At 43.7% G+C, this 144179-nt stretch overlaps 1 protein-coding gene across 4 annotated transcripts; it reads left to right on the top strand.

Moving 5' to 3' along the window:
* Nucleotides 1-25074: 25074 nt before the first annotated feature.
* On the top strand, nucleotides 25075-141358 carry LOC139228233 (high mobility group protein HMG-I/HMG-Y-like). Of its 4 annotated transcripts, XR_011587530.1 has the most exons (7): nucleotides 25075-25462; nucleotides 25612-25723; nucleotides 28373-28456; nucleotides 55381-55431; nucleotides 77892-77942; nucleotides 83716-84616; nucleotides 141191-141269. XR_011587530.1 is itself a non-coding variant. In XM_070859414.1 (6 exons), exons 2-6 carry the CDS (start codon nucleotides 25622-25624, stop codon nucleotides 141251-141253), a joined length of 351 nt encoding a protein of 116 aa, XP_070715515.1. In that variant the 5' UTR covers nucleotides 25075-25462; nucleotides 25612-25621; the 3' UTR covers nucleotides 141254-141358. The 4 variants fall into 4 exon arrangements, 3 of the variants coding, with proteins under 3 accessions (XP_070715515.1, XP_070715514.1, XP_070715513.1); XM_070859414.1 differs by lacking the exon at nucleotides 83716-84616 and having other exon boundaries at nucleotides 141191-141358; XM_070859413.1 differs by lacking the exon at nucleotides 141191-141269 and having other exon boundaries at nucleotides 83716-84762.
* Nucleotides 141359-144179: the final 2821 nt, after the last annotated feature.

Genomic DNA, 144179 nt, shown 5'->3' with positions numbered 1-144179 from the left:
TTATACTTATCTACGAGTCCCCGCTCAGCCAAAGATCGCGCCAGGGTGATCTGTGGACGGTGCACACCGGCTCCTCAGTGGGACTTCAAAACCACCGGCGTGCCTCAGCTGGGGAATTTTGCGCCGATCCGGTTCTCACCCAAAATGGCCAAAACCGGACGGTGAACAGTGCAAATTCTAGCCCTATGTTAAGTTTCTCCTTCTCAAGCCTAACATTGAATTCGATCATATCATGTTCACGGTTAGATAAATGTTCACTTACTTTGTTAGATTATTAAGTAAGTCTGGCTCATTATTCATGATTAAATCTAGTATGGCCTGCCTTCTTGTTGGTTCTAGAACATATTGCTCCAGAAAACTAACTTGAATGTATTCAAGAAATTCATGTTAGAAATTCGGTTTTGAGTCACAGTGGTTTTTTGTTGCCAAAAAAAATGCTATGACTCCACTATGATTTCGAGGCTATACATTCGTGAAAAAATGGGTAAAAATGCGCCCGGAGGGAAAAATCGGCTTTGTGCGAGGATTCGTGGCGCAAACCACAAATCTTCTGCAACTTTTCTCTGAGGCCAATACTGCTGCGAGCTGGGCTTAGGGAGGGGGGAAATCACAAACAAACAAAAATTTTTTTTAAAAATCACAAAACATTCACAAGACCCTTTTCTAGCAAATTGCTGCTGAAGAATTTTTAAATAAAAACTTTGGTAACTTAGCTTTTTTTGTAGGTTTTCATACCTACCGCCGTTCCAAGGGCTGCATCAACAGGTTTTTCCTCTGCGTTTTTTTTGGTCCTACCTACGGGTCGCTGCTGTGCCAAATATCGGGCGAAAACACTTTTTCCAGTCTTCCACTCCCTAGCGATATTTCAAAACCGCCAGCGCAAGGCTTCAGGGAATTTCCTGCCGCACCGTTTTCCGCCCAAAACGGCAAAATACCGCTGAAAAACCTGGCGCAGGGTTGCAGAATTTCTAACCCATGACCTTTCTGACTTGAGCCACGTGGCTCTTCCTAATCTGCGTGAAAATTAACGTCTCCTGTTAAAACAACACTGTGTTTGCTACAAGCCTCTCTAATCTCAGAATTAATACATTCTGCCACTTCATTGCTTCTATCAGGAGGCCTGTAGTCATCTCCCATTACGGTTTTAAGTCCTCTCTTATTCCTCAATTCTAACCATAGAGTCTCCACTTATATCCTCTCTTACTAATGTTATAATAGTATCTTTAATTAAAAAGGCTACCCTCTTCTTTATAACCTGGAATATTTAACTCCTAATCATGACCAGCTTGCAGCCATGTCTCAGTAATGACGTGAGTATATAAAACTCTGATTCCGGCAAGAGATCCTAACCTGTCCTTTTGCCCTGATGCTGTCTTTCTCACACCATTTAACTTAACACATTTCTTATTTGTCACTCCTGCTGAACTACTTTGGTTATTTTAGTATTCCCTTCACCTGGAGTATATGTATCACCATTTGTGACCTGAGCTCTGTTCTTAGCCATTTTGTTATCTTTAAACTATCATTTTTACTATTGTTTCTGACTGAGTTCACACCCTCATTTATTAATTTAAAGTCCTTTTACCACCCTATTTATCCTTTCCACTAGGACTTTGGTCCCAATGTCTCAGCTGCCTCCTGTGCCAGTACTGGTGCCAGTGTCCCAGGAACTCCTATTTCTCACATCACTTCTTTAGTCATGTGTTCGCCCTCCTGATCTGTCTACGCTTATGCCATGCACCAGTGGAAAGGATAAAGATTAAACTAGTAAAATAAAGAACAAATCTAAAAAAAAAAATCACACTTTTTTGCTTGTCCTAGAATACAAACATTGTTTTAACCCAAATCAGCAAAAAGTAAAATTCATGTAAAATTATTGGGGGAGTTTCTGGTAGAATTTACAAAAGCGTGCAGCAAAATTGCACAAGTCTGCTTGGAGAATTTCTAACATAGAATTCCAGTGGCTTTACTTGAAGCATGGTGATATAATGCCTTTTCTTTAATTTTGAAATGAGCCTAAATTTAATGTAGCATATTCCATAATGGTTATTTAATAACTCACCAAATATAAACGAAGTTTTAAATGTATTTGCTGCTATGTTGTCTCAATTATAGACTTGCACATACATAAATGGACATGGCTGTTCACTTTTCTTTTATTGGTTTAACACTTAAAATTATTTAGCAATATTATCCCTGAGAATTCAGTGATAAAAGAGTTTAATGGTTTTGTACTTGTCCCTCATCGCACTATTGCTATCTTTAACTCTGAGCAGATATTAACTACACAAATACATTTATATTTGTGTGCATTCAGAATATTATGCTATGAGTAATGTTTCTTATCAGGACTTTTCTATTGTTCTTTAGTGCTAAAGCCAAAGAGTTTATATCATTTCCATTTCATTGATAACGAAAAATAATCACAAAAAATAACATGCAGAACATGGGAAAAAGTAACCAATGTAAATAGAAGCATAGGCTAGTCTGAGTTAAGACCTGAGGGAATACAAGAAATAAAGCTGGAAAATTCCCTGTGGGGGACAGAGGGTAGCTATGCAGTGTCTGTAGTGAAGAATGGAATTTGAATAATATAGAAAGCAGTCAAGTAAGTTCTGGAAGAACAATGGAAAGAAATAATTGAATCACTATTAGAGCTATTTTGTGTCAGCTGTGGTTCAGTGGCAGCACTCTCACCACTGAGTCAGAAGGTTATGGGGGTTCAGGACCCACTCCAGGAACTTGAACATAAAATCTATGCTGACATTTCAGTGCAGTACTGAGGGAGTGCTACACTGTCACTATTCGGTGTTGTCTTTCAGATGAGACATTAAACCGTCTGCCCTCTCAGGTGGATGTAAAATATCCCATGGCATTATTTTGAAGAAGAGCAGGGGAGATCTCCTTGATGTCCTGGCCAATATTTATCCCTCAACCAGCACCGAAAAAAGATTATCTGGTCATTATCATATTTCCATTTGTGGAAGCTTGCTGTGTAAAAATTGGCTGCTGCATTTCCTACATAACAATTGTGACTACACTTCAAAAATACTTCATTGGCTGTAAAGCGCTTTGAGGAATCCTAGGGTTGTGAAAGGCGCTACATAAATCCCAAGTCTTTCTTTCTTCTGCCTTTAATATTACACAGAAGCTGTTTCGATTACTTTGCCTAAGTGGCCATTCTTCATGTCTAAGCCGAGAGACTGTGTGCTGATCAGCGCAAATTGCAGCTGAGTCCAATCATATCCTTACTAATGTACATACACTCGTATTTCCAGCAAGAGTAGCCGACTAATGGTAAGGAGTGGAAACCTGACCAGTTTTCCACTTTCTGGAGAATTTTAGCTCTGAGGGATGATTGGATAAGCTAGGGTTGTTTTCTTTGGAACAGGGGGGATTTAATTGAGGTGTATAAAATTACAAGGGATCTAGATAGAGTATATAGGAAGGGCCTATTTCCCTTAGCAGAAAGGTCAATAACTAGAGGGCATAGATTTAAAGTCATTGGTAAAAGGATAAGAGGAGTGTTGAGGAGAACATTTTTCACCCAGAGGTGGGGGTCTGGAACTCACTGCCTGAAAGGGTGGTAGAGGCAGAAACCCTCATCACATTTGAAAAGTACTTGGATATGCTCTTGGAGTGTCGTAAACTACGGATCAAGAGCTGAAATGTGGGATTAGGCTGGATAGCGCTTTTCTGGCTGACACTGACACAATGAGCCGAATGGCCTCCTTCTGTGCTGTAAGTTTTATGGGCCCGAAATTGGTGGACATACTGTTCACTGGCACCGAGAAAAGGTTTCAGGGTGGTCTCCCCTCCAAGCAAGTTTGGTGGAGTCATCCCGCCGGCGGGGAGACAAGACCGCTGGGTACCATCTGCTGTTGTGTGCCACCCAGGAGAGTCCTCCCACCCACCAAGCTGCAAGTTTGGTCCAGGTGGTCTTCCGCTCCAGCAGGGGAAAAGACCACTGTGTGGAGGCAGGTCTAACCTCAACTGTAGGTATGAAGACCTGCAAAAAAATGTTAGTCCACTTTTCTTTCTTTTTTTTAAACAGGGATTTAGGTGGATGGGGTCCCCTGAAGGATTTCTAGTGAATTTTTAAAAAATGTTTGGAAAAATTTTTATTTGATCTGTTTCCCCCCCCTCCCTGGACCTGACTCAATCCTTTGCCAAGGGTTGCATTTGCCGCCGAGAATGGGAGCTACCGCCTGCTGCCGCCCAGAATCGGCGTGTAAGTCCCATTTTTTCCGCCGGGCAGTCTTTCCCAGATTTTTCATGAAACTTCCGCCCAAAGTACTGTCAGGATCTCAGCGGTCCTTTGGACGGAACTTAGCGATAATCAATTTCGGGCCCTATAATTCTATGATTCCTAATGCCATGGTGCGAAGACCAATTGTAGCAGTCCTACCACTTTCCCAGCAGAGATCAGTTAATTCTGCACTTCCTGGTTTGCTCAACTGAGCTATTCATTACATTAAAAGGTTAAGCCTTCAGGAAATATTTATCTTCTACATTCTTTAAAATATTCTGACAGCACTTTACTGTCTCACCAAAGAGTTGACCATCGGTATCATTATCAAAACCTATTATGGAGGTTTAACTTGGGCACAGGCTGAAGTCAGTACCCATACTCGATTTGTATTGATAGATTTCAAAAAGAAAAAGAAAAAGAAGAAAGCGATTTACTTTATAGTTATACAAAAGCAAAATACTGCGGATGTTGGAAATCTGAAATTATAGCAGAAAATGCCGGAAATACTCAGGAGTTCAGGCAGTATCTGTGGAGAGAGAAACACAGTTAAAGTCCTGAAACATTAACTTTGTTTCTCTCTCCACAGATGCTGCCTGAATGCTGAGCATTTCCAGCATTTTCTGCTTTCATACAATATACTGATACTGTTTGCTACTTAGATCATTGGGTCACTTTTGGAATAGGACACAGCCATACTGAGAGAGAAGCAGACAATGAGACAAGAATTGTTTTGTACTGTAAATATTTCTCACAAGTGACCGTTCATGATTTGTATGATACAGGTCGCACTATTTACACTTAATTCATCTGGAAAGATCATACAGTGCATAAAAAAAGACTATAAAGTGACCTTATAGGCCACTATATTTGAACATGAATATTCAGCTGTACTGATAAAATCTTTAAGAAACAATTATCCATCATTCAGAAGGAATTTAAATTTAAAATGCAAGTTTGCAACCAACATTCACTGTGCCTGTTGCAACTTACCTGAAGCCATGATCCTACAGGTTTAAGGGGTCGAAATTGGGTACCGCTGTTTTTGAGGCGGTGTCACCACCTGAGTGCTGATTTTACCGCCAGGCATTAGGTGCAGGCTCAACTGCCAAATTCATATTTTACGCCCAGAGATGAGAGCAGTGCTAAAAAGTGGTGTTGCACACTCATCTTCGGGCGGGAGCTCAGGAGGCCGACTGAATTTCGCAACGGGAGGCTGCCGCCATGCTAGCTAAAAACCGGGAAGCAAAGGGAAGAAAAAAAAAAACCTCAAACTTCTCTGACCCACACAGAAACTTTCCCACTGTTACAACTCATGAAAAAATGAAGAAATAAAGAAAGAAAAAAACTTACCTTGCTCTCTGGGCGATTCCGCCCTAGTTCCGCTGTTTAACCACCACTTTTTACAGGATACACAGTACGGCAGCCATACAAAGCAAATACAGCCAGCGGTAACGGGCGGCGTACACAATCCAATTTCGACCCCTAAGTATTTGCATTAAAAAAATGCTACAGAAAAGTCAGAAGATTTTTTTGTTTGCCATCTTTTCTGTAGGTCTCATAATTGTAAGTATGCAACAATTAAAAGTTTGGATCTGCTTTGAATAAGTTAATCATATTACTACGAGTGAAACGGGGAAAAAATCTACCCCGTCAGCATATGTGTGAACTAGTCAGAAACATTCAGGGCAAAAACAAGTTCTCACAAACCTGGAAACTATTAGTTGATTTCTGAGGATGTTGTTTTTAAAGACAGATTTTCTTTTTGGTTGATCCCTGGATACAACACACATCTCAAATTCCCAACAATGTTAACATTTAATGGCTGTCTAGTAGCAATGCTCCTCAGCGGCAGGATTGATGTGGTACATGAAACAGAAGGCGATTCCTTGGGAATTTCCGACACATTAATAGGGTCTAAATTGAACATCATTGAACTCATTTTATGAGCCTAAAACAGGCAATTGATTAACTAATTTAGCAGTTCAGAAGCCCATGCCTGATCTGTAGGGTGTTCAGGCCACTGCTAAATTGGTTGGGGCCTTCTTTTTGGTGGCCCCCTGAAATGAACGCAGGTCTTATTTCAATATTGAAATTAGGTTCTTGCACCCATTTCAGGCCCGGACTGTTAAATTAGTTTGGACTAGTCAGACCTTGCAATGTTGAAACATGTGTAGTTTATTGTAATCTGCATAATACTTGCTACTTCTAAGACATGTATTTCAAAAACTGTAACATATCCATGCCCTTCATTTACTGTGATAGAGTTGTTGTTTGTCAAAGTATTATTTATCAAACATTAGTAATTTTAATTAAAGGAAAGGCGAGAAATAGACTTATCCTTCTTACAACCTCAGATGCCCCGGACAGCAAAATGGCAACTTGAATACCGAGACTACGCACCAAAGCTAATGACAGTATTCTATCTACTGCACTTTAGGGGTTAAAAGGAACGGAGTAAGAGAAGTCCCAGCCAGCTGTCCAAGGAATGCTTCCCTAACTTGTCCTTGATCTCAGTGGGAATAATTCCTGAAGGATGAATGCTGGAGTCTGCCTCATTCAATGGGATTGTTTGGGGTTGCAATTTTGAAAAGCGGGAGAGAACTTTGCGTTGTGCTATAGACCTCCATTAAAGAACCACACAAACTGATGCCTATGGCATATTAAAAAGTTAGCAATCCTGTTATCAGAGCCAGAGACTATTTCAACATAGAATAAGACCAATTACATTAATTCACTGGAATAAGTAGGAAGACCCATGGGGATGTTATGAAGCCTTTGTGGTTTATTTCTATTCCAGATTGAATATTATCAGTATATTATCCCAGACTTGCATTCTTAAGGTGGTTACAATTTGCATTCATGCTTAAAGATTAAAATGGCTCTGAAGCTTTTTGAAGTGAACGCTAAAAAGGTTTGTTGATTTTAAATTAGTCACTGAAAATAAGTTTGACCAGCTTGTTGACTCTATTCATGCACTGAGTGTAGATATTGCTGCAAATTCAGAAAGCTTAGAGAGGCAAGTCTCTTAAAGGGACAACCTCCTTTGGAAAGAACCACATCAGACTTCTAAGTGGTTTTAGAAGTTGAAAGGAACTACACAACCTGGAAACTTGCAATTTTTCCCCCCATCAGAAGGCATTAGAGTATCCAGATTATTTTGGAAAGTTGAAAGTATACCTATATTTAATGTTTTACAAAGAGTCAGCATTCAGTAAGATCATTAAAGTTTAGCTCAGTTGGTCGTATTCTGGGCCAGGAGATTGAGAGTTTGAGTTCTATCACCAGAATTGATCTCATAATCTAGACAGACAATCTGGTGCTGTACTGAGCGAGTGCTGCATGTTGCAGGCACCATTCTTTGAATGTTGCTTTGAGTGTAATTTTTCAACTTCATGCTCCTGACAGAGAGCCTCACCTGCCAGTACCCTATATCAGAATTTTGGGTCCATGCTGCACATGATTTTCTGACTAATTCAATTAGTTACTGGAAAATCATGCACAGTGCACACCCACATTTCCAGTATGCATTCTCAGCAGGCAAGGCTCCCGACTGGAGGCAAGCCGCCAGAATATTACTCCTATTAAAACCAATGCCGAGGCAGCCTCTTCAAGTGGTTTCAGGTATTGAAGAATTGAAGAAGAGGATGCCGTGGCACAACCAATATTGCCAAAACAAATCATATTAATTGATAATTAATCTCTTTAATGATAGTGGGACTGCTGCAGAATCTCTGCCACGTTTGTGCCACTGTGCAATTTAAATTTTATTATAAAACTGTCTTAATTGTGAAGCAACCATGGCAGATCATGTGTTGTTACATACAAGAATAGTTTCAACAATACACAAATGATGTGAAATAAGATCAACAAATGTTAGTGATTTGAAGTATGTTAAGGTTGCTGGAAAGCAATTTGTATACACTAACTTTAAGAATAACTCAGTATCTATAGGCAATTTACAACTAACATGAAGTTATGTGTGAACTTCAGAATCTGTATCTGGAAACAAGCTTATTCAAAAGAAAATTGTAAATCCGTAAAAGCCCATGTCAATTTTTTTTTACCAGAAATCAAAGTTATGATCATCCATTTATCAAATGCTAGATCTTTCTAAGGCATCTTTGCTGGTACAATAGATTTAATAATTGGCACCAACCAGATGTCTTACTCCACATGCCAAAGCAAAATCACAGCGATCCTCACCTTTCATAGCCAAGTTACCTATTCTGATTAATGTCGTATTTTGGGGAGGGGTGAAGAATAGCTGCCCTGATGACATTATCAACTAACTCTGCTATCCTGGGAACAGTATCCATGGAATTGTTGGATTTGGGGGTTTAGTGCTTCTATATAAAACTGCAACTCGTCTTTCAACAGCATTGTTGATATCACCAAGTCAATGCCGTATCATTGCAAAACTCTGCTTGTTAATGCCTAAAATTATACTTCAGTTCTTTTACCAGATGAGGGTCAACCCTCATGGTAATGGTTAGATTTCTCTTCTGTCATGTGATTGAATTAGACAGTATATCTGCTGCATCTGCCTATGACTTTTAAACCATCTCGGCCTCTAATCGTCCCAAAGACCCATTCTCTAAATTGCCAATTTTCTGCATAATTTTGCACAAGGAATTCAATTGATTTTACACCAAGTTTATGCAAGTGTTCTGGCATTTTCCTTAGCAATCCATATTATTGGTCAACTATATATTAACAATTCTATTTTAATTATTTATTTTACTCCATTTTCTACTACAGGTATTGAAATGTAAACATCCCATCAAACTTTCCCTAATTTTGTTTTGCTTCAATATGATGGTATCCTCAGAGAGAAATTTTAGATAAACTGCTTTGCAACAAACATCAATGCAAAACAAATACTCTGGCCTAAAAATTTGTTTGCCCTCAAAAACGGACACGGGGATCATGATGCACTGTCACCCCACACCGTTTAAAGGAATGCAGGCAGCACGTTAATTTTGTGCTACCTGCTGATTAGCATGATTGCGGCATTCAGCCCAGCATTGAACATGCTGCTGAGTGGCTGAAGGCTCAGCAGAAACCCCAAGCTCATGTGAGGCTAGCACCAATTAAAGTTAACCTGCACTTCTTAAAGGCAGTCTGCACCTCTTAAATTGGCTGGGAAGAGAGAGTGAGAGAAGGAAAAAAACATATTCTGTTGCAACAGGGGACAGTTTGTGCGCCATGGTTCTCCGATGCAGCACTGGAGACCTTGGTGCAGGAGGTCAACTCGAGGAGAGAGGTCCTGTTTCCACAGAGGACCAGGAGGCCCTCCAGGCAAATATGTAAAATCCAAGGGGAACAGATGGCCGCTGTTGTGAATGTCAGTAGTGTAATGTATGCACTTATGAATATGCTCAGGTTTGTTGAGCTGTTGCGTTGAGTGGCTTAGCCAGTCACGTGATGTTCACAAGCCTCAATAAAACCCCAGTCAGTTGGGTCTAGGTCAGCCACGATGAGCTATGCAGCTGTAAGCCTAGTGGATGAACTGGTAATGTGTACTGTGATTGTTAAATCTTTGTTAATAATCCAACTAGTTCTTAACAGCAATGCGTTGCTAGGAATTCTTAAGAATAGAACCCATGAAGCAAGTACATTACAAGCAGTATAGCTCCAAGAACCTGAACACAGTGCAGAAAGAAGTTTAATGACCTCACACGAGTGGTCAAGGTCAGTGAATTCATCTTCAAATGCCATATCCCACCATCTGCATCACTAGCCTCACATACTGCTGAATGCCTCATACCCTCATCACACACCTACCAACAATCTCTACCAAACATGACTCATACCTCAAATTCATAGCTTTACATCACCCTCAGACACTCAGCACTGCTGCAAGCCTTAAACTCACATCTCACATCTTGCACACACTGTCAGCTATTCACCCAAGCACATTGATCCATATTCACTGACACACTTCTCTTTCCCTTGCAGGAAAAGGTGGCTTACATAAGAATATACCACCACTAAGGACGTGATACTCAGTAAGGTAATGGGACTAAAGGCAGATAAATTCCTTGGACCTGATGGCTTGCATACTAGGGTCTTAAGAGAAGTAGCGGCAGGGATTGTGGATGCATTGGTTGTAATTTACCAAAATTTCATGGATTCTGGGGAGGTCCCAGCATATTGGAAAACTGCAAATGTAACTCCCCTATTTAAAAAAAGGAGCCAGACAAAAAGCAGGAAACTATAGACCAGTTAGCCTGACATCTGTGGTTGGAAAAATGTTGAAGTCCATTATTAGACCGCATTGCGGCACTGGAGCTGCGGGTGGATTCACTCTGGAGCATGCACGATGGTGAGAATGACGTGAATAGCACTGTTTAGCGAGTTGGTCTCACCGCAGGTAAAGGGTACACAGTCAGATAGTAAATGGGTGACCAACAGCAAGAGCAGTGGAAGGAAGGTAGTGCAGGGGGTCCCCTGCGGTCATCCCCCTGCAAAACTTTTTGGGTACTGTTGAGGGGGATGACTCATCGGGGAGGGCATCAGCAGCCAAGTTCATGGCACCGTGGGTGGCTCTGCTGCACAGGAGGGCAGGAAAAAAGAGTGGGAGAGCTATAGTGATAGGGGATTCGATTGTAATGGGAATAGATAGGCGTTTCTGCGGCTGCAATAGAGACTCCAGGATGGTATGTTGCTTCTCTGGTGCAAGGGTCAAGGATGTCTCAGAGTGGGTGCAGGACATTCTGAAAATGGAGGGTGAACAGCCAGTTGTCATGGTGCACATAGGCACCAACGATATAGAGACAAATTTAGGGAGCTAGGAGCTAAATTAAAAAGTTGGACCTCAAAAGTAGTAATCTCAGGATTGCTACCAGTGCCACATGCTATTCAGAGTAGGAATCGCAGGATAGCTCAGATGAATACGTGGCTTGAGGAATGGTGCAAAAGGGAGGGATTCAAATTCCTGGGATATTGGAAACGGCTCTGGGGGTGGTGGGACTAGTACAAACCAGACGGTCTGCACCTGGGCAGGACCGGAACCAATGTCCTGGGGGGAGTGTTTGCTAGTGCTGTTGGGGAGGAGTTAAACTAATATGGCATGGGGATGGGAACCTATGCAGGGAGACAGAGGGAAATAAAATGGAGGCAGAAGCAAAAGATAGAAAGGAGAATAGTAAAAGTGGAGGGCAGCGAAACCCAAGGCAAAAAACAAAAAGGACACATTACAGCAAATTCTAAAGGGGCAAAGTGTGTTAAAAAAAACAAGCCTGAAGGTTCTGTGCCTCCATGCAAGGAGTATTCAGAATAAGGTGAATGAATTAACTGCGCAGACAGCAGTTAACGGATATGATGTAATTGGCATCACGGAGACATGGCTCCAGGGTGACCAAGGCTGGGAACTCAACATCCAGGGGTATTCAACATTTAGGAAGGATAGACAGAGAGGAAAAGGAGGCAGGCTGGTTAAAGAGGAAATTATTGCAATAATAAGGAGGGACATTAGCCTGCATGATGTGGAATCGGTATGGGTGGAGCTGCGGAATATCAAAGGGCAGAAAACGCTACTGGGAGTTGTGTACAGACCACCAAACAGAAGTAGTGAGGTTGGGGACAGCATCAAACAAGAAATAAGGGACGTGTGCAATAATGGTACAGCAGTTATCATGGGCGACTTGAATCTACATATTGATTGGGCTAGCCAAACTTGTAACAATACGGTGGAGGAGGATTTCCTGGAGTGTATTAGGGATGGTTTTCTCGACCAATATGTCGCAGAACCAACTAGAGAGCTGACCATCCTAGACTGGGTGATGTGTAATGAGAAGGGACTAATTAGCAATCTTGTTGTGCGAGGCCCCTTGGGGAAGAGTGACCATAATATGGTAGAATTCTTTAATAAGATGGAGAGTGACACAGTTAATTCGGAAACTTGGGTCCTGAACTTAAGGAAAGGTAATTTCGACGGTATGAGGCGTGAATTGGCTAGAATAGACTGGCAAAGGATACTTAAAGGGTTGATGGTGGATAAGCAATGGCAAACATTTAAAGATCACATGGATGAACTTCAGCAATTGTACATCCCTGTTGGAGTAAAAATAAAATGGGGAAGGTGGCTCAACCGTGGCTAACAAGGGAAATTAAGGATAGTTTTAAAACCAAGGAAGAGGCATATAAATTGGCTAAAAGAGTAACAAACCTGAGAATTGGGAGAAATTTAGAATTCAACAGAGAAGGACTAAGGGTTTAATTAAGAGGGGGAAAATAGGGTGCGAGAGAAAGCTTGCAGGGAACATAAAAACTGACTGCAAAAGCTTCTCTAAATATGTGAAGAGAAAAAGATGAGTGAAGACAAATGTAGGTCCCTTGCAGTTGGATTCAGGTGAATTTATAATGGGCAACAAAGAAATGGCAGAACAATTGAACAAATACTTTGGTTCTGTCTTCACGAAGGAAGACACGAGTAGGGGACAGTGGGTCTAGTGAGAAGGAGGAACTGAAGGATATCCTTATTAGGCGGGAAATTGTGTTAGGGAAATTGATGGGATTGAAGGCTGATAAATCCCCAGGGCCTGATAGCCTGCATCCCAGAGTACTTAAGGAAGTGGTCCTAGAAATAGTGGATGCATTGGTGATCATTTTCCAACAGTCTATCGACTCTGGATCAGTTCCTATGAACTGGAGGGTAGCTAATGTAACACCACTTTTTTTAAAAAGGAGAGAGAAAACGGGTAATTATAGACCGGTTAGACTGACATCAGTAGTGGGGAAAATGTTGGAATCAATCATTAAGGATGAAATAGCAGTGCGTTTGGAAAGCAGTAACGGGATCGGTCCAAGTCAGCATGGATTTATGAAAGGGAAATCATGCTTGACGAATCTTCTGCAATTTTTTGAGGATGTAACGAGCAGAGTGGATAATGGAGAACCAGTGGATATGGTATACTTGGACTTTCAAAAGGCTTTTGACAAGGTCCCGCACAAGAGATTGGTGTGCAAAGTCAAAGCGCATGGTATTGGTGGTAATGTACTGACGTGGATAAAGAACTGGTTGGCAGACAGGAAGCAGAAAGTCAGGATAAACAGATCCTTTTCAGAATGGCAGGCAGTGACTAGTGGAGTGCCGCAGGGCTCAGTGCTGGGACCCCAGCTCTTTACAATATAAATTAACGATTTGGATGAAGGAATTGAGTGTAATATCTCCAAGTTTGCAGATGACACTAAACTGGGTGGCGGTGTGAGCTGTGAGGGGGACGCTAAGAGGTTGCAGGGTGACTTGGACAGATTAGGTAAGTGGGCAAATGCATGGCAGATGCAGTATAATGTGGATAAATGTGAGGTTATCCACTTTGGGGGCAAAAACACGAAGGCAGAATATTATCTGAATGGTGGCAGATTAGGAAAAGGTGAGATGCAACGAGACCTGGGTGTCATGGTTCATCAGTCATTGAAGGTTGGCATGCAGGTACAACAGGCGGTGAAGGCGGCAAATGGTATGTTGGCCTTCATAGCTAGGGGATTTGAGTATAGGAGCAGGGACGTCTTACTGCAGTTGTACAGGGCCTTAGTGAGGCCTCACCTGGAATATTGTGTTCCGTTTTGTTCTCCTAATCTGAGGAAGGATGTTTTTGCTATTGAGGGAGTGCAGCGAAGGTTCACCAGACTAATTCCAGGGATGGCTGGACTGTCATATGAGGAGAGACTGTATCAACTTGACAGGTTAGATATGGGAAGAATGTTCCCGATGTTGGGGAAGTCCAGAACCAGGGGGTATAGTCTTAGGATAAGGGGTAGGACATTTAAGACGGAGATGAGGAGAAACTTCTACACTCAGAGAGTTGTTAACTTGTGGAATTCCCTGCCGCAGAGAGTTGTTGATGCCAGTTCATTGGACATATTCAAGAGGGAGTTAGATATGGCCCTTACGGCTAAGGGGATCAAGGGGTATGGAGAGAAAGCAGGAAAGGGGTACTGAGGGAATGATCAGCCATGATCTTATTGAATGGCGGTGCAGGCTTGAAGGGCCGAATGGCCTAGTCCTGCACCTATTTTCTATGTTTCTATGTTAAAGAAGCAGTAGCAGGACATTTGGGAAAGCAAAATTCGGTCAGACAGAGTCAGCATGGATTCATGTTTGACAAATTTGCTGGAATTCTTTGAGGATGTAACGAACAGGATGGATAAAGGGGAATCAGTGGATATGGTATTTGGACATCCAGAAGGCATTTGACAAGGTGCCACATAAAAGGTTACTGCACAAGATAAAAGTTCACGGGGTTGGGGGTAATATATTAGCATGGATAGAGGATTGGATAACTAACAGAAAACAGAGAGTCAGGATAAATGGTTCATTCTCTGGTTGGCAACCAGTAACTAGTGGGGTGCTGCAGGGAGCCCAACTATTTACAATCTATATTAACGAATTGGAAGAAGGGACTGAGTGTAATGTTGCCAAATTTGCTGACGATACAAAGATGGGAGGAAAAGCAATGTATGAGGAAGACACAAAAAATCTGCAAAAGGACATTGACAGGCTAGGTGAGTGGGCAAAAATTTGGCAAATGGAGTATAATGCTGGAAAGTGTGAGGTCATGCACTTTGGCAGAAAAAAATCAAAGAGCAAGTTAATATTTAAATGGTGAAAGATTGCAAAGTGCTGCACTACACAGTGGGACCTGGGGATACTTCTGCATGAAACACAAAAGGAGAATATGCAGGTACAGCAAGTGATCAGGAAGGCCAACGGAATCTTGGCTTTTATTGCAAAGTGGATGGAGTATAAAAGCAGGGAAGTCTTGCTACAGCTACACAGGGTATTGGTGAGGCCACACCTGGAATACTGCGTGCAGTTTTGGTTTCCATAATTATGAAAGGATATACTTGCTTTTGAAGCAGTTCGGAGAAGATTCACTAGGTTGATTCCGGATATGAGGGGGTTGACTTATGAGGAAAGGTTGAGTAGGTTGGACCTCTACTCATTGGAATTCAGAAGAATGAGAGTTAATCTTATCGAAACATATAACATTATGAGGTGGCTTGACAAGGTGGATGCAGAGAGGATGTTTCCACTGATGGGGGAGACTAGAACTAGAGGGCATGATCTTAAATTAAGGGGCCGCCCATTTAAGATGGAAATGAGGAGAAATTTCTTCTCTCAGAGGGTTGTAAATCTGTGGAATTCGCTGCCTCAGAGAGCTGTGGAAGCTGGGACATTGAATAAATTGAAGACAGAAATAGACAGTTTCTTAAAGGAGAAGGGGATAAGAGGTTATGGGGAGCGGGCAGGGAAGTAGAGCTGAGTCCATGATCAGATCAGTCATGATCTTATTGACTGGCGGAGCAGGCTCGAGGGGCCGTATGGCCTACTCCTGTTCCTATTTCTTGTATTCTTATAAGAAGCCTGTGGCCAGCGGTGGGGCTGAAAGAATACATTGTGCTAGTATCCTCATATGAAATCACATTCCACTTTCCCCATATCTCACAATCTTTTCTGATTTATAAGCTGCATATGATGTAAGCATGGGCATCTTGCTTTCCACGCACCCCCCACCCCGATTTCACAGCCACCAGCTCAGATACTGACCTTCCGCATAGTTTAGAGGATAGGTTAGAAGCAGGAATTACATGTGGTGAGACATTGGGTGTGGATGGCCTGCAGCCAGAGCAACGGGAAAGGATAGTGCAGGTGCCAGCTCGATGGAGGACAAGGTCGCACAAAAATTCTGCTGCAGAGGACTCAGATGAGGACTTTGAAGGGGTGGCTTACAGAAGAATGCTTGATGGCTATACACAGTTAAATGCTTGGTGCATTGGCAGGCCTGCCAGATGGAGGAGTCCAGCACAAACCTTGCACAGGCTTTGAGCAGTGCTTGGAGCCCATGATTTCCAACATGAAAGTGATCAACAACTCCATTAGTGCACTTGTGGACCCAACCACGATGCAGCGTCTAACGGCTGATGCCTCAGCTTCCATTGTAGCACAAGCAGAAGCCAGCCAACGTCTGAGTGCTGCAGTGGAATCTCAGACTGCTCTCATGCAGGCTCAGCTAACTGCCATGCAAGCTCAATGCTGCCATTGTGACTGCGTTTATCGGTGTGGAAAGGGGCTTGCAGGCTGTCACAGCTGTCCAACAATCTGTCTTCCAACAGATTACCAGGAATGCTGAGGCACCATCCTGGGTGAGTGGCAGGGGCTCTGTGGAGCATGAACCTGTTGTCCTCTCTCAGGATGACAGCATTCATCCTCCCACTACTGCCACTCAACTAGTGCCCTAGCTGTTGCCCATCAACCAGCCAGCCCAGACTGCGGTCACCCATGCCGAGGTGCTTTCTGCAGCCGGGCCTTCAAGACCCAGAGCTGCTTGAGGTCATCCTGCAAGATCATCTGCAGTCTCCTCCACTGAAAGTTAGCAGCCTTCCACCAGCCATGCTGCAACCACTGGGGTAGCATTTAGTAGGAACAGTTGGACAGGCAAAGACACATTGAAGACATGCAATAACGGAATGCACAAGGGTGATCAGTTGACTCTGTTATGTAATATTGGACAGATTGATGGATAAAGTTGGATTGGAATGTTTCTTCTTTGGTGGCTTTTATTTCAGCATTGTGGCCAAGAGGACAATGTGATGATCAGTAACAGAGTGAAGGTAAGGAGTGGGACTATTGTTGAGAGGAGAATTGGGGTTGCGTTCAATGATCCCGCAGTTGATGAGCCAATCACTGACAGCCAGGCAGAAAAGGGCTGTCTGCATTACATCCTCCCTTCCACTTCCCCCTCTTTGGTTTCTTCCTCCTCCTCAGCTGGTCACCATATGCTTGATGGCAAGGGCTGTGACCTCTTGATGGCGAGGTTGTGGAGCATGCAGCAGAACACGCCGAATCTTGAGACATGCTCTGGTGAGTACTGCAGAGCACTGTTGAGTAGAGTGGTCCAGGCAGTAGAAGCATTCTTTAAGGATGCCAATGGACTGCTCCATCAGAATCCATGCGGCAGTATGGCTTTTGTTATATGCATGCTACCCATATGTGCGTGGGTTGCGCAGCAGAGTCATGAGCCAGGTGGTCAGCAGATAGTCCTCATTGCCCAGTAGCCACCCCTGGTTTGTCGTGGTGGCGCAAGACTGAGGGAACAGCAGACTGATGCAGAATAAAAGCAGCATGACTGCTGCCAGGATACCGGGCATTCACCATCATGATGAGCTGAGCATGATGGTACTGACCATTCAGCCATGTGTGTGCAGTCAATGGCGCCCTGCACCATGGAAAAGCCTGCTATCCTGGCAATGCCACAAGCAGGCTTAACCTACTTCCCTTCCATCTGTCACCTCTCTTAAGCAGCAGTGGACGATGAACTGGGAGATATTACAGATGTCGCCTGTTCCAGCCTGGAAGGATCCCGACGCAAAGAAATTCAGGACCACGGTCACCTTCACAGCCACTGGCAGTGCTGTCCTTGCCCTGGAGTGAGGCTGCAGTCTGGTTGCAAGACGTAACAGAGTTCTGTGAGCATCTCTTTTGTAAAGCGCAGATGCTTCAGATATTGCTCCTAGAGGTAAGAGAATTGCTCTTGGAAGACTCTATGTGCGTAAGGCCATCTGCTCCTCCTCCTCCTCCTCTCTCTATGAGCAGCTTGTCCTCTTATTTGCTGCCTCTGCTCCATCTCCCTGTCATGCTGTAGGCCAAGAGGGATGACAACTAGAACGCCCATGACTGGGAGCAAGTGGTCTGACCAGAACTCGAAGTCAGAATCAAAACTTTCTCCACTTGCAGTATCACTCCCCGTCACCTCACCAACTTTAAACAACTCTAGAAAGCTCCTAAAACTTACACAAACAAACGCAGAGCCAGTATAAATTAATCAGCAACTAACCTCAGAGTGGTTGCTGATCCCTTTAAATATTGCTGGAGGATGGTCCTTGCTGCTGCTGAATGCATGTTCAGCTGTGCGAGGTTAACACAGGGAGGTTAGCTCCAGCGTTGCGAACAAAAATGACAACACTGGTGTCAAATCAGAGTTGCACGCTGGTTCACAGCACAATCTGCCCACTGAACATATTTCTGGCGCACACTCCTAACACCCACCCTACCGCCCTCACCAAGGCGTCTTGCCCGGCACACACCACAAATGTGTGCGTGTGTCGTGGACTCTATTTTCATCATAAAACGACACTCGTAGTGCCGAAAAATCGAATGCTATGGAACAAATTTCTAACCCCATATGTTTGCGAAGGCCGCTACTGTATTGCAATTCTCCAAAGATGCTGATTACATTTACAATTTAGAGAAAGCTGCAAATACTCGTATTACAATGTATCATATAAAAACATAACATGAACATTGTTATGTGATACAAGGTAGTGGCACATTGCAACAGCATGATTCATTTACTTTGTTTTACAGCAGAGAACAATAGCCTAAGTTGCCACGATTAAATATGTGTTTGGAACTGCACTCTGGGTTTTATTTTCCTATATGTTAGAGAAATAGCAAACTTTATATGTTTTATAAATGTGTATATGTGCATTGTTCAAATACAAGAAGGGACAGTGAAGGTGTGAAGCTATCATTGGTTAGCAAATGAATATGGATCTACTGAAAAACTGAGACTTTACAAAGAGAGTTGTTAACCTGTGGAATTCTTTACTGCAGAGAGTTGTTGAAGCCAGTTCATTAGATATATTCAAGAGGGAGTTAGATATGGCCCTGATGGCTAAAGGGATCAAGGGGTATGGAGAGAAAGCAGGAAAGGGGTACTGAGTGAATGATCAGCCATGATCTTATTGAATGGTGATGCAGGCTCAAAGGGCTAAATGGTCTACTCCTGCACCTATTTTCTCTGTTTCTAAGGAACTATGTGAAGAGCGATATTAAAAGCTGATCATAGCATAATGTTGTGCACTTTAATCTAGGTAAAGCCTAGCATCATTCAACTTTGTTGTAATTAATCTACTTATGTCTCATACTAATATTTTGGGCAGGATTTTACAGTTTTGTTGAACTTTTAAATGACATGTATTTTGTTGATGGCCAATTAATTTATAGAATATTACATTCAGATGTGGCATTTCACCCCTAGTCTGTTGAAACCCATTGATTTTCAGTCTACACAGATCAAGTATATGGCCCTAAATATCTACAGATTTGAAATACTTTAATTTACCTCTCATTTGAATGGGAATCTTTATTTCTAATGATTTAGACCTGTGCTGAATCATCTAATTCCGGTCTGAAAATCAATTTTAAAAGAAGAAATTTGAAAATTAATTCAGGTTAATTGTCCACATTTCTTTAAAGTAAATGTATTTCAGAGTCAATGCAGAAGGGATCCAGCACTGGTTGGGAGGTGCATAGAATCCCATTTATATAATGTCTTTCAAAACCTTGGGGCAACCCAAAGCACTTGAAGCCAATTAAGTATTTTTCAACTGTAATTGCTGTTGTAATGTTGGGAAATGCAGCAGCAAATTTGCACACAAGGGCCCACAAACAGAAAAGAGATAAATGACTAAATAATCTATTTTCAATGGTATTGGTTGGGTGATAAATGTTGCCCAGGACCCTAGGAGAACTCCCCTGCTGATATTCAAGTAGTGTTTTGGGATCCTTTATCTCACCCTGGGAGGGAAGCCATAACTTCAGTTTAGCATCTCATCCAAAAGACAGCACCTCTGACAGTGCAGAACTTCATTAGATGTGCATTGGAAAATCAGCCTAGGTTATATTCTCAAGTGCTGGAGTGGGGCTTGAACACATGGCCTTCTGACTCAGAAGTGAGAATGCTGCCACTAAGCCAAAACTTATCATAGCATTTAAAAAAGAGAAAAATCATATGCATTAAGTGGGATTCTATGCACCTCCCAACCAGTGCTGAATCCCTTCTGAATTGACTCTAGAATACATTTACTTTAAAGAAATGTGATCAATTAAGGTGAGTTAATTCTCAAATTGATATCCCAATATGCATCCAACTGGGTAACATGCTCATTCCAGATTAATGCATAATTTGTGAGTGTGAATGGATCATTCATTAAAAGTGTGTAAATTTTAATATTTTTAATTAAAATCCGATTGATCAAGCTAACTCATTCTCTATAAAATAATACATTTCAAATAGTTCATTTGACGATCACCTTGAATATACATTCCATATATGAACCTAAATTAGTACAATAAAATAGCAATCCAATCTAACTGCTTTTGATAGAGGTACTTCACTGTAAATTAGATGCTACTGGAACAAGAAGATGCACTGTTTTCATCTAAATTTTTGGGGGAACTAACTGCAAAGTTCCAACTTAATCTACAGCAAAGTAGTATTCAATCAGGTGTGTTCATTATATTTACGTCCTACATTTCTAGTTAAAGTTTGAATTATTAAATGGTGCAGCACATTAGTGCAGAACTTGTTACACCATATAGAATAGTAGGAAATGGATTTGAACTTGTGTATCCCCAAGTAGAGTTATTGACTTAGCCATGCTGTCTATGCGATGAAAGAAATATCAGAGGACAAATCAACATGCACACCATTTAGCTGCCAATTCTGGATGTGCATCACCAAAACCTAGAAATCTGGGCATGGCGTGTGTGGTGTGTGTGTGTGTGTGTGTGTGGGGAACCTAAGAAAGGAAAGAATAAATCACGCATATGTAATTGTCAAATACTGTAACTAAATGTACCCTGTGCATTTAGTTACAGTATTTAACAATTACATATGTGTATAGTATGGTGGGCAAGCATACAGTTTTAAATCACGATTCCCCCACATGGCAAGTTCTTATCTCACCTGACATGTCAGATGTGAGTGGAAATTTGCAGATCAGTTATTTTGGCACTGGGGAAGATTGAAAAAAAGGAGAGTCAGTTTCAACTGCTCTTATGCACTTCTTTGTGATTAGATCAAGAATGCCATTGGCAAAGGTTTGGTAATTGGTTGACTGCTTATTGTTTGTCTGGGTTTATCTTGGAGATGAACCTAATGGGAGAGACAAGTATTTTGTGCATTCTCTACTGTGGAAAACAAGCAAATGCGAGTATGTTTTGAAGGATTAAAGCAGATGTACTGACCCCTTCATAAATTAAACCAAGCCTGTTTGATCGGTTAATGAACTGTCAATTTTTATTTTAAAAAATCACAAATATTCAGATGCTAGCATTTTATAGTAATTAAATTAACCCATTTACTTTTGAAAAGAATTGAAAGATAAGAAAACAGGAATATTCCACTGAAATCCTAGCATTAAATAGTAGCTTTGATTTATATTATCTAAATAATATAGAAAGCATATGATTTCCCCTGAGTAGAACATAAAGCCGGATAACGATTCCAGCTTGACAGCCACTTTACTCCTAATTGTTTACATATGCTTAGCTGTCTGCTGTGGTTTGCAAGCCTGTTTCATTGGTTACGTAAACAAGTAACTTTCAGTGCTGTGAACTAGCTTCCTGTTCTCTCAATGCGCCTGTAACATTGTGCTATATGTTTTTGCAATTTTCAAAAAAAAATTCATTGCATTATTTGAAAAATGAAGAAATTTGAAGTAACAGTTTTGCCACAGGATGCAAAACTGTCTTTAAATAACAAATATCTTTAATTATTTCAAACGTCAAAATTCTTATGTTTCCAATTTAGCATGGAGCCTTTACCAAGTACAGGCATGACTCAGTTATTTGACCGCATTTCCTGTATAAACAAGGGTGTAGGATTAGGAAGTCAAGTTTAAACCGAAAATGACAAAACAGTTTGCATGAAGTGTGCTATATAATCCAGAGTTGCTGTGCTATTTGAAAAAAAGAATTAAGTAACTTTTTTTTTACCATGGCAATATTTCACACAAATCATTCACAACTGAATCTGGCTAACTGGAACACTGCCAAAGTGTGTGCTTGTTTCTTTGTAACTTGAACATTCCTGTTGGGAAAGGTTGCATTAATACCAAATAATACCATGGACAGCAGCATTCCTGCAACTGTGAACTTCTCTGAAACCTTTAACTATTTAATGCTAAGAACTGTTTCATCCAGAGACTAGCAAGGAGACCCTAGTAGCAAGTAATTTTTTTTAAAGAAAAATATAAATAATAAATCATTTAATATGTAGGATATTGTTGTATTCTCTTTATGCATGCATGACTTTGATCTAATTTTCTTTGTTTCTTGGACTCTGTATTGCTGTATTTTTGCATGTCCCCAAAAAACTAACCCATACAAAAGAATTCAAAACACATTTAAAATTGTCATAGTGAAAAATCAGTACAAAAGCTGCTATCCGTTTGCCATAAGCTTCACAAAAACACTATTTTACTGTCTATCTCACTATTGAAATGTATTGAAAGACATGGAGTTGCTGTGGGAGATACAAAGTAAACTTGTCACAGAAAATGAAGTCTTGTCATTACCAGTGCAAGTATCCTTTTAATGATGTTATAACTTAATTACTGCCAATCAATTATTGAAAATCAACTACTGAAAGCGTGCAGTCTCATTCCCTCTGGTATTCATTGGTTTTGGTCATTTTAAAATTGTTAAATTTAAATTAATTTTTTTTTTTTGCTTTTCCTTTCTGTCTCTTTTTTCTCTCTTAATCCAATCTTTCTTTCCCTCTCTTTATTTTTCTTTCTGTACCTGGTTTGACATTAAATTCACCCACTCTAACTTAAACTTCCTTCTCCATCATTCCTCTGTTAATTTTACAATCTTTCATCTGATTGGTTAAGGAGATAAACAATTGCTTCCCTTGTTCACTCAGGTCCCAGATGCCCGGTTTCCCTCACTGCGATGTTATCAGCTCGCACTTTCAGCAATTTACCACGCAAACATTTTTAAAAACTAAACGTGCAAGGTAATGTCTAACTAACAGCAGATGCTGTTAGATGCCCTGGTACAGCAAATACTGACCCATTATAAATGAAGTTGGTTACCAAGCAAGAAAAAAAGCATTCTGTTATATTCACTTCTCAACTTTAATTCGTCTAGCCCATTAAACTTCACTGCGTTTAAACTAGTCTAAGTATTTTTTGACAGACCAAGCAAAGTGAGAACATTTGAAACTGTAAAGACTTGGATTTATATAGCGCCTTTCATGACCACCGGCTGTCCTAAAGTGCTTTACAGCCAATAAAGTACTTTTTGAAGTGTAGTCACTGTTGTAATGTAGGAAACGTGGCAGCCAATTTGCACATAGCCAGCTCCCACAAACAGCAATGCGATAATGACCAGATAATCTGTTTTAGTGATGTTGATTGAGGGATAAATATTGATCAGGACACAGGGGATAACTCCCCTGCTCTTCTTCATAATAGTGCCATGGGATCATTTACGTCCACCTGAGAGAATAGACAGGACCTCGGTTTAACATCTCATCCGAAAGATGGCACCTCCGACAGTGCAGCACTCCCTTAGCACTACATTGGTGTGTTATCCTAGATTTTCGTGCTCAATTCTCTGGCGTGGGACTTGAACCCAGGTCTTTCTATCTCAGAAGCGAGATTGCTGTGCTTGCAGTTAACGTCAAGCTTTAATTTTATAAACTAGAGGTTACCATTTAATAATTGATTTTAGGCAAGTAATAATATTTTGATAAAATAGTAAGACTGAAAGAAACAGAAAACTGCATATTGAAATAAAAAAACAGAAAATACTAGAAATGCAGATGTCAGCATATGAAAAAGATAGGTTAATATTCTGAGCATAACCTTTCATTAGATGTCAAAATAAGACTGCATTCCTTGTCTTATTTAAAGCTCCATATCAAGTTTATTTTTTAAGTGATTATTATGAACTGCAAAGGGATAATTGGTACCAGGAATATTTGGTTTGCAAGGCAAAAACTCTGATGCAAACAAATAGCCTATTGTTTAAAACAGTGACTTCGAATTTTATTGGTCTCTCAAAACATTCTTTTCAAGAAGTATTTTCAACAAGTTTAAACAATTCAATCCTTATTCGCTGCCTCTATTTATACCCTAAGGTTATCAAAAATAGAACTCGTGTAAAGATTATGGTGGACTCAGCCTATGTTGCATTGGCTAGCACTATTATGCACCTTCACAGCAGAAAGGTGCACCTCAAATAAGAAAGTCTGTGTGCGCACCAATGATTTCCCATATAGTGAGGTCCCAAACTCAGCCAGGCCACTGGAAAGACAAACTGTCGAAGGAGAAGGCTCTTCAGCAGAAGGAGTGCAGAAAATGAGATATGAACGTAAACCCTCTTGTTAAAATCCGAACAGCCAGTCCCAAAAATGTGAAGCTTGAAAACAAGAGTTACTACTGTCCACTTTGTTGCAGAATAGTATGTGAAAAATTAAAATATACAAAAGGAAACAAATGGTTAAACACACAACTTAATGTGAAGGTCACCAAAGTCTGATTGTTGCTCTTTTTCATACATTTAACACTGATGTTAAATCATGGTAAATACATAAAAGGCTCCCACAGTGGTCTCTTATCACCTGGCATCGGGGTCAAAGTGCTCTGAAGTGAATAGGAGGACGAATGAAAAAAAAATCCTTCTGCAAATTTGGAGGTTGTAGTTCTCGCACATGCCTCAAAAAAATTAGCGTGTGAATGAGCTGCGCCTTGAAAGTCAGGCCAACTTTTTCGATGCTTCTGGGGTCTGAAAGAGGCGGGGAGCGCGGGCGATGTTGTGCGCGCCTCTGATCAAAGGCTGGTGGGAGGCGACAACCCGAGCCCAGTCAGAGCATGTGATGCTGCAAAATATAAACCTATCAATAGCGGCATGCGTAACACAAGCATTGCAACATATTTTAAATAGTGACAATTTGTCCCCAAAAGATCCCCCATTGAAAATAATAGTAGTAAGCGTGCATATTTGAGTGGGTAGATCATCCCTTAGGAGGATTCTGTATAATAACCTGCTGGATGGGATCCAATCAGAACTTGGTTTGCTGCTATGTAACTCGGTCCAAGGCTGTGGCAACTGCTTTGATATTGTTTAGGGTTTAAAAAAAAATTATTTTTATAAAATATACCATTACTGTTTATAGTATTGCCCGCCTTTGGAGCTGAGCCAAAAGTGTTTTTTTTTAATATTTTCATTCTCCGTTTCCTTCCACCCACCGTATTAAGAGCAGAGTGATCATCATTCAGGCTAGGATACGAGTACAGGAACAGGCCTAGTCTGTGTGTATGTGGGCTCTGCATCTGAACCAGCTTCTGGTCTTATTTTGATCAAAGCAGCAAAAAGAGGTTTCCATTGCAGATTGACGTTACATTCTTGTGAGTGTTTTTTTTGCCATTTAAGTACAATATTGCAAGCTTTTAGTGCCTCGATTGTACGGTGATGTTGCTGTGGGAAGTTTCAGCTGCTGTTTGCTGCAGTTTAATCTATTTTAAAAAAATGGGTTACTATTTATTTTTTTTTGCAGAAAAATAACGATGAGTGACACAGGTGCAAAGCCCAGCCAGCCTTTAGCAGTAAAACAGGAGAAGGATGTAACGCCAAAGAGAGGACGCGGCAGACCCAGGAAGCAATCCCAAGTATGAAATGTATAATTTACATTTTATAATAAGTTTTACTTAAAATTGCACTTTGTATACTTGCTTCCCATTTGGCCAGACAAGTATGCACTCGCGTAAAACACAATTTACTATTTTAAGTTAACAGCTATCATTTGTGCTTCTGAACTACATTTGTTTCTCTTACCGATCCAGGCACACGTTTTTAGATTTTAATGCAAGTTTTTCTATTTTGCATATGCAAATCTAGTTGTCCGATTGCTAACACGTCTTCATAAAATACGCCGGTTGAAGTTGATCGCAGTTTATTTTGGTGTCAAATATAAAATGCATGAGGCCGTTTTTGAATAATTTATCAATTTCACAATTGCTACGAATTGCGGAGCACCATCTGGCTTATAAATAAGCTGGTGTAACATTTCTCTGGTTTTTAATTGCACGACCTGGCGCGGTGTTTTTAGGGGCTGACGGGCCGTGTTGTTCAAGCTCGTTGTACTCTACCCTTTCCCTTCGATTCTTGTCTTTGTTGCAAATGTTGCTTTTCAGCACCAGCGCAAGATGAGACCTTTAAACCATTGTGAACCGGTAGTCCCGGCCCCCTCCCTGTTGCGATTTGCCGGGTGACGGAGGTCGCTGGGTTGTGTATGGTTGACCGGGCTGTCAATCAGCAGACAAGCGTATCCAGAGTCGCGTTCCGTCTGCCCGGCCCTAGGGGGAAGTCAGTGTGTTGCTAATGGCTGCAGCCCAAACACGACTCACTTGGTAGATTGTTGGCAGTGTGGCAACTAGCATTGCAAGAGGGTTTAGTTAAATTTCTTAATTGTGAATTCTCCTCCCTCCCCCATTCATTAAAACCAAATCTTAAAATGTTGATCTTATGAAATCGTTTTTTTTTAGTTTAATTGAAAAGAGGGTTTTAAAACTTTTAAACAACTCTTGTTTTAATGGGAGTGAATCATGACTTTTATGAATAGTTATACAAACATCTCATCCACCCCTGCATCTATTGTGTGTTGATTGCCACCTACTCTCATTTTGAAACAAAACAGTATTGTCACTGCATGAGGAGGTCCCAGACTGCCTGAATTTGTGGAGCAACTCGTTGTTAAGAAGTTTGTCAGTTTGAATATTGACGGTCAGAGTACGTTCATGCAGTAGTTGGGTTGTTTATCTGCGGCAGTGCAAACTTTTGCAATATATTGTGTGTGTGTGTTTTATTTAAATAGTGCTGGAAGGTGCCTTGTAGGAAATGTTACCAACTGACCATTTACCTGTTCAATGTTGATATATTGGGACATTTCCAGACAGGCTCATTTTCTAGAGTAACCAGTTCTGAAGTTCTGGCATCTTTGTTGCTGGAGGAGGCTTTCTTTTATTCGTTTATGGGATAGCAAGGCCAGCATTTATTGCCATCCCTAATTGCCCTTGAGAAGGTGGTGATGAGCCGCCTTCTTGAACCACAGGGGGCAGTTAAGAGTCAGCCACATTGCTGTGGGTCATATATAAGCCAGGTAAGGATGGCAGATTTCCTTCCCTTAAGGGCATTAGTGAACCAGATGTTTTTTTTTACAACAATTCGGTAGTTTAATGGTCAGCATTACTGCTGCTAGTTTTTTTATTCCAGATTTATTTAATTAACTGAATTTAAAATTCCCCAGCTGCCGTGGTAGGATTTGAACTCACAACTTTGGAACATTAGTCCAGGCCTCTGGATTACTAGTCCAGTAATATAACCATCATCATCATAGGCAGTCCCTCAGAATCAAAGACTTGAATCCTTATGTGGCTGAACAGTCCAATACGGGAACCACAGTCCCTGTCACAGGTGGGACCGTACCCCATGATGCTGCAGTGAGCACTGTTTTAGCTGCAGCATTTAGTTTTAGTGTGTTTTTCTCCTTATTACAGAGAGGGTTGATTTAGAAGATACAATCTATAGATGATCATAATCACCAATTATATGCACCTTTTCAAAACTAGTCAAATGTTTTCCACTTTTATCATAACTATAATAACAAGGAGAGATTGCTACAATCCTAGCAGGGGACGTTAAGGTCAAAAAAGAAAGAGACCCTTAATTTTTTAACTTCAGTAATTGAAGTAAAATGTGAATAAGAACTAAAAAGTTAGTCTTATGTATATAACTATAACTAAAATAATCATTTTCCATGTTTCAATACTGTTAGCTTTATACAAGGTTTATAATTCTGCACATAAATGTATATAAATTCAGAAAACCATCCAGTTCGATGGAGATGTTTAAGCAGCAGAATTAGTGGAGATTGTTTATTGTCCAAGTATGTAAAGTAAGAAAGGCTCAGTTTATTGTATCAAAATGCATCAATGTAGTGGTTCGCTGAAGGTTTCAGTGTTTGTTGGTGGGTGGAGCTGACAAAGTGCAGATGTTCCTCTAGCAACTATTTTATGAAAGTATACAAATATTAACTTCAGAAAATGACTGTCATGTACTGATCACAGCGATGACAGACCAATACTGTGAAAGACAAAGTATAACAGTGGATGAACTAAATAAAACCCCTCTCCATATTGGTATGGGGCAATTAAGCAAAAATGACAGAAATAGACTTGTGGCTAGCGGTTTACCTTGGGTTTACCTCAGCTGTGCCAGTAATTCATTCTTAAACTGTTTTTTCCCCTTTCTTCTAATAGGAGCCAACTGGAGCTCCGACTCTAAAGCGACCACGAGGAAGACCAAAGGGAAGCAAAAACAAAGTTTCTTCTAAATCTGGCAGAGTAAGTTCATGCAGTCTATATCATTCTTTATATTGTATAACCTATCAAAGCATCAAATAAAATGGTTTATATTGGAGGTACATGTAATATTTTATTTTATATACCTTTCCTCCACCTTTGGGTGATCAAATCAAGCCATTCACTATAAACAAGTCAAACCCATTTCAGACAAGGAACTTTCATATCTTCGGGTTTGTTATGATTAGAAGTTTCAGAGATCGGCAGACATTTATATTGAAATCTGTGCCCTCAGTCTAGCTAGTTGCAGGTGTGTGTGTGATTTTTGCAACAAAATGTCACTTCTTCATGTTTTGTTAAGGCACTTATGGATGTCAGTAGTGCCAAGTGGAAGCTTTCTGATGCTTTTATGTAATGTATAGATCAACATATGGACTAGTTAGATCTAATCTATAGCAGAAGGTGTAGTATATTGCCTGTCAGTCCCAGTCTAAACCAATCTCTGTTCCTGCTGCCCCAGCATGACATTTGAGTTTTTCCCCTTCTGACTGAGTAAAAATTAAAACTTTCTGCTGAATCTGGTCTGAAATTGTGTTCACTTCAGAATAGCTGCAGGCTTATTTAATGTATTGGCACCAATATGGCATAGAAAAAATTGTGCGGCCAATCTGCTTCAGTAATGCACCAATATGCTTTAATATTGTGATACCTTTTGTTGTGTAATGCTTTTAATTTATCAGCACACGTGACCAACCTATAATCACAAGTAGTTCGCCATAATGTTGAGGTCAAATTGCTCATTGCAAATACAAGTGTGGAAAGACAAAGCCTATCATTGCACTGCTAGTCAAGTGGGCACATCATGAAAATTTCACGTATACCATTCTGCTTTGCTAAAATCCTAGTGACAATCCTGATATTAAGACTAACTCAAATTAAACAAATTATATTTGAAAAGTTCTATTTATACATAATAAATACAGTACTTAAAACCTATGGACAAGTTACATTGACAGACTCCATGTTGGATTTGTCCCTAGGATTGGACATGATGATGAGGGATCGGGTGGCAGATGATAGAATATGCATTTGCAGCTCTGAGATGGTAATACTCATGGATAATTGAGTGCTTATAATCAGTTATCAATCTTTTACAGAAAAAAGTAAGGTGTAGAGATAACTGTTGTCCATATTTGTGGACGAACATTTAACATATTAGTTTGACATTCCTTTGTCTCTTTTTTTAGAGCAGGTGTTGAGCTGTTTATTTTAAACAGCAGAATGTCATGCAAGCATGTTTAATTTGTTTATTCTCTAGTAATCGGCAAATAGTTTCCAAACTGAATTCTTATTTGTTGTTTTTACAGTGTTAGTCATAGAAAGAAAGAACTTTCATGTATATAGCGCCTTTCATGGCCTCTGGACACCCCAAAGCAGTTTACGGTCAATGAAATACATTTGAATTGTAGTTATTGTTATACTATAGGGAAATGTGGCAGCGAATTTACGCACAGCAAGGTTCCACAAACAGCAATGAAATAATGACCAGATAATCGGTTTTTTAGTGATCTTGGTTGAGCGACAAATATTGGTCAGGACACAGGGAAGCTGTTTTTCGAATAATGCCATGGGATCTTTTAAATCTATCTGAGAACAGGTTTAATGTTTCATCCAACAAATGGCACCTCAGACCATCCCCTCAGTATTGCCCTGAAGTGTCAGCCTAGTTTATATGTTCAAGTCTCTGGGGTGGGACTTGAATCCACAACCCCTCTGACTCAAAGTGCTACCACGGAGTCAAGGCTGACATTGACGCAGTCATAGTCTTTGAGACTGCATTGTTAACAAATTGATTGTATCAGAATAGTTGTGCTTCATAAACTGATAATGAAATTGTTAGTAAAACAAATACAGTTGACCAGTGCTTTAATATTTCAGATAACACTCCAGGTATTTTAAAAGATACTGTACTTGAAAAGCACATGCTCTTTATTATTGTAGTGTTGAAAACAGAGGGTTCTTTGTGGTGATGGAGAGTAGTCAAGCATTTGGAACTTTGTATCAAGAACAAACTGCAGCTGTGTAGAAAATACTACTTCTATGTTTGGCATCCATCATCTGCTGCTATAATATGACATTGGTAACAAAATGTAAAAATCAACAATGTCATTAATGTAATTTGTAACTACCTTATTTAAATTTTTTAAATTTATAAATACTTAACTGGAAATGTAGAGAAAGACCGAGGAAGCAGAATGGTAGTACAGGTTGAACCTCCCTTATCAGGAACCCTTGAGACCTGGCCTGTTTTGCACAAAGGATTTTTCTGGATGAGGGGTGGTCACGTTAATTTGGATGGTACAGGTACTGAGCAAGGGGATATTGGGGCTGAGAGTGCGACAGAGAGATCATGGGGGCGGGGTGGATCGCGGGGTCAGGCCAGCGATTGCGGGAGTCAGCAGCGAGGAAGGACTTCAATTTGTTCATGTTGAGTTCTGCGCATCCACCGCCCGGTGGCCGGGAATGGTTCTGGACGAGTGGTGGTTCTGGATAAGGGAGGTTCAAGCTGTATTACTGGAATACAAACATCTTGTAGAATATAAGTGAACGAACACGTTTGTTTGGAAAATATGGTTTTCTGAAATGAAGAAAAGGAAATTGAACATTGTATTGATTCTTTGCGACTGTATTTTGAAATGCTTTAAGGGATATTTCAAATTGTTCATATTGATATTTTGCATTTTTTTTATTTCTAACATTTAACATCTTACAATCTTAACTTATGGCTAAATGTACTTTTTTAAAGTAAAAAATTGCAAAACAAATTTAGTTCTTTGCCTCAATGTAGGTAGGGAAAAATAATCTCATCAAAGGATCTAAAGAAGGGACTATTATGCTCATAATAAAGGATGAAACTGAGTACTGTAAGCAATGAGTAAGTGTGACCTTAGCTCCTTTTAATTAGACTCCAGAGTGCAGGTACCACATGGGTGGCATGCTTATATACTGTGCTCCCAAGGGATGCTGGGATCCCTTGGACTCCAACAGGTAGGCCCTCTGGTGGTGGTGTGATACAGGTTGCCAAGGGTTAAATACATAACAGGGGCTATACCCAAAAAGTTAATAAATATTTTATCTTTTCGGATACTGATGGATCTGCTGTGCATTTCCAGCATTTTTTTGGTTTTAAATCTTGGTTAAATGTAAAAACTGATTATGATGGCCTGGATTTTGTGGTCAGTAGTGAAGGATTGGCGCTCGCTGTTCACCTCGCTGACGGCTGCCCACAGTTTTTGCGGGCTCAGAGCGCAGACTTGCTCTAATCTGGCGTCTGTTTCAGCACAGCGCGTCTACAGGGGATCTGTGGCATCTGTAAGTGGGGCAACAAACGGATTCAATCAGATTGAAGAATCTTCACTGAGACTCTCAGTCTAAACCAGGAAGTATAAAGCAGGAAATGTAACTTTGATTCAAATGATGTACAGTACGTGAAATATAGATTGGGAAATACAGATGGGATTAAGATGGGAGAAAAATAAAGGACAGACAGACAGACAGACAGAAAAAGTAAAACAAAATATATATATATATACATTTTTATTGAAACAAAAATCTCCAACACTCTTTCTTCTGAGGGAATGAGACTCCACACTTATAAAATTAATTTTTCAGAGGCAGAGAAGTTGTTCAGTAGTAATTACCACGCCGTTAAAATGTCACTTACTCCTGAATGCACCTGCCCTAACATTTTTGGCCACTTTTAGTGCGGAACTAGTGGGTAAGTACAGCAAGTTCATGCCGTTGCATTTATTTCAATGCTGAGGATATCGGCGAGGACTGCAGCAGCACGTGCTGTGGAGGAGCAGGGTATCTCTGACAGTATGTTCTGGATTTGCACATTTAACTGCAGACACCAGATGTTGCTGTCCGATTTACCCCATTATAACGGTGAGTGCAGTTAGCATTATTATTGCAAAATATGCCCCATTAATAATAGATTATGTTTCAATTTTTTTTCAGTGAAATTTGTGGCGATGGTTTATATTTTTTCTGTTTTCTTCTGTGAGGAAGCCATTCCTGATGGTGTGGCAAATATTTGGCACTTGCCTTGTGTGTGTGATTCCATGCCCTATCTGGCCTGCCACAGTGTATTAAAATGCTGGCACATTACACCATTTATACAAACCCATACTTAAAACAGCATTTGATGGATGATATAATCTATTAATGTATCCAGTTTTGACATTTATAGAGGCACTTGGGTGGGAGAGGGACGGGAGGAGAAGAGCAGAGAAGGGGGGAGGAAACTAATGAGGAAACAAATCAAAGGGGGAAAGAAAGAAAGACGTATTTATATAGTGTCTTTCATGACCACTGGATGTCTCAAAGCGCTTTACAGCCAATTAAGTATTTTTGTAGTGTAGTCACTGTTGTAATGTGGGAAACATTGTAAGAAATACAAATAGTATCTTACATAGGTAGTAGATACAAAATGAAACAATTAAAAATGTAGATATCACAAATGTGCAAAGTGCAGTTTGATGTGCTGCAAAAGTTTAACCATTTCCTTTCAAGACTACCTTCCAAGTGCAGGAGTTCCCTGAATGCCACATAAAACTGTGATTGGTTTAAATAATGGTCACTGCACCTTTGCTGGTTTATTATATTCTTGAATTGTAATTGATATGGTTCCAAAAAGCAAATCCTTACTACACAAGTAGCCAAAGCATGTCATATAAACATTTCTGATCTTTTTCATGGCAAAATATTGGTTAGGTTCCACATGCAAAACTTAGCTCTGCTGTAAAACCATAATACAGCAAAAGAATTCTCCCTGGACATTTTTTTTTGGGCGATTTATATGCGTGTCTGTGTAATACTTACATACACAAGCATTTGCACATGTGTAGGCGAGAGGGAAGCAATTAAGGATAGTATTTATTCAGTCTGGAATGAGTGGTGACAGAAGGAATTCCTATATATCCAGTGTAGTTCATTCCCAGAACCTTTGCATAATGTGCACAGACAATAGGAAAACATTAAAACCTGAGACCGGACGATGCAGTGGGGTTAGTGCATTGTCCTTTCCTTTTTATAACCTGGATTTGATTCCAGCTCTCACAGCTGGGATGGAAGTCTCCTCTCTCTGCTAGCTGTAAGGGTGTTGTGAAATGAATGTGGAAGTTTCAACCCAGCTCGTGGAGCATTAAGACCCACAGAATATAATCGCAATAATTGCCAAACTTACATAGAGGTGGCAATTGTGATTTGAGAAAAGCCAGGAAGTAATTGCATTGGCGCAGTAAGAGTTGCTAATCTAAATTTGGGGTTAAAACATTTGTTGAGGCAAAATATGGAGACCTACATCAGGCTATGGTGTACTTTGGTTCACCAATGCTTCAATCCAATTTGAGTTTCCAAAGCAGTAGAGTTTCCATTCTGCTGTCTTGTCAACTGTCATCCCTGACTTCAAAGAGCAAAAACAAATTGTCAAAGAAAAATGAACCTGGCAATTGCTTTAAAATTGATGATTTTCCTTTTTTTATTTAATGTTATTTTATTAGTCCATTGGTCACCAAAAAAGTATTAAAGTTTTAAGGGGCGGATAATTTGAATTAAATTATTATTCTCTGCCTGAATCCTTAGGGCGGAGAATATAGGGATGTTGGCCTCTTCAACTTTTTTTTAAATTATCAGGGCGGTGTTTCGGGTGGCTGCGGGGCGGAAGTACGTTGGGAGCGGGATGGAAGGTGGCGGTGCCATCAGCGCTGCGCTGAGCGTGTCAGCTCGTCGCGGATATGCCGTGTCGCGCGGATGCGTAGCAACATCCCTCCCCTTCAGTTAAAGCGGTGGACCGCTGCGAGCTCTGCAGACACTTCAGTGGTGCCCACTGGGCCACCAGGGAGGTCTTTGGCTGGGCCAGTGGCCTGGCACCCAAGAGGGGGAGCCGGGCTGCCTGTTGGCAGCTCGACTGAATCCGTCGGCTGACAATTAAAATAAAATGGCGGCGGAGAGCCCTCCTCATTAAGGGCGCACGCGTCGGCCAGCCACTGGCAGCTTCCCGCTGGGAAAAGCAGCCAGGGGCACCAAGCGGTGGCAGCTCTGCTCCTGCGGGGCAATTTCCCTCATGAGGCAGAAAGGGGTCAGCACATGCTCGACGGGGCGGGAACATTGGGCGCAGCGGAAACCCGTTTCTGCCGGCCCCGATCCGGGGGCAATTTCTGGTGGGTCGGCCCATATGCCTGCCCTGGTCAGAAAGGCATTACCACCTCTTAGAGGCGGTATTGGACATTGAAGAGGTGAGCAATTTCAGCCCCTAAGATTTGAAAAATAACAAAATTAATCTTCCATTAGGCACTTTCAGCCAATGGGTTGGCTGGGGGAGAGATACGACAACATAACTAGAAGGAAGTAAATACACTTAATTTAGTAATTGTATATGGTGCTGCTCATGATAAGTTAGAGGATACACTAAAGTGTGACAGCTTGGAGGAATTACTCTATATACACTTTCAGTATAGCATAGGTAGCTATTTTGCTCTTTTGGGCAGTGAAATGCCCATCATTCCCATAAGAATTAATATTTCCTACTCGAGCCCATCTGCACTAAATAAGTCATAAACTCCAAACATGCATCATGCAGGCTCACATCCTGCATGGAGCAAAGGTTGCCAGCTGAACAGAATGATTCATGTTGTTGTCATTCAATTGCCCATTGAAATAAAATAAGCATTGGATTAAATATTATGAAGCATTCAAAATAACATAATTAATGCATTCATTCCTAACCAGGAGGGGGAGGTATGAACTATATTTGGCCAATTTGGACTTTTTTTTTGCTCCTATGGAATCTCCTATAAACTACAGGCTTTATTATTGTCCCCTTCCTCCATTGTGCAGAGGCAAAAACAAATATTACTGTCACTTGCACAACAATATTTTGGAGGGTTCAATTGAGACAATATAATTTTCTGTCTGTGAGCCACTACTTGAAGCCCTATCCCTCAGCCACCTTTGTTTTTATTTGTTCTTTGGATGTGGGTGATGTGCTAGCATTGCTGCGTTTATTGCCTAGCAATACTTGCTCCGAGAAGGTGGTAGTGGGTCACCTTTAAACTGTTGCAGTCCTTCTAGAAATAATGCTCCCACAATGGTGTTAGGTAGGAAATTCCAGGACATTGACCCGGTGAGAATAAAGGGGCAGTGATGTATGTACTAGTCAGGATGGTGATGTTCCCTCAACATTGCTGCTTTTTTTCTTTTCGGTGGTAGAGGTCTCAGGGGAGGGAGATGCTATCTAAGTAATCTTGGTTAGTTGATGCAGTGCATTCTGTAGATAGTACACGCAGCAGCCACAATGCATTGGTGGTGCAGAGAGTGGATAAGTTCAGGGGCATCAATCAAGTGAACTGCTGTGTCAAATGATTTCAAGCTTCTTGAGTGTTCTTGTGGCTGCACTCATTCAGGCATGTGGTGAGTACAAGTGCAGCGTCCAAAATCTGGAGTTCCAGAATGTTCCAGACTCTGGACCGATTGGTGGCAGGGTCATCTGGAATCCGGACCTGCCGACCCTGCCGATCTCGGGGCACCGCGCTGCCCGACCTCGGGCCTCGCCTTGCCACCGCTGCCCTTACCGCAGGACCTCATCATGGCCCCGTCCCAACACCTCCGCTGTGACGGGGCTGCCGGCCCGAACACTTCCTTGGCAGTGGGGCCTTGCCCCCCCGCCCCCCCCCCCCAAACACTTCCTTGGCAGTGTGGTTCCCCCCCCCTCCCCACCCGAACACTTCCTTGGCAGTGTGGTCCCCCCCCCCCCCCCCCCCCCCCACCGAACACTTCCTTTGCAGTGGGGCCCGCCCGAACAGCTCCACCTTGACAGGGCTGGCGGCCCGAACAGCTCCACCTCGGCAGGACCCAGCCGAACAGCTCCTCTATGGCGGGACCGGCGGCCCAAACAGCTCCTTGGTGGCGCAACCCCTCTCTGACGTTCCGGAAATACCGAACCCAGGCTCGGATGTTTCCGGATTCGTGACGTCAGAAAGACGATCCAAATTCCAGAAAAACATGGAATCCGGAACGGCCTCGGTCCCGAGGGTTCCAGATTCTGGATGATGCACCTGTATTGCATTGCACTCCTGACTTCAGCCTTGTAGATGTTGAAGAGGCTTTGCGGGGTCAGGAAGTGAGCCCCTCGCAGGGTACATAGCCTCTGTTTTGCTTTTGTAGCCATGGTACTGATATGGCTAGCACAATTCAGCTTTTGATTAATTGGGTCCGAGTTTGCGCAGCACTGAGTGCCATTTTTTCGGCACCCAATGACTTTTTTTGGCATCGAAGCCCAGTTCAAAGATTCCCCAGTGTTGGGGAGCCGGTATCTATGACCAGCGCCAAAATGTTTGGCGCCATACATTCTGGTGCTGGTCTACCTTTTTTAAAAGAAGGTTGCATGCCATTTCTATGCATAAGGCAAACTTTCCATACCAACAACATTTTTAAAACGGTGCACAGACTCTAGAAGCACCAGAGGAAAAACCCTTACTTGCAGTTAGAGAATCTGCGCTCGCCCGCTCCTATCGCCGGCCGAAGGGTCTCGCTGTCTCAATAAACTTTTAGGGAATTTTCAAAGCAAACAATAACTATAGGCAAGTATAAAAATAGAAATAAATGTAAACTTGCCATTAATGCTGCACCTGCGATGATAAATGTCAGCTTGCAGTGAAAGAAAAAATCTTTACCTTTTTCCCGCAATTTTCTCACTCCCCAAAATCTTCCACAAAGTGCACAATTTTACAATTATCAGGATTGAAAAAGCAGAAAATCGGAGTCGTCGTCTTTAATCATCCAATGCAGCCTTCTCCCGATTCTCCACTAAGTCGACTGCAGCCACTGCTAGCTCAGGCCGAAGGTCCTCTGCGCAGATTTTTTTTTGTGTGCGTGCGCAGTGCGTCTATTTAAAAAAAAAAAAAAAAAAAAATTTTTTTGCACATGTGCATTGCACAATTAGTTGCCCATTTTTTTAGGCGGGGGTGGGGGGGGAAGCGCATGCACTGTGCGTTTCAGGTGCACGCTGGAAGCCCCACCCTGTGAGATCAGCTCGGGTAGTGCCAGCGCCAGAAGGTGCGCATGGTGGAAGGAAACTTTGTTTTTATTTTCAGCGCTGAGGGGCCAAATAAAAATGTGCGCCCAGGTAAGCGAGCGGCATTATTTTTTATTAGGGAAACTTGGGCTCATTGTTGCCCCCTCAAGGTTTGATGGTGGCAGACTTGGTGAAAGTGGTGCTATTGAAGGTCAAGGGAAGATGGTTGGGATTCATCTAGTTTTAAGATTGTAATTACCTGGCAGTTTAGTGGTGTAAATGCCACCTGCCATCTGCTTACTCAAGTATGGATGTAATTCAGGACCTGCTGTGGGCTGCTTCATTATTTCGCCTTCAACAAAATCAGAGAAGTTCAATACAGCTGATAGTGTAGTAATGATGTATTGGGGCATTGTACTCAAGAAAATTGGGTTGCAAATCCTAAGGTTTAATATACAAAGACATCTGAATTTAGTAATTACACAATCAATTTCCAATTCCTGAGCTTTTCCTTGTTGATTTGTGGATTGTTTTACGTAAGATAAGAAATAGGAGCAGGAGTAGGCCATACAGCCTCTCGAGCCTGCTCCCATCATTCAATACGATCATGGCTGTTCCGATCATGGACTCTGATCCACTTCCCTGCCCACTCCCCATAACCCCTTATTCCCAATCGGTTAAGAAACTGTCTATCTCTGTCTTAAATTTATTCAATGATCCAGCTTCCACAGCTCTCTGAGGCAGCGAATTCCACCGATTTACAACCCTCAGAGAAGAAATTCCTCCTCATCTCAGTTTTAAATGGGCGGCCCCTTATTCTAAGATTATGCCCCATAGTTCTAGTCTCCCCTATGAGTGGAAACATCCACCTTGTCAAGCCCCCTCATAATCTTATACGTTTCGATAAGATCACCTCTCATTCTTCTGAATTCCGATGAGTAGAGGCCCTTTCCTCCATAAGTTAACACCCTCATCTCCAGAATCAACCTAGTGAACCTTCTCTGAACAGCTTCCAAAGCAAGTATATCTTTTCTTAAATATGGAAACCAAAACTGCATGCAGGATTCCAGGTGTGGCCTCACCAACACCCTGTATAATTGTAGCAAGACTTCCCTGCTTTTATACTCCGCCCCCTTTGCAATAAAGGCCAAGATTCCATTGGCCTTTTTGATCAATTGCTGTACCTGCATACTAACCTTTTGTGTTTCATGCACCAGGACCCCCAGGTTCCGTTGTACTGCAGCACTTTGTAATTTTTCTCCAGTTAAATAATAACTTGCTCTTTTTGATTTTTTTTTTCTGCCAAAGTGCATAACCTCACACTTTCCAATGTTATACTCCATTGGGCAAATATTTGGCAGTTCACTTAGCCTGTCTATGTCCTTTTGCAGGTGTGTTGTGTCCTCCTCACACATTGTTTTTCCTCCCATCTTTGTATCGTCAGCAAGCTTGGCTATGTTACACTCGGTCCCTTCCTCCAAGTCATTAATATAAATTGTAAATAGTTGGGGTCCCAGCACTGATCCCTGTGGCACCCCACTATTTACTGATTGCCAACCCGATAATGAACCATTTATCCCGACTCTCTGTTTTCTGTTAGTTAGCCAATCCTCTATCTATGCTTATATATTACCCCCAACCCCATGAACTTTTATCGTGCAGTAGCCTTTTAAATGGCACCTTGTCAAATGCCTTCTGGAAGTCCAAATACGCCACATCAACTGGTTCCCCTTTACCCACCCTGTTCATTGCATCCTCAAAGAATTCCAGCAAATTTGTCAAACATGACTTCCCCTTCATAAATCCATGCTGATTCTGCCTGACTGGATTATGCTTTTCCAAATGTCCTGCTACTGCTTCTTTAATAATGGACTCCAACATTTTCCCAACCACAGATGTTAGGCTAACTAGTCTGTAGTTTCCTGATTTTTGCCTCCTTTTGTAAATAGGGGCGTTACATTTGTGGTTTTCCAATCTGCTGGGACCTCTCCAGAATACAGGGAACTTTGGTAGATTACAACCAATGCATCCACTACTTCTCTTAAGACCATCTTCGGATGCAAGTCATCAGGTCCAGGGGTTTTATCTGCCTTTAATCCCATTACCCTACTGAGTACCACCTCCTTAGTCATTGTGATTGTGTGGTAAGTTCCTCCCCCCTATAGCCCCTTGACTATCCACAGTTGGGATATTTTTAGTGTCCTCTACCGTAAAGACTGATGCAAAATATTTGTTCAGAGTTTCTGCCATCTCCATATTCCCTTGTTACTAAGGATGCCATTGGCTAGTAACCAAATACATATTGGTATTCCTCTTCTGAAACCAGATGGCTTCCTTAACAACCGAGCAGCTTGGTTGCTTAGCAATTCTGCATTCCAACTTGATAATGCTGGATGGTGCATTAGCATAACCTGCATTGTGATACTTTATGGAGACAAGGGAAATGTGACTTGTTCAAAGCAATATATTTAAATTGTCCACTGCTAAAGTGACATTTTAGTGCAGGGCACAAAAATGATGGAATGGAATCCAAATTTGAATCTCCACTTTCTTTTTTCCCCCCTTTGGATCTCCAAAGGTTTCTAATTGAGTTTGGAGTGACTAGAATTTCACACCTGCGCAGCGCTCTGCCCTCTTTCCCAGAACTTGGGAATTGTTGATTGCAAGTGTGCTCCATCATAAAACTGAGTAGTTTGTGTAAAATAATTTTCTAGTTAATTCAGGCATAACATTGCATTAATACAGAATGTCTTTTATAGACCTCCAAGACTCTGGTAGAATGATTATACAGCAATTCATTGTGCTCTCATTTACGGGATGCCTTCACCAAGCTTGGCACATTTACTGTATAATGCAAGTTTTTTTTTTCCTGTCGTTGTCTTTTGTGAGTTAGATTTCCAGCTTTTTTTCTTGGGTCATACACTAAATGTGGCTGATCAGGTGTCCAACTCCAAAATCTTTGCTAACGTTGCTTCCAGCCTGGTGTTAGAAGACATAAGAACATAAGAAATGAGAACATAAGACACCTGATGTTGGCTTGGAGCGACATTGTAAAATGTGACTTTTCTTCCTCTTGTGTATGGGGAGTCTTCCAGATGCTGCTGGGCACTTTCCCACAGCAACATGACTTGAGATGAGGAACTTGGCAGAGTGGGAGATGAAATCTGCATCTTACCACTGGGTAAAAGAAAATCGGAAAAGGTATATTGACAGGCTAAGTGAGTGGGCAAAAATTTGGCAGATGGAGTATAACGTGGGAAGATGTGAGGTTATCCACTTTGACAGAAAAAATAGAAAAGCAAATTATAATTTAAATGGAGAAAAATTGCAAAGTGCAGCAGTTTAGAGGAACCTGGGGGTCCTTGTGCATGAAACATAAACGTTTAGTATGCAGGTACAGCAAGTAATCAGGAAGGCAAATGGAATGTTGGCCTTTATTGCAAGGGAGATAGAGTATAAAAGCAGAGAAATCCTGCTACAACTGTACTTTTGGTAAGGCCACACCTAGAGTACTGTGTACAGTTTTGGTCTCTGTATTTAAGGAAGGATATACTTGCATTGGAAGCTGTTCAGAGAAGGTTCACTAGGTTGATTCCAGGGTTGACTTATGAAGATAGGTTGAGTAGGTTGGGCCTCTACTCATTTGAATTCAGAAGAATGGTGATCTTATCGAAACATATAAGATAATGAGGGGGTTCAACAAGGTGGATGCAGAGAGGATATTTCCACTCATGGGGGAAAGTAAAACTAGGGGACATAGTCTCAGAATAAGGGGCCATCCATTTAAAACTGAGACGAGGAAGAATTTCTTCTGAGGGTTGTGGGTCTATGGAATTCTGTGCTCCAGATAGCTGTAGAGGCTGGGTCGTTGAATATATTTAAGACGGAGATAGACAGATTTATGAGCGATTAAAGGAGTAAAGGATTATGGGGAGCGGGCAGGGAAGTGGAGCTGAGTCCATCAGATCATCCATGATATTAAATGGCGGAGCAGGCTCGAGGGGCCAAATGGCCTACTCCTGCTCCTAGTTTTATGTTCTTGTGTATTGGTGTGGATTGATTCTCAAATGCATTGTGCCTCAATTTACATTTTCATACCTTTTTTTATAATCTAGAAAATAATAACCAGAGTCCAGTGCCATTGAATGGTAGGGCACAGGATTGATTTCTTCCTGACTTCCTCAGCTTTGCTACTGTAGTGGGGAGCACTGAATAAAGGCTCCAGTTACAAAACTACAATTTTCAGCAACTTTATGCAATTTCTCAATCCAGAATAACTCCACTTGCTTGTTAGAAGTTTCACAACTCCCTAAACTAAATGATTGGGTTTGGATCTCCAGATTAAATTCACTGGACAGAAGTATAGCGGGGGATGTGTATTGGAGCTAGGTGAGCCAGTTTATGAAATGGTGCCTCTGCATACTACTTCATTTTCCTGTGGACCATTGTATTAGAATGGTTTATTCATTCTTACTCAGCAAAAGGCAGCTTATAGGACCCCCACCATTGTGGTGGGGGGAGAGGGGGATGGTTGTCGCTGAATGTTGCAAGTCCTACAACAACAACTTGTATTTATATAGTGCCTTTTTAATGCAGCAAAATGTCCCAAGGTGCTTCACAGGAGCGTTATAAAACAAAATTGGACACCAAGCCACATAAGGAGATATTAGGGCAGATAACAAAAAGCTTGGTCAAAGAGGTAGGTTTTAAGAAGCATCTTAAAGGAGGAAAGAGAGGTAGAGAGGTTTAGGATCCAACTGGCCAATTCCTGGATAAAGAGAACTGGGAGAAGGTCAGAGCTCAATCTGCTGACTTCCTGTCTAGGTAAGAAAGCAAGAACAGGAGAGCACATGATCTAGTCAGTTGTGTAACACTTGGTATAGGAGACACAAAGAACGGCAAGCCTTCCTCTTTTTCGATCAAGCCAGTCAGGATTGGTAGCATTATTGATCACTAGAGAGATATTTAGCCCACTAATGAAAGCAGTGTGGTGTATTTTGTTATTTCTCTTTGAGGAGTGATACTGAATTAAATCAAAGAATGTTGAGATTTACTATAATTGTTACTCTACTCGTTCATTTTATAATTGCAAAATAAACCAATTTGTTACATTCGGCCTTGTCTCACCAAAATGTTAGCTTGCCTTTCGGAAGATGGGAGATGTGCATGTGGAGGCATATAAGGAAGAGAGGGTCTACTTATAGGAGTGACCAGTGACTGGGCAGACCCAGAATTTGTAACCGTGCTATTTTATGATGCATACCCAAAAGTCACTGTGCAAAGGAATCATAGAACCATCATATGCAGTCCCTCAAAATCGAGGAAGACTTGCTTCCACTCTGAAAGTGAGTTCTCAGGTGACTGTACAGTCTAATGTGGGAATTACAGTCTCTGTAGCAGGTGGAGCAGACAGTAGTTGAAGGAAGGGGTGGGTAGGGAGTCTAGTTTGCCGCACGCTCCTGCTGCTGTCTGCGCTTGATTTCTGCATGCTCTTGGCGACGAGACTCGAGGTGCTTGATGCCCTCCCAGATGCTCTTCCTCCACTTTGGGCGGTCTTGGGCCAGGGATTCCCAGGTGCCAGTGGGGATGTTGCACTTTAACAAGGAGACTTTGAGGGTGTCCTTGAAACGTTTCGTCTGACCACATGGGACTCGCTTGCCGTGTAGGAGTTCCGAGTAGAGCGCTTGCTTTGGGAGTCTCGTGTCGGGCATGCAGACGATGTGGCCCTCTCAATGGAGCTGGTCGAATGTGGTCGGTGCCTTGATGCTGGGGATGTTGGCCTGAGCGAGAACACTGACGTTGGTGCGTCCATCCTCCCAGTGGATTTGCAAGATCTTGTGGAGGCAGCGCTGGTGGTACTTTTCCAGTGCTTTTAGGTGTCTACTGTATATCGTCCACTATATACTATAGCTAACTATGGAACCAATGGGAACCTGTTCAACCTTCGTCGCCTCCAGGCTAGATCCAAGGTCGTCCCATCCTCTGTCATCGAACTACAGTACGTGAACGATGCTTACATCTGTGGCCTTGGACAATGTGGACCATTTTCCATACCTTGGGAGCCTACTACCAGCAAGGGCAGACATCGATGACAAGATCCAACACTGCCTCCAGTGTGCCAGCGCAGCCTCCGGTCACCTGAGGAAGAGTGTGTTTGAAGACCAGGACCTCAAATCTGGCACCAAGCTTATGGTCTACAGGGCAGTAGTGATACCCACCCTCCTATATGGCTCAGAGAATCATAGAATAATACAGCACAAAAGAAGGCCATTTGGCCCATTGCGTCTGCACCGGCTCCTCCGAAGAGCAATCCACTCAGTCCCACTGCCCCGCTCTCTCCCCATATCCCTGCAATTTTTTTTCTCCAAGTATTTATCCAATTTCCCTTCTGAAATCTACTATTGAATTTGTATCCAGCACCCTATCAGGCAGTTGCCATGTAGCCTTAATATAAAACTTTCAGAGGTTTTAGTCATATTTTACTCAACAACGACCAAGATTCTTGGTCTCATTAATTGTGCAAAGTGAGCATGTTTTAAATTTTGCAGCTAAAAGATTTAATTTAACGCAAATGGAGCAAGTTAATATCCAGCAGAGTGTAGGCAGAATCGGGGATTCTATTGGCTTTGTGGAATGAGCTGTTCCTGTTGCTTTTTCTGAATCTGATTTCTTCCATGACACCTGCTAAGTGACGCCCTTTAAGTTTCCCAACTGAAATAAGCGTGGGCCGTGTCCATCCATTTCACATTGGACATGAGCCTGTAAAATCAAAACTAGAAGCAATTCATTGCTTACTTGCCATGTTCATCAGGGAATCTAAGGCCCCAAGTTTCGTGCCGCGGCGAAAACGGCGCACCTCCGAGCTGGGTGCCTGATTTTCGCGCCGAAAACTGCGCCTTAAAAAAAAGTCCGATATTCAAGGAGCTCGATGTCTGCTTGGCGCGGCGCGCTCTTCGCAGCAGGGGGCGGAGCCTAACACTCGCGCCGATTTTCTAAGTAGCAGGGGGCGGGTACAATTTAAATTAGCCTTCGTGGTGCCGGCAACCCTGCGCGTGCGCGTTGGAGCGTGCGCGCACGCGCAGTCTCACACAAACATTGGCACTCGGCCATTTTTTAAAATACTGCAGAAAAAGTGAAGATTTGTTTCTTGGACCCCTGCAAAGGCTTGTAATTTAATTTTTTTTAATATTTCTGTGTGTGAGGGAGTGCTTTTAGCAGCACTGCTGAATAAATCACCTGCTGAAATCAGTGAGTTCAGCTTTTCACTGCTAAACTTGCAGAACCGGTGCTGCATTGGTGCATGCAAATTAAGGACTGTGTGTTTGGAGAAATAAGAGTGCCAATTCAACTTTGCAATAATACGTGGTGATGACAATGCAGCACCCATTCTGCAAATTTAAATATAAAACTGTCGATGTGGCTGCCTCTCCCTGTCCAAATGGCCTCCGTCCCCCTCACAGCTCGAAGGCTGCTGCTGTATCTTTGGCTGCCGGCCAGCCACTGATGCCGCTGATATCCTATGGTCGAATGGCCTCACGTCGGTCCGCTGCTGATTCTTCGGCTGCCGGCCAGCCACTGACCCCGCTGATATATCATGGCCGAATGGCCTCGGGTCCGTCCGGTGCTGCTTCTTCGCGGCCAGCCACGAAGAGAATGAAGGCCTGCCTCAAGCACTGCAGCTCAGCTCGAAGCTTGCTGCCGCTGCCGTCGAGACACTGACGCCAGACCCCTGCCTGTCTCCAACATGAAAGGCCTGCCTGAAGCACTTTCACACAGGTAGGAACATGGTTTATTTAATCTTTTCTTTGCTTATAAATTTTTATTCAGGTTGGATTTATTTGTATAATATTTGTATAAGTATAACTAAGGATTGATTGTAGAATTTAATGAATTCCCTTCTCCCCCCCCCCCCCCCCACCTCGTTCCCTACGCCTAATTTGTAACCTACGCCTGATTTTCTAAAGTGTAGACAAGGTTTTTTCGAGCGTACAAAAATCTTCACTTACTCCATTCTAAGTTAGTTTGGAGTAAGTTTTCACTCACGAAACTTTGAAATCAGGCTTAAGTGGCCGGACACACCCCCTTTTGAAAAAAAAATTCTGTTCCAAAGTGAAACTGTTCTAACTGACTAGAACTGGAGCAAACTAAATGTGGAGAATTCCGATTTCTAAGATACTCCGTTCTACACCAGTTGCTCCTAAAAATCAGGAGCAAATCATGTGGAAACTTGGGGCCTAAGAGTGGAGAATATAGGCAAGTGGTGCTGTCGGACCGATGGTAACATTGTAGGGCTGTGCTATATAGTATCTGACTTTAGTGCCCAGGGTTGTAATTGGATGGAAAGAAGTTTTGTCTTCTGTGATTCAGAAAGAACAGAGATTCCTGTTTAAGTTTAAATTAACAGGAGGCGGATTCTCATAAATTGGCCACGGTTGGTGAAGACTCTTCAAATTGAGCAATTTCTGTCAGTCTTGTGGAGGAATGTTAATCAATAGTATGGTTACGAGTTGGATGTGTTTTTATAGTGCAGTTAAATACATTTAAAACACCACACATGCTCACAGCTGGAATAGTGAGTCATTGGATGTTTCCCAGGAAATGATGCAATGCTTTAAACAGCTTCCATTTGTTTGCAATTAATTCATCCTAACTCACATACCTGATAATGTGAGTGTATTATGATCCATCTTGGACAGTGGAATTTGTGGACACATCACTTTAATGAGCCTCCTTTTTAACAGAATAGGCAGTCACTGCTGTAACAGTACTTTTCAAGATTTTTACCATCTATCTCAGTGAAATATTTTGTGCAATAAATATTTCCTCGACTGCTCCAAAAAGTCTCTTCTGTTATGAGAAAACTTTATAACTTCTGTGTCAATTTCTGATTGCAATCTTGCAATGCTTAATAAGCAAGAACAAAACTGGTACTAATGCTTCCTTTTTTATTTATAAAACCAGAATAATTAATTGTGACTTCTGTAAGGAAAGGTCCTATAAGAAGTATTCCACATCATTGTTTTTTTATGTAGGAATTGCAAGTTTTTTCTATACTCCAAATATATATATTTAAAGTTATATCTTTAATTTAACTGATATCTCCAAACTAATTGCAAGCCCATGAACATGATATTATCATTTCAGTCTGTTGCATGAGCTTATAATCTGTAACGGTCAAAAGTGTATCGAAATATATGCAGCGTGGGAGTTGGATTTTCCATTCCACTTGTGGAAATGCATGAAACCACTTTGGTGTATTTTACAGTTAAATGGAAAGATCCCAATAGAGTGGCTTTACAGAAGGAAATGCTGTACAAACAGTTACTGTTGTTTTGTCTACCAGCATCTGCAATGTTTTAGTTATGTGTAATATCTGCAAACATCTCTGTAAAATTAACCGATTCTATTTATAACGTAAAATCATAGAAATATAAGGAATCACAGAACCTTTCTTAATTCGGCTCAGAAAACTTGTGCACTTTTTGTTGATGTGCTCAGAAATCCTCCAGTAGTTCAAGTGGAGTCTGCTTGTACAGTTTACCTTGTTTACGTGTATATATATATAGATTTTGTTTTTGAGTTTGTTCCTACAGTTTTTTGTATGTTATTTTAAAGTCACCTTTTCCCAGTTTTCTCTCTCGTCCTTAAGACACCGATTTTTGATTGTGATCCAGCACCATGAGTATGAACAGCCCTTCAGTATCTCACCTAAGCGCCCATTCTTTACATGTGAACCTAGACTTTGAATGTTGGCAGGCTATTTGACTGTGGAGGATTCACTAATGAACCTGGTCTTGATATCTTAGTACAAGCACTTTCCAGCATTAGTCACTGGAGAGAATTGGGTGGGGAATCTTGGCTTAAATTCCTTATAGACAGCAGTCACAAGAGACATTCATCCCATCAGTCTGGGCTGGATTTGAACCCAGGTCTTGAGATGAAAGATCAATGTCTAACCCTTTCCCAACAGAACCTTTCTTAAATTAACTCATTCTTTGCATGAACTGAAAAGTATATTCTTGGGTGAGTTAGGTGTGGCAGCAGCGTCTGGACTGTGCCAAGCAGTTGGGGGATTCCAATCCCCTCCAGTCTGTGGCTGAATCTGTCCCACTTCCTAATTTTACATGGCCCATTGACTCTGCTTGATTGATCCCTCCTAGAAGTAGTCAAGAATAAAATTCTCTGTGACTGTGACCATGGTGTTATCACTCCTTGGCCTCCTTAACTTCTATGCAGCATTTACATCTTTGACCAAGGAAAGGAAAGGGGCAATGCAGATACTGCTATCGAGGAGGAGTGTGATATTCTGGATGAAATAAATATAGTGAGAGAGGAAGTATTAAGGGGTTTAGCAGCTTTGAAAGTAGATAACTTCCAAGGCCCAGATAAAATACATCCCAGGCTGTTAAGCGAAGTAAAAGAGGAAATAGCAGCGGCCTTGACCATCATTTTCCAGTCCTCTTTGGATTTGGGCATGGTGCCGGAGGATTGGAGGACTGCTAATGTAGTACCCTTGTTTAAGAAGGGAAAAAGGGATAGGCCGAATAATTACAGGCCTGTCAGCCTAACCTCAGTGGTGGAAAAATTATTGGAAAAAATCTTGAAAGTCAACATAAATCTACATTTGGAAAGGCAAGGATTACTTGGGGACAGTCAGCACGGATTTGTTAAGAGAAGATTGTGTTTGACTAACCCGATTGAATTTTTTGAGGAGGTAACCAAGAGGATCGATGAGGGTAGTGCGTACGATGTAGCGTATATGGATTTTAGCAAAGCTTTTGATAAGGTCCCACATGGTAGACTGGTCACGAAGGTTAAAAGCCCATGGGATCCAGGGCAAAGTGGCAAGTTGAATCCAAAATTGGTTTGGAGTTAGGAAACAAAGGGTAATGGTTAATGGATGTTTTTGTGACTGGAAGGATGTTTCCAGTGGGGTTCCGCAGGGTTCCGTACTGGGTCCCTTGCTTTTTGTGGTATATATCAACGATTTAGATTTGAATATAGGGAGTCTGATTAAGAAGTTTGCAGATGACACTAAAATTGGCTGTGTGGTTGATAATGAAGAGGAAAGTCATGGGCTGCAGGCGGATATCAATCTACTGGTCAGGTGGGCAGAGCGGTGGCAAATGGAATTTTTATTCAGAGAAGTGTGAAGTAATGCACTTTGGGAGGGCTAATAATGAAAGGGTATACACATTAAGCAATAGGCCACATAATAGTGTAGATGAACAAAGGGACCTTGGAGTGCTTGTCCACAGATCCCTGAAAGTAGCAGGCCAGGTGGATAAGGTGGTTAAGAAGGCATTCGGAATGCTTGCCTTTATTGGCCGAAGCGTAGAATATAAGAGCAGGGAGGTTATGCTTAAATTGTATAATACTTTGGTTAGGCCACAGCTGGAGTACTGCGTACAGTTCTGGTTGCCGTATTATAGGAAGGACGTGATTGCACTAGAGAGGGTGCAGAGGAGATTTACCAGAATGTTGCCTGGAATGGAGAATCTTAGTTATGAGGACAGATTGGATAGGCTGGGTTTGTTCGCGTTGGAACAGAGGAGGTTGAGAGGAGACCTCATTGAGGTGTGCAAAATATTGAGGGGCCTGGAAATAGTGGATAGTAAGGGCCTATTTCCATTGGTGAATAGGTCTATTATGAGGGGGCATAGTTTTAAGGTGGTTGGTGGAAGGTTTAAATGGGATTTGGGGGGGGGGGCTTCTTTACGCAGAGGGTTGTGGGGATCTGGAATTCACTGCCTGGAAGAGTGGTGGATGTAGAAACCCTCACCGCTTTTAAGAGATGGTTGGATGGGCACTCTAAAGTGCTGTAACCTGCAGGGTTACGGAACTAGAGCTGGTATTTGGGGTTAGACTGGATAATCTTTTGTTAATGGTAAGTACTGCAGGGAATCAGATACAGCCAGAGTGATCTGGACAAGTTTCGATCGCCTGGATGGGTCGGAGAGGAATTTTCCCAGATTTTTTTTTTCTCCCTAAATTGGCCTGGGTTTTTATCTGGTTTTTGCCTCTCCTAGGAGATCACATGGCTCAGGTTGGGGTGGAGTGTAGAATATTTCAGTATTACGGGTGTCGCAGTTGTGTCAGGCAGACATGTTAGGCTGGGTGCTCTTTGCCTCTCCGCCATTGTTCATTGTTCGTAGGTTTATATGTAACCGTCAGGCCTGCTGACCAAGGGCCGTGTGGCTCTCTGTCGGCCGGCGTGGACATGGTGGGCCGTAATGGCCTCCTCCTGTGCTGTAAATTTCTCTGTTTCTATGACCACTCCAATGCCTCTGCTCCATTAACCAACTCCTTGTTGGTTCACCTCCTGCCTGTCCCAGCGCAGCCAGCACATCTCCAGAAATGACTTCTCTTTCTGCCCCCTTGCCATCGCCACTGGAGTCCATCAAGGATTTATCCTTCTCCCCTTCTTCCTAATCTATATTGTGATAAATCATCCTCGGGTGCAGTGTCACCTTACATTTTTCTCCTGATGACCATAGCTTTACCTCTCCACCATTCTAACTGAATATTGGCAAGACTGAATCCATAGTTTTCAACCTGCCACATATTCTGTTATTTTGACACCAACTCCATCCCGTTTCACCGGCCACTCCAAGGTGAATCAGACCATAAAAAAACCGTGGCATGTTTCATTTTGATCTAAGCTTCATATGTTGCGTCGTATCCATCACCAACATCACTTATTTCCAACTCATTGTCTGCCTCTGCTCCATCTGAGGCTGTCCATCATTGAAACCATTGCCTGTGCTTTTGTTACTTCTTGGCTCAGTTTTTCTTTATTATACAAGATGCATTCACACTTCTGCAGACATGGCATTCTGCTCATTTTAAAATGTAAACCAAGTGACCTAGAGTAAACTTACAGCATCATAGATGCATAAATATGGATCATTGGGTTGCAGGCACCAATTAAAAATGAATACGGGGAATCGGTCCCATGTCTGTGGTTAATAGTGGAACCTAACAGCAAGAGAGGGACTGGCTCTGCTAAACAGAATGTAAAAAGACAGGGTGACATATGGAGGTCACGCTCTTGGGGGAAAAAAGATTAAAAATAAATTATAAAAGTACCTCAGAAGTGTTGCATTGTTGTACACTTCCATACTCATTCCCTTCATAGCAGTGTTAAAATTAAGCGCTTGTCCCAGTTTGCCATTAAAAGTGTCGTTAACACTAATTAGCAATGGTAGTACAGAAATATGAAAAGATCCTGTTCCAGATAGGTAAAGGAAACACAGTATTTTTTGTTATGCTCTGTGTATTACAATGTGGATCTGCTGTGCTGTCCAGCTGAATCCGATAAATCTACAATCAATTTGGCAAGTAGCATTCTGCTTGGACATGGTTCCTACCAACTCCAGATAATAATAGCTGGCTTTGAGATTCCGATACCACCATCTATGTATTTATTCAGTAATTTATTCTTAAATAATATTCTTAAATAATTAAGATTAAATAATATCTTAAATATAAATTTAGAAAACCTTATTTGCTTAAAAGCGATTGGACTTTGAAAATGTGCTTTTGTTGAAATTTGTCTTTTATACTAAATGTTTTAACTCTCGAGACCTGGGAATATTTTATGTTGGATCATATTTAAAGAAGATTGCCATTTGATTAGGAATGGAAGTACCTTCAATGTACACTACATATAACTCTTCCTTTCTAGTGACAATGGCATCCTACTGCCTCTCCTCCTGATTAATTTTCAGTTGGGTGCCAGTTGCACTGGGCTCTGCTGTGCAGTGCAGGGTCTAATTGCTAAGTGTAGAGTTTAGAGAAAACCAGGGAGAGGAAGGTCTGTCAGGAACTGGTGGTCCGAGTCTGACAGATCCATCTTTTCATACATGTCGAACACCGAGACCTAGGCAAAAGTTGACCAATAGCTTAACAAATGAAGCTGACAATTCAAGAATGGCCCTGATTATAAGTCCTATGACATGTGAAAACAAGTAGTAGCATGGACTTTGTAACTTAATCTGTAGGTATAGCCAACATTCCTTCACTTGTTTTGGAGAAAAAACATCTACATGAAGGGGAAATCGAAATCTTGAAAGCACAAGATTGGTGGTACATTTTCTAGGTGGTCTAGAGGCATGCTCCATGAAAATTTTTGAATTTTACATTAAAAATGATGCATACAGGTTAATTTTAAGCATCTTTATCTACTTATTGATTTATTTTTTTCTTTTTAAAAAAAACGTGACATTGATCATACCAACCAGATCATTATTTCCCCAAAAGTTATCTGAACAGTTGCCCCCCTCGCATTCTGCTCCTCTGCTCCCGTTCACATAGCCACTGCACCCCTGCTGGCATAGTATGCAGAGATACTGTACTCCACCCAACTCTCCACCCATTCACAATGACACTGCCTGCTCTTGCAGCCATACTGGCGCTTTTCTCTCTCCTCACTTCAGCCTGGTACTCTTCTCCTACACGCTGTTTCCACCCCCCCCCCCCCCATTCACGCTGTTGCTCCTCTCCCCTCTCCTCCCTTAGTTCATGCTGGCACTCTAGTTACCTTCTGCGGTTACCCCATCCTTCATCTTCCAATTTTCCTTCATTGCCACCCATTTTCACCTTCTCCCCCTCTCCTCAGTGTCATTCTTAACTGAGTTTTGCCGCTCCATACTGTAGGTGGCAGCTCCTGTCCTCGTGACAATTCCTGCCTACAGTATGCAGTGGTGGCAATCTCTTTCTCTCATTAACAACAGGAGCCTAAGGGAACCAGATCACTCTCAATTTGTTCAAGAAATGCTGACCGAGCCCTCAAAACACTGAAACATTCTGTCTTACCTCAGAGTGGTGGCATATGATAAATATTCTGCTTAGGAATTCTGTACCATCGGTGTGATTTCTCCTTGGATTAGGAATGCATTTTTTTTGCAGTTGACTCTGTCTCATTGCTATGTACACTACTGATAGACGTGCTTTATCTGGGATGCATTCATCTATACTGGATGAGTGGCTATTGTGATCCCAGTAAATCTTAAGTGATTAACCATAATGAACTAATCTAACTGTGCCATATTACATTTTACTGTGACGATAAGAAGCAACTTTTTTTTAAACATTCATTAAGTTTCTTAATTTATGTGGATCAAACCTTGAACCTGGTTAGATTACATACATACATTTCTGAGAATACTTTTTGTATGCAACAGAAACTGTATTTTGGCGCACTATTTTTGAAAACCTTTTACATGAGAATTTGTTTTCAAAGTTAGTTTATATTTTTTTTAAATCACATTTATGAATGGAGGTTGCTAAATGTGAACTATTTACATTGGAACCTTATTTTTTAAATTGCTTTCTTTGTTTTTGTTTTGTTAAAGAAAGTGCCAACTGATGCACATCTCATGGAATTCTGTGGCCATTTGCCTGACAGCTCTGGTTTGAGATCTGGCAGTGCGTAACATTCCAACTCTCTGACCGGCATGTGTGGTTAAGTTCTTTGTCCATTCTCTATCAAGCCAATTGGTAAAGTAACTCTCCTCCCTTCACCCCCCCCTCCCCCGGCAACTGTTTGCTCATGCACGAACCACAAGCCACAGTGGAATCTGTGACCTCGGTGACTAACGTCCAGGCCTAGAAAAGGGATGGGTTTGAAAGAGTTTGCAAAGTGAAGTTGATGGTTGCAAGTTCCTTGCTCATGAAAATAGTCATAATATTTATATGGTTGTACATTTTTTCCCTTTTACTTTTAAGCAAAATCCTTCATATAGTATTTGCGCACCATCTTTAATAGAAATTAAATGTGATGCACAGAAGAGCCATTACTCTTTGTTTCTCTTTCATTTTCTATCTGTTTCCTTAGTGTAACATCTCCAAACTTTTATGTAAAGTGGAATGCTGTTGTTTGTAGGTTGGAGATTGGGGATTTCTTAATTGTAAAGTTTTATATATCCCACAATTTTCTGAGAAATGAATTGCTGAAAGGCTGTTCTGCAGCTCTGGTGTTTGAGGTAGATTAATTATCTTGGTCTAGACCATAAACTCAATGTAGACTACTGGTGGTTTATGACACGTGGGGGTGAAATTGCCACTTTGGGAAAGGCCCTTTAGCACCTCCAAGAAGCACTAATAGGGCGCTAATTTTTTATTGCCTAGGCACGGCGGCCAGAGCGGCCCCCAGAATTGCCCTCGGAATTCTGCGTTGAAAACGGATTTATGCCGCGCCCTGTACTTTTCGCCCCAGGTGAGAAGTTTTCGGAGCTGGGGTGCCCCGGCTGCTGTTAAAGGGGAGGTGCGGCGCCGCCATCTTTGTTTTGTCGGCCAACTGACGACCACTAGTTCGGCCAGGTTAGCAACTTTCCAAGAGGGGGTGCCGGGCTGCTGGCCTGGCCAAAACCCCTCCTGGTGGCCCAGTGGGTGCCACGAAAGTGACTGCAGAGTTTGCAGCAGCCCTCCTCTCTAAAAGCGTCGCACTCTGCTTCCGCCCCGCTAATGCCCCGACAGCGCCCCACGGAGGCCAATCCCGTCTCCGATACAGCCCCGCAACTTTTTCTCTTTCTAAGTGTCCATTTCAGCAAGATTTAGCAGCACATTTCGCCGGGTGCTAATTCTTCAATTAATTGAAATTGTGCGCCCCTTTAGCCCTCATGGTTTGTAAAAATTCTCCACTTTTTTAAACAGATATCCAAAATTGAGTTTCAATATAGTGAAACTGTTTCCAGTGTCAGGAGGGTCAGTAACTAGAGGCCATAAGTTTAAGATAATTGGCAAAAAAGCCAGAGGCGCGATGAAGAGAATTTTTTTAACACAGCGAGTTACGTTCTAGAATTCACTGCCTGAAAGGGTGATGGAAGCAAATTCAGTAGTAACTGTCAAATGGGAATTGAATACATTCTTGGAAAAACAGAAATTTGCAGGGGCATGGTGAACGAGCAGGGAAGTGGGATTAATTGTGGGGGGGGGGGGGCGGCGGGTAGCTCTTCAAAGAGCTGGGACAGACACGATGGGCCATTGGCATTCTTCTGTGCTGTATGATTCTATGATGTGGGCAATGCTCGCAAGCAATGTTGCCTCTACTTAATTTGTTGGGTGTGCGGCCTCTTTGAAAAAGCCAATCCCGGGCTGCACGGGACCAGCAGAGAAATGCATGGCCGCGCAGCTTAGAGGGAACATTGCTGAAAAGGTGGCCCATCCCTAGTAGCCTTGCTGGTGGAAATCAAACAGTTGTCCAGTTAAAATGAGGCCAGTCACTTGCCACCTCTGATCTCCTGCCTCCCCGCCGTGTCCTGATCTTAACCTGCTGTTTTAAGCAGGTCACCTGCAAGAAGACAGTGGGGTCCTTCTTTTAAATATGCAGATCGGGTCGGATGATGTAATCGGGAACAGATCTGCAATTTTAGTTGAAGGTCAAAGCGGGGGACCACTACCCTGTCAGGCCGGACTTGTTGGGTTGAGAATCGTGGGCCACAAGAGGTCGAGCAGATATGATCTGGCCGGATTCGAGCGGGTCTTCGGGAACATTTATTTAAATGGCTCGCACGCACGCACCGTACCCGTCCTCCCTTTAAAATCGGGGCCCAAGAGTCAACCACGTGGTTTGGGACAGAATTCGCGTGTCGCGCAAGGTAGGATAAGGATGGCAGGTTCCCTTCCCTGAAGGGAATTTTTGTTATCCTTGTAGTGATTATTGACAGGTGAAGGAAAAAGCTGCAGAATGCAGGAGGTGATGAATATGTTTACTGTTCACACAAATCCCCTTTAGTAATATTTCTCCATTACCCTGATCACTTAATTTGTTATCTTGGTAAGATTTCTGGATGGAAGTACACAGCAGCAACTATGTGTTCTAAAAATAGAAGTTTAAAAAAGTGTTGATTTGCACATACTCAGTTTTCATACCTTGTTTCTTTTCCAGAAATCTGGTGGTGCAGGAGGAACGAAGCCCAGAGGTAGACCCAAAAAACTGGTAGGCTAAATATTTGTTTCTAATATTATACATAGTGCTGGGTTAGACAGTCACTACATGTCCAAATGTTAACATTGCTGATTGTGACCTCAAGGAAATTGGCAGCAGTATCTGGATAGCAAAATTGTGCAGTCACTGGCATAAAATTTCTCGTAGCATTTTCACATTATGCCTATCTTTCACTGACCTATGGTGACCTGATCCATTCATAGCAAACATTAGGAGTGCAGTTAACCCATCACTAATCGTATAGAAATTTTACTTTAAGGTGATGTGTAATATGCCAAGCTTATCTATAGTTTTGGTGTGAAAATCTTCAGATGTGATATTCGTAAGATTAAATTGGCCTGTCTTGAGGCCAATGAAATGCTTGCTGTATATTAGATGTTGTGATGTGTAATTACATATGGGGAGTGGAGCAGGGCAAGAACCGATATTAGACTTTCATACTCGTATTCTGCCTTTAGGTCTAGGGAAATTCCTGTCTACCTATGCCAATCTATTTAAAAAAAAAAAAAAAAAAAATTTTTTTAGCTCATGCATTGTGATGCTGGAAGTAACACTAATATGTAATAAAGCCACCCTAACATCAGGGATAGGTTTTATTATTGTGATATCGATTCTTGAGACTAAATTATACACTTAACATTTTTTTAATTTAAAATTATATTTTAACACTAATTTTATTTGCCCTACTCACTCTCCATCTTTCCAATTTTTGACTTAAATTTTACTATTTTAACCTATCCTTTTTTCCCTAACATTTTCTCCCTTTGAAGAAATAAAGTTTAAATTCTTTCAGTTTCCTTGTTTCTTCTTTCCTCTTGCTTCTATTCTCCATTTTGGAGATGGGAGTAAGTTTTTAAAAAGGTGTTTTCAGTGGCTAATTACAACTTTAAAGACTGCTTTTCAGGTCAGTCAAAAATCCCAGATGTGAATACTAACATTGTGGCATTATATGTGCAACTCGGATCTATCTTTCTATTTTACGTTCTTGCTGATGTCCTTCTCTCCCTTTCCTCTTCTCTTGAAGGTGTTGACTGCTTGCTGGCAAACAGTACAACAACAGCAACTTGTATTTATATAACGCCTTTAACGTAGTAGCACGTCCCAAGGCGCCTCACAGGAGTATTATAAGACAAAAACCTTGACACCGAGCCACACAAGGAGAAATGATCCAAATGGCCATTATTCACATGAACTTTGACACTGCGTGTAGGCTGACTATTTGACTGGGGAGAATGGGACCTCGTCCACATGTGCATTTCAAGCAAGGGTCACTGGATAGTGACCAAGAGTGCTAACCCATACTGGCTCAGGAGCACTGAGGCCAGTTGTCTCACTACTGCCATAACCTGGCTAGGAATCAGCTAATTCAGCATGTAGCGTGGGTCTAACCTCGGACTTCCCTGACTTGTATGGTTCACTAGGAAAACTCGCTGAGCTATTGGGCAGCCCCAGGTCAATCTTTGGCATTTCTATTTTCAAACCAAGATAAGTATGAGTGTATTTCTGGTGGATTCTGCAGCCAGACAGTATCTGGACGAGGAAACTCATCTGCAGTGCTAGAAGAATTAAAATTTGATTTCATTTTTGGTGCATCTACATCGACTGTCTACACAATGTTCCCATGAAGATCATAAACTTGCACTGAATAGTTTCCATCAATGTACTATCTCTGAAGAGCATAAACATCATTTGAGCACAATCTCTTCTGTTATAAAAACGGAAGAATCATTGTACTGGGGGCAGTAATTTTCAAGCTTTTAGTTGAATTGTTTGCTGCGCTCCACTACTTGTAATAAGAAAAAAGCTGTTCCCTGGTCGTACCTTTTCCTCCTGCAGTTATCCATAATTTTTGAGATGTATATTCTTGGAGATTTCAGAAAAGTGTTTGTGTGGTTCATAATTTACTGAACTAATAAAATAACCAACCACCTCTGTAGCAGATTATTAATCCAGTTGCAGTTTTTCCACCACCTTTCTGTTTTTGCGGACTAGTTTTACTTTGCTCTTGTGCACAGGTGTGCTACCTTCCATCAATAAACCCGTCTGTCTCTTAGTTAAACTAATTCCACAGAAGACGATGGATTCTGTGTAATTAGGGTTTCTGGTTTCTGGGTTATTTTCCCCTCCTGCTCAAATAATTCTGGATTACGGTTTATGAACCACAGCAACAATAAAACAACCAGAACTCTACTACTTTCACAATTCTGGACTTCGTGCAACTGAAAATGGCTAAAATAAACAATGAAACGTGAAAAGAAATAAACACAAAGCAAGAAATCCTATGTATAATGTGTGGTAGCTGATCTGTATCTATATACGTACTTTTGAATGACTTTTTAAGAATAGATCCTCTTCACTAATATTTTTCAAAGAGTGTACTCCACACTGTAATGGAAGCCATCTTCTGGTCACTCCATTTGCTTGAATTTCACCAGAAAAGTGGTAGATGCACATCCCCAAATTATGGCTATGTGGCATTAATTCTTTTATATTTTGAAGTTATACTGTTTCCCCATTTTTAGATTGCCTACACTACTTACTCTTTTCAATCTTAAGAAACATGGACACCATCTGCTACCAGTCCCACTGTATAATCCATATATAACTAGCTGTTGGAAGCGCATGAAAGCGACGAGTTGACTTGCCTTTCCCCCGCATCCATTCTATGAGAAGCATCCTGCCTTTGCTTAATGCCACAACAGGAACTCGCAGCTTGAGGAATTGTGGGGACACTCTCATCTCTTTTAGACTGATTCAATGTTTTACCACTATGGTAGTTGTAAGACTCAATGGGCCGGATTTTTGAGAAGTTTGCGACCGGGTTTTCGCCGCGATTCAACCCACCCCGGCAAAAACCCGTTCGCAAAGCCCGGGCGGGATCCTTGGGTACCTGTTTGCGGTGGCGATGGGATGTACCGCCAGGGAGAGGAGTGCCGAATTGCAACGATGCCGATTGCATTTGCGTCCAATTTTCGGCTCTTTCACGACCCATACGCCGCGCCCAGAATACCGACAGGTCAAACCTGATGGTACAGCCCTGCCAGCAGCGGTACTTATGAAAACCAGCAAAAAAGGTAAGTTAAAGTTTTAATTTTTTAATTCTTTTTTAGCGATTTGCTAGCTAAGGGTTTTGTGAATGTTTTTGGAATGTCTTCTGCAATTCTCCCCGCCCCCCCAAAGGAACCTCTCGCAGCGCTCCTGGTCTGGACTAAATTTGGCGAAACTCGCTTTTTTGCGCTGCGAATCCTCGTGCAACACCCGAAAGTTCAGCCTGAAAACGGTAAGTTTTACATATCGCTATCGCTTTTGCCGACAAAACCCGAAAGCCGAAAATCCGGGCCATAGTGAGTGGAGTGACAGTGCCACATTTGCGATTGATAGCCATAATATTGGGCCCAAGTTTCAGGCCGCGCCTAAAACGGCGCAGCCCGGACCTGGAAGCCCGTTTTTCGCGCCACAAAGTGCGCCTAAAAAGAAACTTACCTATTCTCCGGCTCCCTGCAGATCCTTTGGTGCTGGGCGCGGCGTAGCACGAGCTGTGGGGGGCGGAGCCAGGTCCCTGCGCTGAAAACAGTGCCGGGACCTCTGCACATGCGCGCTACAGTGGGCACGCAAGTGCAGTAGCTCCCAGACGCCCAAAACTGTGGGAGGGGCCCGAAGCACGCAGCCCCTAGCCCTGGCCGAATGGCCTCACTGGGGCTGCGTGGATAAGGCTCCTCCCACCCGACCGGACCCGACACGACCCCCCCCCCCCCCCCCCAGGCGACTCAACCTCTGCTTTCCCCCGCCCCGGCGACCCGACCTCCGCTCCCCCCCCACCCCGGACCTCAGCGACTCTCCCCCCCCGCCCCCCCCCCCCGAGACCTGATGCCACCTACCTGTAAAACCTGTCTTGGGCCCGGCCGTTCAGCCTCCTTCTCTCCCTTCCCTCCCTCCCTCCCTCCCTCCTTCCCCCTCTCCCTCCCTCCCTCCTTCCCCCTCTCCTTCCCTCCCTCTCTCCTTCCCGCCCTCCTTTCCTCCTCTCTCCTTCCCGCCCTCCATTCCTCCTCTCTCCTTCCCTCCCTCCGTTCCTCCTCTCTCCTTCCCTCCCTCCTCTCTCCTTCCCTCCCTCCTCTCTCCTTCCCTCTCTCCCTCCTTTCCTCCTCTCTCCTTCCCTCCCTCCCTCCTTTCCTCCTCTCTCCTTCCCTCCCTCCCTCCCTCCTTTCCTCCTCTCTCCCCCCTCTTCTCCCCCCCTTGTCCTCTTCCCCAACCTTGTCCTCTTTTTTTCCCCCCCCCCCTTCTCCTCGCCCCTCGCCCCTCCCCCCTCCTCCTCTTCCCCCCCCCCACCCCTTCTCCCCCTCTTCTCCCCCTCCCCTCGCTGTCAGAAACACACACTGACAGACAGAGAGTGAGAGACACACACACAGACAGACAGAGAGATAGAGACACTGACAGAAACACACTGGGGGAGCCGTCCCAGCATGCTGTTGGAGGACTCCCGGTGCTGCAGTCGGTAAGTAGAAAATGTTTTATTTATTGATTATTGATTTTTTTTTTTTTGATTGATTCATTGGTTGATTTATTGATGTATTTATCATTTTATTATTGATGATAGCTCTTTATTTGCAAAACTGAAGTGTTTAATGTTTGTAAACTTCCCTTTAAACCTCCCACCCCCGCCCCCATTTCCTACACCTAATTTGTAACCTATGCCTGATTTTCTAAAGTGTAGATAAGGTTTTTTCGAACGTACAAAAATCTTCACTTCCTCCATTCTAAGTTAGTTTGGAGTAAGCTTTCACTGCCTAAACTTTGAAAACAGGTGTAAGTGGCCGGACACGCCCCCTTTTGAAAAAAAATTCTGTTCCAAAGTGAAACTGTTCTAACTGACTAGAACTGGAGCAAACTAAATGCCGAGAAATCAAATTTCTAAGAACTCCATTCTAAACCAGTTGCTCCAAAAAAACAGGAGCAACTCAGGCCAAAACTTGGCCCCATGATGGTTAGGATCATTGTGAAGTACAATTAAGAGTTTTGGGGAAAATGCAGCTTTAAAACCAGAGCATCTGCTAACCGTGTCTATTCAGCAATAACAAAACCTGCATTCCTTGTGGTATTGATTTTTTTGAATTGGGTATGAACAGAAGATTTGTGTCTCCGTATGCCCTGCATGCTGCAATGGACTGCATGAAAAAGACCACACGGCATTGCCCTAGTGAGCTACACTTCTACCAATACAAACATTTTTTTTGCTTTCTTTGTTTTCTCTCCTGCTGTCCTGAAGTTACGGACTCCCACTGGGCATGGTTCCATGGCCATCAGAAATCCTCTGGCACCCTGTCTCAGTGGACGTTCTTCATGTCTGAGCCCTGGCAGTGATTGTTTGCATGTTGCTTAACCATGGGGGACATCACAACTGAGTCTGATCATGTCCTTGTCCAACATTCGTACCTGTTCATTTTCCATCAGGGTGACTGGATAGTAATCAGGAGTCGGATCCCTGCTTTGATATTATCCCCTTCCTAGCACAAGGGCATTGAGGCAAATTGTGCCCTACCACCATTTCAGCTAACCTGAAGTAACTGGCATTAAACCCAGAACCTTTTGTGGTCTGTGTGGCTCAACAAAACAGCAGATTGTACATTTATCCATCGAGTCATTGGGAGGAACTGCATGTTTAAGTGATGTTTGTTTTTTAAAACTTGGGTAGGGAAGATGAGAAAAATGGGGAGTAATTGTTGAAGAACTAAGATAGGCAAGCCTAGTTTTTAGATTGGCTGAATAACTGCACACCGGTTCAGTAGGAATTGGACTAGATTTGTCTGCCCGATCATGGTCCCTGGATGGAGAATCCAGCCCTGTTGCAATCTCACAGTGCAAGAGCTAACTGAACAAGTATGCAAACTTACAAAAATGTTGACTAAGGTTTTGGTGGCCAAGAGTCTAACAACACTTGATCCTAATTCGCATGAGTCCCACCAGACCTTTTCAGAAATCTACATTGTCGACGATAATGTATAGGTTTTTTTGGTCAGTTTGTGTAATCCTGTGTCAAAACGTTCCATTTCTGGAGTTTCTCTCTTAATGTCCCTCATTAAAATATGAGTATTACAACTCTTAGCCCTCGGTTAAGAGCTCCGGTTGAGATTTTAAAAAAAATGTCCAATGTGTATGTGTAGTAATCATTATTGAAGGAATTTTATGTTTGATTAAAGCTTCATAGTAGCATTTATGAACCAGGTGACTGGAGTCTACAAATTCCTCATTGTTCGGTGTATCTTTTAATAGCAACCAAGCATATGAATTCAATCAAATTGAAATTTCGTTAACTCTATGGTATTTTAATAGTAGGCTATACAAACATGTCTGCTAATACCTTGCTGTTCTAAAAACACTTTTAGTAAAATGAGTAGAAATTTTGTAAGCACCTTTCGTCTGTGTATATTTTCAAATTTGTTACAATTTTGTTGCTTTGGGGAATATTTGAGATTGGCACTATTTTGTTGTTTTCTGAGCTTTGCAAGTAAAACGTAGGTTTTGCAAGAATATAGTAAAGCAGTCAGAAATTCCATTCAAATATATGACTTTTTTGGTGCTGTAGTAGGGAACAGATATCTTGAGGAGAGCTTCTTGGTTTGGGAAAGCGCTGTCTTTCATGACCAGGGAGAGAAATAAAAAGCTGACTTGATCTATCCTCTTCCCTCCCCAAAAATCTGGCAGTGAAGTAAATGCAGTTTCCAATTACAACGTGCAGTCCTAGGTGATGCAAATAATAAAAGGTATTGCTGCCATTGAGAGGACAGGGCAACACGAACACTAGCCAGATGTGAGATCCCTTTCTTTGCCCCCCTCCATCCCCCAAAATATCAAAGTTAGCTTACAGAACTGAAGGAACAGATTGCTCATGTCGTCTGGCTGGAGGTCTTCAAATGGGTGGCGGGCAGGATAATAGCACTGCCTCCACGTCAAGCCAGCAGCAATGCCCAGAGATCCAGCAGAACACTTAATCCCAATGCCCCTCCCCGCCCTCCCTCCCCATAGGAGCAACACCGCCAGCCCCTTGATAGGTTTCACTGTTATTACACACATTCTTGACATTCTGTTACTCTTAATACAGTTAGCACATGGATTACTTGTATTCATAGTATTATAGAAATTTACAGCATGGAAGGAGGCCATTTCGGCCCATCGTGTCCGTGCCGACTGACCAAGAGCTATCCAGCTTAATCCCACTTGGTAGCTCTTGGTCCATAGCCCAAAGGTTACGGCACTTTAAGTGCACATCCAAGTATTTTTTAAATGTGGTGAGGATTTCTGCTTCTATCACCCTTTCAGGCAGTGAGTTCCAGACCCCCACCACCCTCTGTGTAAAAACATTTCCCCTCGAATCTCCTCCATACCTCCCCCAATTATTTTAAATCTATGCCCCCTGGTTGTTGACCCCTCTGCCAAGGGAAACCGGTCCTTCCTATCCACTCTATCCAGGCCCCTCATAATTTTATACACCTTAATCAGGTCTCCCCTCAACCTCCTCTGTTCCAAAGAAAACAGACCCAGCTTCTCCAATCTTTCCTCATAACCAAAATTCTCCAGTCCAGGCAACATTTTTGTAAATCTCCTCTGCACCCTTTCCAGTGCAATCACATCTTTCCTGTAATGTGGTGACCAGAACGGCACACCGTACTCCAGCTGCAACCTAACCAGTGTTTTATACAGTTCAAGCGTATCGTCCTTGCTCTTGCATTCCATGCCTCGACTAATAAAGGCAAGTATTCCATATGCCTTCTTAATCACCTTATTTCCCTGGCCTGCTACCTTCATGTATTCATGTGATGGCAGATACTGTCCAAATGTTTGGCAAATGAAAACCTTAAGTATGTCTGCTGTGACAGTGGTTCTGTTCAAGATTAGTTAAGTTTGTCTGTGATATATTGGGTTAATTTTCTTTCTTCTAATAGATGGCCCCTAAGAAATTGCTGTCCTTTACCTTGAAGCCATTGGGGAGCAAAATGAATCACTGTATCGACCCCAGTAGCACTCTCTACTCTAATTCCTCTGATCTGGAGACGCCTCCTAGACGAAGAAGGAGACGAACAGAAAATGATTTGGCTGAAGATGTCCCCATGACAATCCAAGAGAGAGACCATGTTTCCCCTATAGATGGCATGAGTAGGATAGAGAGGCGCCTTCAAGAACTCCAGGGAGATGTGATGAGGGAATTGGAAGGGATACAAAGGGCTATTAAAGCCCTAGAAGACACTGTTAATACTGCCCTGTTGGATATCCATCAGGTTATCCAAGAAACCTGAACCAGGCAACATTGGCACTGGCAAGAAAGGCTGGGAGGTATTGCTGCCAGCTGGCATTCTGAACAGACCAGGTCCTTCTGAAATTGTTTGAAGGCACAAGGCCTGTAACTGCCACCAACAATTTTTTTAAACTGCAGGCCAACATGACTTTACTTCCTATAAGTTATTTGCTTTTATATTTATATTCTTCACCCCTCTTTCTAGGTTATTAGAATTTGTTAATGTAATGTTGGATTATACAAAATCATCATTGTATTCTTAATTTGTGGCGAGTTTAAAAAAAAAAATTATTTGCGAGACAGGGAAATAAACACTTTGTAAATTTAAACTGTGTCTTTGATTCTTTTTCTGCCCTCTTCTTTCTCCTCCGATTAACTGCAAAACATTCGTATTTTTGAACTTATTTTGTGACCAAAATTGTTTGGAATAACTTACCACCATATCGCTCAAGTGTGTTTCTGTTTCACAATAAATGGCCCGAAGTATGTGGCATCCTTTGAAAAGAGACTGTCCGAATTGGTGGAAACAACAAAGAGCAACCATTTAAGGGGCTAAAGTACTTTCACTGTCCCCCACCTGTCAGTTGGTGTGTAATTGAGTGTGGACTGAGTCCTGTGCGTTTTCCAGACGAGCTTCACCACCACCTTCTCGAGGGCAATTTGGGATGGGCAATAAATGCTGGCATTACCAGTGATGCCTACGTCACATGAATGAATAAAACCAGATTCAGCACTATGTGATGCTGAGTACTCTGTATCTTTCCACAAAAGCATCCTACACTTTACTTAACCAGCATATAGCTCTTTTCTATATCTTTCTAGAAATCCTTTTTAAAGATCACCTTATGGATGCTAGCTTTGGTCTGCTTATCAAAGCAGACGTTTTGCAGAACTTCTCATCAATCCAAGCCTGAATGTCCCCAAGGATGCTAGGTTCTCTTTTGAAATACTATCATCCTTATCCTTTTCTTCCCATTTGAGTCCAGTCTAGTGTTGCTCCCTTTGCTGCTGTGCTGTTCTGTGTTTTGGTTGCAATTCACTCAGTTCTTGACTCTTAAATATCCTCTGTGAATGAGTTAAAATAGGATAAACTTGTTTTGTTATATTGCTATAATTTCCAGGCTTATGATGGGAACAGTTTGAAAATGACATTGAGATGAAATAAGACCGTTGCAACCCAACATTTTTTTCACGAGGCTTTACAAAGTGATAAATTAGTGATGGATTAAAACTATGCCCATTATCTTAAATAAAACACTACTACTGTGATCCTTGTGCTGCCTGACTTTTAGAATAATAAATAAAATATTAAATGATGAAAGGAAACAGAAGTAGCAGTAACAAATATAGACACTTTAATTGACACTAACATGAAAGCTTTGAAGTTATCTATAAATCAAACACTATCCCTACTGTACTTTAACCCTACTATTTACTTACGGTAATACCAATTTCAACACATGGGCTTTGGGATGCGCTGAGGACATAATGTAACTTCCTCTAACGCCTTTAACAGAATTAAAGGTCCCAAGCCGCTTCATAGGATGTTATCAAACAAAATTTGACATTGAGTCACATAAGGAGTTATTAGGACAGATGACCTTGGTCAAAAAGGTAGGTTTTAAGGAGTATCTTAAAGGAGGGGAGAGAGCTGTTTAGGGAAGGAATTCCAGAGCTTAGGGCCTAGGCAGCTGAAAGCATGGTCGCCAATGGTGGGGTGATTAAAACTGGAGATGCACAAGAGGCCAGAATTGGAGGAGCACAAAGGTCACAGAGGGTTGTCGGACTAGAGGAGGTTATAGAGTAGGGAGGGGCGAAGCCATTCAATGATTTGAAAACAAAGATGAGAATTTTAAAATCAAAGGCGTTGCCAGACTGGGAGCCAATGTAGGTCAGTGAGCACAGTGGGGATGGGTGAATGCGATGGTGCCAGTTAGGATAGAGGCAGCAGATGTTTGGATGAAGCTCAAGTTTAGACCCAGCCAGGAGAGCATTGGAATAGTCGAGTCTAGATGTAATAAAATGCACGATGAGGATTTCAGCAGCAGGTGAGCTGAGGCAGGGGTGAAGACGGGTGGTATTACAGAGATGGAAGTAGGCGATCTTAGTGATGGAAGCTCATTTTAGGTTCAAATAGGACACCAAGGTTGCGAACGATCTGGTTCAGCCTCCGACAGTGACCAGTGAAGAGGGATGGAGATGATGGCTAAGGAACAGAGTTTGTGGTGAGGACTGAAGACCATGGCTTCATTCTTCCTAATATATAGTTGGGGGAAATTTCTGCTCAACCAGCATGGATATTGAACAAGCAGCGTGACAAATCAAAGACAGTAGAGGTGGTGATGAGATAGAGCTGGATGCCATTAGTATACATGCAAAAGCCGATTGTGTTTTTGGATGATGTCACCGAGTGACAGCATGTAGATGAGAAATAGGAGCGGGTGGAGGACCCCAGAGGTAAATGTGCAATATAAATGCAAGCTCATTATTTTTCTTACCCTTGTGCCCGGAATCCAAGCTTATTGCTTTGTCATGTCTGGTGAAAACATATTGTTAAAGAGTAGGGGCTAGCTATTGTACAGCGTAATGGCTTTTACCTGGTTTTCCTGCAGTAGCACAAGCTGCATGATGTGGAATGTCCTAGGGGGAGTATTTGCTAGTGCTGTTGGGGAGGGGTTAAACTAATATGGCAGGGGGATGGGAACCTATGCAGGGAGACAGAGGGAAATAAAATGGGGGCAGAAACAAAAGATAGAAAGAAGAAAAGTAAAAGTGGAGAGCAGAGAAACCCAAGGCAAAAATCAAAAAGGGTCACACTACAGCAAAATTCTAAAGGGACAAAGTGTGTTAAAAAGACAAGCCTGAAGCCTCTGTGCCTCAATGTGAGGAGTAATCGTAATAAGGTGGACAAATTAACTGCGCAGGCAGCTATTAACGAATACTATATAATTGGGATTACGGAGACATGGCTCCAGGGTGACCAAGGTTGGGAACGCAACATCCAGGGGTATTCAACATTCAGGAAGGATAGACAGAAAGGAAAAGGAGATGGGGTAGTGTTGCTGGTTAAAGAGAAAATTAACGCAATAGTAAGGAAGGACATTAGCTTGGATGATGTGGAGTCTGTATGGGTAGAGCTGCGGAATACCAAAGGGCAGAAAACGCTAGTGGGAGTTGTGTACAGACCACCAAACAGTAGTAGTGAGGTTGGGGACAGCATCAAACAAGAAATTAGGGATGCATGCAATAAAGGTACAGCAGTTATCATGGGCGACTTTAATCTACATATAGATTGGGCTAACCAAACTGGTAGCAATACGGTGGAGGAGGATTTCCTGGAGTGTATTAGGGATGTTTTTCTAAACCAATATGTTGAGGAACCAACTAGAGGGCTGGCCATCCTAGACTGGGTGATCTGTGATGAGGAAGGACTAATTAGCAAACTTGTTTTGCGAGGCTCCTTGGGAAAGAGTGACCATAATATGGTAGAATTCTTTATTAAGATGGAGAGTGACACAGTTAATTCAGAGACTGGAGTCCTGGACTTAAGGAAAGGTAACTTCGATGGTATGAGACATGAATTGGCTAGAATAGACTGGCGAATGATACTTAAAGGGTTGATGGCGGTCATTTAAAGATCACATGGATGAACTTCAACAATTGTACATCCCTGTCTGGAGTAAAAATAAAATGGGGAAGGTGGCTTAACCGTGGCTAACAAGGGAAATTCGGGATTGTGTTAAATCCAAGGAAGAGGCATATAAATTGGCCAGAAAAAGCAGCAAACCTGAGGACTGGGAGAAATTTAGAATTCAGCAGAGGAGGAAAAGGGGTTTAATTAGGAGGGGGAAAATAGAGTATAAGAGGAAGCTTGCTGGGAACATAAAAACTGACTGCAAAAGCTTCTATAGATATGTGAAGAGAAAAAGATTAGTGAAGACAAACGTAGGTCTGTTGCAGTCAGAATCAGGTGAATTTATAATGGGGAACAAAGAAATGGCAGACCAATTGAACAAATACTTTGGTTCTGTCTTCACGAAGGAACACACAAATAACCTTCCAGAAATACTAGGGGACCGAGGGTCTAGCAAGAAGGAGGAACTGAAGGAAATCCTCATTAGTCAGGAAATTGTATTAGGGAAATTGATGGGATTGAAGGCCGATAAATCCCCAGGGCCTGATAGTTTGCATCCCAGAGTACTTAAGGAAATGGCCCTAGAAATAGTGGATGCATGGTGATCATTTTCCAATAGTCTATCGATTCTGGATCAGTTCCGATGGACTGGAGGGTAGCTAATGTAACACCACTTTTTAAAAGAGGAGGGAGAGAGAAAACGGGTAATTATAGACCGATTAGCTTGACATCGGTATTGGGGAAAATGTTGGAATCAATATTAAAGATGAAGTAGCAGCGCATTTGCAAAGCAGTGACAGGATCGGTCCAAGTCAGCATGGCTTTATGAAAGGGAAATTATGCTTGACGAATCTTCTAGAATTTTTTGAGGATGTTACTAGTAGAGTGGACAAGGGAGAACCAGTGGATGTGGCGTATTTGGACTTTCAAAAGTCTGTTGACCAGGTCCCACACGAGATTAGTGTGCAAAATTAAAGCACATGGTATTGGGGGCAATGTATTGACGTGGATAGAGAACTGGTTGGCAGACAGGAAGCAGAGAGTCGGGATAAACGGGTCCTTTTCAGAATGGCAGACAGTGACTAGTGGGGTGCCACAGGGCTCAGTGCTGGGACCCCAACTAGTTACAATATAAATCAATGAATTGGATGAATGAATTGAGTGTAATATCTCCAAGTTTGCAGATCACTCTAAGCTGGGTGGCGGTGTGAGCTGTGAGGAGGATGCTAAGAGGCTGCAGGGAGACTTGGACAGGTTGGGTGAGTAGGCAAATGAATGTCAGATGCAGTATAATGTGGATAAATGTGACGTTATCCACTTTGGTGGCAAAAACGTGAAGCAGAATATTATCTGAATGGCAGAGGTGCAACGAGACCTGGGTGTCATGGTACATCAGTCATTAAACGTTGGCATGCAGGTACAGAAGACGGTGAAGAAGGCAAATGGCATGTTGGCCTTCATAGCTAGGGGATTTGAGTATAGGAGCATGGAGGTCTTACTGCAGTTGTATAAGACCTTGGTGAGGCCTCACCTGGAATATTGTGTTCAGTTTTGGTCTCCTAACCTGAGGAAGGATGTTCTTGCTTTTGAGAGAGTGCAGCGAAGGTTCACCAGACTGATTCCCAGGATGACAGGACTGACATATGAGGAGAGACTGGATCAACTGGGCCTGTATTCACTGGAGTTTAGAAGAATGAGAGGGGATCTCATAGAAACATATAAAATTCTGACGGGATTGGACAGGTTAGATGCAGGAAGAATGTTCCCGATACTGGGGAAGTCCAGAACCAGGGGTCACAGTATAAGGATAAGGGGTAAGCCATTTAGGACTGAGATGAGGAGAAACTTCTTCACTCAGAGAGTTGTGTACCTCTGTAATTCTCTTCCACAAAAAGTTGTTGAGGTCAGTTCGTTAGATATATTCAAGAGGGTGTTGGATATGGCCCTTACGGCTAAAGGGATCGAGGGGTATGGAGAGAAAGCAGGAAAGGGGTACTGAAGTTGCATGATCAGCCATGATCTTATTGAATGGTGGTGCAGGTTGAAGGGCCGAATGGCCTACTCCTGCACCTAATTTCTATGTTTCTATGCTTGGCCTGACTTTCTCACTCGTGGTTTCTAATGACCTCTAGTTTGGTAGTTGGTCTGATGAGCAAGGCTGCTCTTTGTATGTGTGTGAGGAAATGGAGTCTGATGCAGTGATTCTTTCAAGAAGTATCAAAGTGCTTGACTTTTCTTTTCAGAGAACCACAACAGCCATTTTATAATCGATATAATTCCTTTTCTTTCTTCCGGCTGTCTAATCCATATACGGCAGTAATTTGGTGTTAAATTCGAATTTGGGATCTCCCAGCATGCTCTGAATCAATTTAGCAGGAGGAAGTAGTATTAATCATCTCACACCAGAGTATTTCTTATTATCTCACTAATTACCCTTTCAGCACCTGTCCAGTACAGAAACAGAATCTGTCAAGAATGACAATTACAAATGCCATTTAGAACATAGTGAACATTTCTAAAATCAGCTCCAAGTTCTGAAAGCTCTTTCTACAATACTGTCTGCAGTCTATTTCTCTTCATTGATGCATGCTTTTCACTGACATGATTAAATGTAAAAAATGAAATAATGTGTATTTTAATATGTAGCGTACTCTTGTTATTTATTACCTCCCCTTCAATGGTGATCAACAGAGCTTGCTGTTTGTTTATCAAAAGTAGAATTGCATCAAGTTTGGAGGTTTATTTCTGCTGTGACTATTTTCTAATTCGGACTATTACTTATTATATACACTCAAAAGGCATGGACTGTATCGAGCATTTGTTTCTTCCAGGCTCCACGATGGCCTAACCCTTTCACTCTACGTGGAACTGTCGGTCTGTTACAAGCTGCTAAGGAAACAACTCATTGCGTGAATGTGACCCTTAAAATGGTCTAGACATTTTGAACCAATTAACTGAGAAATGTGAGAATTCTGCTACTAATGATACTGCCATGGAAACTATTTTTGAGCAGCATGGAGGCCTATTTACTGGATTGGAATTGGTAATTTTATGAAAGGAAATTGCAGGGAGGCAGTATTATCTGACACCGATTTGATGGGTGAACAACATTTAGATATGTTGGATTGTATATGTTGGAAACTGGGTTACATCAAAGATTAAATGATCATCTTTTGAAACTTTCTGAAAATTAAGAAGGGTACCAGTAAACATTAATGTTGCTCATTGAATTTTAAATGGCTTTAATAAGAATATAATTAAATAGGATAATGGCTAATAACTCAATAAGGTCAGAGATGAACTTCAAAGACAATGGACTGAATTATATCAGAGTGATTAACTTTTTAGAGGTCACATCCCTTGTAAGATAAATGTTGTGGTCAAGATGTCTGATAATTTATTTTTTTCACACAGGATATAACGTTGTAATGATTGTTTTGTTATCTTAATCCCACTAGTGACCCACACTGATAACCCACAAAAAGCTGCCTTGTGGGTGGGTTTTCATGCCTGTGGTTTTCAATGAAACAAATATTAACCAATTTTATGTTGACTTTTGTACCACACACAAATAGAAATAAAGAAAATCTTGACCTTTTAGGACAAATACAATGACTGCATTACAAAAATTTGTTTATTAAATTGGTTTGAAGTAGGAATGATCAAATTGGCCTTGGTTCAAATGTTCATATCAGTTAAGTGGAACACTCTTTCAAAGAGCTAGTAGGGACACAGTGGGCCAAATGGGTTCCTTCTGTGCTGTAAAATTCACTGATTTTACACCTTTTTGTCTATGTGCTTATGAGAGGGTTTTTATTTTTATTTCCTAAATTTGCTTTGTTCATAACGTTTTTATTTGCCCTGGTTCAATTTATATTTGTCTGCTTTATTTCATTTAACGACCTTATATTATGCAGACTCCATTGTAAATTTAAATTTTAACTTTAGCCAGTGATCAGGAGGTTGGCCGGGGTTTCGCCAACGGAGGCGAGTTCGATGCAGGTGGCATTGGTATAGCTTGGGAAACCCGCTCCGAAGTGCAGCCCACCCTCTCCCTTCAATCTTCCGTGGCTGGGGCTGGTTAAGCCCACTCTGCGGGCTTCCCGGCCAATTAACTGTAAGCGGGTCTGCTGACGCATCATCAGCCGGACCATGCCCAACTTTTTTTTGACAGTTCATCTGTCAGTGTTCTACAGCATTGAGGTGCTGCAAACATTGGCGAGCACTGCACAAAGACTCTCCCATGACTCACTCCAGACGCTTATGGAGGGAGTCACACCATGCAGGGAGGTTTGCTTCCCTTCCAATGGACGGAAGAGACCTCCCCAGGAGACCAACGCAGCCTGGTTGCACATTGCATAGGAGGGCTCAAACAGGGATGTCGTCTGGAGGAAATGGCTGCCATGGCACAAACCTTTCAATGGTCTCCGTTGATCACAAAATGTCACTGCAAAGCCACACTCCACCTTGCTGTGCCACTCATCACATCCCCATCATTCTGCATTCCATACCCTACTCCTACACATCCTTACTCACACCAACTTACCTTGTACCTCCAACCATCCGTCTCTCTCTTTCTACATCATCACTTCCCTATCTCACTAGCCATCCCTCACATGCACCATCATTCCTTGTCCAATCATACAAAACTAACAGCACGCAAGGATAGGCATTTGGGTTTCAGCCAATGTTCATGTACAGTATCTGCTAATGTGTTGTCAAAAATTGAAATCTTTATTTTGAACACTTTGTGTTCTTGGACAGATTTATGTGAGTAAATATAACCATGATGAGGCCATCTCTGGCCTCCCAGGTAGGAATGTGGTCGGGTGCTGTTGTCCTGTATCCTGTGCAGAATCAGATGATTGCAGAGAAGGTTGGTGTTGTTGCTGGTGTGCCTGGTGATGTTGGTGTTGGGGCTGATCGTGGTGGGATTATGAGGACCGCGGTGAGTCTTTTTCCAGGACACCGATGCTTCTGGAATAGATGGCAGGTGAGGTTGAAATGACAGAAGTGATCTGTCAGTGGTGAGAGAGTTGCTCCAAGGAGGTGACAATGAATAGACAGTTCACTGCAAAGACTACTAACCTGCATATAGCTCAATATTTCCTTCCAAATCCTGAAGGCTTCAAGCTTCTGACATTGGAAAGTGAACAGCTTTGAAATGGTAGCTTTTATACCACTTTTTCAGCTGTCAACTTGCCAAAGGAATAGAAAGTCACTGATCCCAACTCCACTTACCTGACGAATTCCATAGGGATGGGAAACCCAACAAAAAGATGTTAAAATTTTAAGTGCCTGCTTTTAATCCTCTTAAATACCACCAAACTATCTGTTAGTACCTTAATGAAGTGGCCCGCCGCTTGGTGTCGGGACTGCAATCCACACAGTTTTAGAGCGGGATCCCAACCCACTGTCAATCAAAGCCATCCAGACCCATACTCGCAGGGCTGGGAAGATTCCGGCCATTAATCTGGGTTTTTTGTGCTTTGCTATTCTACGTGTTGAGACACAGCAAATTACATTAATTCTGAAGAAATAGCATTTAATAAACTTATATTATGTCCAGTAAAAACACTGCCTATGAGTAAAGCGCAATAACTATTTTGCTCTTGTCTCTGCACTGGCTGTATGGCTGCCTGGCAATCGTGCATTCTGCTGTAGGTGAGCACATTAGTATGAGATGTTATATTAGTGCAAATAGTTGTTGAATCGCTTGCCAAATCAGATGTGCTGCAGATTTGATGCTGAGCAAAGCCTCCTCAATGGTATGAATCTCATCCTTAGATGACTAATCGTTTGTGAATATTTTTATTTCTCACACTAGAGATTTGCCTTTTTTCAGTAGGAACAGGGTTGGCTTACATAAATTGTTAGTTCGGGATCATTGTAGATGGCGGAAAGAGGAGACATTTATCCCATCAGTCTGGGCTGGATTCAAACTCCAAGGAATATTAGTTTCACAGGCACCAGCAATCTGCCAGTATCTTGTCCTACACAACATCATGTGTAAGCCTAGACATTGAGTGTTGACAGGCAGTTTGACTGAAGAGCATCAAAACTGTGCCTAACCCGACATCCGCAAACAAACATTTCCCAACAGAGGTCAACTGATAGCAACCAGAAGTGGGAAACCTTGCTGATTATTTTTCTTTCGTCCAGCCTAAGGGTATAGAAGTCAATAAAAGCACTCCAGTTGCTGCCCAGTTGAGGTTAGCTAACTCAGCATAGACTGAGGCCGGGACTTTCCTAACCTCGGCAGGTCCATGGCAGGCGATGTCGGTTGCAGGTTGCGGCCCTGCTGTTTGCTCCAACCCACTCTGTGAAATTAATTTCTGTTAATAGGGCTTGTTAAGTCCGCCCTGTGTGTTTCCTGGTCCAATTGGAGAAAGTGGGTCTGGTGACGTCATTTGATGACAGGTCACCAGCCGATTTCAACATCCCCCCCCTTCGCTTAAAGGCCACCAGGGTGGCGTAGGGTCGAGGCTGGAGCCCCGGAACCCACACGGATCATAGTGGATATTTATAATAGTCAGTGCAATGACACCAACATTGTTATAGCTCAACTTAGCTAACTTTAACAAAGAGCATTGCTCAGATGTGTCGTATGCATATTTTTTTCTTGTTGCAAAAAATATTTAACAATTTCAGATTCAACAAGACCCATCATTGAAGTAATTTGCCAGGAAGGAGCAGAATACATTTTAGTAAATGGTAGAAAGTATTGAATTGTTACAAATAATATTTGACTGATGTTGGTTGAATTATAATTGCATCAAAATGCAGTATTCATTTACAGAATGCATTTATTATAAATATACCTTTCGATCACTGGCCTAGAATTTTCATAACTGCATCTGTAAAATCTTGTGAAGATTTCCACTTGAGAATATTTATGTGGTCGTGTATCACTATTTAAAAATTATATGCATTTTAAAGTATATTTTCATTGTTGTAAATTAGTCTTGTGCAGTCCTCTTTAGACTTAAAGTCAGCCACTTTACATGGCTGGGTTCATCAAATCTAGGGAATGGAAATACATTCTGTGGTTCTTTGTGTGGTTATTGTGGTCAGTTTTCCGTGCTAGGATTTCTGTTCCTGGATTTTTGTCATGGTTGGTCAGCATCATCACAGAACCATACTGGCCCCACTGTGTAACTTGGAATTTAATACTGAGTAAAATGAAAATGATGTTTTGCTATAAATATACAAATTTAAATAATTCTGGAGAGAGAAGAAAAGAGTAGATACAGAATTGTACAAGATATGACTGTTTGAAAATTATATTTTGTATTTAGAAATTATTTTATACTGTGACTAACTAGATTAGCCTTGAGGATGCATTTGATCTATGACAGCAGTCTCTGACTGTAAATGTTTCATTCTTTGACCTTTCACGAGTCTGTTCCTGCATAGATGGAGGACTAACTCAAAGTTCGGAGTGTTGTGTCTGTTAATTGTTGATGATCTCTACCAAATTACATTATATAATTTATGGAATGTTGCACAGTTGTGAAATATAATTGTGCTCCATTTTTGGTTTAAACAGAAATATAAAGTAGGCCAGGCAGCTTCTATGGAGAGAGAAACAAAGTTAACGTTTCAGGTCGATGATCTTTCATCAGACTGGAAAAGGTTAGAGCAAGTACAGAGGCGGGGGAGGAATGAACAAAAGACAAGGTCTGTGATAGAGTGGAAGGCAGGAGAGATTAAATGACAAAAAGGATGATTGTACAAGGCGAAAGGAGATGGTAATCGGACAAGTAAAGAAATAAACGATGGGTCTAGAAGAGGTGTAAATGGGAATCTTGGAGTCATCAGCAACAGCTGCCGTCTGAAAGAATGGGGGCAGAGGTTATGATCTGAAATTGTTGAACACTCTGTTTTGTTTGTAAACTTAAAACCTGTTGCATCTCTAACCCTTTCCAATTCTGACGAAAGGTCATCGACCGGAAACATTAACTCCATTTCTCTCACCACAGATGCTCCCTGACCTGCTGAATATTCAGCATTTTCTGTTTTATTTCAGATTTCTAGCATCCACAGTATTTTGCTTTTGTAATAGATAGTAGGTGATTAGTGCACGTTGTTCAAATGTACATTCAGATTTCATTCTACTCCTGTTAATTCACAGCTGTTTTCTGTTTTTTTTAAATTGAATTATCCAGTAATTTGAATGAAGCCATGGAAATAAAATAGGCATTTTGTATTTGAAAATTAATTAACAGATCATTTGAATGAAGAGACTTTGAATTAAGAGTAGACTGTGTATAAAGGAATGAATCAGTTTGCTGTATCAGTTAAAGTAAATCACTTCAAGCCTTTTTGGTCTAGTCCACTACATTGTATCAAATCCACAATCTACAGCAAAAGGTGGTTTAAAAGCACTGGTTATTACATTGGTGGATGTAGCATTTATAACATTTGCAGCTACATTTGTCTATTTTTAAATAGCTACTAAGGATTGTTTGCATTAAAAGGTGATTTTGATCTTTCACTTCACACACCTCAATCAATTCAACCCAGGAATATCTTTACAGAGTTCTTTCTAAAGTGAGGCTTTTGAAAATGTTACTTTAAAGGGCTGTGCTTGTATTTCCAGTATGTGTTCCTGGTGTACAAAGCTGCCACTGGGAGCCACAAACTTGCAAAATAACCCTTCAAGTGTGAGCAGGCTATTTTGTCATGAGAGAATTCATGGCCGAACCCAATCTCACCTTTAGGTAAGTATACAAGTGCGCACATATTTTAACAGGAGTCACTGGTTAGCAATTGGGAGTGCGAAGCCTGGCTGATTTCTCCCTCGCTCTGCCCAATAAAAAGGCACTGATACCCATCTTAGTGCCCAACCATTGCCATGGCAAAGGTTAGATAACTGTACATAGACCAGTGATTGAATCTGGGTGCTTCTGCTTTCTGTGGCTCCATTCTACACTGGACTTCCCAACTGAATCATTAAGGAATCCTTGCAGATTTTTTAAAGGAACATTCTGTAGTAGTAATGATTATAATGTTGCAAAACTCTACCACCCTTTCTTTTGGTGAGGGACAGGTGGCGGTGGGGGAATCAAAGAACTCAAGCTTATAGATTTCTGTATGTCCCCAGCCTGACTCTATTTTCAATACTTTGCTTGGACCAAAGATTGATATACAAAATCTACTTACTACTTTATTTGTCTTGGTATCCAACTGGACAATTGTGGATGCAAGTGGCACAGATAATTTTAAGGGTACACATTCTAATAATATCATACACTAATTGTTAAATATTTGCTAAAGGTCTCGTTTGCACAATTTACTGACTTATTAGGCACTATAAATGTTAGAATATTTGGACCATTTAGGCTAATTCCAACTTTAACACAATGTCCTTCTATTTGTATTCCATTCCAGGATATGTTCACTGTTTTAGCTTAACATCTCTACCATTACTCCCTTTTTGATTCCCTTCAATCTGGCTTTAGTCCAGCCCCAACACTGAAACTACCCTAGGCAAAGATCCTTTATGACTGTGATCGTGAAGTCTTATGCCTCCTCATTGTCCTCAACCATTCCACAGTCTTTGATGTGGTTGCTCACTCCATCCTGTTTTGTTTCCTCGCCTCTGTGATGCAACTTTAGGGAAATGCCTTTTCAAAATTTCATTGCTACCTGTCCCAGTGTACCCAGCACAGGTCTGACAATGAATTTCCCTTTCATGCCCGCAGGCTCTGGTAAGGCTCAAGGTCCCAGCCTTCTCCCCGTCCACGACACGCAGCCCCAATTTCATTGCTCTACTCAAATTTGATCATGTGCAACTACGGTACTTTCCTTAACAAGGAGCTGAGTTTCAAAGCTCACATCCATTCCATTGCTAAGACCACCTATTTCCATCTCTGAAACATTACCTCCTCAGTCTCTACTTTGCCCTGGCACTGACATCTTTTTGTCACTCAAGGATTGACTTTTCTGACACCTTCCTAGCTGACTTCTAAAGTCCCATCCTATGTAAACTCCAAAACTTCACAATTTGCAACCTGGCCCATATGAAATCATACTAATAAATCAGCTATGAACTCAGCAACCTCTACTGCCTCCCATTCCAAATGTATTCATTTAAAAATCATCATCCTCATTTACAAATTTATCCATGGTCTTACTGCACTCTACGTCCTCCTACGACCCTATTTCCGAGCTTGCATCCTCCATTCTACTGAATCTGGACTACTATCCATTTGCTTTCCCTGCACTGGTGATAGAGCCTTCACTATCATGGGTCCGACATTGGAATTCTGTTCTTGAACCCCTCCTCCATGCTGTGTCTTTTCCCATTTACAAAAGCCTCCTCAGATTTCCATCTTTGGTCACCTTCCCTAACCTTCTCGCAGTTGCTGGATGCTTTGTGAAGCAACTAGGCTTTTTTTGCTACATTAAAGCCGCTGTATAAATGCAAGTTATTTTTGTCATAACTCTGCGAAAAATGAAGGTTGGTAAACCAGAGTCATACCATCATTGGTTTGCATGCTAACTATATTTTCCATGGAATTCCAGAAAGCTGAAACCTCAGGAGCAAAAAGACCCAGAGGTAGACCAAGAAAAAGGGTAAGCAGTTTGTTTTCTAACGTAAAATCACTTCTTCACTAACAGTGCTTGTTATTGTTTCCATTTTAAACCTTGCTTTAACTCTGCTTTAGTGGTGTAGTTTTCTCAAAGCCATGTAAATCTATGTTACACCTCCAAAAAGTTTATTTTCTATTACATCAAAGCGTGCAGTATATTTCCTGGTATTCTGCATAAGTACAAATCTCATAATGCAACGCTACCCATCATGCAAAGCCAAATTTGTTTAGGAATGAACGTTAATATCTTTTTGCATGTCTTTATGCCATGTCTACCATGCTTATCACACACTGCCACATAACTCGAAGAAAAGGTGAAAGCAGCCATAAAATTATCAGAACAGTTATACTTGAATTATACATTACCAGGAATAACCAATGGCTGGCAATGAATGTAAGGCAACTAATTTACTTTGCTCAATCTTTCTTCTGGCTCAGTCTGTTTTAATTTTATCTACTAACTTACTGGAAGCCTCTATTATCTTAAATGTAACTATATTTGTTTTCTTGAATACATTGGGCCCGAACTTGATGAAAGCTAAGGCCTGCCCAAGGGACCACCGAGAGACCTGGCACTACTTGGGCAGGGAGATTCCGCAAAAAGATCTACAAAGACCGCCCGGCGGCAAAAAAATGACTTACGCCCTGAATGTGGGCTGCGGGCGGAAGCTCCCAATCTCGGTGGCAAATGCAATCTTCGCCAAAGTGCCACCGAGGATTGAGTCGGGCCCTTTGGGGGGAACACACAAAAATAAAAATTTACACAAAAAAAACCACTGGAAAACCTTCAGGAGACCCTATCCATCTGAATCACTGTTTAAAAAAAAATAAAAGAAGTTTACTAAACTTTTTTTTGCAGGTCTTCATACTTACCGTTGCGGTTAGACTTGCCTTCACCCTGCTGCCGCCGACTCCCGCCCGGGGCAATCTAGCAGCTCAGCGGGTGAGAGGACATTTACGTGCCTTACGTGCTAGTGGATGTCAGCGGGCGGTTCCCAGAGGTCCTCCCCTCCCACCGGCGGGAGGCCTAGAGGAAACTGTCACCATGGGGAGACCGCCCAAAAAACTCGGCGGCAGCCAGTGGTAAGGCCACCGTTCGGGCCAACTGACTTTTGTACAAAGGGTTCATTAAGTCACATCTCATGGGGGTTAAATCTGTTCCTGCCAATAAATCATTTTTAAAGCTGTGGCTGAATGAAAACTAAGAGCTGCTGGAGCATAGTTTATCTACAATAGGTTACTAAGCATTCTCAGAGTCTGGAGCCACTACAAATTCTAATGACAGTTATTATTGCTACTCATTTAGGAGCTTGCATCACTCCTAACCAGTTGAAATTAAACCTTAGGTTAATTAATTTTTTATCCTCTTTAATGAACATGCTTTTAGTCCAAATCATTTACTTTTACACTATACTATGGTAGATCTCAAAGGCACATATGTGAGGATTGCTTCAAAATGTAATGATAGGAGGCACAATGTATTGTTATCAATCATGTGCCTTGTGTTTAGTAAAGGAGATGAGTTTAGCAGGAAAATAGAATTTTAAACATGGTGCAAAAGTGATAATGAGATTAAAGAGCAACTGAAACTGCTGTGGGACAGAAAGGCCTGGTATAGGAGGGAGCTCACCAGAGTGAGAGCTATGAGATATGAGGAACATTGAAGCAGCAATTGAAAACTAGATGGGGGAGGGGAGAGGATGTAGAAAGGAAATTATATCCCACACAACAATGATCTAAGAGCAGATGGTAACAAACATGGTATTGTTGCTAACTGTCAACCTGTCGCACAGTCAGCTTTTCCAGCCCTGTTCGTGCAGGGCCTGACAAAACATCTCATTACTAAAGTCACCCTGTGCGTGAGACATTATACACCCCACTCGATTTACCTTTCCATTACCTCAAAATTGAAATACGGATCTGTTTCACAGTTGAGATTCAGGGACCGAAATTCACCGTTCCAGAAGGGACAGTTCCCGCGGGGTTTGGGCGACCAATTGAAATCTGCGGTCAGGTGATTCTCCCTCCCCAAGCCATATTCCGCTCGGGGGAGGGGGGGGAGTGGTTTTAGCGGTGCTCACTTCTGCCGGAAACGGTGGCATGAAGCCGCTGTGAAGATAAGTTTCCAGCATTGAGCTCAGCAGCGTGCGGGTGACTAAAAAGCAGCCAGAACAGGGATTTTCAGCTGCAAAAAGGTAGGACTTCTTCAGGCAGTGCCCCCGCGAGGTATTCGCTGGAGTGTTGCCGCAATCGAGGCCCTTTGGTAGGGAAATAGTTTTATTAATTTTAGTGTTTTTATTTCAGATTCCGTCATCCGCAGTATTTAGCTTTTCATATAGTTTTATTAATTATTAGTGTTTTTATGTCATATCCCATCATCTGCAGTATTTAGTTTTTCATATAGTTTTATTCATTGTTTTGGCTCCATTAAACCTGCTGAGTGCTGCTCAGAGGTTGGCATGTACCTTTATACACCTTTCAGGTCTGACTTTTTAGTGGAGGCTGCAGAGACCTGCTTGGCAGGATTCACCCTGAGGATGGGAGGAGTGTTGGGAGGGTGACACCTAGTCAGAAGCAGGGTGGCACACGAGAAGGCGTCACCATTAGCACCGTGCAGACGGGCAGCGGGCAGGGGATGCAGCAGCCATAATTTGTTCATTCGGCACCAGACCAGTGTGGCCGCCGTCTTCTCCGGCCCGAATCAGGATTGTGGTTGGCTGCTTGGGGACAAGGGATATTCCCTGTCCACTTGGCGGCTCACTCCACTACGGAACCCCTGGACAGCGCCAGAGCGTGCATACAATGCTGCTCATTGTGCCACTAGGTGCATCACCGAACAGTGCATAGACATCTCTAAGCAGAGGTTCTAGTGCCTGGACCGCACCTTGCAGTAATAGTTGTGGTCTGCTGCATGCTGCACAACCTGGTCATCATGAGACGACAGCCACTGGAGGTGGAGCCAGCAGTACCACCTGAGGAGGAGGAGGCGCAGGAGGAGGAGGAGGATCCCTGTTGCCCTAGAGCTTGGAGGCATCGACCCATCACCACCCTGGAAGGGCCGGGTGCAGACTGGCCAGCACCCTCCTGGATATATAGAGGTGCCTGACACCTCCCCTGCAATCTCCCTCCATGCATTATGTACTGGCGGTCTGCCAGGTCTCCCCACATCAGGACACAGTATTCTTCTTCTGTCTTCCACACAGTCCATCGGTGCCTCCAGCTCCATATCAGTAAAACTGTTGGCTCTCCTTGCACCTCTTACACCAGCCATCCTTCCAAACTCCTTTCCCTCTCAGGGCCTTGCTGCAAACCTTGGCCTTTAAAAAGGCCAGGGAGCAGCTGGCTCATTAGAAACCCTTACCTGCATGCTGAATTTCTCAGTGGTGATAGCGCTCAAATTAAGACAGCCACACCGCTGAAAAATCCACTTTGGAAGGGTTCATTAGCGCTGGAACCCATTTATTCACTTCTGGAGCCCAGCCACTCAAAACTTTCCATCACAAAAATATGGGGGGAGCACCAGCTTTCCAGCGGTACTGAATTTCAGGCCCTCAGCCTCTTTCTTTGTCATGAATTTCAGGGTATTTTTTCACATATTTGGAATGCAAAAACCTTGGAGTTGGAAGAGACAATACAAGCGAATGCCGGCTGCCGGTAGTATCGAGTATTGTGGAGGTGCTTATTGGAAAATCACCTTCCCTATACTGTGAACTGACTCGATGACAAACTTTATTGATCTCTACTCACTTCGAAACTAAACCTTCTCCCTCACTTTATACAATGACCACTTCGTCAGACGGAGTGTTGTAATCAATGAATTAGAGGATCCTTGTCAGATATACTGTCGGTAGTTGAGGTGAAAAAGCTAGGTAAAGATGAGTAGAAGGAAAGGAGAGACAGAGAAATGCAAACTAGTATTTGATTAATGAAAAAGTAACAACTGAGAGACTCACAGAAGATCTCGGGCTAGAAATTCGGCTCGATAATGCCCAATTTTTTGTTTTGTGGCGAAAATGGCGTCCACGCGGCGCACACTTCTGGTGCATGCTGTACCAGATGCTAGCTTGGTGAGGGCAGTAAGGCAGGCGTTTACGTGTGCCAGAAGTATGTAGAATAGGCAGATTGTGACATTAGTCAGCGTGCAATGCTGATTTTTAATTGTCCTCAATGCTGGAGCTGCTAATGAGTCTTACCCTCGCACAGCTGAACATGCATTCAGCAGCAGCAAGGACCCCCCATTAGTGATATTTAAAGGGATCAGCAACTACTCTAAGGTTAGCAATCTCCGCGCCCGTTTTTGGGTTCTAAAAAATTTCTAGGCCCTCTTCTTAAAACCGCTTCATTCAGATACAGCTACTTTGGGGGATTATTTTGGACTATGGATGAAAACAGGCGCTAAATGGGTGTTAGACTAGCCTGTTTGAAAGTCTGGATTTGGCGCACAATTTTGGTTCTAATTGCTGATTATCACAGTTTGAATTTGCCCAGAGGTGCTAACCCAGAAATCTGCAGGTTTAGTACTCGAACAGTATCTGTGGGCTCCTCGCACCCACTTCTACTGAAGGTGTGGAGTGCTCTGGCTGGCACACAGCGGCACATTGCAGGATGGCTCAGGGACCGAGGGAGAGAGGCAAAGGCTCAGGGACACAGCACTGGAGATCGTGATGGATGAGGTCCAGCGGAGCAGGGATGTCCTGAACCCGTGGGGGGTGGGGGGGGGGGAAAAGGATGCCATCTTTGCTCTCCTTGCCCTTCTGCCCCTCACTCTTGCAGCAGCTGGTGCTGCTCTGCCTGGCCTCATGTCCTCCTCCCATTCCTCATCCAGACCAAGGGGGGCCCTTACCAAGACGCCCATGACCAAGCACTCCCTTTCCCTTGGTGACTCCTATAAGGTGGAGTAGCACAGCACTTGCTCTTTTTAGGTGAAGTCCTCAGAGAATAAATGTTGCTCGAAGTCTTGACAAAGTGTCCCAGAAAGTCTCCCGATGTGTTTCAGAGGTCGTCTTCACAGCTCCAGCAACAATGTACCTGAAATGGTGAGTAGCCATTTAAGTAGCGCATGAAATCGACATCAACAACAATGTACCTGAAATGGTGAGTAGCCATTTAAGTAGCGCATGAAATCGACATCAACGCCTTGTTTACTCGCAAACAGCTGGTTGCTGTTAGGAGAGGGCATTAGTTCAAGTGCTAGTCATCAAAATGCAATTAATGAGTGCTAACGGGCATTTTAAGTAGCAATCAGCTGTTTAACGAGCCTTCAGGTGGCCATTCCTAGCGCTGGCTTTACCAAGATGACATCTTGCGCTAAACACGGGCTAAACTGGCGTTTCAGCTCAAAATCCACCTTGGTCAGCTCGGAGAATCCTTAGTGCCTGAATGCACTGCCGAAAATTGTCCCCTAATGTCTTGTTTTTTAATAGCTTCCCTCAGCTTTAACAAAAACCAGTAAGAAAAACCATGGACTTCTTTATCACCCAGTTAGAGACTATCCATTCAACTGCCCCTGCTGCTTCACTCCTTCCCCTTGCTTCCAGCCAGAGTTAAATAATTCCAGATTTATTTATTTAATTAATTGAATTTAAATTCCCCAGCTGCTGTGGTGGGATTTGAACTTGTGTCTTTGGATCATTAGTCCAAGCTTCTGGATTACTAATCCAGTAAAATAACACATACGCTACCGTACCATACTGTACGGCAGCATAGTGCCTATGGCGAAGGTAACTGAATAAATTACATTTCTTTTGCACCTCTAGCCAAGCTGTTCCTGTACAGCTACAACACTGGCATCTATCCGACAATGTGGAAAACTACCCGGGTATATCCTGTCCACAAAAAGCAAGACAAATCCAATCCGGCCAATTACCAACCAGTCTACTCTCAATCATCCGCAAAGTGATGGAAGGTGTTGTCGACAGTGCCATCAAGCGGCACTTACTCACTAATAACCTGCTAACCAATGCTCAATTTAGGTTCCACTAGGACCACTCTGCTCCAGACCTCATTACAGCCTTGGTCCAAACATGGACAAAAGAGTTGAATCCAGAGGTGAGATGAGAGTGACTGCCCTTGACATCAAGGTGGCATTTGACCGAGTGTGGCATCAAGAAGCCCCAATAAAATTGTTTTGGTTGTTGGAGGCCAATCAAAACCCCAGGACATCGCTGCAGGAGTTCCTCGGGGCAGTGTCCTAGACCCATCTTCAGCTGCTTCATCAATGACTTTCCCACCATCATAAGGTCAGAAGTGGGGATGTTGGCTGATGATTGCAGTGTTCAGTTCCATTCACAACTCCTCAGATAATGTAGCAGTCCATGCCTGCATGCAAGAAGACCTGGACAACATTCAGGCTTGGGTGGATAAATGGCATTCGTGCCACATAAATGGCAGATAATGACTATTTCCAATAAGAGAGAGAGTCTAAGCACTGCCCCTTGACATTCAACAGCATCACCGAATCTCCCACCATCAACATCGGGGAGGTGGGGGTGGTCACCATTGACCAGAAACTTAACTGGACCTGCAACATAAATACTGTGGCTACAACAGTAGTTCAGAATCTGGATATTCTGCACCATAGAAACCTGTGTCGGTTGTCTGAAAATACACTTTTCCCACACAAAGCGTATTAGCAATCTGGAACTCTTTCTCTAAAAGGTAAGTGCTAGGACAATTGGAGCTTTCAAGATTTAGCTTGATAGATTTTTGTTGGGTAAGGGTATCAGGAGCTATGGAGCAATGGTGGGTAAATGGAGTTGAGGTGGAGATCAGCCATGATTGAATGGCATCGCAGGCTTGAAGGATTGAATGACATCGCAGGCTCGAAGGGCTGAATGGCCTAATTTTGTTTCTAATGCACCTCTGTTCCTAGTTCCATCTGCAAATGATTATTCATCCTGTACCCACAGTCTTCCTTGCAGTGTAGCTGCTTACATCATCATTGTGATCAGGAAATTCCTCGGATCTGCTCCCGCTTCACTGGCATTACTTCGCCAGATGTTTGGAGATCCCCCACCTTTCCGGCAAAGTAACGCTAATGAAGTAGGAGCAGATCTGAGGAATTTCCTGGCCGGTTAATTCTAATGATTATGATTAGACTTAATAAAAGTTAAAAGTGTTAGGGAGCAGAAATAAAACAGCTGCAGTAACAAAACTGCTGAAGTATTTTGGGTTACCAGCTATATCTGCACCAGCATTAATTATGTAAAAATACTGTCTCTTAGAAACAGGGGGCACACATAAGACATCAATTTTTGAAAGATCGTCAAAAAAAAGTTTGGAAACCTCTGTATTAGAGCAAGAACAAAGTAGGGTATCCTTATTCTTAACTGTCCTTTACAGCCAGCATTCCTTGTAATTTAAAAATATATCCAAATTCCTGTTCTGCTATTGTTTATAAACCCAAATAGTCTTAGTTCTCAATGCAAAGTTTTCATCCACCTTCAAACCAATGAACGACCACAAAATTGCTAGGAATGTTTTTTAGGAAGCAGCTGAATTATAAATCCTTCGGCAACTCAGCCTGTGGCCACTATGGTGTATTGATGTGGGGTCCTCATAATTTCAGGATGAGTACACCTGTAGAGTATAATCAGCTATAATTCAGAAAACATGTTGAAACAGCCAGAGGGAACAATTTAGCTGCATGTCCTGTGGATAAATGTGGGCAGATTCTGACCAATTGTTTGATGTTGTTACAGCATTTTATATGGTGGTGCTCCACCTGCAACTATGAGGGCCACCAATCAAGCGATTTAAATTCCCTGAGTTGGGGGACAGAGAGCCAATGTAGGTCAGCAAGGAATCATGGAATTATAGAATTTTACAGCACAGAAGGAGGCTGTTTGGCCCATCGTATATACACAGAGCAGTGGAAATAATTTATCCTTATTTACTGTATGATTTTGAACACCTCTCTCTGATCTCTTAACCGTCTTTGATCTGATGAAAAGAGCCCCAGACGCTCCTCATAACTAAAGCACCAATAACTCCATAGTCTTATCCCAAATCCATCTCTTCTCCAGCTGCTCATCAGGCAGTACTAGATGTGTGATCATGAGCCCAAGCTTCAAACCCTATATTCTAGCCACTTCCAGGAATGCTTACTTCCATCTCCACAACATTGCCCACTTAATTCATCCCCACTTCCGCTGAAATCATTCTCTAATGCCCCCCTCACCAGCTTCGTGAACTCTACTCTGCATCAACCTCAGTTCATCCATAATACCGCTGTCCGCGCCCTATCCCACACCAAGTTCTGTTCACCCATCACCACATGTTTGCCAACCTTCGGTTCCCTGTCCCCCCAATTTAAAATCCTAGTCCTAGACTTGTTTTCTCCTACCTCAGCAACCTCCTCCGCCCTCAAGTGCCAGCCCGCATCTTGTCGGTCTCCCAATTTTGTCCCTCTGTTCATCCCCCTCCATTGGTGTCACAGTCTTTAGCCATCTCGGCCCTTCTCTCTGGAGCCTCCTTCCTAAACCTCTTCACATTGCTGCTTTATTCTCAGGTTTTTTTTTAAGTCTCCTTACAAACTATCATTTTGACCGTGCTGCCGATCATTTCTTTTTACTCTTGCATTACTGTTCAGTTGTCACGCTATGCTGCTCAAAACATCTTGGGCCATGTCATTATATTAAAGGCATTGTAAAAATATTCACGGTGTTATAAAAATGTAAAATATTGTTGGTTCGACTGGAGTCTAGAGATTAGGCCAGAATAAAGATGGTAATGCAAAGCATCGTGAACAGCTGTCGTATTCTATCTGCCTGCGGTCTCTGGAATTGAAAAGAGTTGTTTGTTATTACCTGTTGGTATGTGTCCAACAACTCCAATGTAAAATTTTGAAATCCAGTTCTCATGATCTGGAAGGCAGATTATTATCTGAATGGTGATAGAGTAGTAAAAGGGGAGGTGCAACGAGACCACGATGTCATAGTACATCAGTCACTGAAAGTTGGAATACAGGTACAGCAGGCGGTGAAGAAGGCAAATGGCATGTTGTGTCTTCATAGCTATAGGATTTGAGTATAGGAGCATGGAGGTCTTACTGCAGTTGTACAGGGCATTGGTGAGGCCACACCTTGAATATTGTGTTCAGTTTTGGTCTCCTAATCTGAGGAAGGACATTCTTGTTATTGAGGGAGTGCAGCAAAGGTTCACCAGACTGATTCCCGGGATGGCAGGACTGACATATGAGGAGAGACTAGATCGACTAGGCTTATATTCAATGTAATTTAGATGAATGAGAGGGGATCTCATAGAAACATATAAAATTCTGACGGGATTGGACAGGTGAGATGCAGGAAGAATGTTTCCGATGTTGGGGAAGTCCAGAACCAGGGGTCACATTCTAAGGATAAGGGGTAAGTCATTTAGGACCAAGATGAGGAGAAACTTCTTCACTCAGAGAGTTGTTAACCTGTGGAATTCTCTACCGCAGAGTTGTTGAGGCCAGTTCATTGGATATATTCAAGAGGGAGTTAAATGTGGCCCTTCCGGCTAAAGGGACCAAGGGGTATGGAGAGAAAGCAGGAAAGGGGTACTGAGTTGAATGATCAGCCATGATCTTATTGAATGGCGGTGCAGGCTCAAAGGGCCGAATGGCCTACTCCTGCACCTATTTTCTGTTTCTGTTTCTGTTTCTGATCTCTACTATCTCTACTATGTCACAGAAAATTGTGCTGCTGTTATTGCAAACCAGATGGGCCATCCCTAAGTAGACAGAAATAGCTGAAGTTAACAATCCAGCATAAAGGATGTGACTAATACAGAAACTGAGAGTTATTGCATAAAAGATACAGCGATATTACAGTATATGGGATCATTCTTTTGTTTATTTTGGCCTAGAAATTTGAGAGGGCCAGACACCTGGCGGTAACCTGCAGGCAGCTGAAGCTAATGGCCACCTGCAAAAGAGCACAGGCAGCATTGGTATTTTGGCAATTTACATGCGCAAAGTGGAGAATCTGTGGTGCAACACGCTCGTTCTGGCGATAACCTCAGCAGCAGGCTGAAGTTCCCATCTGAAGGCTCGGTGCGGCGTTCTCATGCAACGTGCTGTGTCGGAACATTTTGTGACGGCTTCTGGGTTTTGCTGTCGAACCGCTGATGGCCCTTGTAGGGTTGGAGCATTGTCCACTGTGGCACATCACCATTCACAAGGCATTTGTTTGTCCATGGCTCCCCTTACTTTCGCAGACATTTTTCTGGGTCTTTTGTGGGGCCCACAAATGGGTGGCAGACTGCCTGGTACTCCCACCTTCGCTGGCTGCCATTGCACCACAGATCTTTCAACCCAGATGGTTGTTATGTGGAGGCTTGTGCTCTGCCATGGTGCTGGAGGGGGAAGGGTAATGGGGATGCAGCTAGCTGTGACAGTACACTAGCATGCAGATCGCATAGGCCATTCACTCCCTGATGAGTGGCTCATAAAGCACAGGCTCAGATCTGGAGGGACTCCTGTAAACATCACTTAAAGACTGCGGCCATAAATTCCCTACCTTTATCACCACCCGTAAGTGCAGTGTAATGTGGAGAAAATGGCAGCTGCTGCTCTTCCGCCAGCTGATGACAGGTCCCATGACGTCCTCCATTTTCATGGTTATGGTTTGCGCTGCCGACAAGTAGTATCGCCTGTGGTACATGCTGAGGTACGGCCCGGGCCAAAGGACTCTGCACCTGATTCGGGGTCGTCTAACCACGGATGTCTAAGGGGACCCGAGGACGTGGAACCGGCTGAAGGGACTCTGAGGCCAGCGCTCAATCCGCCAAAAGGACTCCAAGGCCGGCGTTGAACCGGCTGAAGGGACCGAGGCGTGGCGTCGTCTTATACCCCCAACCAACTTTTAATTAATTTTTAAACTTTTAACCAACTTTTAAACTTATTAAATCTGGGAGAACTTTTAAAACTTACATTTTAGACTCTCAATCGAAATACTATTAAATATCTATTATTAATCTACATCTTTGATTTTTAACAACTTTTAGAAACTTTTTAAATTGGGGAAACTTTTATAATCTATTATTGGTTTACATCTTAGAATTTTAACAACTCTTAGAAACTTTTAAAAACTTTTTAACAACCCTTAGAAACTCTTGAAATAATTTGGGAATCTTTATCAACTTTTAACTTTTAAAATAACTTTGGAAGTCACCTTCCTAAAGCTTGCCTCCCAACCTATCCTCGGGCTATCTAACATCAATGGTGCTACCCGGCGGCGAGCTTGCGGCCAACACTTCGCCATAGGCAATTAGGCTTATAGAGCTGTGCCCGGTCTCCAGTTGTCTTGGACCCCCTTGCCACTGGACCAAGACCTTGTTCAGCTAAGCCCGTGTGGTGGCCGGTGTGCAGCGGCCACCCCACGTTAAAAGAACCCACGCACAGGCATCTTCCACTTCGTCAGTATGAAGTTCGGGACCTAGAACATCAGGACCCGCATGGACAATCCCAACAGCAACAGGCCGGAATGCCGCACCGCCATAGTTGCCCGGGTACTCAGACGTTTTGACATTGACATCGCCGCCCTAAGCGAGACCCGGCGGGCAGGGGAAGGCCAGTTGAAGGAACATGGTGGAGGTTACACCCTTTCTGGAAAGGGAAACCAGAGGCAGAACGCCGCTTTCATGGCGTCGGCTTTGCCGTCAAGAATGAGCTGGTCGACCACCTCAAAGACTCCCCCTGTGGGGTTAACGAATGTCTCATGACTCTCCATATCATCCTATCTCGGAACCAATGTACCGCAGTCATTAGTGCGTACGCTCCTACACTCGATGCAATGGATGAGGCTAAGGAGGGATTTTATTCCAACCTCGAGACATCCTTGTCCCGCGTCCCCACGGGTGACAAATTGATCCTCCTGGGTGATTTTAATGCCGGGTTGGTAAAGACACAGCCCTCTGGGGAGGCGTGATTGGCAGAGAGGGGGTAGGGAAAGCCAACTTCAGCAGTACCCTACTCCTGACAAAATGTCTAGAACATGAACTCCTCATCACCAACACCCTGTTCAGCCAGAGGGACAAATACAAGGCATCATGGCAACATCCTCGCTCCAAACACTGGCACCTGCTTGACTACGTCATCATCTGAGCAAGGGATCACAAGGATGTGCGCATCACCCATGCCATGACAGGAGCTGACGACTGCTGGACGGACCACCGCCTAATCAGATCCATCATCAACATTAACATTGCCCCAAAACAGAGAGGACAGCAGAAGCAGTTCCACAAAAAAGTTAATGCCGGGGCACTTAGAGACCCAGCTAAGAGAACCCTATACGGCCAGCACCTCGCATCCAATCTGGCGTGCCTTGATGACCCTGAGATGTTGAATCCCCAAAGCGCTTGGTCTGCCCTCCAGACCTCTATAACCAGTGCATATGAAGAGACACTTGGTCACTCAACCAGAAAACACCAGGACTGGTTTGATGAAAATGATCAGGAGATCGAAGAACTAATAGATCACAAGCGCAAAGCATTTCTGAGCCTCAAGCAACAGCCCAACTCAGGAGCTGCAAAACAACATTACAGACAGCTCAAGACTCAGGTCCAACAAAAAACTCAGGACCTAAAGAATAGGTAGTGGATGGAGAAAGCACAGGAGATACAACAACTGGTCGACAGCCACGATATGCGAGGATTCTTCGCTGCAGTCAAGGCCACCTATGGTCCAAACTCCCAAGGCCCTACCCCACTCCTGGCCAAGAATGGGGAAATACTCATCAAGGACACCGAGGCTGTCAGGGCCCGATGGAAGGAGCTCCTCAACCGAGACTCTGCCTTTGACTCGACTGTTCTCGATTCCATCCCGCAGCATGCGACCCGCCATCAACTCAGTGAAACACCAACGTTGCTTGAGGTAGGCAAAGCCATAAAACAGCTTCAGAATAACAAGGCTACGGGTGCGGATGGAATCCCTGCTGAGGCGCTAAAATATGGCGGAGAGACGCTGCTGGCACGGATACATGACCTCATCTCTCTCATCTGTAGGGAGGAGAGCATGCCGGGAGATCTCAGAGGTGCAGTGATTGTGACCATTTTTTAAAAGGGGGACAAGTCCGACTGCGGCAACTACAGGGGAATCTCCCTGCTTTCAGCCACTGGGAAAGTTGTCGCTCGAGTTCTCCTCAATCGTCTTCTCCCTGTGGCCGAGGAGCTCCTCTCGGAATCACAATGTAGATTGGGCTAGCCAAACTGGAAGCAATACGGTGGAGGATGATTTCCTGGAGTGCATAAGGGATGGTTTTCTAGACCAATATGTCGAGGAACCAACTAGGGGGGAGGCCATCTTAGACTGGGTGTTGTGTAATGAGAGAGGATTAATTAACAATCTCATTGTGCGAGGCCCCTTGGGGAAGAGTGACCATAATATGGTGGAATTCTGCATTAGGATGGAGAATGAAACAGTTAATTCAGAGACCATGGTCCAGAACTTAAAGAAGGGTAACTTTGAAGGTATGAGGCGTGAATTGGCTAAGATAGATTGGCGAATGATACTTAAGGGGTTGACTGGATGGGCAATGGCAGACATTTAGAGACCGCATGGATGAATTACAACAATTGTACATTCCTGTCTGGCGTAAAAATAAAAAAGGGAAGGTGGCTCAACCGTGGCTATCTAGGGAAATCAGGGATAGTATTAAAGCCAAGGAAGTGGCATACAAATTGGCCAGAAATAGCAGCGAACCTGGGGACTGGGAGAAATTTAGAACTCAGCAGAGGAGGACAAAGGGTTTGATTAGGGCAGGGAAAATGGAGTACGAGAAGAAGCTTGCAGGGAACATTAAGGCGGATTGCAAAAGTTTCTATAGGTATGTAAAGAGAAAAAGGTTAGTAAAGACAAACGTAGGTCCCCTGCAGTCAGAATCAGGGGAAGTCATAACGGGGAACAAAGAAATGGCAGACCAATTGAACAAGTACTTTGGTTCAGTATTCACTAAGGAGGACACAAACAACCTTCCGGATATAAAAGGGGTCAGAGGGTCTAGTAAGGAGGAGGAACTGAGGGAAATCTTTATTAGTCGGGAAATTGTGTTGGGGAAATTGATGGGATTGAAGGCCGATAAATCCCCAGGGCCTGATGGACTGCATCCCAGAGTACTTAAGGAGGTGGCCTTGGAAATAGCGGATGCATTGACAGTCATTTTCCAACATTCCATTGACTCTGGATCAGTTCCTATCGAGTGGAGGGTAGCCAATGTAACCCCACTTTTTAAAAAAGGAGGGAGAGAGAAAGCAGGGAATTATAGACCGGTCAGCCTGACCTCAGTAGTGGGTAAAATGATGGAATCAATTATTAAGGATGTCATAGCAGCGCATTTGGAAAATGGTGACATGATAGGTCCAAGTCAGCATGGATTTGTGAAAGGGAGATCATGCTTGACAAATCTTCTGGAATTTTTTGAGGATGTTTCCAGTAAAGTGGACAAAGGAGAACCAGTTGATGTGGTATATTTGGACTTTCAGAAGGCTTTCGACAAGGTCCCACACAGGAGATTAATGTGCAAAGTTAAAGCACATGGGATTGGGGGTAGTGTGCTGACATGGATTGAGAACTGGTTGTCAGACAGGAAGCAAAGAGTAGGAGTAAATGGGTTCTTTTCAGAATGGCAGGCAGTGACTAGTGGGGTACCGCAAGGTTCTGTGCTGGGGCCCCAGCTGTTTACATTGTACATTAATGATTTAGACGAGGGGATTAAATGTAGTATCTCCAAATTTGCGGATGACACTAAGTTGGGTGGCAGTGTGAGCTGCGAGGAGGATACTATGAGGCTGCAGAGTGACTTGGATAGGTTAGGTGAGTGGGCAAATGCGTGGCAGATGAAGTATAATGTGGATAAATGTGAGGTTATCCACTTTGGTGGTAAAAACAGAGAGACAGATTATTATCTGAATGGTGACAGATTAGGAAGGGGGAAGGTGCAGCGAGACCTGGGTGTCATGGTACATCAGTCATTGAAGGTTGGCATGCAAGTACAGCAGGCGGTTAAGAAAGCAAATGGCATGTTGGCCTTCATAGCGAGGGGATTTGAGTACAGGGGCAGGGAGGTGTTGCTACAGTTGTATAGGGCCTTGGTGAGGCCACACCTGGAGTATTGTGTACAGTTTTGGTCTCCTAACTTGAGGAAGGACGTTCTTGCTATTGAGGGAGTGCAGCGAAGATTCACCAGACTGATTCCCGGGATGGTGGGACTGACCTATCAAGAAAGACTGGATCAACTGGGCTTGTATTCACTGGAGTTCAGAAGAGTGAGAGGGGACCTCATAGAAACGTTTAAAATTCTGACGGGTTTGGACAGGTTGGATGCAGGAAGAATGTTCCCAATGTTGGGGAAGTCCAGAACCAGGGGTCACAGTCTAAGGATAAGGGGTAAGCCATTTAGGACCGAGATGAGGAGAAACTTCTTCACCCAGAGAGTGGTGAACCTGTGGAATTCTCTACCACAGAAAGTAGTTGAGGCCAATTCACTAAATATATTCAAAAGGGAGTTAGATGAAGTCCTTACTACTCGGGGGATCAAGGCGTATGGCGAGAAAGCAGGAAGGGGGTACTGAAGTTTCATGTTCAGCCATGAACTCATTGAATGGCGGTGCAGGCTAGAAGGGCTGAATGGCCTGCTCCTGCACCTATTTTCTATGTTTCTATGTTTCTATGTTTCTATGTCCCCTACGGGGCACAACAGACATGATCTTTGTAGCGCGCCAGTTGTAGGAAAAAATGCAGGGAGCAGCGCCAGCCCTTATACATGGCCTTTTTCAATCTTACAAAAGCCTTTGACACTGTCAACCGTGAGGGTCTATGGAGCGTCCTCCTCCATTTTGGATGCCTCCAAAAGTTTGTCAACATCCTTCGCCTGCTTCACGATGACATGCAGGCCGTGATCCTTACCAACAGATCTATTACAGACCCAATCCACGTCCGGACCGCGGTCAAACAGGGCTGCGTTATTGCTCCAACCCTCTTCTCAATCTTCCTTACCGCCATGCTCCACCTCAATCAACAAGCTCCCCGCAGGAGTGGAACTAAACTACAGAAGTAGTGGGAAGCTGTTTAACCTACACCGCCTCCAGCCAGATCCACGATCACCCCAACCTCTATCGTTGAGCTGCAGTATGCGGACGACGCCTGCGTTTGTGCACATTCAGAGGTTGAACTCCAGGATATAGTCAATGTATTCACTGAGGCATATGAAAGCATGGGCCTTATGCTTAACATCTGTAAGACAAAGGTCCTCCACCAGCCTGTAACTACCGCACAGCACTGCCCTCCAATCATCAAGATCCACAACGCGGCCCTGGACAACGTGGACCATTTCTTATATCTCGGGAGCCTCCTATCAACAAAGGCAGACATTGATGCGGAGATTCAACATCGTCTCCAGTGCGCCAGTGCAGCCTTCGGCCGTCTGAGGAAAAGAGTGTTTGAAGACCAGGCCCTCAAATCTACCACCAAACTCATGGCCTTCAGGGCTGTAGTAATACCCGCCCTCCTGTATGGGTCTGAGGCATGGACGATGTATAGAAGGCACCTCAAGTCGCTGGAGATATATCACCAATGATGTCTTCGCAAGATCCTGCAAATCCCTTGGGAGGACAGGCGCACCAACATCAGTGTCCTCGACCAGGCTCACATCCCCAGAATTGAAGCACTGACCACACACGATCAGCTTCGCTGGGCAGGCCACATAGTATGCATGCCAGATACGAGACTCCCTAAGCAAATGCTTTATGCGGAGCTCCTTCATGGTAAATGACCTAAAGGAGGACAGCGGAAATGTTATAAGGACGCCCTCAAAGCCTTCCTGGTAAAGTGCGACATCACCACTGACACCTGGGAGACCCTGGCCACAGACCGCCCGAGGTGGAGAAAGTCCATCCGGGAGGGCGTTGAGACATGAAGAGGTCAAGCGCAGGCAGTGGAAGGAGTGCGCAGCAAACCAGCCCCACCTATCCCTTCCCTTGACGAATGTCTGTCCCACCTGTAACAGGGTCTGTGGCTCTCGTATCGGACTGTTCAGCCATCAAAGAACTTACTTTGGGAGTGGAAGCAAGTCCTCCTCGATTCCGAGGGACTGCCTATGATGATGACATGCTGACTTAACATTACCACGGCGAAATTTGACCCTAGCGCCAAGTCCTAAGCACACCAGGTAAACCCAGCATGAAAGCAGACTGACAGAGGTGCTGTCAGCATCTCTAAAAAGGGACAAGCAAATCTTTCAGGTAAGTTTGCATTTAAGCTTTGGACTGTTTTTTAAATTTTATTGAAGTAGTGGTTTGCTGCAATGCATGTAAAGTTTTTTTTAAGTGTCAAGGGAGTGCTGCTGGACGCTTGTAAGGCCTCAGATGGTAAAAGAAGGTCTCTGAGAAGATAAAAAATGCTGCAAATACTCAGCAGGTCAGGCAACATCCGTGGAGAGAAACAGAGTTCACGTCTCAGGTGACCAGCTGATTATTTCCAGCATTTCATGCTGTCATTTCAGGTATGCAGCATCCACTCGCGGAGGGAAGAGGAAGGCATCAAGGAGGAGGAAGCCGAAGAGGGGGAAGCAGAAGGAAGGTTACAACCCAGACAGCCCCTTTCTGGTCAGGATATCCGGAATGGGATCATTCGCCTGGGGTATAACCCCAATTCCCCTTTCAACAATAGCCCCACACCTTCCCTTCTCTTCCCTCTGTTACTGACCACAATGCTGAAATGAAAGCCATCACAAATCAAACTTTCCAATCCAACTTTATAGATCTATCCATCGAATACGACATCAAGAAATCAACTCATCACCCTTATGCATTCCTTATGCATTCCCTTAGTGACTGTCTTGTGTGTGCCTTTGCCTATCCTAGTGATGCCACACAGTGCTACCCCAGTGGTCGACCTTGGTGGTGGCTGGGAGTGTCAAATTGAGCAATGGTATTGTTTCTTCTTCACTCTCCTCTCCCTCTTCTTTTGGGCAGGCTGCATTTTTTTGTTGTGTGAAATGAGGGAGGCACAAGGGTGGAGTTGTGGTGAGGGGAGGGCAGGAAAGCAAGTAATGCATGCCAGAAGGAGGTAGCGTATGAGGATACCAGCATCTTGTATCCTTTCTGCCCCACTGCTGGCCAAGGGCTCAGCCATGCCCCTGCCAAGAATGGGCAGGTCTCCTCCAAGTGGGTGAGGTAAGGCTAGGAATAGGAGATGTGCCTCAGGATTGGTGCAGGTAGTTGGTAGGTGAGTGATGGAGGGTGGGTGGGGAGGGGTGGGGGGGGCTGGGGTGGAGTCCTGCATTGAGCAGTGTGTGAGGCTATTGATTCAGTTGATAGGAGACGGCTTTTGAAGATGTATTCGCTGACATTGACTGATGGTGGTCTGATACATGAAGCTTCTTTGGGCACTGGAGCCAAGTAGTGAGAGTGACACTGCTGGCAGTGATGGCCTCGGTGATGTGGTCCCACATCGTTCTTTCTGGAGGGCCTCCTGGCCCCTGAGGGTAGAGAACCTCTCTAGCACCGTTGACCCCCTGCACAAAGCTGGAGTGCTGCGAGTGAGATCCTGGGTGCCCCTTCCCGAGCCTGTTGAGCCATTTGTGTTTAGTGCTGAAACACCTTTACCCTTTTTTGAGGTTTAGAAGTGAATTCAGCTTTAAGTGCTAAAGACTCCTATTTGGGAATTATTTTTAATGTTAATTTTTTTTTGAAAGGCAGTAAGGGCTGAAAAATAAATTTTTTCACTTGTTTTTGACTTTTATTGGTTCTGAATGCATTGCACCTTTAATTCATAGCCATTATAATTACCCACAATTTGTTGCAAACTTCACAACCTTGTTCCCAGAGGCTGTAAAAAGTTGCAACTCCGCTCCTGGATGGGAATTTCGAGTCGGATGCCTCCACCAACACCATCAGGAGGGCGTTACGCTGTAGGTTAGTGCTAAAAATGCTCAGTAGCGCTGCGACCATTTTCAGCGGCCTAGACTCAAGTCCGCAGTGATACTGGCAGGTTTTTATCGCTTCCTGGGCCTGTGACATAGATGTCCTTAAACTGTTGCATGAGACATCAATGGAAAGAAATTTTAAAAGAGGGGAACATAAACTCTTGGGGCCTGAAATTTAAGAACTTACTGCCAACTGCCGTCCATTGCCGCCGACATTCCTCTGCAACATCCGCCTAGTGCCACTTTCGATGTGGCCTGGAGCAGGCGGGAGGAGAAGGCCACCTGGAAGCGCCCACCGACGTCAGCGAACGGCCAAGTCGCGCAGCTGACCTCCCTCCCGCCCGCCGAGCTGCGATATTCATGCAGGCGGGAATTGGTGGCAGAACCAGGGTAGACTGGAGGCTGGAGGCTGGTCTATCCCCGACGGTAGGTAGCAAGATGATGGAAAAAAAGGTTAGTACACTTTTTGTCATTTTGTTCTTTAGAGGGACTTACCTGGATGGAGTCCCCTGATGGTCTTCAGATGTATTTTTTTAAATGCTTTTGCTTTTCAGCTCTTTGACCCTCCGTGGGCCCGACTCTATCCTCGGCGGCACTTGGGCGACAAGCGCCTTTGCCGCCGAGAATGGGAGCTCCCGCCGGCTGCCGCCCAGATTGGCAACATAAGTCCCTCATTTGCCGCCCGCTGACCTTCGAGGGACCTCTCCGATGAAAATCCCGCTGAAAGTACAGTTAGGTACCTCGGCGGCCATTAGCAGTCTTTTGAGCGGCACTTGGGCGGGCGGAGGCCTACATCAATTTTGGGCCCCTGGTCAGGAATTTACTGGTGTAGAAGTCAGTTCAATTCCATTTTTAATAACAGCAGACATTTGAAGAACTCTCGGTGAGAATATGCTATCAAGCCTTTTCAAAGCAGACTTCCAAACTTTGCATATCATTTTATCAGGTCCTAAACTAGAAAACTCTAACGTATAAAATTTAAGGAAATGCAACTTTGATATTTTTTCCTGACATTACTACAACTGTAATACAGTTTATTTTAAAACTACCTCCTTTACTATTTGACTAACCAGGTGGGAGATTTGATGCAGCTCAGTGGAAGCAATTTTCACTCCAATAGCTCTCATAGTTAACAGTTATCCCAGCAGCTGTTTATAGCATGGGTTCTAGCTCATTGCTACTTCCTCGGGCATGCTTTGGAGAGAGCAGTAAGAAGAACAGCGAGTTCCAAAATGGATGAGCGTGCGTCAATTTGGCGTTGCACGTTGATTGACGTCACGCTCCTACTATTTAAACACTTTCCGCGAGCACAGGCAACAGCAGCGCTGCTGACCTGCCAGTTGCCGCGGGACCCACTGGAAGTGGGCGGAACTGAGGCGGTCACCATTTTTTCCACCAAAACGGGCCTTAACGGCCAGTGCTAACATCTCAATTTCTAGCCAAAGTGTTTTGTGAACATGCAATTTTCTCCTCCACATTTAGGATTGAATTCTCAATGAAACTAAGAATCCTGAGAAAGACATTAGGAAATTATGGCCTCGATATTAAACCCCCCCCGTCCCCTCCTGACAGGTGGGAGACGGTCGGTGGGGAGCAGAGGAGGGGGGGCTTTAAATTGTCAAATAAGCGAAATGCGACCCCAATCAGTCATTCATGCGTCCGTTGCCTTTTTTATGGCGCCGAGTATTGTAATATCTGGCGGACATTTCATTAACATATTTAAATCGAAAGTGCCTTCTCCAGCACTCCTTGTAGGCCAGGAGCAGCATGACTGCTCCACCAGGCCCCTCAACAAAGCCTTCCGCCTCTTCTGATCGCATGCTCTTTCTTTCCCTCCCCCACCCCCGCGATCGTCAACCTTCCCCCCGCACCCAACCGCACCTCCCCATCAGCTGCGTTCTTCTCTTTTACCCCGCCATGATGTCCTTTCTTCCCCCACCCCCACCCCCATCCACCAATTCATGATTGCCGATCTTGCCCTCGCCCAGCTCCGAACACCAAACTTTTGGCTGCGGCCTCCGACTGCTGGTTCTCCCTCCCGGCCGTCGGCTTGGCTGTCAATTTAGCCAGCGGCCGGGCAGGAAACGCATTGAAAAAATACTAATGAGGTCCTGCCGTTAAGCTCAGCAGGATCTCCGCGGCCTGGTCTTGCGGGGTCCTTCGGCCACTTTCATCCTCCCCGCCTCCCCATAAATATTGGGACCTATGTTTCAGTCTGTAGCAGCTCTGTACAAATAGATTGTACCAAAGAAACTTCATTTTATTATTTACTATGGCTTTCCTTTTTAAAAGATATTAAGAAACCAGATAGAGTAGATAAATGCAACATGTGCTTTGGGACATGCAGCCCAAGGAACTCCCAAAGTTCAGTCCTTGGCCTGTGCTCAGTATGCAGACCTCAGCTGAGACAACTATCTTTTGCATTGTTGGCAAGAAAAGGTTTAAAAAAAAGAGTGAAGGTTTCTGCTGCTGACGGTTTTGCTGTGTATAGAAGTTGAGTGAGGTTGGAATTGAGGGTGACTGAAATGCCCTCCTAATGAACGATCTTGCTGATGTTCATTATCTCGACTCGCAGATGAAAAAAAGACCATTTGGGTGAGTTACGTGTGGGTTCTTGAAATCTGTGGAACTGTAACCTCAGCATCAGTCATGACCTGCAAAAGAGGGACAAAATGGGTGGGGGGCATGGAAGCACGAGTTTTATTTATATGAATACGTGGAGTCTAACATCTTGTGTAGCTGAAACCTGTCATACAGTATTAACGTGCTACAATTGGCTTCTGCTCACCATTCATCTGCAGATTTGCTGTGCCAGCTTTGAAATTTACAGTGACTTGAAAGTTGCCTCAGTGCATTTGCGCAGCCAAAAGACAGCATGTAAGAACCATGATTTCCCCGCCCCCGTTAGACGGTATAAACTGTGTTTGAGAGTACATCTTTCGCCTCACTTTCGAAGATTGTCATGGATAACCGCACTGCAAACATACAAGACAAGCATGAATTGGTTGAATCTCAAACATTTTCACAAAATAGCTTGTGTGTTAGAGAAGTAAAAGGTTACTTTATTCTTGGTGTAGCTGGAATATTTTCCCATCTTGGAAGTTTTGCATTAGAAGTGCACGATCTGCTATTCACTCTTGCTCATCAGGGTTATCGAATTTTTGAGCTGGTAGTCAACATTGTGGTGTGAGTCTGATCTCAATCAGCATTTCTTCCTGTTTCCTGTGAGAGTCAGCCATTAGTCATAAGGGTTCCCATTTCCTCAAACTCGCCACAAAATAAACAGGGTGTCTTACTCACACTGAACTGTAGGCAGTGATCCAGAAGCTCTTTGCGAGTTCTGTATCGGTAGCATTGCTTCCCACATTTGGCACAGAACATATCTCCTTTTTTTATGTTGTTTGAATTAACAGAAAAAAAAATCCCCACATAAAATGAGACTGTACAATCAGAACTTTTCTTTCTTTTCTGTTGACCAGTGTTTACAGAAGAAAGGTTAGAATTATTTTAATTAAAAAGTAGGAGTTTTATTATTTGAAATGAAAAGTTGAAGAAGCTGGGGCTGAAATTGCCCACGCTGGAAACGGGGCACACCTGCCCTGTTTCTCGTGTTCTTACCAGCGCGGTGGATGCAGTGGCCTCTTGAGCGAAATTCTGCTCTTTGACTTTTCTTTTTCCGGCGGACTGGAAGTCGGTCATAATGGGGGCGGAAGTGCAGCGGTAAGTGGAAGTTCGCACACTAGAGGGGTGGACGTGGGGGCGGGCGGAGTGGCCGCCACTGTTGGTCATCAGCGTAGCGCTGATGACATCATCACAGTGCCGCATCACCTCGGCTCTCCCCTTCACTTAAAGTGGAGAGCCTGTGCAATTGTTTAAGTTCAGTCCACTTCGGCCAGGGCAATGGCCTGGCACCCAAGAGAGGGTAACAGGCTTCCTGTTGGCAGCCCGGCCGAACCCAGCGGCATAATTGTCGGCCCGACATGGCAGTCGTCCGACCAAAAAAATATGACGGCAGCGGCAGCAGGTCCTTCCCTTTAATGGGAGCCACACTGCCATTTTACAAGGACTACAGCCTCACTGCACCGGCAGACAAAAGCAGCTTTCGGCACTGTGCGGCGGGAGCAACATCCTTTTGGCAGAATTTTGCCATTGGGGGAGGAGGACATCGGCGGTGCACGCTCTTAATGACTCACTTAGGACAGATCGGCAGCAGCGGAGCGGTAGGGAGTGGAGCGGGTCACCGCAGGAACGGAATTTAAAAATGGCGGCCATTACACGAAGATTCGGCGGCCATTGCACTCTGCAACGTGGCCGCCGATTTCTGGCGGTAACACGCCTTAAGGGAAGGGCAATTTCGGCCCCGCTATCTCTTAGCTTCATGTCAACCCAGAAAACTTGCAGAAGCTGAGTGTGGTGGGACCTGAACTTGTTATAACTTAAGCCACATGTGTATCCAATATTACACCACTTCTATTATAGGTAAAACTGCATTTTTTTGCAATGGCAGATTTAGAAATGACTGCAGATGAACGTTAGCACTGAAGGTGCTAAATGCATTTCCTGGAGGAACTGGGGTATGCTGACACTAGGAAATTTAGATTTTTGACACTTGGTGAATTTTTGGCATTCTGGAGTTGGCTGTAATTCTGTCTTTGAAACCAAACATGATAGTGAGCAGAGTGATCTAAATCTCCAGGTGAGTTCACCAGCAACACAGTATTATCGGTGGAAAGAAGAAATGGCCAGAACAGACACATAGAGATAATCGCTTACAATGCTATACATTACAGTATTAATGAATACGTCAAATAAGATGGCTGGAAGTGAACAACAATGCTTCGCTCTTCTATTCTCTTAGAGGTAGATTTAGTGAGTTTCCCATCTAACATTACATGGAGCTGGAATACACACACGCCCTCCTGTATGGCTCAGAGATGTGGACTATATACAATAGACACCTCAAATCACGAGAAATACCACCAACGATGTCTCCGCAAGATCCTGCAAATCTCCTGGGAGGACAGATGCACTAACGTTAGCGTTCTCGATCAGGCCAACATCCCATCATCGAATTACTGACCACATTCGACCAGCTCCGTTGGGCGAGCCACATTGTTTGCATGCCTGATATAAGGCTCCCAAAGAAGCGCTCTACCCTGAACTCCTACACGACAAGCGAGCCCCAGGTGGGCAGAGGAAACTTTTCAAGGACACCCTCAAAGCCTCCTTGATAAAGTGCTGCATCCCCACTGACACCTGGGAGTCCCTGGCCAAAGACCGCCCTAAGTGGAGGAAGAGCATTCGGGATGGCGCTGAGCACCTCGAGTCTTGTCGGTGAGAACACTGAGGGATTGACTTTTTGATCGCTGCTTGGCCTGCTATGTACGACATCAGCATGGGGTGCCGCTTATACTTTTTTAATAAATTTGTTAATGGGATGTGGGCGTCGCTGGGAAGGCCAGCATTTATTGCCCATCCCTAATTCCCTTGAGAAGGTGGTGGTGAGCCGCCGCCTTCAACCGCTACAGTCCGTGTGGTGAAGGTTCTCCCACAGTGCTATTAGGGAGGGAGTTCTGAGATTTTGACCCAGCGACGATGAAGGAACGGCGATATGCTTCCAAGTCAGCATGGTGTATGACTTGGAGGGGAACGTGGAGGTGGTGGTGTTCCCATGCGCCTGCTGCCTTTGACCTTTTAGGTGGTAGAGGTCGCGGGTTTGGGAGGTGCTGCCGAAGAAGCCTTGGCGAGTTGCTGCAGTGCATATTGTAGATGGTACACTCTGCAGTCACAGTACGTCAGTGGTGGAGGGAGTGAATGTTGAAGGTGGTGGATGGGGTACCAATCAAGCGGGTTGCTTTGTCCTGGATGGTGTTGAGCTTCTTGAGTGTTGTTGGAGCTGCACTCATCCAGGCAAGTGGAGAGTATTCCATCACACTACTGACTTGTGCCTTGTAGATGGTGGAAAGACTTTGGGGAGTCTGGAAGTGTAACACTCGCCACAGAATACCCAGCCTCTGACCTGTTCTTGTTGCTACAGTATTTATGTGGCTGGTCCAGTTAAGTTTCTGGTCAATGGCGTCTCACTTTGGTGCTCAGAATTAGACCAAGGTGAGCCCCAGCACTAAGAACACCAGCCCTACCAGCAGCAGCACCCACACCAGCCTTCTCAACGACCTGATGCTCCACAGGAGAGCAGGGATTAGCACAGGGCTGCACCGCACTGGAGGCGATACCCCCAACACAGGATATACAGGCAGAGGAGGAGCTTCCTCAACATGACTGTGCAGCAGTGCCAAAGGAGGCCCAAGCTATTGTGCCAGATCATCGCAGACATCTGCAGCTTACTGGAACCAGACTTGCAGCCCAGAGAACCTGGTGGACACGCCTTACCAATGGCTGTCAAGGTCACCATTTTCCTCAACCTCTTCACCTTAGGCTCCTTCAAGGAATCTGCAGCAGACATTTGCGGCATCTCGCGGTCGGCCGCCCCCAGATGCATCACCCAGGTGACCGATGCCATGTTTAACCAGGCAGCCAATTATGTGAATTTTGCCACTGATGAATCCAGTGTTGCTAAGCGGGCGCTCGGCTTTGCAGCTCTGACTGGCTTCCCACGGCTGCAGGGCATCATCGACTGCACACATGTGGCCATCAGGACATCCCCACATCATCTAGGAGTGTTTGTGAGCCGCAAGGGATTTCACTCCCTCAATGTGCAGCTCATCTGCAACCATAGGATGATGATCCTGCATGTGTGTGCCAGATTCCCTGGCAGCTGTCATGACTCTTGTGCTGCGCCAGTCCACCCTCCCTCAGCTCCTCACACCTCCAAACACGCTTATGGGCTGGCTGCTTGGAGACAAGGGCTATCCACTAAAGACGTGGCTCATGACATCCTTGAGGAGGCCAAGTAATAAGGTCGAGGAGCATTATAATGAAAGCCACATGTCCACCAGATGTACCACAGAGCAAACAACAGGCATGCTCAAGATGTGATTCGGATGCCTTAACAGATCTGGCGGAGCCCTTCAGTGTGAACCAGCCAGCGTCACCAGAATCGCCGTTGCTTGCTGCATGCTGCTTAATATAGCACAACAGCGAGGATTGGAGCTGCATGAGGAGCAAGGCACACAGCTTTTTCTTCGGAGAGGAAGAATAACAGCTGGAAGACGAGGAGGAGGTGGAGCAGGAACCGAAGGTGGAGATGGCACCAGCAGCGGCGCACATTGCCACCCAGGAGGCCAGGGATAGCTTCATCATAGCCAGATTTACGTGCACCCATATGGCTGCCACATGCCGTGCTAAGTCCCCACCCCCCGCACCATAAAGCATCCCTACAATGTCCAACCCATTCCCTTCACCCAAATCCTCATTGCTCGAGGTCACACGATGTCTTACCATTCACTCCAAGTGACAAAGTCACTTCCAAGGTAGCAGGAAAAAATGGGCAAGACCGGAAAGTAGTGAAAATATTGCCTTTTATATGTGTCATAACAATAACGGAACCTTAACAGTAACATTGCCTTATACACCCATATGCATACCCTGGTGCATCTAGGATTGTGTCATTTTTCTTTTACACGTGCTTCTACGAAGTGCAACCCCTGTGGCTTTAGCCGAGGTAATCATTATTATAGGCAGTCCCTCAAAATTGAGGAAGACTTGCTTCCACTCAAAAAGGGAGTTCTCAGTTGACTGTACAGTCCAATATGGGAATTACAGTCTCTGTCACAGGTGGGACAGACAGTGGTTAAAGGAAGGGGAGTCTAGTTTGCCGCACGCTCCTTCCGCTGCCTGTTTTCTGCATACTCTCGACAAGACTCGAGGTGCTCAGCATCCTCCTGGATGCTCTTCCTCCACTTAGGGTGGTCTTGGGCCAGGGATTCCCAGATGCCAGTGGGGATATTGCACTTATCAAGGAGGCTTTGAGGGTGTCCTTGAAACGTTTCCTCTGCCCACCTGGGGCTCGCTAGCCGTGTAGGAGTTCCGAGTAGATCGCTTGCTTTGGGAGTCTCGTGTTGGGCATGCTGACTTTGTGGCCCGTCCAATGGAGCTGGTCGATTGTGGCCAGTGCTTCGATGCTGGGGATGTTGGCCTGAGCAAGAACACTGACGTTGGTGCGTCTATCCTCCCAGAGGATTTGCAGGATCTTGCGGAGTCAGCGTTGGTGGTACTTCTCCAGCGCTTGAGGTATCTACTGTATATGGTCCACAGCTCTGAGCCATACAGGAGGGCGTGTATCACTACAGCCCTGTAGACCATAAGCTTGAGGTCCTGGTCTTCAAACACTCCCTTCCTCAGGCGACTAAAGTCTGCGCAGGCACACTGGAGGCGGTGTTGAACCTCGTCATCGATATCTGCCCTTGCTGATAGTGGGCTCCCGAGGTATGGAAAATGGTCCACGTTGTCCAAGGCCGCACTGTGGATTTTGATGACCGGGGAGCAGTGCTGTGTGGTGGGGTCAGGTTGGTGGAGGACCTTTGTCTTACGGATATTTAATGTAAGGCCCATACTTTCGTACGCCTCGGTGAAGATGTTGACGATGGCTTGGAGTTCGGCTTCTGAATGTCCGCAGATGCAAGAACATAAGAATTAGGAACAGGAGTAGGCCATCTAGCCCCTCGAGTCTGCACCGCCATTCAACAAGATCATGACTGATCTGGCCGTGGACTCAGCTCCATTTACCCGCCCGCTCCCCGTAACCCTTAATTCCCTTATTGGTTAAAAATCTATCTATCTGTGACTTGAATACATTCAATGAGCTAGCCTCAACTGCTTCCTTGGGCAGAGAATTCCACAGATTCACAACCCTCTGGGAGAAGAAATTCCTTCTCAACTCGGTTTTAAATTGGCTCCCCCATATTTTGAGGCTGTGCCCCCTAGTTCTAGTCTCCCCGACCAGTGGAAACAACCTTTCTGCCTCTATCTTGTTATTTCCCTTTCATTATTTTAAATGTTTCTATAAGATCACCCCTCATCCTTCTGAACTCCCAACGAGTAAAGACCCAGTCTACTCAATCTATCATCATAAGGTAGCCCCCTCATCTCCGGAATCAGCCTAGTGAATCGTCTCTGTACCCCCTCCAAAGCTAGTATATCCTTCCTTAATAAGGTGACCAAAACTGTATGCAGTACTCCAGGTGCGGCCTCACCTATACCCTATACAGTTGCAGCAGGATCTCCCTGCTTTTGTATTCCATCCCTCTCGCAATGAAGGCCAACATTCCATTTGCCTTCCTGATTACCTGCAAACTAACTTTTTGGGATTCATGCACAAGGACCCCCAGGTCCCTCTGCACCGCAGCATGTTGTAATTTCTCCCCATTCAAATAATATTCCCTTTTACTGTTTTTTTTTCCCAAGGTGGATGACCTCACACTTTCCGACATTGTATTCCATCTGCCAAACCTTAGCCCATTCGCTTAACCTATCTAAATCTGTTTGCAGCCTCTCTGTGTCCTCTACACATCCCGCTTTCCCACTAATCTTTGTGTCATCTGCAAATTTTGTTACACTACACTCTGTCCCCTCTTCCAGGTCATCTATGTATATTGTAAACAGTTGTGGTCCCAGCACCGATCCCTGTGGCACACCACTAACCACCGATTTCCAACCCGATAAGGACCCATTTATCCTGACTCTCTGCTTTCTGTTAGCCAGCCAATTCTCTATCCATGCTAATACATTTCCTTTGACTCCGCGTACTTTTATCTTCTGCAGTAACCTTTTGTGTGGCACCTTATCGAATGCCTTTTGGAAATCTAAATACACCACATCCATCGGTATACCTCTATCCACCATGCTCATTATATCCTCAAAGAATTCCAGTAAATTAGTTAAACATGATTTCCCCTTCATGAATCCATGCTGCGTCTGCTTGATTGCACTATTCCTATCTGGATGTCCCGCTATTTCTTCCTTAATGATAATTTCAAGCATTTTCCCCGCTACAGATGTTAAACTTAGCGGCCTTTTGTCTGCCCCCTTTTTTAAACAGAGTCATTACATTAGCTGCTTTCCAATCCACTGGTACCTCCCCAGAGTCCAGAGAATTTTGGTAGATTATAACGAATGCATCTGCTATAACTTCCGCCATCTCTTTTAATACCCTGGGATGCATTTCATCAGGACCAGGGGACTTGTCTACCTTGAGTCCCATTAGCCTGTCCAGCACTACCCCCTGAGTGATAGTGATTGTCTCAAGGTCCTCCCCACATTCCTGTGACCAGCAATTTTTGGCATGGTTTTTGTGTCTTCCACTGTGAAGACCGAAGCAAAATAATTGTTTAAGGTCTCAGCCATTTCCACATTTCCCATTATTAAATCCCTCTTCTCATCTTCTAAGGGACCAACATTTACTTTAGTCACTCTTTTCCGTTTTATATATCTGTAAAAGCTTTTACTATCTGTTTTTATGTTTTGCGCAAGTTTACCTTCGTTATCTATCTTTCCTTTCTTTATTGCTTTCTTAGTCATTCTTTGCTGTCGTCCGCGTATTGTAGTTCGATGACAGAGGATGGGACAACCTTGGATCTAGCCTGGAGGCAACGTAGGTTGAACAGGTTCCCATTGGTTCTATAGTTTAGTTCCACTCCAGCGGGGAACTTGTTGAGAGTAAGATGGAGCATTGCAGCAAGAAAGATCGAGAAGAGCATTGGTACAATGACGCAGCCCTGCTTGCCCCCGGTCCAGATGTGGATTGGGTCTGTGGTGGATCCGTTGGTCAGGATCACGGCTTGCATGTCGTCATTGAGCAGGTGGAGGATGGTGACAAACTTTTGGGGGGCCGTCGAAACGGAGGAGGACGCTCCATAGTCCTTCATGGTTGACAGTGTCAAAAGCCTTGGTGAGGTCGAAGAAGGCCATGTACAGGGGCTGGTGCTGTTCCTTGTAGTTCTCTTGTAGTTGACGCATGGTGAATATCATGTTCGTTGTACCCCTTAGTGGACGGAATCCGCATTGTAACTCTGGGAGGAGCTCTTAAGCCACAGGGAGAAGACGGTTGAGGAAGCTTCTTGCGATGACTTTCCCAGTGGGCAGAGATAATTGCAGGCTGCTCACTTCCCTGCTGTGACTGCTTAGACACTTTTGCCGGACGTCCTCTGGGTTTTGGAGCCTGTGAGGGCCCTGCAGAAGACTGCACCTACTGCGACTGTGCAGGGGCAGACTCTGCATTTGGGATCTGAGGAAGCAAATGGGGCTCTGACTGATGAAGAGGCAATGGGGAAGAAGTGGGAGCATTTTGGGAAGAACCCCCACTTCCATGTCCCCTCTCACCATCATCCCTCTCAGGGGCCACCTGCACTTCCCTGCTAGCAAGGAACTGGAGAGCACCTTGGTGCACAACAGTGGGGCCATGAGGGCCCAAGTCTACATTTAAATCCCTCTTAGAGCGGTGGCTATGAGCCTCTGGCATCTGTCGTCCATAGCAAGCATGTGCTCATGTGAGTGATGCGTTAGCTGCTCCATGCAGGTGGCCATCCTTTCCATGGAACAGCACATCGTCGCCATTACCAGCGACATGATGGTGCTCATGTTGGAGATGGACTCTTCCATTCTCTGCATATAATTAGCTATCGCAGCTGCAAAACCTGGATTTCTTGCTGCCCAATCCAAGATCACCCTCTTTCTGGATGGCCCTCGAGGCTCAGTGTCTGCATGCAGCTGAGCAGAGCTTGGGAGCATCCTGCATGCTTCAGCGAGGAGCCTCCACTGCTGTCCCTGTCAACACTATCCTCTCTTGCTCATTTGTGAAGTGTAAAGAGACACCAGGTGACAACACTACTCTATCTCGCACAGAACCATTAAGATGTGCGTATCTGCGCTGGCGTTGGCTGTGCTTGGGTCTGCTGACGGTGCACCCTCTGAGGCTGGAGGCTCCTCTGAGGAGTTGTCTTCCTCCCCTGGCTGGACAGTGGCAGAGACTCTTGATGAACCTGTGGGAGAGTGAAAGGATTTAGAAATGGTATATTAAGAATGGGTAACGATACTATTATGCACATGATAAACATTCACTGGCTGTTGACATCAGTCACAATATGAGTGACTGTCGTATGCCATGTGAGTGTACGAGATTAATTCTGTCATAAGGTTGCTGAGAGATCCCCATCTCTCTGTCTCCCACCGCCAGAAGCTCTGCAACTCTCGACACCTCCAGGGCCCCCTCCTCTGCTGCAGTCAAATGACTGAAGACTGGAGGGTCACCTCCAGTTCTCTGTGCCCCTTTTATTTTGGGCTTTTTTCTTCTAGAAGGAGGAAAACAAGAGAAGTTTAAATGAGATTGATGGAATGAGTGTAAGGAATGTATGGGATACGTCTGTAGAGGGTGACAATGAGGGAGTGGGGTGACATTGCCAAATGGCCTCCTTCTGTGGTGTTACTTGCTGTGATTGCTTTAGGATGAAGGTGAGTGTGAGGGGTGGTTAGTCAGATGGAAATGTGAGTATGTCCATAGAGAGGGATGGATGGACCTGGAAATTCATGTGAGGAATGATATGAAGGAGTAGGCTTGGGCAAGCAGAGTGATGGGGATGTGGTGACATGAACATCAGGATGAAGGTGAGGGTGGCTTGGCACTCACCTTTCGTTACTTCATCAGCTCATTGAATCTCTTCCTGCACTGGATCCGGGTCCTCCTCCACTAATTTCAAGCCAGGTCCTTTTTGTATCTTGGGGAGGTCTCTTGCGCCCACCTGCTCGGAAGAGGACCTCCCTGCGTGCTCATACTCCCTCCACCAGAATATGCATCTGTAAAGCGGGGTGCAGCCCTCTGATTTGGGTATTCATGTTTTTATCTTTGCAAAATAAATCCAATCTTTACACTGATACTTACACACTCCTTTACCAACCTTCAAATGACTTGTGTGCAAAGCTGCTTTAAATATGGGCGCTGGAAATGAGTCATCGATGATGTCAATCAGATCCGCACCCTTTAATAGGGCTGGGAAACGTGCACGGCTGGTTTAATTGGGGCCATTATGTTAGAGTTGCACTGAGGAGCGGGCCAATCAACATATTGCGTTCCCGACCCACTGCACTGCCTGCATACACCCGACCCGACTCTGAAGTGAGAATTCCGGCCATAAACAGGTTTTGGGAAAGGCTAAAGCAGGATGTGTGGCCTCCTACCTGGAAGGAGGTGTTTTCATAGTGGAATTTCCCTCCTGTGGAGAACTAACTATTTCTTTGCATCCAGTACAGACTCTCTTAAGAGTTAAGTCACGGGGTGACTTATGTGGAGTTAAGGCATTTGGGAGTCAGTGCTTTCGATCATACTGTTATTACACAACATTTTGCCAACTCGGGTACATCTGTACTCATCTCAAGTTAAAGCCTAATGAAGCTATTCCGAAAAGCACATAATTGAAGCGGCTCTGTGTATGAGCAATGATACAAAATGGCAGATCTTCATAGGAGAGACGATTACATAGAGTTGACAGCACAGAAACAGGCTATCCGGCCCAACTGATCTATGTCGATATTTATGCTCCATACAAAATGTGTCACTAAAATGTTTCAAATAGCACCACCTTAAATAATACATGAGAAAGTACTTTGCATTGAAAATACTGTCCTTAGGTTTTGTCTGCCCTTTAACTAAATTATAAAAATTTAAGTGTACATTCGTTTCAGAGGAGTTTTGGGCATGTAACCTATAAAGTTGAAAAATAGTAATGCCCTGAATAACAACTATTCTGCATGTATGTCGTGTATAAAATGCCTCAGATTAGCAAACATTCAAATCAGCAATAATGAGGGGGAGTTCTGTCACCATGCAGCTGCAAAGTACCAGTCTCTCCCTCTCTGATGGTCAGAGATGCAGAGATGCCACTGATCTGCATGGCCTCTTCCTCTGCAGCTGTCAGCTGTCAGCTGCACAATTTGTGGCAGGCCTCTCCCTTGTGTTTTGTGCTCTCATGTGCAACAGGGGAAAGAACAGACCTATGGGTGACTGTAAGGGCATGTGTTCGTCCGATGAATGCAGTGCATGCAGTGAGGGTGACTATCAGGCAGATGCATCACATTGCATAAGGATCAGGGTGTGTGGCAGTGGCGGATGGACAACTGGAGATGCGAGGAAGCGCATAGAAAGTGAAAGAGTGCTCTTTTAAATCTAAGTGGGTGTGAGGAGTGATGTGATGTGATGGAGTATGTTTGACAAGACAGAGGGGGAGGGGTGATGTGCACAGCAGGATGTAGGTGAATCTGCAACTCTACTCGCTTTTCCTGACCTAGTTAGATCATTAAAGTTCTTCCTGCACTAGATCTAGGAACAGGCTACAGTGCTCCTGCTCCTGGGCCACATCCAACTACGCATTCTTGATGTCGGCAGCAGGTTTCTGCCTCCCGTTGCTGGGGACGATGATCTTCTGGCTTCTCACTGCATCCAATAATACATCAAGTGATGCGTCGTTATACGGGGAAGGGTCCTTGACTGTCCTGAGTCCATCTTTAAACTTCGCTGTCTTATTGCACAAACTCCTTACTCCTCCAAATGCCATCTTTGAATTGGCTCTTTAAATAGTGGAATTGAGATGTGTCATGCAGGTGCACACCACCCTCGCTGTTGTGCTTTGGAGATGCGAAACCCGAAGTACAATTATAATTAGATAGCCATGTTAAAATCGGACATTCCGAAGCGCCGAAAAATCTCCCGGGTTTCATGCCCGCTCTCGGCCCCTCGCTCAGAACCCACCTCTGGGTTATTACCGGCCTAATGATATAAGAAAGAAAACTAGGCCTGGTGAGCCTGTTTATTCCCATCACTGAAGTTTACATTGTGGACCTAAACATGCTATGTTGTGTCCCTTCTGCTTCAGTGCATTCTTTTCCTTGTTGAATTAAGAATCTTTTGATTGAATCTTCATTTATTAACACTTGACACTTTGTTCAGTCAGTTTGATTCATTTTCTGTAGCCCCAATTAAATTATTTAAGAGCCCTGCAGAAAACCGGAGGGTCTGTTAAGAGATGAATAATTTATTAATTATGTCTGTAATGTGCCTTCCGTCAGCTGTGGCTCAGTGGGTAGCACTCCCACCTTCTGAGTCAGAAGGTTGTGGGTTCAAGTCTCACTCCAGGAACTTGAGCACACAAATCTAGGCTGACACTGTTGGAGGTGTGCCGTCTTTCAGATGAAACGTTAAACCGAGGTCCCGTCTGCTCTCTCGGGTGGATGTAAAAGATCCCTTGGCATTATTTCGAAGAAGAGCAGAAGAGTTATCCTCAGTGTCTTGGCCAATATTTATCCCTCAATCAATTTAACAAAAACAGTTTATCTGGTCATTATCACATTGCTGTTTGTGGGAGTTTGCTGTGCGTAAGTTGGCTGCTGCATTTCCCACATTACAACAGTGACTACACTCCAAAAGTACTTCATTGGCTGTAAAGCTCTTTGAGACGTCCCGTGGTCATGAAAGATGCTATATAAATGCAAGTCTTTTCCAAATGAGCAGTGCTCATCGCTAGTTCTATAACATGTTTTGTGCTAGAATTTTGGGAGAGTATACTAGGAATCAGTGCTTGCTTTGTTTCTCTTTCACTTTTCTCTTTTTTTATTTTGTTTTTCTTCTTGCTGCTTTTGTTTACCGAATGTGTCTCTGCCACAGCCTCTAACGGTTGAAAGAGACTCACTGTCCCATTAGTGGAGGCAGAGTGTACCCGTAGCTTCGAGAGAGTATCATTGCTCTATAACCACTGTACTGCTCAGTGCAAGCCAAAAGCTTCCTCACTTTCAATTGTATAGCTAGTTTTATTTTATGGTGCAGTGTTTATATGGAGTTATACGGCCTCATTTACATCATAAGAACATAAGAACATAAGAATTGGGAACAGGAGTAGACCATCTAGCCCCTCGAGCCTGCTCCGCCATTCAAAAAGATCATGGCTGATCTGGCCATGGACTCAGCTCCTCTTACCCGCCCGCTCCCCATAACCCTTAATTCCCTTATTGGTTAAAAATCTATCTATCTGTGATTTGAATACATTCAATGAACTAGCCTCAACTGCTTCCTTGGGCAGAGAATTCCACAAATTCACAACCCACTGGGAGAAGAAATTCCTTCTCAACTCGGTTTTAAATTGGCTCCCCCGTGTTTTGAGGTTGTGCCCCCTAGTTCTGGTCTCCCCGACCAGTGGAAACAACCTCTCTGCCTCTATCTTGTCTATCCCTTTCATTATTTTAAATGTTTCTATAAGATCACCCTTCATCAATGAAAGTTATCGTTTTTAAGTGTCAATCGTCTAGTATACACTACTCACAACAATACTCTAATCTAATACAAACTCTGTTTAACCAAAGAAATTTGATTAAACAGCAGTGCTCCAATATAGCTTTCACCATGAACTGAAAACAGAAAATGCTGGAAATACTCAGCAGGTCAGGCAGCATCTGTGGAGCGAGAAACAGCATTAACGTTTCAGGTCGATGACCTTTTGTCAGAACTGGCGAAAGGTCATCGACCTATTTCTCGCCCCACAGCTGCTGCCTAATCTGAATATTTCCAGCATTTTCTGTTTCTATTTCAGATTTCCAGCATCCGCAGCATTTTGCTTTTGTTTTCACTATGAGCTGCTCTTTCTATGGATCTAAAGGGAATTGTTTCTTTGTCAACTATATTTTATGCTGAGACAAAAACACTTGCCATGTTGATGACGTTATCGCGCTGGCGCGTCACAATGTCCCTCCCCTTCAGTTAAAGGGGCGGGCCGCTGCGAACTCTGCAGACACTTCAGTGGTAAACACTTAGCCACCAGGGAGGATTTTGGCCGGGTCAGCGGCCTGGCACCCAAGAGGGAGTGCCAGGCTGACTGTTGGCAGCCCGGCCGAATCTGCGGCCATAATTGTCGGCCCGACCTGGCAGTCGGCTGACACAAAAAAAATAACATGGAGTCGCTGGCAGCGCCACCTCCCCTTTAAGGCCACAGAAAGGGCACCGACAGAAAAAGCTGTCGGGGGCACCAACCGGCAGCGGCGACGCTCCCGCGAGGCAGTTTATGAATCAGTGTCCCTTCTGGGAAGGTGCTGGGATGAGCCTACGCACTTCTTCACTGGGAGTGAAACTTGTTGAAGGCATCACCTGAGGGAGTTACTGTGCACCTTCTAGCGACTAGCACAGGAGTCGCTTTGGCAGATGCCCGACAGTTGTCCCTTCTCTGGACAAAGGGCCAGGGGAGCAAAGAGAGGGAATAAATGAATTTTAAAAATAGAGCCACGAGGTCCCACTTTCTGACAGGAACCCTGACAAAGTTAGGAGGTAACTGCGGAAGTTCTGGTATTCTATACAGTCCTTCAACCTTTATCTTGCAATGTGTTATTAATATTTTTAGAAATCATTCTTACAGATGTTAGGTGATTTAAAACATGCATATTTTGAAAACTACAAAAGAAATTCAATAGGCAAAATATTTAAAGTTTAAGGTTCCTTTGCATAACTTCCTGCTAGCGATAAGCTGTTGGGAGAAAAATGTTCTGACAGATGTACAATCTTACTGGTGAGCAGATGTGCTTGAAGTGCCTTAGGCTTTCTTCCAATATGCTCGTGCTGATGGTGTTGAGCCAGCAGACTGCACATTTTTGGAGAGTCTGTGTTCAATGGATTTCATTGAGAAGGAAGAAAAGATTCAAGTTTGTGCTCATATTCATAAGTATTTTGTGACTGCTGAAGCTATTGCATAAACAATATCAAAAATAAGATATCTCTTAAAGATAGGATGTATTGATCCAACCTTTTGGTTTTACATAGGATGAGAGCGGAGAAAATATAAATTTACAATATCTTGGGGCCGAAATTGGTCGTTGGTAAGGCCCGCCGATTTCTCAGCGGTTCCCAGGCGGCACCTACCTTTTTGCCGCCCGCAGCCGCCGGGTCCCATCAGGAGCCACTTTTGGCACATTGTGTGGACGGCAGCGGGAGTCGGCGGGCAGCAGCGGGCGGGAGCTGCCAGCGTCATCATGGTGCGGCAGTTGCAGGCCTCTCCAGTCGGGATCTTCGGAGGCCCTCCAATGTGCATGCGCGAGAGTTGGCAATTTTCTTTGTGTCGTTTTTTTTATCCTACATCACGTTATTTTGGCCACGTTTGAGGCTGCTGGGTCTTCTGCGCTTGCACATAAAGGCACATCACTGTGAGTGTGAGAGGGGAGAGTTTGAGGTGGAGATTGGAGAGGAGAGAGTTGGAGATTCAAGAGCAGAGAATTTGCATTTGAGAGGACAGAGTTGGAGGTTGGAGTGCGACGGGAGGGGGACCAACAGAGGTGGTTGAATTGAGCAGCCTGGAGGAGCGTGTGTTGGCATTGGTGGGTGATCGCCGCCGTGCAACCACAAAGGCTGATGCAGATCCTATGCCACAGCATGGTAAGGTTATACTAATCTCCAGTGTGAGCGACGCTCATGGCATGAAAGGACATGCAATATTAAGGCACTCGCAATTTGCCACACACTTTGTTGCCCATTGGTATGCCCATGTAAAGATGGAACTTGCTGGCAGAATGTGAGATGGCATGGATCACATCTCAGCTTGATCATCTCCCCCCACCCCACCTCCCCTCCCCCCCCCACAGACTGAAATATTGTCCTCTATTTGCAGATGATGACTCGGGACAGCATGGATCAAGGCAAACCATCAACCTCTGGTCTTCAGAGAAGCCGTCAGACCCCAACGTCTCCCAGCCTGACGTTGCCCCCAGCCCAAGACAGCGGATATTTCCTCCAACCCCCCCCACCCTATATCACCCATTTCCACTGCTCCCACCTCCGCCTCCCAGAGCCACGAAGAAGAGAGAGAGGAGGGAGAAGGGCCCGTCTTTGTGGCCCTTGAGCTCGAGGAGCCGGAACAGGATGTCAGCAGCCTCCTGCCATGTGAGCCAGCTGTCCGCAGAACCGTGGCGCCGGGCTCCGAGTTCCTGGCGTTTGGAACGGACGCCACACTGGCAAGCTCTTCCAAGCGCAGAGGGCGTGGCGCGAAGGCAAGCAAGGTGCCAGAACCCACCAGGAGCGAGCATCCACCTGAGGATGCAGCACGGCTCTCTGCAATTCAGGAGATGGTCTAGCTATCATGGATGAGCGTGGAGATAGCTCGTTATATGCTCCAGACCATGGCTGGGATAGCTGGCAGCATTGCCATCTTCATTCAGCAGCATAATGACGGGATGGACCGTGGATTGTGTTGGAGCACACAACCGAGACCGTTGAGGCAATGAGGCAAGAGATGGCTTCTGGGCGCATAGTGCAAGCCCCTGACCCAACCCCCTCAAGGTAAACAGATCCAAAGGAGCAGGAGATCCTGGCACCTTTGGTCACGCCCCATGCCTTCTCACCAAGACGCACATGTCTGCAGACATCCCTCTGCCCTCCTGCACAACCTCGTCAAGCAGAGGCAGTGAGGGGCAGGGGAGCAGCACGCCGTGGTGTAGGCGGGGCGAGGAAGAGGAGCTGGCGCATCGCTTCAACGGTGGGGAAGCGAGGTGGTGGTGCTGGGTACAAGGGTGGTTGTTGTGTAAATGTTTGTAAATGTAATAATATGTAACCTTTGTTATTGTGCACTTGTAAATACACTCACATTGTTGACCCACTTTTGTTGAGTGTCTGATTTTAATATCATGTGTGGTGTCTTTTGAGAAACACACATCTGTCCCTCAGGTCATCTGCTTTACCAGGAACCACATATGACTGCACTGTATAATGGATCCTGTCATCAGGCTATCGCAACACAACAAGGAAGGGTCACCAATGCAGGAAGGCTGCCATTCAATTACTCTCAGTTTACCTACTTGCAGGGCAGACCTTAAGGCTTGCACTTCAACCCTCTTTTTCCGAGTCCAAACATGGCGGAGTGCCGGCCACTGAATCACTGCGGCGCTTGTCTCTTGCTGTGTTCTATTGACCGTAGTCCTTCCTCAGTTTACTCTGTAATCACGCTGCCCCTAAAGTCAAATAGCTGTAACTTTATACTCTTTTCCACCCATACAAATGTTGTCAGAGTCTGCAGCTGTCTCAGGCTTACAATAGATCATTCTAACCCTAACCCTCTCATCCTCTATGTTATATGTAGTGTTTCCCTGAGAACATCTTGAAGGACTGTGTCACAGAATTAATTAATCAGCTTGGCTGGACAAAATGTGACATGCTGAAGACTTTTCACTTATTCATAATTATTTTGCCTTCGCCATTGGGCTTCTGGATGAAGGTCTTTCAGCAAGGGGTCAAAGAAAAATGTTTCCATCAGCCTAGTCACATTTCAGTCGCTTTTATCACATCCAAATTAAACCAGACCATCAGCAATAAAGGAAAGCATCATCCACCGAACTTTTTTCCAGCAGCCCCACTCATGCTGGTCCAGCATCTGCAGCATAGCCGCGATGTGCAGCGCTGCAGCACTCAGAGCCCATCCCTCTGCCGCCCGACTCACGGTCAGCTCACACCTTTTTGTGAGCAGTCCTTCTGGCGGGCGGCAGGTCGATCAGAGGCCAGCGTCCCTGACTAAAATGGGCGATTTGCAGCATCCGGCATGGGTGGGTGGCATGACGTCACGCCGGCGGATGCCTCCGTGACCAAACTACATTTCCAGCGGAACCTCGGCGGCTGCGGGCACAACTTCCACCAATTTCGGCCCCCATGTTTCTGGAATGGAACCTCACCCGTTGGGAGCTTGTAAAATGAATTGACAGAAAATTGTGGGGGGTATGTGCCCCGATTCACAATACATCCTCCCAGCAGGTCAGCACTTGAAGCCTAATTTTTATAAAATTATTCTTGTATTGCTGCTGTCCTCCCCCAAACTATATTTTTAATAAACAGTGGAGGTGGTCTGCTTATTTAAACAAAGGGCAGGTATTAGAACATAAGAACATAAGAAATAGGAACAGGAGTAGGCCATACGGCCCCTCGAGCCTGCTCCGCCATTTAATATGATCATGGCTGATCCGATCATGGACTGAGGTGCACTTCCCTGCCCGCTCCCCATAACCCCTTATTTACTTATCGGTTAAGAAACTGTCTATCTCTGTATTAAATTTATTCAATGACCCAGCTTCCACAGCTCTCTGAAGCAGCGAATTTCACAGATTTACAATGCGCTGAGAGAAGAATTTTCTCCTCATCTCAGTTTTAAGAAACATCCTCTCTGCATTCACCTTGTCAAGCCCCCTCATAATCTTATGTGTTTCGATAAGATCACCTCTCATTCATCTAAATTCCAATGAGTAGAGGCCCAACCTACTCAACCTTTCCTCATAAGTCAATCACCTCATCTCCAGAATCAAGCTAGTGAACTTTCTCTGAACAGCCTCCCAAGCAAGTATATCCTTTTTTAAATATGGAAACCAAAACTGTACGCAGTATTCCAGGTGTGGTCTCACCAATACCCTGTATAACTGTAGCAAGACTTCCCAGCTTTTATACTCCATCCCCTTTGCAATAAAGGCCAAGATTCTATTGGCCTTCCTGATCACTTGCTGTACTTGCAAGCTAACCTTTTATGTTTCATGCACCAGAACCCCCAGGTCCTGTGCAACACTTTGCAATTTTTCTCCATTTAAATAATAACTTGCTCTCCGATTTTTTTTTCTGCCAAAGTGCATAACCTCACACTCTCCAACAATATAATCCATCTGCCAAATTTTTGCCTACTCACTTAACCTGTTTATGTACTTTTGCAGGTTTTTTGTGTCCTCATACATTGCTTTTCCTTCCATCTTTATATCGTCAGCAGACTTGGCTACGTTACACTCATCCAAGGTGTTAATATAAATTGTAAATAGTTGGGGTCCCAGCACTGATCCCTGTGGCACCCCACTAGTCACTGATTGCCAAGCCGAGAATGAACCATTTATCCCGACTCTCTGTTTTCTGTTAGTTAGCCAATCCTCTATCCCTGCTAATATATTACCCCCAATCCCATGAACTATTATCTTGTGGCACCTTGTCAAATGCCTTCTGGAAGTCCAATTACACCACATCCACTGGTTCCCCTTTATTCACCCTATTTGTTACATCCTCAAAGAATTCCAGCAAATTTGTCAAACATGACTTCCCCCTTCATAAATCCATGCTAACTCTGCCTGACTGAATTATGCTTTTCCAAATGTCCTGCTACTGCTTCTTTAATAATGGACTCCAACATTTTCCCAACCACTGATGTTAGACTAACTGGTCTATAGTTTCCTGCTTTTTGTCTGCCTCCTTTTTTGAATAGGAGCGATATATTTGCAGTTTTCTAATCTGCTGGGACCTCCCCAGAATCCAGGGAATTTTGGTAAATTACAACCTATGCATCCACTATCTCCGCCATTACTTCTCTTAAGACCCTAGAATGCAAGCCATCAGGTCCAGGGGATTTATCCACCTTTAATCCCATTATCTTACTGAGTACGACCTCCTTAGTGATTGTGATTGTGTTAAGTTCCTCCCCTCCTATAGCCCCTTGACTGTCCACTGTTGGGATATTTTTAGTGTCTTCTACCGTAAAGACTGATGCAAAATATTTGTTCAGAGTTTCTGCCAGCTCCATGTTCCCCATCACTAATTCCCCGGTCTCGTCCTCTAAGAGACCAACATTTACTTTAGCCACTCTTTTCCTTTTTATATACTTGTAGAAACTCTTGCTATCTGTTTTTATATTTCGTGCTATTTTACTTTCATAGTCTTATCTTCCCTTTCTTAATCATTTTTTTAGTCATTCTTTGTTGGCTTTTAAAAGCTTCCCAACCTTCTGTCCTCCCATTAGTTTTGGCCACTTTGTATGCCCTTGTTTTTAATTGGATCCTATCCTTTATTTCTTTTACACCCTTTCTTCCTCACTGGAATATATTTTTCTTGAGAGTTCTGAAATATCTCCTTTAAAAGTATGCCACTGTTCATCAACCGCCCTACATTTTAATCTACTTTCCCAGTCCACTTTAGCCAACTCTGCCCTCATACTTGCTTTGGAGGCAGTTCAGAGAAGGTTCACTAGGTTGATTCTGGGGATGAGGGGGTTGACTTATGAGGAAAGGTTGAGTAGGTTGGGCCTCTACTCATTGGAATTCAGAAGAATGAGAGGTGATTTTATCGAAACATATAAGATTATGAGGGGTTTTGACAGGGTGGATGCAGAGAGGATGTTTCCACTGATGGGGGAGACTGGAACTAGAGAGCATGATCTTAGAATAAGGGACCGTTTGTTTAAAACAGAGATGAGGAGGAATTTCTTCTCTGAGGGTTGTAAATCTGTGGAATTCACTGCCTCAGAGAGCTATGGAAGCTGGGTCATTGAATAAATTTAAGACAGAAATAGACAGTTTCTTAAACAATAAGGGGATATGGGGTTATGGGGAGCGGGTGGGGAAGTGGAGCTGAGTCCCTGATCAGATCAGCCATGATCGTATTGAATGGCGAAGCAAGCTCGAGGGGCCGTATGGCCTACTCCTGTTACTATTCCTTATGTTCTTATACCTTTGTAGTCTCCTTTATTTAAGCTTAGGACGCTGGTTTGAGATCCAACTTTCTCGCCCTCCATCTGAATTTGAAATTCAACCCTGCTATGATCACTCATTCCAAGGGGATCCTTTACTAGGAGATTGTTTATTAATCCTATCTCATTACACAGGATCAGATCTAAGATAGCCTGCCCCCTGGTTGGTTCCGTTACATACTGCTCAAGGAACCCGTCCCTTATGCACTCTATGAAATCTTCCTCAAGGCTACCCTGACCAATTTGATTTGTCCAATCAATATGGAGATTAAAATCACCCATGATTATTGCTGTTTCCTTTTTATGAGCCCCACTATTTCTTGGTTTATACTCTGACCACAGAGTTGCTATTGTTAGGGGGCCTATAGACTACGCCCACCAGTGACTTTTTCCCCTTATTATTCCTTATCTCCACCCAAACTGTTTCAACATCCTGATCATTTGAGCCAATATCGTTTCTCACTATTGCAGTGATTCCATCCTTTATCAACAGAGCTACTCCACCTCCTTTTCCTTTCTGTCTGTCCTCCCGAATTGTCAAGTACCCCTGAATGTTTATTTCCCAGTACTGGCCACCTTGCAACCACATCTCTGTTATGGCGACCAGATCATACCCATTTGTAACTATTTGTGCCGACGGCTCATCTAATTTCTTACGAATGCTGCGCGCATTCAGATAAAGAGCTTTTAAATGTGTTTTCTTACCATTTTCTCCTGCTATGGCCCCAGTTTCTAATACACTCTTATGTTTATAAATTCTGTCCCTTCCTGTCACGCTCTGGTTTTCGTTTCCCCCAATGCTACCCTGCTCTATTGCCTTCACCTTGTTCTTTGAGCTTTTAGGTTTAGCTCACCTGAACCCTCCCCCCACTAATTAGTTTAACGCTCTCTCTACAGCCCTAATATTCAGGTCGCCAGGAGCCTAGCCCCAGCACGATCCAAGTAGAGTCCATCCCGACGGAACGGCTCCCTCTTAGCCCAGTACTGGTGCCAGTGCCCCAGGAACCAAAACCCATTTCTCCCACACCAGTCTTTGAGCCATGAGTTTAGCTCTCTGATCTTATTTAACCTATGTAAATTTGCTCGTGGCTCGGGTAGTAATCCAGATTGTGGTTCTGCTTTTTAATTTGGCCCCTAGCTGCTCATAATCCCTTAGCAGAATCTTCTTGTCTGTCCTATCTATGTCATTGGTACCCAAGTGGACCACGACAACTGGATCTACCCCCTCGCAATCCAAGTTCCTCTTAAGCAGCAGGATTCTAGTTTTTAGTTCAAGTTTTGTGCGAAGTAATAATAATTTGAGGCCCTAGCCAATTATTTTGAATGTACACCCAGCTTTTAAAAGCAACATGTGTGTTGCTTTCCAGAATATTAAGTCAGGACAGTATTCATGTGTAAAATGCTCCGATATCAAAGTTGCTCTAGTGTGTGGGAACCAACTGAAATGTATCCAAAAATTCTGCAGTAAGTTCTTTGGCCTGGAAATTGCCATGTGCGATTGCTCCTGCAGCATCCCGGTTCTGAATTTCGGTTCCGCCCCCTGTAGCATTGCCGGGCGGAAACACCGGCAGCTGCAGGAGGCGTTGATCGTGAGGCCGGGCGCTTCGCAGGTGAAATTTAAAGGGGAAGTGGCCGAGGTAAGTGGAACTATTTTTAAATTGCTGTTTTTCAATTTTTTGGAATCCTCTTCGGCCACGATCCATCAGCCCGGCACTCTGCTGCAGAGCATCGGGCTGTTCGGGCCGGATCACGGTTGCTGTCGGGGACCAGCTCATTGGTCCCAATGCAGAGCCTGCAGCGATGGCCCTTCCCATTGAGGGAGGAATGCAGCGCAGAACGGCCCATTGTGCAGCACTGCACAACCAGCGCCCTGCCTGCATCTGCTGCACTCCAGGAAGGAAGTAGAGCGCTTGATCGCTCCTCCCTGGACACAAACACTGAGGGGGCGAAATTGCCCTGTGCCCTGTTTGGAGGAGGGAACCTTCTTTTATAACCTACTTTTATAGTTGTGTCCTGGGGAGATTATTGTGTTGGTGTGTTGATGCACTGAGAAAGTCTAAGGCGTGCAGTATTTTTGTAACATTGCATTATGGATGCCTGATATTGTTGTAATGAGGTGCTGGAGAAGTATGAGGCTTTTAGCATTGCTGCAATGGTTGGCTGGGAGATTTTACACTGATTACAATGTGGTGTATTTGGAAGGTACGTGGTGCAGAGCTATGTGCAGTAACTGTTGGGTTCTGGTTGAGAGTGATGCATGTCGGGGACACTGCAACAGTAACAGCAGACATTGCAACTCTACAATAAAATCAACCCTGATTAGATTCTCATAGGAGAGCAGAAATGGAGCATTAGGAGAGGAAGAGAATAATAACTTTTATTTATATAGCGCCTTTAACGTAGTTAGATATTGACCATTGAGGGAAAGAGAGAAAAAGCATGAGAAGGAAGTGTAATAAGAGGTTAAAGGCTCGGGTCCAAAGCGGCAGCCAAAATGCGCATGAAGAGAGACACCGGCGGAAAAACAAAAAAAAAAAGGATGAGATATTCAGAAAATCTGAGTACAAAGAGGAGGTAGTAAGGATAGGTTGGGTGAAAGATAACATTATGTTTTAAACGTTGCGGTTTTACTAGATATTTGCTTGTGGTTTAGTGTTTTTGAGCTGCTTGTTTTGGTGGATAGGAAACTGATTGTGGTCTTGTTGTGTACCTGGAGCATTATACAAATTAAACATAGTGCCAAGTAAACAGCATGGCTCTTCCCCAGAGACTGGCTGTGGCATAACACTAATGCCTGCGCTGTTCCTCTGCTATTTTGAAAGTAAAATAGATTCATGATTGTTACCGAATATTTAAACAATTGTGTTGGCACCCGCTGCAGTATATTATTCTGTTCTGTATTTATACCCAACAAACACACGCAGTGATTCCGAATAAAAGTTTCCTTTTTTCAGTGGCCTTGCTTTGTATTTTGAAGTATGTTTTGAGTGCACATGAAATTATTTCCAAACATACCTTTGACAGTTAGATTACTGGGGCTGTGGTTCACTAGTTGGCAGTTTGTCGTGAATAATTTGAACATATTAACCAGAAGCATCAGGACTCCATGATTTAATTCCTCCAGTTTGCAGAATGCAGTCAATTAATTTCTCTGCTTTTTTCTGCTCTGCAGGCTGGTACCCAGTGCACTCCATACTTTCTGGTCTCTACACAGATTACATCAATTTCGAATGTTATACCTGCCACATTTTTCTTTGCCTGCCTCTTGATCTATTACCATCAATTCCCCAGACAGCAGCTATCTCAACAACTGTCCTTGTGAGTCCTGAATAACGAGTCCATCACTTCTCTCTCTTCTCATCCTAGTTCAAGGACCTTCTCAATAATCATTCATCTTGTTCAACTAATTTGCCACATAGGTTGTAACACCATAATTCAAATGCCTCCAGTCTTCTTACTTTAGTGTTCAAGGTCTAGTTTTCACATCTATACAATGCTGTCAACCACATTTAAGCATTCTACTTCTTAGTCAAGCTCTAATTTTTTTTTCTCTTTTGGCAAACCAATCTTCAGAGAAAGTTATGTTGTCCTGACGAGACTGCATTAAAGGAGTCATTGTACGGAGATATTCACTTGCAAATCAGAAATTCCGACTGAGAGTTCTTGTCAGTCTTTGATGTGACTAAGCTGACCAGCTTTTTACCCAGTGCAAAAGGAGAATGGGTACTTAAAAAAAAACGGCTTCATCAAATGGGGCTGATCACACTTACGCCAATACAAAATGGGCTTGTTTCATATTTGCACATAACACGGGTGTCCCGTTTTACACATGCACAGTGGGCCCCATTTTGTGGTTCATTTTTAAAATCCAGCATTGGAAAAACTAGAAGTTTTCTAAGAAGTTTGTAAGTATGATAATTATAGTGCAGCTACCCTCCAGAACTAGATGTAGGGGCAGAAATTGGTATGCGTTCCAACTATTTTTAAGGGTATAAAACGGGCGCAAAGCTTACGAATTTAGCAGTTGGGACATCCTGTGCCCAATCTGCGTAGGCATTAGCCCCACTTCTAAACTGTGTGGCCCATTTTTTTTAGGCGTTCCAGGAAACTGCCTAAAATAGGCATTGGGCACGTTGTACATGTTAATTAGGGGCCTAACATCTGTTGAACGAGTGAAGCCGAGCTCGGTCCTGCCCTGCTCAAGATTCATTACATTCAAAAGCAAGTTATTAATTTTTGTGGAGCCAGTCGGAACAGAAGCTTTCTCTGACTTTACAGTGTTTGCGATTTTCGTTGACTCCTTATACAATCACTCTTTTGTTTTTACAGTTCGAATTTGAGAGTGGAGCGCCCACTGCCCCCTCCCCCAGTAATTTTGATAATTGAAAACTTGACAGTAAAAATTGTGGCATACCCAGCTATAGCACTAGATAAAGTATGCTGGCCTCCAGCTTTAGGGAGGGAAGAATGAGCAGGATGTTCCCGTTCCTGATTACTATTCTGTGCTGGAAAGTGAACCAGTGAATATCGGGACAAGATTACACAGCTGTGTCGAGACTCTCACATGAAAAAATGCCTCCCTTTACCTATTTAGCTGTACCCCAATATGAGCCATCAAACGAGAAGAGGGCTGATTATTTGGGAAGAGGGACAGGAGGAAGAAATGGCTAAAATGCTAGAGCATTAGAAGTTAATTCCAAGATTGACATCACAAACCCTTTGAATGCACCTACACTGTACGATTAGTAACAGTGTCGCTGAATGCCATCATCAGTGTTGGTAGACAAAAACTGCACTCATTATTATGCTCTGTTTTAAGTTCCCATTGGCGTAGTGTCATCCAACTCTATTCTGTTCTTTTGTTGAATTTTATGTAGCTTTTGTAAAATACATTTTATTTTCTTAAACACAGCAATTGTCCTTTCCTTCGTGTTGACATGTGTTGCAACAGATCAACACCTTAACAAGTGTTATAAGGAAACAAACACTAATGCTCACTTGAATCAAGGCCTTTTCAAATGCAGGAATTTTCACACAATGTCAAGTATGTTTTCATTAGTCCAGAATCCTCTGCCACCCACCACTCACTATTTCACAAGTGCTAAACAAACCAAACAATACATCCAAACAGCACGGATGTCCCATTCATCTATCCTAAAAGAATTTAAGATCTGTTGGGTGTTGATATTTTCACATGAAATTGTTTAGTAGTAAACTCCCTTTCTCTTTTCCTACTCAAAGAAAAAAAAAGGAAAAAATATAGTCAGGCTTCCACTGTCTTATATCTAATTTGTCTTACCACCCTTCCTAAGTACTCATTTCATCCTAATGTTCCCTCTTCCCACACCCCCCCCACCCCCCACCCCCAAAGCAGGATTCCCTCGACCTACAGGCACACTCAGTGAATAACATGCTTTGATTAAACCTGTTCCCGCTCAGCTTCCAACACCTGACTAACATCAACACTGTCACTGTCCTTCTGTGATGCTAATTGGGTCGAACTATCTGTATATCTCCATATGGACGAATGTGTGTCATCTTTATTTGTACACCCTGTAGACGGACTTTTCTTTTTAAAAATAAAAAAGCTTAACATGAAATAAATTTCAAACCTATCTCATTACTGGTAAAGTAAGTTACTTTGAAAATACTCATCAATCATTCAGTTATATAATTGTGACGTATTAACCAATTTAAAGAAGTTAATTTGTTCAGAGAATGAATGTCTAAAGTGGATTAATTCCATTTCCACTAAATGACCTAGCATAATCTGTCTTTGATCTCTTTTTAATTTTAAATACAGGAGCTACGCATCAGGCTTAATTTCAGTCGTCAAACCTTTCAACTGTGGACCTGAATTTTGGGGTCTATGGACTCAAAATTGGCCCACCCCTTTTTTCGGTGCACTCCCCAGAGCTGCGGCGACTTTGTGGGCTGAAACGAGCGCCGAAAAAATGTCCCCGATTCTGGCCACTGTGTTGCCTCCCCCGGGGCTTAGTGCGGCGTGGCCAGTCGATTGGGGGGGGCGGAGCTAGGGCCCTGCGCCAGAAACTGCCGGCAGCTCTCCACATGCGCATTGGAGTGTGCGCGCATGCGCAGTAGCTCCTGCCCCCAGCCTGTGTTTGCTTGTACTGCAGCGTGGGACCTGATGCGTCCTGTCCCTATCCCGGGCCTAGTGGCCTCCCGCACAGGCCGCTGCCTTCCCGGGCTAGAAGGCCACAACAAGCAGGTTGGTGCAGGGCCCAAGCCGGGGCGGCGGGAATGGGGGTTGGGGGAATTCCAAACCGCAGGGTGGGTTCGATCACCGACCCCATGGGGGTGGGGGGTTCCGATCCTTTGGGCGGTCCGATCCCTGACCTCTAGGGAAGATCTGATCCCCAGACATGTCCGATCTCTGACCCCAGGTGCTGTTCAGATCCTGGAGGGCCTGATCCCCGACCCCGGGAGGTAGGGTTGTTTGTAAGGGGCGGGCTGATGGTGGGTGAGCTTAGGCGGCTGGGAAAACATAAGAACATAAGAATTACGAGCAGGAGGTACTTCTATTTTTTAATTTGGACATTTTGAAAAAATTATGTAAATATGTTTTGTCTCTTTCCTTTTATTTTTGTAGTTTAAGCTTCCATGAATGCTTCTGTTGTATAGTAAATTAACTTTGCGAAGTTTGTCATATGATGTCCTATATCGCTGTTTGATCCTATTCATATTCTTTAGTCAAGTCATTAAGTTCTGCTGTCCTCCGATGTACCTACCTGCGCTGATTTCTTAACTTTCCGCAAGGGTTTTCTGTGCGGCCACAAGTGGCCACATACGCTGGCCTAAGTTAGTTTGGAGTAACAATTAGCTGTCCAAAGTGGCCTAAATGGTCAAAACGAGTATAGGTGGCTGATAACGCTTTCTTTTGAAAAAAACTAAACTAAACTTTAAAAAATCCTAATTAACTCACTTACACTGGCGCAAATTGAATGTGCAAAATGGGGATTTTTAAGATAATCCAGAAAAATCAAGTTGCTCCAAAAAAAAATGGAGCAACTCCTGGGCAATTGTGAGCCCTTTGTATCTAAATACAATCTGCAAGTAACATCCTGAGGGTGGGGAGTTTTTTTTAAGCAAAAGAAAGCCAATAATTTCTTGTTGGTTTCTTGCGATTTACAATTTAGAAAATTCTCTAAGTGCCTGTGATTGGCCTCAGAATATGCCTATTTAGGGAGTGAGGCTGTGACATTCAGATTGTTATTTTATTCCCCGGACATCCATATAATTTTGATGTACTTTTGGACGTTGGCCTCATTTTTTTATAGATTCCAGGACTGGTGCTTTAATTAGCAGTCATCTATTCGGGCCTTATTCTGTCACAGCAGGAATTTATTTGTGAAAAGCAGCTAGAGACAAATGCTGCGGTTTTCATGTGAGTTGATTGATTTTAGATGGTAATCCATTCAGTGAAGCTGAATTAAATACGAGGGTGAGACGTTAAAATCTGAGACTTTGAGGGACTGGGAGCCAATGTAGGACAGCAAGGGCAGGGGTGATATGAAAGTGAAGAAATCTGTATTTAACAACAATGTGTTTGTGGGTTGATTTAGACTAGTGTACAGAGAAAAGTATCTGGGATACTGTTGTATTCAGATATAAGGCAACGGTAACCACTATATTATTAGATTTTTAAAAAACGAATGCACGTCCAAATGTCAGGTGGACTTGAATCAGGCCGATTGGGCAAACCCTACTCAGTGGGGCTATTACCAATATTGGAAGAAAAATGGAATGCTTTTAAAATCATCATCATAGGCAGTCCCTCGGAATCGAGGAAGACTTGCTTCCACTCTTAACATGTGTTCTTAGGTGGTTGTAAAGTCCAATACGAGAACCACAGTCTCTGTCCCAGGTGGGGGAAGAGGTGGGTGGGACTGGTTTGCCGCACGCACTTTCCGCTGCCTGCGCTTGATTTCTGCATGCTCTCGGTGACAAGACTCGAGGTGCTCAGCACCCTCCCGGATGCGCTTCCTCCACTTAGGGTGGTCTTTCGCCAGGGTCTCCCAGGTGTCAGTGGGGATGTTGCACTTTTTCAGGAAGGCTTTGAGGGTATCCTTGTAACGTTTCCGCTGCCCACCTTTGGCTCTTTTGCCATGAAGGAGTTCCGAGTAGAGCACTTGCTTTGGGAGTCTCGTGTCTGGCATGCGAACTATGTGGCCTGCCCAGCGGAGCTAATCAAGTGTGGTCAGTGCTTCGATGCTGGGGATGTTGGCCTGGTCGAAGACGATAATGTTGGTGCGTCTATCCTCCTAGGAGATTTGTAGGATCTTGCGGAGACATCGTTTGTGGTATTTCTCCAGCAACTTGAAGTGTCTACTGTACATGGTCCATGTTTCTGAACCATACAGGAGGGCGGGTATTACTACAGCCCTGTAGACCATGAGCGTGGTGGCAGTTTTGAGGGCCTGGTCTTCAAACACTCTTTTCCTGCTGCATAAGGAAGGTGACTGAGACTTTATATTCCAGGAGGTGAACAACCACCATCTGCTACCATCCGGCAACTTTCCACCCTCAGCCTTTCCCCTCCCACTGTCTAAACTTCCCCTAGCCCTAATAGACCTTAATTGGGGGTCTTAAACACTTAAACCCCTACACTGAACCCAACCCTGCGAATCCGACAAGATCGGGCCTACCTCAGGCTTCCCACCACACCACCCATCAACGACGACGACCGGGGGATCCTCAATCCATGACGACGCCCGGCGAGCAGGTGAGCCTCCGACCAGGCGACCGGGCCATCACTCCTCCAGCGGAGGAACTTCACCCCACCAGCGGCAACGGGCCTTCACCCCTCCAGCGGCAACGGGACTTCACTCCTCCAGCGGCGACCAGGCCTCTCCTCAACGGCGGCTGGACCTCTCCTTTCCAACAGATGACCTCCTCCTTCAGCGACGACAGGAGCTTTTCCAATCCTCCTCCAGCATGTGGCTGTGACCCCTCTGACCCCCCACTCTGAACCGCAGTGGGCCACTGACCCTCCTAATGCCTGCCCCCAGCCAAGCCTTGGACCAACTCCCATCAAGGGCGCTACTCAGTGCCGAGCCTGCGGCCAACATCTCGCCGGAGGCAACTAGGCCCCTATAGCAGTGCCTAGTCTCCAGTCGTCTTGGACCCCCTTGCCACTGGATCAAGACCTTGCTCAGTTAAGCCTGTGTGGTAGCCGGTGTGCAATGGCCATCCCACGCTAAAAGAACTCACGCACAGGTATCTTCCACTCCTCTTTTAAAATAACACTAATGCAAACAGATGTATTTGCCCACAGTCTAAAGAAGGGCATGTGGGTAAAACAATGATTAATCGGTCATGTACACGGACTAAAAGACTTCAACAAAAATACTTTTACAGACTAAAGGAAAATCATTCTCACGAGAACAGGGATAGATATTGAGTTCAGTGAAAGCAACAAAAGCTGCCATCGGAGCAGCCAAGAAGGTCATTGGAGAAGAAGGCAGGATAGCCTAGCTGGCAATCGTAAAATCTTTTTTTTAAGCGATTAACATCTGCTGCAATAGGGCTGTTGAAGGATTCATTTAGGCAGATTCAAATAGAACCCCAGGATATAGCAGAGGTTTTAAATGGCTTCATTGCATCATTCTTTACTCTGGCAGACGATGCCAAGCTATCAATAACGCAGTGTGGAGTTGACTCTAAAGTTGTAACTGTCGGATGGAGAAAGAGGGTTTGGAAATTCGGTCTGTTGCCGCCTCTGCTCGCGCCCCAGAGGGTACGGCAATGGTGGTAATGATTTCCTGGCGAGCAGCCAGCTTCCAGTGCCCCGCCAAGACATTTGGTGCCGGTTTTGTGGGGACGCAAAGCGGTACCGCCCGGGAGAGTCGAGCTGGTGTGCAATCCCCCGGTTGCGACACCGTTCTGAAATTTGGCTGCAGTGGGCCCGTAGTGCGCCCTAATGGGACCACCTGGGAAAGAGGGCGGTCCAAGCTGTTTCAGCCGTGATGAGAGAAGGAATGAATACATGAGGCAAGTGTGATTGTTTTTTTGCGATATATGTTTATGTGGGGTGAGCAAGGTATTGGGAATGTTTTTTGTGGTTATTTTTGCCAATTTTTCTTTTTCACAGGGCTCTATGAGGCTGGCTCTTTAGCTCGGGATTTTCAGTTGCTCAACCGGCCTAGTGCCATAAAATTCATCAGCTGGGCCCTGAGTGTGGAGCCCCGATCTGGCTGATATCAATGCTAAAGCTGGCGGGGTCCTATCGAAATATGTATATCCGATGATGTCCATGATATTATATTTGAGTTGGATAGGTCAGGGAGAACTAGGGAACATGTATATAAGTTACATAAGCTTAGACCTAGGTCAGATGTCAGGAGGTTTTTCATTTTGAAAAGGGTCATTGACCTTAGGAACATGTTGATGGCTCGTGGAATGTGTGAGGATTCACCCGCTTCCAAAGTTCCCAGCTGTGGCTGATATCATAGTATACAAAAGGCTAGGTAGGGTAATGGGCAATATGTTTCATGGTCATTTTGGTCTCCTGGAATATATTTTGTTCCCCTTTTGGGTTGGAGAGCAATTGCCCAGATTGTCTTCCCTGAATCGACCTCCTTTTTCTCTTTTGCCTCTCCCAGGAAATTAGCTGGCTGATGGTGGGGTGTAGATGATGGGGGTCATGATGCCAGTCGCACCATGATGGTATGGGGCCGGCTTGATCGACCAGCTGATCATTTCCTGTACGTTATTTTAGTATGTTTGCATATGTGTTTTTGTTACCGATTTTCTTATTCGCTGAAAAGAAATAGACGATGTATGGTGTTTAAATAAATGCTGGAAGTTTATTGTAGACATCTGCAGAAACTGTGTGATGTTTTCTCAATCTTATTATTATTACACTCTATTATTATTATTAGTATAAACTCTCTGACTGTAACAGAACTTCTCTCAAAAGCAGTTATGTATAGGGTGAGGAAAATATAAAATACCTTAACTGTTTCCAAACATATGATTAAATTGCGGTGGCATGGTATCTGCAATTTGAAGACCAGAGTGATGAGGTACAGTACAAAGCTCAGTTCTGAGCCTTTACTGTTTATTTTTATCAATAAATTGTATTGAATTTAGCAAATTATGATCTTACATTAAAACGGTTCAGCAGGCAGGGACATACACATGAAAAATAGAGGGCTATATATACACTAACATGAAACTCACTTTATTTAACAGGCAATTTAATCAAAAACTACATCAGAATGCAGAAAAGTACAGCACAGAACTAAGAAATTAGCATTCTTTCTGGCGCAAGCTAACAAAGATTATCAGCTGGCGTCCAGCTGAAGCTCTCTGTTCGGCCTGTTTATAACAGTGAGGACGGAAATGTTGGCCTGCTATAGGTCCTGTTCTTACTCAGTGAATTTTCTGCATCTGATTCTTTCAACCATTGTGCCAAAGAGGAAATGGCAATGCTGACTCACAGTCACATTTCAGATTGACTCATCTGTTTTCCACATAGCTGTAGTTTGGAACAAGCAGCCTTGTCAAGCACTGCAATATTTTACTATAGAAATCTGCTTAATAAATCTTTCTGGCAAGGGAAATATTATGAGGAGCCAATGATCACATGTAGGCTTCCCTTCAGGTTAAGTGCCATAAACTGAAATCTGACATTTCTAAAGTGCTTAGATTGTACAAATAGTATTTTTTTCCAAAATACCTGCTATTGCAGTGAATGACTAAATCCTGTTATATATTCTACATCTCTGTATGGACAGTGTGTATTTGTAAACTCGGATTATGGCTTGTATCTTTACCATCAATTGATCGATGTGGGTGGGGAAATCCTTGCATATGAGCAACATTGTTCAAGAGTTATTTCCTGTCCCACTGAAGGCCTGAAATTAATCATAGCAGTCAACTGGACTTGAGGGAATGCTGAAAATAGTTTCTCTGCTGAAGTAGGATCTCACAACGAATTAAAAAAGCCACAGTTCAAATTCACTGTTCCAGCTCCAGTGATCTGCTTGTGCTGTGTCAACTCTGCTGGCGATCCCACGCTCCTCCTAACTCACTACGCAAGGTAGCGGCGTATCAATAAAGCGAGGATGCTCGGGTATTCCAAATTGCAGTCATAAGCACATTTTTAAGCTGTATCCAGCCCATCTCAGGTGCAGTTGCATTTCTACTGTCACTGAACCTGTGTATCCCTTTCTTTAGCTGCTTGTTGGTAACAAGATTAAGCGTTCGTGTTTTTTTTAAGAATGTGCTACATAATGGAACCTATATAAGGCAGAATTCATCCAAGCTGAGGTAAACTACCTACATGGTTTCATCTAGTGAATATCACTGCGTCCTTTCTGAGGCCTTAACGTCCTTTCCAAAGTATGGTGCTACAATTGGACACTATAAAAGAATAAAAGAAAGACTTGCATTTCATGACCACCGGACGTTTCAAAGCGCTTTACAGCCAACGAAGTACTTTTTGGAGTGTAGTCACTGTTGTAATGTGGGAAATATATTCCAATGTATTCCTATATTCCAAGTGCAGCCTAACCAGTAATTTGTATAGGCTTAGCATAACCTCTTATGTATAAGAACCTCTCCAGTCTGGGCTACCAAGCCTCTATAACAGTGGTCTGTGATGTTCCAGGAGCTGCCACACATTCCATGGTGCATGCTGCTAGTGGACTCCTCTGCCCAAGCTACCATCGGAAATGGTCTTCAATGCCTGATCGCCCACTTAATGCAGTGCCAGCATTATCCTTTCAAAGGCAGGAGCTGTGAGATTCTGATCAATAGGCTCTTCAACCAAGAGGCAATGTGCTTCCAATCCTCCTGTGAGCAATGTCTTCTTGCTCTTATTCGCTTGCAATCTGTGTGTCACCCCATGCATTTTCCTCTGCCTCATTATAACTTCCTTCAAGGCGATTGTGTCTCAGCTGGTGCTCAGTAGAGAGAGTGTGCTTGTATTGTGCAAAGTGCCAAGTGCTGAGAGTCTGCCTCTTCCTCTTGTTGCACATCTAGAGGACAAAAAGAGGAGTTAGAATGATTTCCTGAGGAGCATACTTGTCACTTTCAGTAGAAAGAATGATGTGAGAGTTTCATGATATGATTCATTAACACCATTTCCTCCCAGCCATCTCCTCTACTGCCCCTGAGCAGCTCTCCTTTTTCTCTGTTCCAAAGAGGGCTGACTTTCTTGGCATAACTTCCTGTAGCAACACTGTACCATCTGAATCTGCAAACTAAGGGACTCTGTATCCTTCAACACATCTTTCTGACATTTGGAGGATAATAAATTGGGTTCATGCACTAAAAATGACCCTTGAAGCTGCTGCAGGCCTTAAATCCTGCATCTGCACACTACTTCCCATCCCCCAGTGGCCACGATCCCAATCACAGGCATTTCCACCGTCAGCAGGCCCTAATTATTCAAGTGGACTGCGACTCATCGTACATGCATGAGCAGATCCGCAACGATGTGCAACCTGCAGCACAGGAGCTGAAGGGGAGGTTCAAAAGAATGCATTTACACAGCGGGTGGCTAGGAGGTGGAATTCTCTGCCACAAACCATTATTGAAGCAGTAAGTACTGTAGAAAGGGAATTAGTTGCTTGGACAGGGGAAATATTAAGGGATATTGGAAGTGATAGCAGAGTAGGATTAAACAATGTGGCTCACATGGGAAAAAGCAGCGGCACAGACTTGATGGATCATGTGGCTGTTTCCATTCTGTAACATTCCATAATTCTAGAATTGTTGCATCTCTACTGCCACCCTAGTTGAGATCAGCTAGCTCAACACAAGACTAGATAAAATACTTTTCCTTTGAGTATAGAAGTTTGAAGGATGACAAATTGAGCTGTTTAAAATGACAAAGGATTCAATAGGGTAGGTACAATGGGCTCTATTTTCCCCAATTATTTGCGGCGTTTTTTTGGAGCAGGCTGCTTTTTTTGGCCTAAGTTTTTTAAAAAAAACAGTTTCCCTAATCAATTTGCACCAGCATAACTCGGTTAGTTACGATTTTTTTAGATACTTTTTTTTCAGCCAAAGGGGGCGTAACCTGCCACCCGCGCCAATTCTGTCCATTTAGGCAAGTTTGGCCGGCTGAGAGTTACTCCAGTTCTTCTTAGGCCAGCGTATGTGGCCTCTGCAGAAAAACCTTCTGGAGAGTTAAAGAAATCGGCGCAGGTAAGTGCAGCAGATGCCCGGACAGCAGCAGCAGGAAAGGTAAGAGAGAGGGGGGGGGAAGCCTTTCGGGGTGGTTAGGTGCAGGGACTGGGAGGGCGCAGGCCATTTGGCCTGGGCCTCGGGCGGGACTGGCAAGGCACTTGGGGTTGGGTGGGGGGTGTGGGACTGGCAAAGTACTCGGGGATGGGGGAGCTGGAGCTGGACTGGCACCGGCAAGGAGTTCAAGACTGGCTAGGAAAGCAGACCGGGAGGCCCTTCGGCCTGGGATAGGGGCAGGGATCGGCACCAGCATCGGGAGGAGGGTGGGAACTTTAATAATTTGAGGTAAGTTGTTGCAATATATTTTAATGTGTTTTTAAGTTGATGCAATGTGTTTTAATGTGTTGCGAGTTGGCTGTATGTTTCACTTTCCTGCCTCCGCTCACATTGTGTCCCTGGTTACCGTGGCAACCCGATCTTTTTGGTGTAGATCAAGGCTCCACCCCCAAAACTAAAGAACAGGTTAGGCTGTGCCAAAATGAAGAAATCCAACAGGGAAACTTAGAACATTATTTTTGGCATATTTGGGCCCCAAAAAAACAGGCGTAACTCTTCAAGAACGTCAAAAAAAAGCTTTGGGAAAAATTGAGCCCAGAGAAACTATTTCTTCTAGGGGGAAATCTTGAACATAGGGGCACAATCTTCAAACTAGAGGTAGGCCATTCAGGTGTGAAATCGGGAAGCATGTTTTCTCCCAAAGGACAGTGAGAATCTAGAACTCGCTCCCCCAAAATGTTGGATGCTGGATCAGTTGAAATTTTCAAGACGGAGATCAATAGATTTTTGTAAGGTAAAGGTATCAAGGAATATGGATTAAAGACGGATGAATGGAATTGAGATACAGGTCAGCCATCATCTGATTGAATGGTGCAACACTCGAGGGGCTGAATGGCCTACTCCTGTTCCTATGTCCTAATGTTTCTATTGAGAATATGGGAAGATACTAAGCCAGAAAAGGAGAACGTTCCATTTTTATTGTTTTACATCTTTAAGTACATGATGGGGTGAGGGGTGGGTTAGACCCATTACAAATTTGCAATCCAGCAAAACTTCTTCAAACTTGATCCACCAGCACCAGACAGTGAGTAAATGTTACTCATACAAGATTGGCCTCTTTTTCTAATATTGCAGCTTAGGACCTTTATGTCTGCCTGTAATAGTCACATCTCTGTGCCTCAAGGGCTAAGCATTTACCCACATCTAGACAACTTTCTAGTAAGGGTATATTTCAGGACAGAATGTTCCCCATTCACTCTCCATTTTTGACACGCTAGTCCATTTAGTGAACTTGGAGAAGTTGAAATAGGAATCAGGTTCCTGATGCAATTTAATCTGCCTGGAGAATGGTTTTTGGGGATAGTCAGATTATCCTTTACATTATTTCATAGATTCACAACTAAGGCCTAGCTCAGATATTTAGATAAGTCACAGTAGCCATCTTGGTTATTCTGCAAGGCAGACGTTTCGTGATGACCCTTCACCTGACTCTGTGGGCACATTAATCACACTTTCTCTTACTTCTCAATTGATGGGAAAACACTTGGGGCAACGTATGGACTCAGTGCGAGGATTGACTCCTGTTGTCTCCCTCATATCCCAGTACGCCAAATCTTCCAAGTGAAGTTTTACAGTTGAGCTGCTTCTTCAGGAAGATGTCGGTATACAATAAAAGCACAATGTAATTGCCCGCAGAGCTTTTTTAAATGTAAAATTTGTAATTTATGCAGAGTAAGAGAATTCCATGAAAAAGTTATACTAGGGGTAATTATTATCCCTTGCTCAGTGCAGATTGTGCAAATGCATTGTTTTTTAAATGAAGTATTCCCAACTCCCTTAGACTCTTCCAGGGTTTATCTTTCATGGTATTTTACTTTTTTTTTATTTGCTCTGGTATGTGGGCATAGCTGGCAAGGCCAGTATTTATTGTCTATCCCTAATTGTCCTTGAGACGATGATGGTGAGTTGCATTCTTGACTCGCTGCAGTTCTTGTGGTGAAGGTACTCCCACAGTACTATTAGGGAAGGAGTTCCAGGATTTTGAGCCAGTGGCGAGAAGGAATGACGTTATATTTCCAAGTCAGGATGGTGTGTAACTTGAAGGGGAACATGGAGGTGATGGTGTTCCCATACACCTGCTGCCCTTGTCCTTCTAGGTGGGAGAGGTTGCGGGCTTGGGAAGTGCTTCCGAAGAAACCTTGGCGAGTTGCTGCAGTGCATCTTATAGATGGTACACACTACAGCCATGGTACACTGGTGGTGGAGGGAGTGAATGTTTAAGGTGGTGGATGCGGTGCCAATCAAGTGGGCTGATTTGTCCTGAATGCTGTCAAGCTTCTTGAGTGTTGTTGGAGCTGCACTCATCCAGGCAAGTGGAGAGTATTCCATCACACTCCTGACTTGTGTCTTGTAGATGATGGAAAGGCTTTGGTGAGTCAGGAGGTGAGTCACTTGCCGCAAAATACCCAGCCTCTGACCACAGTATTTATGTGGCTGGTCCAGTTAAGTTTGTGGTCAATGGTGACCCCCAGGATGTTGAATGTCAAGGGGGGGGTGGTTGGACTCTTGCTTGTTGGAGATAGTCATTGCCTGGCACTTGCCACTTATCGGTCTAAGCTTGAATATCGTCTAGGTCTTGCTGCATGCGGGCATGGACAGCTTGATTTTCTGAGGAGTTGGGAATGGAAATGAACACTGTGTAGTAATCAGCGAACATCCCCACTTCTGACCTGATGATGGAGGGAAGGTCATTGATGAAGCAGCTGAAGATGGTTACGTATAGGAGACTGCCCAGAGGACCTCCCGCAGTGATGTTCTGGGGCTGAGATGATTGACCTCCAACAACCACAACCATCTTCCTTTGTGCTCGGTATGACTCCAGCCAATGAATAGTTTTCAACCTGATTCCCATTGACTTCAATTTTACCATGGCTCCTTAATGCTACACTCGGTCAAATGCTGCCTTGATGTCAAGGGCAGTCACTCTCGCCTCTCTTCTGGAATTCAGCTCTTTTTTTCCATGTGTGCACCTAGGCTGTAATGAGGTCTGGAGCTGAGTGGTCCTGGCGGAATCCAAGCTGAGTATCTGTAGCTGTACTGGGACAGCTTGGCTAGAGGTGCGGCTAATTCTGGAGCACAAATCTTCGGCAGGGATGTTTTTGGGGCCCATAGCCTTTGCTGTATCCAGTGCGTTCAGCTGTTTCTTGATAACATGTGGAGTGAATCGAATTGGCTGAAGATTGGCTTCTGTGATGGTGGGAACCTCAGGAGTAGGCTGATAGGGATCATCCACTCAGCACTTCTGGCTGAAGATGGTTGTAAACACTTCAGCATTGTCTTTTGCACTCGCATGCTGGGCTCCATCATCATTGTGGATGGGGATATTCATAGAGCCTCCTCCTCCCGTTAGTTGTTTAATTGTCCACCACTATTCACGACTGGATGTGGCAGGTCTACAGAGCTTTGATGTGATCCATTGGTTGTGAGATTACTTAGCGGTGTTTATGCTGCTTCTGCTGTTTAGGTACGTCTGGTGCTGCTCCTAGCATGCTCTTTTGCATTCCTCATTGATTCAGGTTTAATCCCCTGGTTTGATGGTAATGGTAGAGTGAGAGACATGCCGGGCCATGAGATTACAGATTATGATGGAATACAATTCTGCTGCTGCTGATGGCCCACAACGCCTCATGCATGCCCAGTTTTGAGCTTCTAGATCTGTTCTGAATCTATCCTATTTAGCACGGTGGTAGTGCCACACAACATGATGGATGGTGTCCTCAGTGTGAAGACGGGACTTCATCTCCACAAGGACTGTGCTGTGGTCACAACTACAATGCTGTCATGGACAGATGCATCTGCAACAGGTAGATTGGTGAAGACGAGGGCAAGTAGGCTTTTCCCTCATGTTGGTTCCCTCACCACCTGCCGCAGGCCCAGACTGGCAGCTAAGTCCTTCAGGACTCGGCCAACTTGGTCAGTAGTAGTGCTACTGAGCCACTCTTGGTGATGGACATTGAAGTCCCCCACATTCTGTGACCTTGCTACCCTCAGTGCATCCTCCAAGTGGTGTTCAACATGGAGGCGTACTGATTCATCAGCTGAGGGAGGGCAGTAGGTGGTAATCCGCAGGAGGTTTCATTGCCTATGCTTGACCTGAAGCCATGAGACTTCATGGTGTCCGGAGTCCCTCCCGACTGGATACCAATGTGCCACCACCTTTGGTCAATCTGTCCTGCTGGTTGGACAGGACATACCCAGGGATGGTGATGGAGGAGTCTTGGACATTGGCGGAAATTATGATTCTGTGAGTATGACTATATCAGGCTATTGCTTGACTAGTCAGTGGGACAGTTCTCTCAATTTTGGCACAAATCCCCAGATGTTAGCGAGGAAGATTTTGCAGGGTCGACTGGGTGTGCCATTGTTGTGTCCGAATCCGGTGCCTAGGTCAATGCTGGGTGGTCCGTCCAGTCATATTTTTCTTATTATTTCCTGCAGCGGTTTGTTACAACTGAGTGGTTTACTAGGCTATTTCAGAAGGCAGTTAAGAGTCAACCATATTGCTGTAGGTCTGTAGTCACATATAGGCCAGACTAGATAAGGTCAGCAGATTTCCTTCCAAGGTGGCCTTGGAAATAGCGGATGCATTGACAGTCATTTTCCAACATTCCATAGACTCTGGATCAGTTCCTATGAAGTGGAGGGTAGCCAATTTAACCCCACTTTTTAAAAAAGGAAGGAGAGAAAACACGGAATTATAGACCGATCAGCCTGATATCCGTAGTGGGTAAAATGATGGAATCAGTTATTAAGGATGTAATAACAGCGCATTTGGAAAGAGGTGACATGATAGGTCCAAGTCAGCATGGATTTGTGAAAGGGAAATCATGCTTGACAAATCTTCTGGAATTTTTTGAGAATGTTTCCAGTAAAGTGGACAAGGGAGAACCAGTTGATGTGGTGTATTTGGACTTTCAGAAGGCTTTCGACAAGGTCCCACACAAGAGATTAATGTGCAAAGTTAAAGCACATGGGATTGGGGGTAGTGTGCTGACATGGATTGAGAACTGGTTGGCAGACAGGAAGCAAAGAGTAGGAGTAAATGGGTACTTTTCAGAATGGCAGGCAGTGACTAGTGGGATACCACAAGGTTCTGTGCTGGGGACCCAGCTGTTTACACTGTACATTAATGATTTAGACGACGGGATTAAATGTAGTATCTCCAAATTTGCGGATGACACTAAGTTGGGTGGCAATGTGAGCTGCGAGGAGGATGATATGAGGCTGCAGAGTGACTTGGATAGGTTAGGTGAGTGAGCAAATGCATGGCAGATGAAGTATAATGTGGATAAATGTGAGGTTATCCACTTTGGTGGTAAAAACAGAGAGACAGACTATTATCTGAATGGTGACAGATTAGGAAAAGGGGAGGTGCAACAAGACCTGGGTGTCATGGTACATCAGTCATTGAAGGTTGGCATGCAGGTACTGCAGGCGGTTAAGAAAGCAAATGGCATGTTGGCCTTAATAGCGAGGGGATTTGAGTACAGGGGCAGGGAGGTGTTGCTACAATTGTACAGGGCCTTGGTGAGACCACACCTGGAGTATTGTATACAGTTTTGGTCTCCTAACTTGAGGAAGGACATTCTTGCTATTGAAGGTTCACCAGACTGATTCCCGGGATGGCGGGACTGACATATCAAGAAAGACTGGATCAACTGGGCTTGTATTCACTGGTGTTCAGAAGAATGAGAGGGGATCTCATAGAAACGTTTAAAATTCAGACAGGTTTAGACAGGTTAGATGCAGGAAGAATGTTCCCAATGTTGGGGAAGTCCAGAACTTGGAGTCACAGTCCAAGGATAATGGGTAAGCCATTTAGGACCGAGATGAGGAGAAACTTCTTCACCCAGAGAGTGGTGAACCTGTGGAATTCTCTACCACAGAAAGTTGTTGAGGCCAATTCACTAAATATATTCAAAAAGGAGTTAGACGTAGTCCTTACTACTAGGGGGATCAAGGGATATGGCGAGAAAGCAGGAATGGGGTACTGAAGTTGCATGTTCAGCCATGAACTCATTGAATGGCGGTGCAGGCTCGAAGGGCCGAATGGCCTACTCCTGCACCTATTTTCTATGTTTCTATGTTTGCCTAAAGGACATTAGTGAACTAGATGGATTTTTACAACATTCTGATAGTTTCATCGCCATCATTACTGATATTAGCTTTTTCCTCCTTTTAGCTTTTTGTTCCAGATTTATTTAATTGAATGTAAACTCCCCAGCTGCCATGCTGGGATTCAAACTCGCATCTCCTGATTCTGAGTTCAGGCCTCTGGATTACTGGTCCATTAACAACCACTATGCTACCATTCCTTTGACTTGGTACACACCTCATTCCCATTCAAATGTCTCCGTTCAATTTTTTTGTTAGCTTTTTGTTTTATCTATTTTTCTTCCTTTTTGCTAATCAGTCTTACTTCCTTTCACTTTTATTTCATAGCTACACCATGGCCTTGCAGACTGGCCTGGGTTCTACAGTGCAAAAGACAAGTGTGAGGGAAATGCCCTTGGAAGCCCAAATCAACTAGGTTCATAGGGAAATTGTTTTTTTTTTACAAACTCTATCCAAGATCTTTGATTGTAATTCTCATTTTTATTTTGCAGGAAAAGGTGGAGGAGGAAGAAGAGGAGCATGCTTCCCAAGAATCCTCGGAAGAAGATCAGTAAATCTGTAAGACTGGCACTACCTCATTCAACAGATGGCTCCTGTCAATAGCTGGACTAAAAACCCGATCACACTGTTTTCATCATAGTCTTAACAGAGGACTACAACAGCACTGGAACACTACAGTACTTTTTTCTTTTAGTACAGTTCAAGGTATTTCAAAGAAATTAACATTTACAAAAGGGCAAAGTCTTACCTTTTGAGCTCACATACCATATTTCTTTTTCATTCTGGTAAGCTTCTAAGCATTGGTTCTCAAGTTAAACCAGTTAATAGGACCATGCCAGCGAGCATTTTAGTTCTATGAAATATATGACAAATAGGGATCTGTTCTGTTGCTGATGGTTCACGTAGAAAATGTACATCACATGTCGGAGGTGATGACTTCGGCAAACATGAAGATAATTGCAGTGGCTGTTATAATGCAACATCAGAAAGCAACTCTTCAAACTTGCCATTGTAATAGCATGTCAACCCAAACTCCTCATTAAAATTCCATGCTAGATTGTAGAATGATTAGTGCCCACAAATCAAAATGGTTACCACATTCACGGATGCAAAACTATCCACTTTGTATTTACTTTTCTTTCATGAATCATTTTTTTCTTGTTTTTGGCATGGCTTAGAATCGTGAAAGTGAACCTATGTTAGTCTTTGAAATAGATTATGATCTCTTATTTTGTAGACTTGTCTTTCTGAATTTAGGAGGACTAGGCATTTCTCTAGGCTCTATATAATAGTTAACTGTTTGCCTGGAGCTAGTAATTTTTATACTACATTATCAATTAACTTTTATGTTAATATACACCATACTTTAAGTGACATGCAAATACATTTAAGTGATATCTGAAACTTAAAAGAGTAACATTTTATTAAAATACTTTTGCCCAGTTACCTTTTTCTTATTTTGAGTGCATGTATAATTTTTCTGAAATATGAAGCAGCAAAATCTTTTTTGCCCAAGGGAAAGGCATTTGACCACAGAATCTCTGAACTGCAAGTAAGTGGATTAGGATTTGGTTTGTCGGTAAACACACATACAGTACAGTAATGTGCCTTTGACAGAGAAGAAGTGTTTGTGGCCAGGCAAAGATTATTTTCCCTCTTCTGTAATGGTCTTTAGTCCAGAAGAACTTGTAGTTTGCATGAAGCAAAGTGTCAGTAAATGAATTGCTCCATTTCAAACCTACAATTATAGTGTAAATGAACAGGTAAAATAAGATAACGGGTCCTGCAAAATAAAACTTATTCTTATGGAAACCAATCCACTTAATAAGAATTTGATTTCTAAACATTTATCTTAAACTCCTACATTGAAAGCACTATTGTTTTTACATAGAAATTATCATACCAGTGACATACAGAATTCCAAACTTTTTGCCTGGCCTGGAACAGTTACACCAACAGTAGTACATTATTGTCAGCTTGTGATTTAACTGACTTCCCTATGCGCTACTGACTAATATGTATTCAAATACACAAAGTGTATTCATTGGCCCAGTTAAATGAAAGACCACAATTGCTGCATCTCTTTTAGCCCATCAGTAATATAAAGATTTATACTCTGGCAACACGGTTTAATTATTTGTTATTATTATTCATGTAAGAGAAAGTATCCCTTTTGCTGGGCCGTAGAGGCTGTGTTTAACAAATTGCGTATATACACATACATATATATATTATATATAGATATATAAAATCCATTGGATACTCCTGGAGAAAGATTGTATGATGCTGAAAATTAAGCCATGTTGGAGTGGATATTGGATCAAGGCTTAATAAAGGGATAAAAGTGCATAAAAAGATATGAATTCTAATTTGATTTTTAATTTTCTTGCATGTCTAGGTCCTAGTTTCTGACATACTGAACTTTGAAACTGAATTATGTAGAGACTGATGGTAAAATGGCATCAGTAACTGCATATAGAATACAGTACTTGAGGTATTAATTGACAAAGTGCTTTATAAAGTACCTAAATAAATAGATTAATACCTCTCACCAGCTACAACCAAGTTATATTACTCAATATTGCTTTACCGTAACAAACACCAAAGACTAGATAAGCTATAATTCTACTTTATCCATGTTTGGAGATGGCAAGTTGTGCTTGGTTCATCAATTTATTCAAATGATGCATAGATATCATGCACAGTTGAACTTAAAGAGGATCAAGTTATTTCTTGTTATCTTATTTTCTGGATTACATATTCTGGAAGCAAAGCTATGGTCATCACTTACCAAGCACATACTTTTACATATTTGGGGAAAGAAAATGTTCCATACAAATTTCTGAGGGAGTGATTCTCACCTGATATGGATTTAAAACATTGTACTAAATCAGAATCAAAGAAATGAATGCCTAGTCACTTTAAGTTTCTTTTTAAAATAACATTGTGCACAGATAGCGATAGCTTCATTATATAAGTAATTTCAATGGCTTTGCATAAATGTCATAACAGATTATTCCATGGCCCATGATCTTTTATTTAATTTATAATTAAATATTGTACACATTATTGTAAATGTAGTTTTAATATGCCAGCCAATATCGACCAACCAACAGATGTTGTATAACAAAAGTATTTTTACACAGGGACTTAAAATATCAGAATTTTGAATCTATGAAGCCCACTTTTATAAAGTATTTGGGCTATTGAATTGAACAGTTTGAGTTTTGTGTCCTTTTAACAGCATTTGAACAAATACGGAGAATGTTTTGCATTGAACAAAAATAGCTGCCAAATTTCAGTGGTCCTATTAGCAATTGCTGCGTTTTTCTAAATATTTAACCAAAAACACACTGAAATAAATTGGAGCTTGAGAATGGAGAATATTGGTGCTGTTTGGTAATTATTAAGTATCCAGTCTAAGGACAAGCAAATGGGATCTTTCTTCTTAAGTGACAATAGATGTAATGAGGCAAAAAA

The sequence above is a fragment of the Pristiophorus japonicus genome, chromosome 17, assembly GCF_044704955.1.
Source record: "Pristiophorus japonicus isolate sPriJap1 chromosome 17, sPriJap1.hap1, whole genome shotgun sequence".
Classification (NCBI taxonomy): domain Eukaryota; kingdom Metazoa; phylum Chordata; class Chondrichthyes; family Pristiophoridae; genus Pristiophorus; species Pristiophorus japonicus.
The sequence above is the reverse complement of the archived record's forward strand: the minus strand, read 5'-3'. Positions and strand labels throughout refer to the sequence as shown.

Bases quoted from the DNA above. Each gene is read 5' to 3' on its own strand.
- LOC139228233 (XM_070859412.1), top strand. From the start codon at position 25,622: ATGAGTGACACAGGTGCAAAGCCCAGCCAGCCTTTAGCAGTAAAACAG. The intron at 25,724-28,372 runs GTATGAAATGTA...TTCTTCTAATAG, and splicing joins GACCCAGGAAGCAATCCCAA to GAGCCAACTGGAGCTCCGAC. The intron at 55,432-63,377 runs GTAGGCTAAATA...TTCTTCTAATAG, and splicing joins GAGGTAGACCCAAAAAACTG to ATGGCCCCTAAGAAATTGCT.